Here is a 144,179-nt window from a genome sequence, read left to right on the forward strand (position 1 = left end):
CTCAGGTAGGTGGCTGAAGGAACATGGAAACAGTGAGACTATAATGATAGGGCTCAGTAACCAGATGGAATAAGAGAAGAATTAATCAATACATATGTTGTGGTTTGTGGCTTTGGGATAGAATTAGATTTGACTCCAAAGGTTATACGACCAGTTAAATATCTGAAGACCGTGCATCTGAGGTCACCAATGGCTGAGACACAAGATGGCTGCCACCGTGTGGTCTAGTGAATACAATATATATATTCACAAAGGCAAGGTACATTAGACTTAACTAAGCTGTATTACTGGAGACCAAATGCATTCATAAACACCCCACAGACCAACCTATTTATTAGGAATTTTGGAAGAGATGTATCCTAATATCCAATGCACAAATTAACACTACACACCCAAATACTGGTAGAAATAAATATTTTTAATAAACAATTAACTAAACATGTTCTAACTTAGGGAAAATGTAGTTAGAAGACTTAAAGCCGCAGTGTAAGTAACACATGTTCAACAATTATAGCAGAAACACTATATGTTGGCTATTTGGGTGGATTTTCCTTTAAAGGTACAACTATGATAAATGAAACACATAAAAGAATATAACTGAAAAATACTTCGCTTTGGGAAACCTTTACGGCATGTATGAGAAACAAAGACAGGCATGGAGCTGCAGTTGTCCAGGGGAAGAAAAAAAGAGTGTTTGGTCCCTTTAAATGGGTTTTATTGTGTTATCTCCTCCCCTTTTTCCAACCCACATGTGGGTTGGCAATGTTAAGAAAGACCACCTATAGGTCCCTGTAAACATGCCTAAGAGACCCCTCCAGGTAAGAGACTCCATCTTGCCTTTGTCTAAACAAACTCCATGTGGATTTCTGGTACAGGATCACAAAATAGACTGCCATAACAACATCTGAAGGTTTTTTTTTAGGTGTGAGTGCTATATCTGGGGACAGGTACAGTCTACATAGTGTCTGTAAGGTCTTGTAAGAGTGCTGTTGCTTGTTTGAGGGAGAGATTTGGAGCAAATGGTGCAGGAGGTGCAGAGAACAGGGCTATTAGGCACATCTGAAAAGCTTCTGTAGCCCCTCAGTGGAAGGATCAGACAGCCCTATGCCTCATTAAACAAAACACACACAAACAAACACAAATAAATAAATATAAAGTTAGGTTCATTAACTCACCACATGTGTATAATTGCTAATAAGCGTCTGGTCATTTAGGACAAAAAAACTTTGGATGTTAAAAGGTTAAAGTCCTCACCATTGCTAGTGCCAGATTTAAATTCTATTGATTAACCCACAGGTGGACATTTATGCATCAATAACCCAACCTGAACTCCCCATGGGCATTTCCCCTCTTTTGTAGAGAAACATATTTTTTTCTTATATATATATTTTTTTTCTAATCTATATAATCAAACAGATATGATTTTCTCAATAAGGTTGAAACGTGTTCAACATGAGGTTAGTCCTATTAGATATATATATTTATATTTTGTTATATTTTATCCTTGATTTGCAAAGAGGATGCATTTTATTATTTACTATTTATTATATATATTTAAACATAATGTGGATAGTTTTCCTGTTCAAATGCATCTTTCTTTGCTTATTTTCTAGTTAATTTTGTATACATTTATATTTCCCCTTTTTTTCTCTGTATTAAGGTACCCACAATATTATTGTTCCTGTTTTAACCCTTTGTTACATAATCACATGAAAGTATATTTATTGAATTTTCTGATACTCATAAAAGAATTTTCTCTTTTTTCATATTTATATTTGCTGACATGCGATTATGTAACAAAATGTATGTGTTTTTGCTATATTTATAACTGTACACTATTTTATAACAATAAAGTATATATTTTGTGAATGGGGTTGTTTGGTAGAGGTCCAGCAGGAGTTAATCTACCTGCTGCTGCACCTCTTTACCTCCCACTCCATATATAAGCATCCTTAGAACGTGTAATTATTGTATGACTAAGGCCAGCACCTGGCCGAAACGCGTCACTTCCAACCTGTTACCTGTTGCTTATGGCGTGATGTAAAATAAAGCTACACTGATTTGATCTGCACCTTAGCTGGAGTTTTTTCCATATTCTCTGTACTCCCCATATGGTTTGCCAGCAACACTTACCCCTTAACCACAATTGACGTAAATGTACGCTATGATGTGGTGGGACTTAACGCACCATGAAGTACATTTACGTCATGTACAGTACATGACGTGAGCACCGGATCAATGCTCTCATCATGCACGGCAGGTCCCGGCTGCTGTCAGCAGTCAGGGACCTGCCGGTAATGGCGGACATCAGCAATCACGCTGATGTCTACCATTAACCCCTCAGATGCCGTGATCAAGTGGGCATTTAAATGGATGAGCAGATCGCCTGCAACACTGCCGCAGGAATCCGATCATCAAACATGGTGGCCGGAGGTCCCCTTACCTGCTCCGGCCGTCATCCCAAGGGCTTCTGCTCTGGTCTGAAATTGAGCAGACCAGAGCAGACAATCGCCGATAATACTGATCAGAGCTATGCCTATGCATAACACTGTTCAGTATATGCAATTTATTGATTGCTATAAATAGTCCCCTATGGGGACAATAACAGTGTAAAAAAAAATAGTAAAAAAAAATATGTGAAAAGGCCCCCTCCCCCAATAAAAATTTAAATAGCCCCTTTTTCCAATTTTATCCCAAAAAAGCGGGAAAAAAATTAATAAACCGTATTTGGTATTGCTCCATGCATAAATGTCTGTACTATCAAAATATAATGTTAATTATCCCATATGGTGAAGGGCGTAAACATAAAAAAAAAAAAGTCCAAAATTGCTGCTTTTTTCTCAAATTTTATTCCCCAAACATTTATAAAAAGTTATTAAATAGTTAAATATAGGAAAAATACCGATGTAGCATCAGTGAAACCAATATGAACCACAGATCACAGTGCAAAAAATGAGCCCTCATATCGCCCCATATACGGAAAAATGTGAAAGTTATAGATGGTGAAATTATTTTTAAACGGTACAATTATAGAAAAGCATGTAACATGGGTATCATTTTAGTCGTATTGACCCACAGAAAAAATAAAACATGTAATTTTTACTGTAATGTATACAGCATGAAAACAAAACCTTCCAAAATTGTCTAAATTGCGCTTTTCTTTTCAATTTCCCCACATAAATAATATTTTTTTGGTTGCACCGTACATTTTATGGTGAAAGGATTGATGTAATTACAAATGAAAATTGGTCCACTCAAAAAACAAGCCCTTGGGTCTATGGATGGGAATATAAAAGAGTTCTGATTTTCAGAAGGTGAGGAGGAAAAAACAAAAGGCAAAAGTAAAATTGGCCTGGTCCTTAACCCCTTAAGGACCCAGGGTTTTTTGGTTTTTGCACTTTCGTTTTTTCCTCCTTACCTTTTAAAAATCCTAACCCTTTCAATTTTCCACCTAAAAATCCATATTATGGCTTATTTTTTGCATCGCTAATTCTACTTTGCAGTGACATTAGTCATTTTACCCAAAAATGCACGGCGAAATGGAAAAAAAAATCATTGTGCGACAAAATCGAAGAAAAAACGCCATTTTGTAACTTTTGGGGGCTTCCGTTTCTACGCAGTGCCTATTTCGGTAAAAATTACACCTTATCATTATTCTGTAGGTCCATACGGTTAAAATGATACCCTACTTATATAGGTTTGATTTTGTCCCACTTCTGGAAAAAATCATAACTACATGCAGGAAAATTTATACGTTTAAAAATGTCATCTTCTGACCCCTATAACTTTTTTATTTTTCCATTTAAGGGCGGTATGAGTACTCATTTTTTGCGCCGTGATCTGAAGTTTTTATCGGTATGATTTTTGTTTTGATCGGACTTTTTGATCACTTTTTATTCATTTTTTAATAGTATAAAAAGTGACCAAAATACGCTTTTTTGGACTTTGGAATTCTTTTGCGCGTACGCCATTGACCGTGTGGTTTAATTAATGATATATTTTTATAGTTCGGACATTTACGCATGCGGCGATACCACATATGTTTATTTTAATTTTTTTTACACTGTTTTATTTTTTTTATGGGAAAAGGGGGGTGATTCAAACTTTTATTAGGGAAGGGGTTAAATGACCTTTATTAACACTTTTTTTTAAACATTTTTTGCAGTGTCCATGGGGACCTATAACACTGCACACACTGATCTTCTACACAGATCACAGGCGTGGATCTCAGGCACGGAGCAGTCATTCGCCAATCGGACACCGAGGAGGCAGGTAAGGGCCCTCCCGGTGTCCTGTCAGCTGTTCGGGACGCCGCGATTTCACCGCGGCGGTCCCGAACAGCCCGACTGAGCAGCTGGGTCACTTTCACTTTCACTTCAGCTTTGACCGCCGCTTCTAAAGGGTTAATACCGCACATCGCCACGATTGGCGATGTGTGGTATTAGCCGCGGGTCCCGGCCGTTGATGAGCGCCGGGACCGACGCGATATGATGCGGGATCGCGGCGCGTTAAGGGGTTTAAGGGGTACTTTCCTGGAAAACATTTTTTTAAAATCAACTGATGCCACAAAGTTAAACAGCTGCTCTATGCACCACAGGAAGTTCTTTTCTTTTTGAATTTTCTTTCTGTCTGACCACAGTGCTTTCTGCTGACATCTCTGTACATTTTAGGAACTGTCCAGAGTAGGAGCAAAGCCACATAGCAAACCTCTCCTGCTCTGGACAGTTCCTGATATGGACAGAGGTGTCAGCAGAGAACACTGTGGTCAGACAGAAAAGAAATTCAAAAAGAAAAGAACTTCCTGTGGAACATACAGCAGCTGATAAGTACTGGAAGGGTTAAGATTTTTAAATAGAAGTAATTTACAAATCTGTTTAACTTTCTGGCACCAGTTGATTTAAAAAAAATGTTTTCCAGCGGAGTACCCCTTTAAGGCTGAAATAGGCTTGGTCCTTTTCACCTGTCTAAAGTGATGTCCCCATTATGATGTCACACCACACACCCTCCATTCATGTCTATGGGAGGGGGCGTGGCAGCCATCACTCCCCCTCCTTTAGGCCGTGGTGTGACGTCCCGACCATGGCCATCCAAACCCAATGTCCTGAAAATAACTTTCAAAACGCCAGGTGCTGCAAGGAGATCATGGGGTGTCCCAGCGGGGGGAATAACCGTGATCAGACATCTTATCCCTTATCCTTCAGATAGAGGAGGATAGCGGATAAGATGTCTAGGGGCAGAGTGCCCCTTTAACTCAAGAAAATCAAAATATTAAAAGTGGCATTTAAGTGCCAATAGGATGATGTTATCTGATATCTTTTTGTCAATATAAAAGTCATTTATAAAAAGGCCTATTCAGCATGTAAGTAAATCATGTAATCAGAAATAAATTTTTTCCTATATTAGTAATTCAATCATGATCATTTTATAGTAACATTTCATCTTAAAGGGGTATTCCAGGAATAAAAAAACAGGCCTTTTTTCTTTCAAAGACTGTGCCCTCCGTATTTCCACTTTGGGTGTGGTATTACAACATGGCTCCATTCACTTCAATGGAACTGAGCTGCAGAACCATACCCAAACTGGAGACAAACAGGGAGTGGCACTTGTAAGAAAAATGCCTGTTTTTTTTTTTTTTATTCCTGCAATACCCCTTTAAACTCCCTATCTTCAGCAACAACAAATATTACTAACAAATTCTTCTGGGATTTTTCATCTGCTTACTGAGTTTGTCCAAGCTTTGCCCCAGGCTGTAAACTATGGCACTGACAATTTGATTAATGCTAGAAAGTGAAAAGCACAATTATAACAGTATGGTTTACATATCCAAAATCTATTTGTTTTATGCAAACGTTCAAATATATCACCGCTTACTGCTTTGGACATTTCTGTCGACTCACTGGATTCAAGACTCTTTGTCAAATGATTGCCTAAAGGTGTTCTCTGATCTGCCAGAGTCACTCTACTGTCATAAGAGGGGCAACTTTTCTACAATGTATAAAGCGTACCTGTCCCCAATGACAGAAAATAACTTAAGGATGTTACTCACACTGTGATAAGGATCATGCCCTGTCACTTTTATCTGTGCTGACGATAGTTCAGGCCAGATATCTGCTTCTTTAGCCTGCTCACTTCTCCTAAATTCCTCTCCCTAGCAGAGGGTGTGTCCCTCAGCAGGCTTTGTCAGCTTTCATTCCCTGATTCTGTGTCTCTCTGCACCTGCTGTAGAGATCAAGAAGACATGATGTAAGTACAAAGATGACTCAGCCAGTAATTGAATATCAAATTAGCCTGTATGGGGACATCTAATGGTCAGAATTATAATGGCCAATTTTAACCCCTTAAGGACTCAGGGTTTTTCCATTTTTGCACTTTCGTTTTTTCCTCCTTACCTTTTAAAAATCATAACCCTTTCAATTTTCCACCTAAAAATCCATATTATGGCTTATTTTTTGCGTCGCCAATTCTACTTTGCAGTGACATTAGTCATTTTACCCAAAAATGCACGGCGAAACGGAAAAAAAAAATCATTGTGCGACAAAAAAAAACGCCATTTTGTAACTTTTGGGGGCTTCCGTTTCTACGCAGTGCATATTTCGGTACAAATTACACCTTATCATTATTCTGTAGGTCCATACGGTTAAAATGATACCCTACTTATATAGGTTTGATTTTGTCGCACTTCTGGAAAAAATCATAACTACATGCAGGAAAATTTATATGTTTAAAAATGTCATCTTCTGACCCCTATAACTTTTTTATTTTTCCACGTACAGGGCGGTATGAGGACTCATTTTTTGCGCCGTGATCTGAAGTTTTTATTGTTATGATTTTTGTTTTGATCGGACTTTTTGATCACTTTTTATTCATTTTTTTAATGGTATAAAAAGTGACCAAAATACGCTTTTTTGGACTTTGGAATTTTTTTGCGCGTACGCCATTGACCGTGCGGTTTAATTAATGATATATTTTTATAGTTCGGACATTTACGCACGTGGCGATAGCACATATGTTTATATATTTTTTTTTTACACTGTTTTATTTTTTTTATGGGAAAAGGGGGGTGATTCAAACTTTTATTAGGGAAGGGGTTAAATGACCTTTATTAACACTTTTTTTTTTACTTTTTTTTGCAGTGTTATAGGTCCCATAGGGACCTATAACACTGCACACACTGATCTCCTATGCTGATCACTGGCGTGTATTAACACACCTGTGATCCGCATTATCGGCGCTTGACTGCTCCTGCCTGGATCTCAGGCACAGAGCAGTCATCGGACACCGAGGAGGCAGGTAAGGGCCCTCCCGGTGTCCGATCAGCTGTTCGGGACGCCGCGATTTCACTGCGGCGGTCCCGAACAGCCCGACTGACTAGCCGGGATAGTTTCAGTTTCACTTTAGAAGCGGCGGTCAGCTTTGACCGCCGCTTCTAAAGGGTTAATGCTGCACATCGCTGCGATCGGCGATGTGTGGTATTAGCCGCGGGTCCCGGTCGTTGATGAGCGTCGGGACCGACGCGATATGATGCAGGATCGCGGCGCGATCCCGCTTCATATCGCGGGAGCCGGCGCAGGACGTAAATATACGTCCTGCGTCGTTAAGGGGTTAAAGTATAAACCACAATATTTTTAAAAGACATATCAGTGAAATTCTTAGAATTACATATAAATATTTTTATGTTGGTGATAGTGCCTCTTTAATACCGAGTTGTTTTTATTTAGCAACTTTTGAAACTATTAACACAAACTGTTATTATGAAGAGACATGTATATTGCATGGAACTTCTAAATGCCAAAGCTCTAAGTCTAGACAAGAATGCCAAACAACTAACGGTGGATCAGAATAAGTACAGGGCTGCAGCTATCTGTGGTACAGTTGTACCTGAGAGATGGAGCTGAAAGGGGCCTATCAGTACACAATGCTCCCTTTCACCACTTTCCCCGTTTTTACCTAAATAACCAAGCCCAATTTTTCAAATCTGGCATGTGTCTCTTTACGTTGTAATAACCTTCACATGCTTTTACTTAGCGATTTGATACTGAGATTGTTTTTTGGTGACATAGTGTATTTTATATTGGTGGTAAATCATTGTTGAAACATGCAGCATTTTGGTGAAAAACTCCAAAATATTGTGAAATATTAGAACTTTTCTGGCATTTTTTTAAATTATTTTTTTATGGCGTTCACTGTGTAGTAAAAATTATGTTACCTGAATTCTGTGGGTCAGTATGATTATGGTGATGCCACAACAACATATTTTTTTCCCTTTTTTGTGTTGCAGTGTTGCCATAACTTTTTTATTTTTCGTATAAGAGGGAAAAATAAAATGATGTGAGGGCTTATTTTTTGCTTGATGAGCTGTGCATTTTATTGGTACTATTTTATTTTACATGCTACCTATTGATCTTTTTATTGCATGTTTTGTACGAAAATTAGCAATTCTTGTGTTTTTTTATTTTTTACAGCATTCACCATGCGTGATGAATAATATTATCGTTCTATTGTACAAGTCATTTCAAATATGATGATACCTATTATGTATAGGTTTGGGTATTTTTTTTAAGTTTTTTTTAGTGTTGTGAATATTGGGAAAGGAGCATTTAGTAAAAATTTTTTGTACACTTTATTTTTTTGAAAAACATTTCATTTTGTTTTCATCTTTATACATAGTAACATAGTAACATAGTTCATAAGGTTGAAAAAAGACCAGAGTCCATCAAGTTCAACCTATAACCCTAATAAGTCCCTATTGAGTTGAGTTGATCCAGAGCAAGGCAAAAAAAAACTCATACTAGAGGTAAAAATTCCTTCCCGACTCTAAATATGGCAGTCAGAATAAATCCCTGGATCAACCCTCTGTCCCTATAAATCTAGTATACATAACCAGTAATGTTATTGCTCTCCAAAAATGCATCCAGCCCCTTTTTGAACTTTAATACAGAGTTCACCATGACCACCTCCTCCGGGAGAGAATTCCACAGTCTCACTGCTCTTACAGTAAAGAACCCCCGTCTGTGCTGGTGTAGGAACCTTCTTTCCTCTAGACGTAGAGGATGCCCCCTTGTTGTTGATACAGTCCTGGGTATAAAGAGGTCATGGGAGAGATCTCTGTATTGTCCCCTGATATATTTATACATAGTTATTAGGTCTCCCCTAAGCCTTCTTTTTTCTAAACTAAATAACCCTAATTCTGATCATTTTTCAGGGTACTGTAGTCCTCCCATTCCCCGTATTACTCTGGTTGCCCGTCTTTGAACCCTCTCCAGCTCCACTATATCTTTCTTGTACACTGGTGCCCAGTACTGTACACAGTATTCTATGCCCCTATTGATGCACCCCATGATTTTATTAGCCTTGGCAGCAGCTGCCCGACACTGGTCACTATAGCTAAATTTACTGTTAACTAAGACTCCTAAATGCTTTTCCATGTCAGTGGTCCCAAGTGTTCTCCCATTTAATACATAATCCCAGCCCGGATTTTTCTTCCACATGTGCATTACCTTACATTTATTAGTGTTGAACCTCATCTGCCACTTCCCAGCCCAAACCTCCAACCTATCCAGATCCATTTGTAGCAGTGCACTGTCCTGTATAGTGTTTACTGCTTTACAGAGTTTAGTATCATCTGCAAAGATTGCTACTTTACTATTCAACCCCTCTACAAGGTCATTAATGAATATATTAAATAGGACAGGACCCAAGACGGACCCCTGTGGTACCCCACTTGTAACAGTCACCCAATCAGAATAAGTACCATTAATAACCACCCTCTGCTTCCTATCATTGAGCCAGTTACTTACACACTTACACACATTCTCCCCCAGCCCAAACCTTCTCATTTTATGCACCAACCTTTTATGTGGAACGGTATCAAATGCTTTGGAAAAATCGAGATATACGACATCCAGCGATTGCCCCTGGTCCAGTCTGGCAGCTCACCTCCTCATAAAAGCTCATCAAGTTAGTTTGACAGGATCGATCCCTCATAAATCCATGCTGATACGGGGTCATACATTTATTTTTATCAAGATATTCCAAAATAGCATCTCTTAGGAAACCCTCAAACAATTTACATACAACCGAGGTTAAACTAACAGGTCTATAATTCCCAGGGTCACCTTTTGACCCCTTCTTAAATATTGGCACCACATTTGCCATGCGCCAGTCCTGGGGAACAGTCCCTGTCACTATAGAGTCCCTGAATATTAAAAATAAAGGTCTCTCTATTACATTACTTCATTCTAGTGTTGAGCGGCATAGGCCATATTCGAATTCGCGAATATTCACGAATATATGGAAAAATACTCGTCATATATTCGCGAATATTCGCATATTCGTAATATTCTCGTTTTATGTTCGCATATGCGAAATTTAGCGTATGCGAAAATTAACATATACGAAAATTAGCATATTCAAAAATTTGCATATGCGAAAATTCGCACGCCAGTCTCACACAGTAGTATTAGAGCCTTCTTTACACCACACAAGCTGGAAGCAGAGAGGGATGATCACTGTGATGTGTACTGTGAAAAAAAGAAAAAAAATTTATTCGTAATTACGAATATATAGCACTATATTCGTGAATATTCGTGAATTTGCGAATATGCGATATTCGCGAATAAAATTTGCATTGCGAATATTCGCGAGCAACACTACTTAATTCCTTTAGAACACAGGGGGTGAATGCCATCTGGACCTGGTGATTTGTCTATTTTGATTTTTTGTAGGCAGCACTGTACTTCTTCCTGGGTTAGATAGGTGACCTGTACTGGGGAGTTTACCTTATCACACTGTATTTCACCTGGCATTTCATTTTCCTCAGTGAATACATTGGAGAAGAATTTGTTTAATACATTTGCTTTTCCTGATCCCCGTTTATAATTTCCTCCTCATCATTTTTTAAAGGGCCCATACTTTCATTTTTGACCTTTTTGTTATTTATATAGTTAACCCCTTAAGGACTCAGGGTTTTTCCGTTTTTGCACTTTCGTTTTTTCCTCCTTACCTTTTAAAAATCATAACCCTTTCAATTTTCCACCTAAAAATCCATATTATGGCTTATTTTTTGCGTCGTCAATTCTACTTTGCAGTGACATTAGTCATTTTACCGAAAAATGCACGGCAAAACGGAAAAAAAAATCATTGTGCGACAAAATCGAAAAAAAAAACCCATTTTGTAACTTTTGGGGGCTTCCGTTTCTACGCAGTGCATATTTCGGTAAAAATTACACCTTATCATTATTCTGTAGGTCCATACAGTTAAAATGATACCCTACTTATATAGGTTTGATTTTGTCGCACTTCTGGAAAAAATCATAACTACATGCAGGAAAATGTTTACGTTTAAAAATGTCATCTTCTGACCCCTATAACTTTTTATTTTTCCAAGTACGGGGCGGTATGAGGACTAATTTTTTGCGCCGTGATCTGAAGTTTTTATTGGTATGATTTTTGTTTTGATCTGACATTTTGATCACTTTTTATTCATTTTTTAATGTTATAAAAAGTTACCAAAATACGCTTTTTTGGGCTTTGGAATTTTTTTGCGCGTACGCCATTGACCGTACGGCTTAATTAATGATATATTTTTATAGTTCGGACATTTACGCACGCGGCGATACCACATATGTTTATTTTTATTTTTTTTTACACTGTTTTATTTTTTTTATGGGAAAAGGGGGGTGATTCAAACTTTTATTAGGGAAGGGGTTAAATGACCTTTATTAACACTTTTTTTTAACTTTTTTTTTGCAGTGTTATAGGTCCCATAGGGACCTATAACACTGCACACACTGATCTCTCATCCTGATCACAGGCGTGTATTAACACGCCTGTGATCAGCATTATCGGCGCTTGACTGCTCCTGCCTGGATCTCAGGCACGGAGCAGTCATTCGTCGATCGGACACCGAGGAGGCAGGTAAGAGCCCTCCCGGTGTCCGATCAGCTGTTCGGGACGCCGCGATTTCACCGCGGCGGTCCCGAACAGCCCGACTGAGCAGCCGGGAGACTTTCAGTTTCACTTTAGAAGCGGCGGTCAGCTTTGACCGCCGCTTCTAAAGGGTTAATACCGCACATCGCCGCGATCGGCGATGTGTGGTATTAGCCGCGGGTCCCGGCCGTTGATTAGCGCCGGGACCCACGCGATATGATGCGGGATCGCGGCGCGATCCCGCTTCATATCGCGCGAGCCGGCGCAGGACGTAAATATATGTCCTGCGTCGTTAAGGGGTTAAAGAACATTTTGGGGTTAGTTTTACTCTCTTTGGCAATGAGTCTTTCTGTCTCTATTTTTGCGGCTTTTATCTGTTTTTTACATATTTTACATTTTTCTCTATAGCTTTTTAATGCTTCTTCACTGCCGTCCTGTTTTAGTAATTTAAATGCTTTATTTTTGTAATTTATTGCCCCCTTAACATTTTTATTCATCAATATTGGTTTTCTTTTATTTCTCACCTTTTTATTCCCATAGGGTATATACATTTTACAGTGAAAATGTAAGATATTTTCAAAAGTCTCCCATTCAGTGTCAGTATTGTTCTTTTTGAGGACATTATCCCTTTTTATACTGTTAAGGGCTTCTCTGAGTTGATAGAACTTTGCCTTCCTAAAGTTCATTGTTTTTGTGGCCCCTCGAGAGATTCCCTTATTGAAGAACAAGTTATAGTGTATTATATTATAATCACTATTTCCTAGGTGTCCTTCTACTTGCACATTAATTACTCTGTCAGGTACGTTGGTTAATATTAAGTCTAGTAGGGCGCCCCCTCTGGTAGGGCCCTGCACCATTTGGGACAGATAGTTATCTTTAGTTATAGTCAGGAACCTGTTTCCTTTATGAGATTCACAGGTCTCAGTCTCCCAGTTTATATCAGGATAGTTAAAGTCCCCCATTATTATCACATCATTTTGATTTGCTGCCTTGTTTATTTGCCTCAGTAATTGATCTTCTGGCTCTTCCATTATGTTTGGTGGCTTATAGCAAACCCCTGTCAGAATTTTTTTGTTTTTATCTCCATATATTTCTACCCATAATGACTCCACATTATTGTTTTCCTCCCAAATATCCTCCAGCAGTGCGGCCTTCAAATTGGACTTTACATAAAGACAAACTCCTCCCCCTTTCCGTTTTGTTCGATCCTTCCTGAATAGACTATAACCCTGTATGTTGACCGCCCAGTCACAGCTATCGTCCAACCAAGTCTCTGTTATACCGACTATGTCATAATCCTCCTCAGAAATTTTCAACTCCAGTTCGTCAGTTTTATTGGACAGACTTCTGGCACTAGTCATTAGAGATGAGCGAACTTACAGTAAATTTGATTTGTCACGAACTTCTCGGCTCGGCAGTTGATGACTTATCCTGCGCAAATTAGTTCAGCCTTCAGGTGCTCCGGTGGGCTGGAAAAGGTGGATACATTCCTAGGAAAGAGTCTCCTAGGACTGTATCCACCTTTTCCAGCCCATCGGAGCACCTGAAAGCTGAACTAATTTATGCAGGAAAAGTCATCAACTGCCGAGCCGAGAAGTTCGTGACGAATCAAATTTACTGTAATTTCGCTCATCTCTACTAGTCATCATGCACTTCAATGGTGTATGCTTTTTTTTTCCTATGATGCCTATCCCTATTAACTATTCTCCCCCCAGTCCCTAGTTTAAACACTCCTCCACCCTTCTAGACATCGTCTCCCCAAGCACAGCTGCACCCTCCCCATTGAGTAGAGCCGTTAACAGACAGTGAAGTTGGCCCAGTTCTCCATGAACCCAAACCCTTCCTTCCTACACCAGCTTCTGAGACCCTTGTTTACCTCCCTAATCTCCCGCTGACTCTCTGGTGTGGCTCGTGGTACAGGTAATATTTCAGAAAATACTACCTTGGAGGTCCTTGCCTTAAGCTGGCAGCCTAAGTCCCTGAAATCATTTTTAAGGACACTCCACCTACCTCTTACTTTGTCATTGGTGACAATATGTACCATGACTGCTGGGTCTTCTCCAGCCCCACCCAGCAACCTGTCAACCCGATCCGCGATGTGCCGAACTCGAGCGCCAGGAAGACAACACACTGTTCGGCGATCCCGTTCTTTGTGACAGATCGCCCTGTCTGCCCCCCTAATAATTAAGTCCCCCACTACCAGTACCTGTCTGGCCTGCCCTGCACTCCTCCCTCCCTGCTTACTGGAGCAGACCCCCCCCCCGGTGGTCAGAGGCAGAGTCCTGATGCAGTACCGCTAGCTCTGAAATGGCATCCCCCTCATCTGCCAACCGGGCAAACTTGTTGAGTTGTGCCAGTTCAGGACTAGCCTCCCTGACATTTTTCCTTCTACCCCGTTTTCTAACTGTAACCCAGCTAACTGACTGACTGTCCTGCCCCTCCGTCCCACTATCCTCCCCCACCTCTACCCCAGAGAGTACCTGCTCAGTGAGCAGGAGACTCCTCTCCGGGTTGTCAATGCATCTCAGTGTTGCCAGTTGCTCCTCTAGATCCAGGATCTTGGCTTCCAAATGAACAACTCGCTCACATCTCGCACAACAATATGCACCCTCAAACTGCTGTTCACGGATTGCATACATTGTGCAAGATGCACACTGGACTGCCTTTTCCAACATGGAAGTCATACTAGATTTGGGGATAGCAAAAATTTACAGAAAAGAAAAAAAAAAAACCCTGGAGGTGATCTTGAGTAAAACCACTGAAACTCAACATAGTGCCATGATCACTGCACACACGACCCAGATTTGTTTCAGGTCCGAAGATTTTTGCATCTGGAACAGTAGTTGGGTATCTTGCTTGCAACAGACTGGAGCTTTAACAGGTCACTGACTAAGCCTGAATGTATTGCTAGACCTAGGAGGTAAACTCCGTCTAGGTGCATACATTTCTCTTGCTTGGGCCAAACTAAACTTTTTTTTGGTCAAGCCTCTAGTTAGAGGGGGGTGGACTAGAGACTCTTCCCTCAGCCTTCCCATGCTTCTGCATAGAAACTGGCTTGGAAGTGTTATGTTAACAATAATCCACTCATCTTGTACAAGTATAATGCAAATGTTATGCACATGTGTATGCTATAATAATGACAACAAAAGGTCATGTATGTTAACAATACCCCAAACAGAGAATTAGGCATTTAAAACAAGGAATCCTCAGCCACATGACTGGTACCTGGACACTGCAGATATCTGGACAAGCTGAATAAAAACTGTCTTCTAAATGTGTAATGGAGTCAGTTATTTCTTATGGGTGCTATTGTATCATTAGTTTTTACCAGATATTCTCATTTAAATTATTCAATACTTAAGCAAATGATAAAATAATGTGATTGAGTACTTTCTAAATGGCAGTTACTTCATTTTATTAATAGTAAAATTCAAGACATATAGAAAACATCATGAACACATTTAAAAAGTATTAAAACATTCAAAACAACAGAAAGTGGCATAAAGTGCTAAAGATCTATTCTTTATTCCTTCATGGTAGAAATGAAAATGTCTGTTCAGATCTGATGTCGAAGCAGATGTCAGCACCACTTAATATATAGAGCATTGCGTACTAAAAATGTACTCCAAAATATATATATGCAGTAGAACAGAGATATTTTAACCCCTTAAGGGGTTACCATTTTTGTTTTGATCAGACTTTTTGATCGCTTTTTATTCATTTTTTATGGTATAAAAAAGTGACCAAAAATACGCAATTTTGGACTTTAGAATTTTTTTGCATGTACGCCATTGACCGTGCGGTTTAATTAATCATATATTTTTATAGTTCAGACATTTACACATGCGGTGATACCACATATGTTTATTTTAATTTACACAGTTTTTTTTCTTAAATGGAAAAAGGGGGGCGATTCAGACTTTTAATAGGGAAGGGGTTAAATCATCTTTATTAACTTTTTTTTTGCAGTGTTATAGCCCCCATAGGGGACTATTACACTGCACACACTGATCTTTTACATTGATCAATGCCATTGCATTGCGTTACATTGATCAGTGTTATCGGCGGTCGATTGCTCAAGCCTGGATTTCAGGTTTGGAGCAATCAATCACCAATCGGACGCGCAGGAGGCAGTCCTGATGTGTCCTAGCTGATCATGACATCATGTTTTCACCGCGATTGTACCGATCAGCCCGCCTGAGCTGCCGGGAAGCTTTCACTTTCACTTCTAAAGAGTTATTGCCGAAAATCTGCCTGAATGGCGATGTCTGGCATAAGGGGGTACCAACCACATTTGTAATGGTTATACTGGATACTGGTATCACGTCGTGCCTCATCAATAGTGTTGAGCATGAATATTTGCAATTCAAATACTTATTGAGAATTTTGCAAAAGTCGCGAATATGGCGAATATAGCACTATTCATAATATATTCGTAATATTCATAATTGTTTTTTCCCCACAGAACACATCACAGTGATCTCATCCCTCCCTGCTTCCAGCTTGTGGTCTAAAGAAGGCTCCTATACTATTTACTTTATTAGATTTTAGCAAATATAGAAATATGCGAATATTCACGAATATCGTCACTAAAGAATATTAGGAGATAGATAGCTAGCTATATAGATGGATAGATAGATAATATAGATAGATAGGTAGATAGTTGTCCGCATGCGCACACGTGCATGCGAAAATATCCCCGAATATCTCGAATATGGGAATTCGAATATCGCGAATTCGAATATGGCATATGCCGCTCATCACTACTCATCAACACGCAACATGATATGTGCAATTGGCGGTACGGCGCGGGGGGGGGGGGGGATTGGGTTGTGTCATCAAACTATGCATGTCTAAAAAACCTGTCACCAACATGAAAAGTTTGGAACGCTCTGCTGTATTATGTAACATGATATGTTTTTCTACTATTTGCTTCTCTGTTCCAGACACAGACTTTGATAAATTACCTGCCTAACCTTTATTTAAACTATTACAATCTAAAGATCCTCTCTGGCCCCCAGTAGGACTGAGGTGTTTGGAGCCCTGTTACCACAACATTTTAAAGGGCTTGAAATGCATCAGTTCTACAGGGAACAACCAGTAAACATTTGCTATTAAAGGGATTTTTCAGGTTTTAATGATTAAGAGGATATCTACAAGATATTCTATTATACAGTGAATGGGCCCAGAAGCTATGCACCATTGATTGTGTAGTTGTGATGTCAGGTTACTGCTGCTAAGGTCCCATTGAAGTTGTAGCTAATCAACTATTTCATTCTAGAAAATCACTTTACTGGTTTAAAGGGGTACTCCGGTGAAAAAAAAATTCTAAATCAACTAGTGCCAGAAAGTTAAAGATTTGTTAATGACTTCCCTTACCCTTCCAGTACTTTTAAGCAGCTGTGTGCTACTGAGGAAATTCTTTTCTTTTTGAATCTCTTTTTTGTCTTGTCCACAGTGCTCTCTGATGACACATGATGCCCGTATCATGAACTGTCCAGAGCAGGAAAAATCCCCATTTCAAACCTATGCTGCTCTGGACAGTTCCTGACACGGACAGAGGTATCAGCAGAGAGAACTGTGGACAAGAAAAAAAAGAAATTCATGAAGAAAATAATTTCCTCTGTAGCATACAGCTGCTAAAAAGTACTGGAAGGGTAGAAGTCATTTACAAATCTGTTTAACTTTCTGGCACCAGTTGATTAAAAAAAAAAAATGTTTCCACCAGAGTACCCCTTTAAATAAAGACTAGATATTTACATTACAGTGCTGGGTACAAAACAAACATTCCTGGACAGTTTTTTGTTGCTTGTCCGTGCACCTGGACTTATTAACCTGCCTGCAGAAGCCTATGGAACCACATTCTTATGCCTCTAATAAGCTGTATTGGCTTTCTTTTTTATCTATTTATCATTGTGTTTTGTCAAGAATCATGAGTGGTTTGGTCTGTGTATTCTATTTTAAAGTTCTATATACAACATTTTACATGTATAAGCGTATCTGTCGTTTGCAAAAATGTTTTATATAATGTAGATAATACTATTATATGCATATTTGCAATATACATTGGTTAAAAAAAAATTATATTTTGGGGTGAAAAAACGCTGCCCTTGTAGATATTGCCTGGAGCCAAAATACAGGAGATGAGGGCAGGAAAAGCAGAGCTCTGTGCAGGCTCCTGGCTTTTCAATCATCCTGCTTTGTGAGCAGAGCCCTGCTTGTCCTTTGTATACAGAGCCCTGCTTGTCCTCAGAGTACAGAGCCATGCTTGTCCTCAGTGTACAGAGCCCTGCTTGTCCTCAGTGCACAGAGCCCTGCTTGTCCTCAGTGCACAGAGCCCTGCCTGTCCTCAGTGTACAGAGCCCTGCTTGTCCTCACTGTACAGAGTCCTTCTTGTCCTCAGTGTAGAGAGCCCTGCTTGTCGTCAGTGCACAGAACCCTGCTTGTCCTCAGTGCACAGAGCCCTGCTTGTCCTCAGTATACAGAGCCCTGCTTGTCCACAGAGCACAGGGCCCTGCTTGTCCTCACTGCACAGAACCCCGTTTGTCCTCAGTGTACGGAGCCCTGCTTATCCTAAGTGTACAGAGCCCTGCTTGTCCTCAATGTAAAGAGCCCTGCTTGTCCTAGGTGTACAGAGCCCTGCTTGTCCTCAGTGTACAGAGCCCTGCTTGTCCTCAGTGTACAGAGCCCTGCTTGTCCTCAGTGTACAGAGCCCTGCTTGTCCTCAGTGTGCAGAGCCCTGCTTGTCCACAGTGTACAGAGCCCTGCTTGTCCTCAGTGTACAGAGCCCTGCTTGTCCTCAGTGCACAGAACCCTACTTGTCCTCAGTGTACAGCGCCCTGCTTGTCCTCAGTGCACAGAGCCCTGCTTGTCCTGCCCATGCTTCTTTATCTACATTCTATAAAACATTTTTTTGCAAATGACAGGTACACTTTAAAGATCTTATCCAGATATTTTTAGTTGTGTGACACTAGCCAACATGGTAAAAGCCTTTAATACAAATATAAAAATCCAATTCATGCTCTGGCTTTAAATACTTTATGTTCCGTTTACTTCAAAAATACAGTTTTCAGCTGGACTCCAAATGCATTATATCACTGACTCTTTTTCAGTCACTGAAGAACGATGTGTGACGCTTTTAAAGCTGAGTCGTGTGTGCAAAGTATCATCACTTAATGCATTATCAAGTCTTGATAGTATTTTCATCTTAAACTTTCTAAAATCTTGGCCCATAATAACATACAAAATGGGATTTATACAGCTATTGGCACTAGCAAGAGCAGTGACAATTGGCATGCCAGTCCTGAACAAGGAGTCTGGAAAAATATGATGATATAGCTCTAAAATGTGCAGAATATGATATGGTGACCAGCAGATGAAGAATGCCACAATAATGGTAAATATGATCTTAAATGGTTTTCCAGACTTTGCCATTCTATTTTTTTTGAGCTTGAATACAATTATAGAGTAACTTACAGTAATAAGTATGAGAGGGATTAAATATCCAAACGCAAATCGGACCATGGCCATCACAACATGTATTTTTGTTTTACTATAGTGACCAAACATTTTATAGTTGTTAAAACATATGATTTTAGTGTCCCTCGATGCAGTGTCTCGAAAGATAAAAGATGGAGTGCTAAGGATAAATCCGACAACCCATGCGACCAAAGCAAAAAGACTGGCAAGTTTGGTGGAACGATGATTTTGAGACCAAACTGGTAAGATGACACTTATACAACGATCCAAACTAATGGTGGTTAAAAGAAGGATGCTGGTAAACATGTTCAGGAACAGAATAAATGAGTTCAGCTTGCACATGGCTTGCCCAAAAATCCAGTGATGATCCATTGCTGTATAGACAATAGTGAGAGGTAAGAACAAGGAGAACATGAAATCTGCTAGAGCCAGATTAAACAGCCAGATGGTGTTGACAGATTTCTTCATCTTGAATGCAATAATTCCAATCACGAGGCCATTTCCAATGATTCCTAATATACATACTGATGAATATAGTACAGAAGGTAGAATTTGTAGAGATGTTGTGCTAGATTCATTTTCAGTCTCTTTATCGATGACCCTAAGGGAATCATTGTCAAGATAATCCTCGTAGTGGTAGTCATAGTTGCTATTATTGGTGAAACTGTCATTCATTGTCTGAAAAATAAAATGAGATATGATAACTAATATAAGTACAGTTCATCAAAATTTTAGATTATTTCTAATGTGTAAGTTCTAAACTTGTATAGAGCAATTGTTTCCTTTTGATGATATTCTCTCCATGAATGTTACAAATAAAATATAAATGTGTTGGTCCTTCAAAAAAGTTTATTTTTGTCCGATTTCCCACTTTTTTTTAGCCTATGCTAAATCTTTTAAGACCTGTGTATCCTATTTAGAGTTCAGTTCATGGAAATGTAGAATGTCGAGAGTTTAGAAATTGTGGCCCTAACTTTATTGCTTAAAAAAAAAAAGTACATTAGTGCAACAAATTACGGTATATACGCTTCTTTCATTTTCAATACAAATGTAGCAGAGTTAATAGTCAGACTTTATGCATTGAAGCACTTAGTTAATACTCTACTTCTCCATTACCTCTACTACATTTGTACCTCTTATGCAAATTTATGCAAATTCTGATACTACATAATTAAAGTTTACCTGTCATTTCAAGCAATTTTTCAGGACAAGCTGCTCTGTTTACATGGAAACCAGCACTATTTCTGGCCATTATATAACTTGTATATGGTATTTTTAGGAGATTTTTGCTCTGTAGGCTTCATCTATCATTTTAAGATCTCCTAGATGTGGTGGGTGGAGCTTAATGTCTTTGGTGTATCACATACACTATAAACATAGAAGAGGACTTGTCTGTGCTGTCTTTTCGTCTCTCAGCAGCCTGTGTGTGTGTTCACAGGCCCATCCTCTCCTGACTCATGCCTCCTCCCCCATAGACTTGTATTGCTTGTAATTTGATTCCTGACTGAGCTGTAAGTCACAACCTGAGGAGACCAGTAAAAAAACTTTGCTGATATTCAAAGAGGGAGACAGACTCTCAGCATGAAGGGAGAGGGAAGAGGCTTGACATAAGTATAAAGAAGCATTTTTGTCTGATAAGATATAGTGCAAAGTTTCTTAAATTCTTAATTGGGTAATTCACACATCTAGTTAACATGCTATGACTCTGACTGTTAACTCTGCTACATCTGTATGTGCTGTATAGATTATAGATAAAATATGCATGGTTGCTAGGGGCAACACAAAAGAGACAATATTAGTAAATAAAATAAAAAAAGAAAGAAAGAAATTGTACTCACCAATTCCATTCAGCAATCTATGTGACAATATGGATGGATTGGGACACCTATATGTCCTGCAATAAAATAAAATAAAAAGTTAATTATTAGAGTAATGACATTCAAAGTAAGGGTTTGTTCACACAAGAAAAATATGTGCAGATTTAGTTTTACACTATATCACTCATAGGCATCTGAGAGCATTAAAAGCTGGAATCTGTGTTATCCCCTATGCCAGCCACTGTATAAAAGTTATGGCTGCAATATACATATTCCATCACAGCCCCAAGCATGTAAGGCAAGTTGTGCCAGGTCCTTGGCAGCAGCACTGTGCATATGTCAGCAAGTGGTTAAAGCTATATTCACAGATGGGATACTTTTTTGCAGAAATTTCTGTAAACAGGGTTGTTTCTGCATGTGCATAGATTTTCTAAGATGCATTCAGATGACTGCTAGAGTTACAGAAACATTCTGCAGGTTTCCTATACCCTTTTTTTTGTTGCTTATTAATGCAACTAAAATGAAGCATAATTTCTTACTAAAAACTGCATTGTACCTACTGCATAAACCTGTTACTATTTTAATAGTGGTGTATATGTGCACACTGTTTAGCTATGTGGTTAAAAAATATTCAGAGTCATTTATGGAAATATTTCTCTCTGGCATCTTTTTGTTATTGTAATTGTTATACTTTTACAGAAATAATAGTTTGGATCATTTTTAAGGGAGTGCTGGATATAGAATAACTAGTGGATGAATGTGAGTAGGATCACTGGGACCCTAACAGATTCCAAGACTGGAGAGGAATAAATGGACGAGCAGAACTCATGCGAGGTCAGCATTCCATACATTTTCTGTGGGGGTTTTCCAAGATTGCTAAGCTGCAGCGCCATTCATTTGGAAGATGTTTGTCGGACCCCCACCAATCTATTGTTTAATCCTTTTGATGATGAACATACCCCTTAACTTAATGTATTAATGCATTATGTTTTCTCCATAGCACATTGTTGACCTTTGGTTCATAATGCCCTTAGGGACCCCAGTTGTTTTTCATATGTCTAAAAATGTACTTGGAGCACATGCTTATATTGATATTGATTGTACAGACAGCCTTCAGTTTTTGAAGGGCTACATTTTTCTGCATGGTCACAACAGATTTCACTCTTTTACAATGCAAAAAGCCACAACAAAAATCTGGAATAAATTAACCACATATACATTACAATGCAGAATTGAAGATCTTCAACCTGCCCTAAAATCTGAACTTAAAATCTTCTTAACAATGTGTAAATGTTTTTCTTAGAATCCCCTTTACTTGAATGGTATTGTTCTTGATCAAATTTTGTATATTTTTAGTACAAACTGTTGCTAATCATCACACACATAGACTTTTAAAATGTTTGGTTGGGCCTGTTCACAGAACAGAACATTTATTTTACCAATAGCCCAAAAACATATGTATTACAATGTCCAAAATTTCTAAAAACTCTCACACTTAGTATCCCATAAAAAATATAAAACCACTGGCATAATCAACTTGAAATGATAGATAGAATACATTGTATTTGTATGAGTTAAATATTTAGCCGAAAGCAAGTGACATTCTAGAAAAAAAAATCCATAGACCTAAGTTAATTAAGATGCGCAAGTAGTCAGAGGTAACCTTTGAGAACTGTTCATAGTACATGTATTATATTTTGGCCTTCTGCTTGTCATTTTGCTTCACATCTCACATTTTTCTCTATTGAGAAATGCAGCTCACATTTTATGATTCCTAGAATAACACAGATTGCGAAAATTGTGTCCTTGGAAAAAAAAGAGCAGGTGGTGATAGATGGGAGCGAAAATAGGCAGGAAATGGGCACACTATTTATCTCAAAGTAGTAATGACACAATTTCTTTTAATGTAGTATGATGAAGGCATATTTCTCATTCTATTGTTTTCTGACCTTCAGATAGAGTCTGATTTCTAAATGAACAATTTATAGTTTAGATATAGACCTAATCTTGGACCCAAGCACAGTTGGCATGGAAATATTAAGGTAAAAATGTATTCTTAGCTTTATTTGTCATATGAATCAGCATAATCTTCTCATAGGATCACACAAAATCAGGTGAATATATGGCTGGAAACCTCACCAAGAAAAAGCTAGTCAGAAATTTCCTGACCTGGAAACATCATAGTCTTAAACAACATTGCACGCTGATAAAAACCCAATACTCTTAGTAAATTAGGCCCAAAGTGAAGTGTGAATTTATGCAGAATTTGTGTTACAACCTCGTGTGAAAAGCTGGTGACCTCACATTATACATTCTAGAATATACACTGCTCAAAAAAAAATAGAGGGAACACTAAGAGAACACATCCTACATCTGAATGAGTGAACTAATCGTATGAAATACTTTAGTCTTTACATAGTTGAATATGCTGACAACAAAATCACATGTAGGTTTGGAGTCACACTCAAAATCAAAGTGGAAAACCCCACTACAGGCTGATCCAACTTTGATGTAATGTCCTTAAAACAAGTCAAAATGAGTCTCAGTAATTTGTGAGTCCACATGCCCTTATGACCTCCCTACAATGCCTGGGCATGCTCCTGATGAGTGTTACGCCGAGCGCTCCGGGTCCCCGCTCCTCCCCGGAGCGCTCGCTACACTCTCGCTACTGCAGCGCTCCGGTCAGATCCACTGACCCGGTGCGCTGCGATACCGCCTCCAGCCGGGATGCGATTCGCGATGCGGGTGGCGCCCGCTCGCGATGCGCACCCCGGCTCCCGTACCTGACTCGCTCTCCGTCGGTCCTGTCCCGGCGCGCGCGGCCCCGCTCCCTAGGGCGCGCGCGCGCCGGGTCTCTGCGATTTAAAGGGCCACTGCGCCGCTGATTGGCGCAGTGGTTCTAATTAGTGTGTTCACCTGTGCACTCCCTATTTATACCTCACTTCCCCTGCACTCCCTCGCCGGATCTTGTTGCCATTGTGCCAGTGAAAGCGTTCCCTTGTGTGTTCCTAGCCTGTGTTCCAGACCTCCTGCCGTTGCCCCTGACTACGATCCTTGCTGCCTGCCCCGACCTTCTGCTACGTCCGACCTTGCTTCTGTCTACTCCCTTGTACCGCGCCTATCTTCAGCAGTCAGAGAGGTTGAGCCGTTGCTAGTGGATACGACCTGGTCACTACCGCCGCAGCAAGACCATCCCGCTTTGCGGCGGGCTCTGGTGAAAACCAGTAGTGACTTAGAACCGGTCCACTAGCACGGTCCACGCCAATCCCTCTCTGGCACAGAGGATCCACCTCCTGCCAGCCGGCATCGTGACAGTAGATCCGGCCATGGATCCCGCTGAAGTTCCTCTGCCAGTTGTCGCCGACCTCACCACGGTGGTCGCCCAGCAGTCACAACAGATAGCGCAACAAGGCCACCAGCTGTCTCAACTGACCGTGATGCTACAGCAGCTACTACCACAGCTTCAGCAATCATCTCCTCCGCCAGCTCCTGCACCTCCTCCGCAGCGAGTGGCCGCTTCAGGCCTACGACTATCCTTGCCGGATAAATTTGATGGGGACTCTAAATTTTGCCGTGGCTTTCTTTCTCAATGTTCCCTGCACTTGGAGATGATGTCGGACCAGTTTCCTACTGAAAGGTCTAAGGTGGCTTTCGTAGTCAGCCTTCTGTCTGGAAAAGCTCTGTCATGGGCCACACCGCTCTGGGACCGCAATGACCCCGTCACTGCCTCTGTACACTCCTTCTTCTCGGAAATTCGAAGTGTCTTTGAGGAACCTGCCCGAGCCTCTTCTGCTGAGACTGCCCTGTTGAACCTGGTCCAGGGTAATTCTTCCGTTGGCGAGTACGCCGTACAATTCCGTACTCTTGCTTCAGAACTATCCTGGAATAATGAGGCCCTCTGCGCGACCTTTAAAAAAGGCCTATCCAGCAACATTAAAGATGTTCTGGCCGCACGAGAAATTCCTGCTAACCTACATGAACTCATTCATCTAGCCACTCGCATTGACATGCGTTTTTCCGAAAGGCGTCAGGAGCTCCGCCAGGATATGGACTTTGTTCGCACGAGGCGTTTTTTCTCCCCGGCTCCTCTCTCCTCTGGTCCCCTGCAATCCGTTCCTGTGCCTCCCGCCGTGGAGGCTATGCAGGTCGACCGGTCTCGCCTGACACCTCAAGAGAGGACACGACGCCGCATGGAGAATCTCTGCCTGTACTGTGCCGGTACCGAACACTTCCTGAAGGATTGTCCTATCCGTCCTCCCCGCCTGGAAAGACGTACGCTGACTCCGCACAAAGGTGAGACAGTCCTTGATGTCAACTCCGCTTCTCCACGTCTTACTGTGCCTGTGCGGATATCTGCCTCTACCTTCTCCTTCTCTACTATGGCCTTCTTGGATTCCGGATCTGCAGGAAATTTTATTTTGGCCTCTCTCGTCAACAGGTTCAACATCCCGGTGACCAGTCTCACCAGACCCCTCTACATCAATTGTGTTAACAATGAAAGATTGGACTGTACCATACGTTTCCGCACGGAGCCCCTCCTAATGTGCATCGGACCTCATCACGAGAAAATTGAGTTTTTGGTCCTCCCCAATTGCACTTCCGAAATTCTCCTTGGACTACCCTGGCTTCAACACCATTCCCCAACCCTGGATTGGTCCACTGGGGAGATCAAGAGTTGGGGCCCCTCTTGTTTCAAGGACTGCCTTAAACCGGCTCCCAGTACTCCTTGCCGTGACCCTGTGGTTCCCCCTGTAACCGGTCTCCCTAAGGCCTATATGGACTTTGCGGATGTTTTTTGCAAAAAACAAGCTGAGACTCTACCTCCTCACAGGCCTTATGACTGTCCTATTGACCTCCTCCCGGGCACTACTCCACCCCGGGGCAGAATTTATCCTCTCTCTGCCCCAGAGACTCTTGCTATGTCTGAGTACATCCAGGAAAATTTAAAAAAGGGCTTTATCCGCAAATCCTCCTCTCCTGCCGGAGCCGGATTTTTCTTTGTGTCCAAAAAAGATGGCTCCCTACGTCCTTGCATTGACTACCGCGGTCTTAATAAAATCACGGTAAAGAACCGCTACCCCCTACCTCTCATCTCTGAACTCTTTGATCGCCTCCAAGGTGCCCACATCTTTACCAAACTGGACTTAAGAGGTGCTTATAATCTCATCCGCATCAGAGAGGGGGATGAATGGAAAACGGCATTTAACACTAGAGATGGACACTTTGAGTATCTGGTCATGCCCTTTGGCCTGTGCAACGCCCCTGCCGTCTTCCAAGACTTTGTTAATGAAATTTTTCGTGATCTCTTATATTCCTGTGTTGTTGTATATCTGGACGATATCCTGATTTTTTCTGCCAATCTAGAAGAACACCGCCAGCATGTCCGCATGGTTCTTCAGAGACTTCGTGACAATCAACTTTATGCCAAAATGGAGAAATGTCTGTTTGAATGTCAATCTCTTCCTTTCCTAGGATACTTGGTCTCTGGCCAGGGACTACAAATGGATCCAGACAAACTCTCTGCCGTCTTAGATTGGCCACACCCCTCCGGACTCCGTGCTATCCAACGTTTTTTGGGGTTCGCCAATTATTACAGACAATTTATTCCACATTTTTCCACCATTGTGGCTCCTATCGTGGCTTTAACCAAAAAGAATGCCAATCCTAAATCATGGCCTCCTCAAGCGGAAGACGCCTTTAAACAGCTCAAGTCTGCCTTTTCTTCGGCTCCCGTGCTCTCCAGACCTGATCCATCTAAACCCTTCCTATTGGAGGTTGATGCCTCCTCTGTAGGAGCTGGAGCGGTCCTTCTACAAAAAAATTCTTCCGGGCATGCTGTTACTTGTGGTTTTTTTTCTAGGACCTTCTCTCCGGCGGAGAGGAACTACTCCATCGGGGATCGAGAGCTTCTAGCCATTAAATTAGCACTTGAGGAATGGAGGCATCTGCTGGAGGGATCAAGATTTCCAGTTATTATTTACACCGATCACAAGAACCTCTCCTATCTCCAGTCTGCCCAACGGCTGAATCCTCGCCAGGCCAGGTGGTCTCTGTTCTTTGCCCGATTTAATTTTGAAATTCACTTTCGGCCTGCCGATAAGAACATTAGGGCCGATGCTCTCTCTCGTTCCTCGGATGCCTCGGAAGTAGAGCTCTCTCCGCAACACATCATTCCTCCTGACTGCCTGATCTCCACTTCTCCAGCCTCCATCAGGCAAACTCCTCCAGGGAAGACCTTCGTCTCTCCACGCCAACGCCTCGGAATCCTCAAATGGGGTCACTCCTCCCATCTCGCAGGTCATGCGGGCATCAAGAAATCCGTGCAACTCATCTCTCGTTTCTATTGGTGGCCGACTCTGGAGACGGATGTTGTGGATTTTGTGCGAGCCTGCACTGTCTGTGCCCAGGATAAGACTCCTCGCCAGAAGCCCGCTGGTCTTCTTCATCCTCTGCCTGTCCCCGAACAGCCTTGGTCTCTGATTGGTATGGACTTTATTACAGACTTACCCCCATCCCGTGGCAACACTGTTGTTTGGGTGGTCGTTGATCGATTCTCCAAGATGGCACATTTCATCCCTCTTCCTGGTCTTCCTTCAGCGCCTCAGTTGGCAAAACAATTTTTTGTACACATTTTTCGTCTTCACGGGTTGCCCACGCAGATCGTCTCGGATAGAGGCGTCCAATTCGTGTCAAAATTCTGGAGGGCTCTCTGTAAACAACTCAAGATTAACCCCTTAAGGACACAGCCCATTTTCACCTCTAGGACGCAGCCCTTTTTTGCACATCTGACCACTGTCCCTTTAAACATTAATAACTCTGGAATGCTTTTACTTATCAATCTGATTCCGAGATTGTTTTTTCGTGACATATTCTACTTTAACATAGTGGTAAATTTTTGTGGTAACTTGCATCCTTTCTTGGTGAAAAATCCCAAAATTTGATGAAAAAATTGAAAATTTAGCATTTTTCTAACTTTGAAGCTCTCTGTTTGTAAGGAAAATTGATATTCCAAATATTATTTTTTTTGGATTCACATATACAATATGTCTACTTTATATTTTAATCATAAAATTGACATGTTTTTACTTTTGGAAGACACCAGAGGGCTTCAAAGTTCAGCAGCAATTTTACAATTTTTCACAAAATTTTCAAACTCGCTATTTTTCATGGACCAGTTCAGGTTTGAAGTGGATTTGAAGGGTCTTCATATTAGAAATACCCCATAAATGACCCCATTACAAAAACTGCACCCCCAAAGTATTCAAAATGACATTCAGTAAGTGTTTTAACCCTTTAGGTGTTTCACGGTAAAAGCAGCAAAGTGAAGGAGAAAATTCAAAATCTTCATTTTTTACACTTGCATGTTCTTGTAGACCCAATTTTTGAATTTTTACAAGGGGTAAAAGGATAAAATTTATACTTGAATTTGTAGCCCAATTTCTCTCGAGTAAGCACATACCTCATATGTCTATGTAAATTGTTCGGCGGGCGCAGTAGAGGGCTCAGAAGCGAAGGAGCGACAAGGGGATTTTGGAGAGTACGTTTTTCTGAAATGGTTTTTTGGGGGCATGTTGCATTTAGGAAGCCCCTATGGTGCCAAAACAGCAAATAAAAAAAACATGGCATACCATTTTGGAAACTAGACCCCTTGAGGAACGTAAAAAGGAATTAAGTGAGCCTTAATACCCCACAGGTGTTTCATGACTTTTGCATATGTAAAAAAAAAAAAAAAAATTTCACTAAAATGTGTGTTTCCCCCCACATTTTTGCAAGGGTTAATAGCAGAAAATACCCCCCAAAATTTGTAACCCCATCTCTTCTGAGTATGGAGGTACCCCATAAGTTGACCTGAAGTGCATTACGGGCGAACTACAATGCTCAGAAGAGAAGGAGTCATATTTGGCTTTTTGAGAGCAAATTTTGCTCGGGGGGCATGTCGCATTTAGGAAGCCCCTATGGTGCCAGGACAGCAAAAAAAACGACATGGCATACCATTTTGGAAACTAGACTCCTTGAGGAACGTAACAAGGGATAAAGTGAACCTTAATACCCCACAGGTGTTTCACGACTTTTGCATATGTAAAAAAAATAATTTTTTTTTTACCAAAAATGCTTGGTTTGGCAAAAATTTAACATTTTAAAAAAAGGTAATAGCAGAAAATACCCCCCAACATTTGAAGCCCAATTTCTCCCGATTCAGAAGACACCCAATATGGGGATGAAAAGTGCTCTGCTGGCGCACTACAGGTCTCAGAAGAGAAGGAGTCTCATTTGGCTTTTTGGAAGCAAATTTTGCTCTGGGGGCATGCCGCATTTAGGAAGCACCTATGGTGCCAGGACAGAAAAAAAAAAAACACATGGCATACCATTTTGGAAACTAGACCCCTTGGGGAACGTAACAAGGGGTAAAGTGAACCTTAATACCCCACAGGTGTTTCACGACTTTTGCATATGTAAAAAAAAAAATATTTTTTTTACACTAAAATGCTTGTTTTCCCCCAAATTTTACATTTTTACAAGGGATAATAGCAGAAAATACCCCCCAAAATTTGTAACCCCATCTCTTCTGAGTATGGAAATACCCAATAAGTGGACGTGAAGTGCACTGGGGGCGAACTACAATGCTCAGAAGAGAAGGAGCATCATTGAGCTTTTGGAGAGAGAATTTGGCCATGTGCATTTCCAAAGCCCCCCGTGGTGCCAGAACAGTGGACCCCCCACATGTGACCCCATTTTTAAAACTACACCCCTCACGGAAGGTAATAAGGGGTGCAGGGAGAATTTACACCCCACTGGCATTTGACGTATCTTTGGAACAGTGGGCTGTGTAAATTAAAAATTTTATTTTTCATTTTCACAGACCCCTGTTTCAAAGATCTGTCAGACACCTGTGGGGTGTAAATGCTCACTGTACCCCTTGTTACATTCCGTGAGGGGCGTAGTTTCCAAAATGGGGTCACATGTTGGTATTTATTGTTTTGCACTTATGTCAGAACCACTGTAAAATCAGCCACCCCTGTGCAAATCACCAATTTAGACCTCAAATTTACATGGTGCACTCTCCCTTCTGAGCCTTGTTGTGCGTCCCCAGAACACTTTGCGCCCACATATGGGGTATCTCCGTCCTCAGGAGAAAATGCGTTACAAACTTTGGAGGCTTTTTTTCTTTTACCGCTTGTGAAATTTTAAAGTATGGGGCAACACCAGTATGTTAGTGTACAAAAATGTTTTTTTTTTTACACTAACATGCTGGTGTAGACCCCAACTTTACCTTTTCATAAGGGGTAAAAGGAGAAAAAGCCCCCCAAAATTTGTTAGGCAATTTCTCCCGAGTACGGCGATACCCCATATGTGGCCCTAAACTGTTGCCTTGAAATACGCCAGGGCTCCAAAGTGAGAGCGCCATGTGCATTTGAGGCCCAAATTAGGGATTTGCATAGGGGTGGACATAGGGGTATTCTAAGCCAGTGATTCCCAAACAGGGTGCCTCCAGCTGTTGCTAAACTCCCAGCATGCTTGGACAGTCAATGGCTGTCCGGAAATGCTGGGAGTTTTTGTTTTGCAACAGCTGGAGGTTCCGTTTTGGAAACACTGCTGTAGGATACGTTTTTCATTTTTATTGGGGGGGAAGGGGTGGTGGTGGTGGGGGGGGGGCAGTGTACGTGTGTATATGTAGTGTTTTACTCTTTATTTTATGTTAGTGTAGTGTAGTGTTTTTAGGTTACATTCACACTGACGGCGGATTACACTGAGTCTCCCGCTAGGAGTTTGAGCTGCGGCTGCTGCAGCTCAAACCTGAAGCAGGGAATTCACTGTAATCCGCCGCCAGTGTGAATGTAACCTGTACATTCACATGGGAGGGGGAGGGCAAAACTACAACTCCCAGCATGCACTGACAGAACGTGCATGCTGGGAGTTGTAGTTTTGCAACAGCTGGAGGCACACTGGAAAATACTGAGTTGGGTAATAGAACCTATTACCTAACTCGGTATTTCCCAACCAGTGTGCCTCCAGCTGTTGCAGAACTACAACTCTCAGCATGTACTGATTGCCAAAGAGAATGCTGGGAGATGTAGTTATGCAACAGCTGGATGCACGCAAGTACAACTCCCAGCATGCCGAGACAGCCATTTGCTGTTCCTGAATGCTGGGAGTTGTAGTTTTGCAAGATTTAGAGGGGTTCAGGCTGGAGATCACTGACAGTGGTCTCTAAACTGTGGCCCTCCAGATGTTGCAAAACTACAAATCTCAGCATGCTAAGACAGCAAACTGCTGTCTGAGCATGCTGGGAGTTGTAGTTTTGTAATATCTGGAGGGCTACAGTTTAGAGACCACTGTCAGTGATCTCTAGCCTGAACCCCTCTAAATCTTGCAAAACTACAACTCCCAGCATGCCAACACAGCAAACAGCTGTCAAGGCATGGTGGGAGTTGTAGTTTTGCAACATCTGGAGGGCGACAGTTTAGAGACCACTCTCTAAACTGTCGCCCTGCAGATGTTGCTAGGCAACAGACTCTGCACACGCGGCGTCATACTTACCTCCACCGCCGCCGTGATCACAGCCGCCGCCGCCGCCGGGTAAGTGATCGCCGCCGCCGCCGCTACTGCACGGTTCCCCCCGCTGTGCCCGGACACCGATGGGCGGGCATAGCGCGGGGAACCGAACTTTAACCCCCCCGCCCCCAGTCTTCTATTGGTCGGCCGCTCCGCCGATCAATAGCAGGGATAGGAGGGGTGGCAACCCTGCCACCTCACTCCTATCTCTTCAAGGGGGATCGAGGGTGTCTTGGACACCCCCGATCCCCCTTATTTTATCGCGGCGCCGCGATTGATGGGCAGGGGGAGAGCGCTCCCCCTGCAAACACCATAGATGCCGTGATCAGACTGATCACGGCATCTATGGGGTTAATGCTGCCGGGACCGGCGCGATTGCGGCCCCGGCAGCTGCGGTGGGACTCCGGCTGTGATTGACAGCTGAGTCCCACCCGCGATCTCCTGCGCTGCCCGCGGCAGAGCAGGAGATCGCTTGGACGTATGCATACGTCCATTTGCGCGAACGTGTAATTCGCCTGGACGTATGCATACGTCCAATAGCGGGAAGGGGTTAAATTAAACTTTTCTTCTGCATATCATCCTCAATCCAATGGGCAAGTAGAAAGAATTAACCAGGTCCTGGGTGATTATTTACGGCATTTTGTTTCCTCCCGCCAGGATGACTGGGCAGATCTTCTACCATGGGCCGAATTCTCGTATAACTTCAGAGTCTCTGAATCTTCCTCCAAATCCCCATTTTTCGTGGTGTACGGCCGTCACCCTCTTCCCCCCCTCCCTACTCCCTTGCCCTCTGGTTTGCCCGCTGTGGATGAAATATCTCGTGATCTTTCCACCATATGGAAAGAGACCCAAAATTCTCTCTTACAGGCTTCATCACGCATGAAGAAGTTTGCTGATAAGAAAAGAAGAGCTCCCCCCATTTTTTCTCCTGGAGACAAGGTATGGCTCTCCACTAAATATGTCCGCTTCCGTGTCCCTAGCTACAAATTGGGACCACGCTATCTTGGTCCTTTCAAAATTTTGTGCCAGATTAATCCTGTCTCTTACAAACTTCTTCTTCCTCCTTCTCTTCGTATTCCTAATGCCTTTCACGTTTCTCTTCTTAAACCACTCATCATCAACCGTTTCTCTCCCAAACTTGTTTCTCCCACTCCTGTTTCCGGCTCCTCGGACATCTTCTCCGTAAAGGAGATACTGGCCTCCAAGAAGGTCAGAGGGAAAACTTTTTTTTTGGTCGATTGGGAGGGTTGTGGTCCTGAAGAGAGATCCTGGGAACCTGAGGACAATATCCTAGACAAAAGTCTGCTCCTCAGGTTCTCAGGCTCTAAGAAGAGGGGGAGACCCAAGGGGAGGGGTACTGTTACGCCGAGCGCTCCGGGTCCCCGCTCCTCCCCGGAGCGCTCACTACACTCTCGCTACTGCAGCGCTCCGGTCAGATCCACTGACCCGGTGCGCTGCTATACCGCCTCCAGCCGGGATGCGATTCGCGATGCGGGTGGCGCCCGCTCGCGATGCGCACCCCGGCTCCCGTACCTGACTCGCTCTCCATCGGTCCTGTCCCGGCGCGCGCGGCCCCGCTCCCTAGGGCGCGCACGCGCCGGGTCTCTGCGATTTAAAGGGCCACTGCGCCGCTGATTGGCGCAGTGGTTCTAATTAGTGTGTTCACCTGTGCACTCCCTATTTATACCTCACTTCCCCTGCACTCCCTCGCCGGATCTTGTTGCCATTGTGCCAGTGAAAGCGTTCCCTTGTGTGTTCCTAGCCTGTGTTCCAGACCTCCTGCCGTTGCCCCTGACTACGATCCTTGCTGCCTGCCCCGACCTTCTGCTACGTCCGACCTTGCTTCTGTCTACTCCCTTGTACCGCGCCTATCTTCAGCAGTCAGAGAGGTTGAGCCATTGCTAGTGGATACGACCTGGTCACTACCGCCGCAGCAAGACCATCCCGCTTTGCGGCGGGCTCTGGTGAAAACCAGTAGTGACTTAGAACCGGTCCACTAGCACGGTCCACGCCAATCCCTCTCTGGCACAGAGGATCCACCTCCTGCCAGCCGGCATCGTGACAATGAGGTGGCGGGTGGTCTCCTGAGGGATGTTCTCCCAGACCAGGACTAAAGCATCTGCCAACTCCTGGACAGTCTGTGGTGCAATGTGGCATTGGTGGATGGAGAGATGGTGGATGGAGAGCGACCACAATATAGTTACTTTTGACTTAAAATGTAGAAAACAAAGACAGGCGGGGAAGGCAAAAACATATAACTTTAAAAAGGCAAACTTCCCTGGGCTGAGGGCTGCACTACAGGACATAGACTGGGGGGAGGTGTTGTCAAATACTGATACAGAAGGTAAATGGGACATCTTTAAATCAACTCTAAATAACTATACAGCTAAATATATACCAAAGGGAAACAAATATAAACGATTAAAACTAAATCCTACATGGCTGACAAATGATGTTAAAAGAGCAATAAACAACAAAAAAATAGCCTTCAAAAAATACAAATCTGATGGGTCAGCGATAACATTTAAACAGTACAAAGAGCTTAATAAAATCTGTAAAAATGTAATAAAAACAGCTAAAATTCAAAACGAGAGACAGGTGGCCAAAGAAAGCAAAACTAATCCTAAATATTTTTTTAGATATATAAATGCAAAAAAAAACAAGGACAGAGCATGTAGGACCCCTTAATAATGATAATGGGGAGGTTGTCACAGGCGATCAAGAGAAAGCGGAGCTAGTGAATGGGTTCTTTAGTTCTGTATACACTATGGAAAAAGGAGCTGACATTGGCCAGGTCAGTGCTGGTAACACATCATGTAATGTACTGAACTGGCTTAATGTAGAGATGGTACAAGGTAAGTTAAGTGATATAAATGTAAGCAAATCTCCAGGGCCAGATGGATTGCACCCAAGAGTTCTTAGAGAGGTAAGTTCAGTAATATCTGTACCCCTGTTCATGATATTTAGAGATTCTCTGGTGTCTGGTATTGTGCCAAGGGACTGGCGCAAGGCGAATGTGGTGCCAATCTTCAAAAAGGGCTCTAGGTCTTCCCCAGGAAACTATAGACCGGTAAGTTTAACGTGCATTGTGGGTAAATTGTTTAAAGGACTTATAAGGGATTACATACAGGAATACATAGGGGGTAATTGTATTATAAGTGATAACCAGCATGGGTTTACTAAGGATAGAAGTTGTCAAACCAATCTAATTTGCTTTTATGAAGAGGTGTGAGTAGAAGCCTTGACAGAGGAATGGCTGTGGATATAGTGTTTCTGGATTTTGCTAAAGCATTTGATACTGTCCCTCATAGACATCTGACAGGTAAGTTAAGGTCTTTGGGTTTGGAAATTTTAGTTTGTAACTGGATTGAACACTGGCTCATGGATCGTACCCAGAGAGTGGTGGTCAATGATTCGTACTCTGATTGGTCCCCGGTTATTAGTGGTGTACCCCAAGGTTCAGTACTGGGCCCGCTGTTGTTTAATTTATTTATCAATGATATAGAGGATGGTATTAACAGCTCTGTTTCTATCTTTGCAGATGACATCAAGCTTTGTAGCACGGTACAGTCTATAGAGGATGTGCATAAGTTACAGGATGACTTGGATAGACCAAGTGTCTGGGCATCCACTTGGCAAATGAGGTTCAATGTGGATAAATGTAAAGTTATGCATCTGGGTACTAATAACCTGCATGCATCGTATGTCTTAGGGGGGATTAAACTGTCAGAGTCACTGGTAGAGAAGGATCTGGGTGTACTTGTAGATCACAGACTACAGAATAGCATGCAATGTCAGGCTGCTGCTTCCAAAGCCGGCAGGATATTGTCGTGTATCAAAAGAGGCATGGACTCAAGGGACAGGGACATAATACTCCCCCTTTATAAAGCATTGGTACGGCCTCACCTGGAATATGCTGTTCAGTTTTGGGCACCTGTCCATAAAAGGGACACTGCGGAGTTGGAAAGGGTGCAGAGACGCGCGACTAAACTAATATGGGGCATGGAACTTCTTAGCTATGAGGAGCGATTAAAGGAGTTACAATTGTTTCGTCTTGAGAAGAGACGTTTAACCCCTTAAGGACGCAGGACGTAAATGTACGTCCTGGTGCGGTGGTACTTAACGCACCAGGACGTACATTTACGTCCTAAGCATAACCGCGGGCATCGGAGCGATGCCCGTGTCATGCACGGCTGATCCCGGCTGCTGATCGCAGCCAGGGACCCGCCGGAAATGGCCGACGCCCGCGATCTCGCGGGCGTCCGCCATTAACCCCTCAGGTGCCGGGATCAATACAGATCCCGGCATCTGCGGCAGTGCGCGATTTGAATGAATGATCGGATCGCCCGCAGCGCTGCTGCGGGGATCCGATCATTCATAACTCCGCACGGAGTTCCCCTCTCCTGCCTCCGTCCGGCTCCCGACGTCTCCTGCTCTGGTCTGTGATCGAGCAGACCAGAGCAGAAGATGACCGAAAACACTGATCTGTTCTATGTCCTATACATAGAACAGATCAGTGTTAGCAATCATGGTATTGCTATGAATAGTCCCCTATGTGGACTATTCAACTGTAAAAAAAAAATGTTAAAAAATGTAAAAGTAAAAGTAAAAAAAAAGTGAAAAATCCCCTCCCCCAATAAAAAAGTAAAACGTCCGTTTTTTCCTATTTTACCCCCAAAAAGCGTAAAAAAAAATTTTTATACACATATTTGGTATTGCCGCATGCATAAATATCCGAACTATTAAAATAAAATGTTAATGATCCCGTACGGTGAACGGCGCGAACGAAAAAAAAAAAAAAGTCCAAAATTCCTACTTTTTTAATACATTTTATAAAAAAAAATTATAAAAAATGTATTAAAAGTTTTTTATAAGCAAATGTGGTATCAAAAAAAAGTACAGATCATGGTGCAAAAAATGAGCCCCCATACCACCGCTTATACGGAAAAATAAAAAAGTTATAGGTCATCAAAATAAAGGGATTATAAAAGTACTAATTTGGTTAAAAAGTTTGTGATTTTTTTTAAGCGCAACAATAATCGAAAAGTATGTAATAATGGGTATCATTTTAATCGTATTGACCCTCAGAATAAAGAACACACATCATTTTTACCATAAATAGTACGGCGTGAAAACGAAATCTTCCAAAATTAGCAAAATTGTGATTTTCGTTTTCATTTCCCCACAAAAATAGTGTTTTTTGGTTGCGCCATACATTTTATGATATAATGAGTTATGTCATTACAAAGGACAACTGGTCGCGCAAAAAACAAGCCCTCATACTAGTCTGTGGATGAAAATATAAAAGAGTTATGATTTTTAGAAGGCGAGGAGGAAAAAATGAAAACGTAAAAATTAAGAGGGCTTAAGGCCAAAATGGGCTGAGTCCTTAAGGGGTTAAGGGGGGATATGATAAACGTATATAAGTATATTAATGGCCCATACAAAAAATATGGAGAAAAACTGTTCCAGGTTAAACCCCCCCAAAGGACGAGGGGGCACTCCCTCCGTCTGGAGAAGAAAAAGTTTAGTCTCAAGGGGCGACACGCCTTCTTTACCGTGAGGACTGTGAATTTATGGAACGGTCTACCTCGGGAACTGGTCACAGCAGGAACAATTAACAGCTTTAAAACAGGATTAGATACATTCCTGGAACAAAATAACATTAATGCTTATGAAGAAATATAAAATCCCATCCCTTCCCCAATATCCCGCCACACCCCTACCCCTTAATTCCCTGGTTGAACTTGATGGACATATGTCTTTTTTCGACCGTACTATCTATGTAACTATGTAACTATGATGTCCCAGATGTGCTCAATTGGATTCAGGTCTGGGGAACGGCGGGCCAGTCCATAGCATCATTGCCTTCCTCTTGCAGGAACTGCTGACACACTCCAGCCACATGAGGTCTAGGAACCAAGGACCAACCACACCAGCATATGGTCTCACAAGGGGTCTGAGGATCTCATCTCGGTACCTAATGACAGTCAGGCTACCTCTGGCAAGCACATGGAAGGCTGTAGGGTTCCCAAAGAAATGTCACCCCACACCATTACTGACCCACCGCAAAACTGGTCATTCTGGAAGATGTTGCAGACTCTGTCACGTCTGTTACATGTGCCCAGTGTGAACCTGCTTTCATCTGTGAAGAGCACAGGGTGTCAGTTGTGAATTTGCCAATCTTGGTGTTCTCTGGCAAATCCCAAACTTCCTGCTTGGTGTTGGGCTGTAAGCCCAACCCCCACCAGTGGACGTTGGGCGCTCATACCACCCTCATGGAGTCTGTTCCTGACTGTTTGAGTTGATAGATGCACATTTGTGGCCTGCTGGAGGTCATTTTGCAGGGCTCTGGCAGTGCTCCTCCTGCTCCTCCTTGCACAAAGGCTGAGGTAGCGGTCCTACTGCTGGGTTGTTGCCCTCCTACAGCCTCCTCCACATCTCCTGATGTACTGGCCTGTCTTCTGGTAGTGCCTCCATGCTCTGGACACTATGCTGACAGACACAGCAAACCTTCTTGCTACAGCTCGCATTGATGTGCCATCCTGGATGAGCTGCACTACCTGAGCCACTTGTGTGGGTTGTAGACTCCGTCACATGCTACCACTAGAGTGAAATCCCCGCCAGCATTAAAAAGTGACCAAAACATCAGCCAGGAAGCATAGGAACTGAGAAGTAGTCACCACCTGCAGAACCATTCCTTTATTGGGGGTGTCTTGCTAATTACCTATAATTTCCACTGGTTGTCTGTTCCATTTGCACAACAGCATGTGAAATTGATTGTCAATCAGTGTTGCTTCCTGAGTGGACCGTGTGATTTCACAGAAGTGTGATTGACTTGGAGTTACATTGTGTTGTTTAAGTGTTCCCTTTATTTTTTGTGCAGTGTATTCAGTTTTGAAATATGTTAAGAAACAACACAAATGTGAACCTGGGGCTTTGTAATTCACCTGCACATCTTGCAATGGCTTTGAATTCATAGAGCTCAGCCTAGTTTCTCTGTAAATGTTAAGGAAGGAAATTGGGTCAATCTTAGCATGAGCCTCTACTCATTACAGGCTTCACAGAAGCCACATCAACCACCACAGTGGTATATTTCTTAAATAAACAGTATGGTTTAATGGATGTTTTAAAACATTTATTTATATTTATTAATCATATTTAGGCCTTCAATCAGTTTTAACCTCTATAACCAGCATATGTTGGGCATTAAAGACCAAGCATCTTTCCATTTTCGTTTTATTTCTGCATTCTTAAATTGTTTTGTGTTGTTTTTTTTCCTTTTAATGTAACTGTATGAGGGTTTCTTCTATTGTATTAAGGTAATTCTTACCAACTTCTTTGATGAGTAATGGCCCCTGTTGTGCAGAGTTGAAGAAGATGCTGTTTTGTTAAATATGTTTACTTTGTTATTATGTAACTTGTTATATTATGCTATTTAGTATTGAACCCATATGTTATGGATTAATTATAGAGCCTCCCATCAAAAAAAGCTCCTTGTTATGTTTTTTATGTAGCTTTATTGCTGCATACTTCATGCTATGTGCATTGTTAACATCTGTAAGTCCTTATTGGTCTGTGCTTTTTTTTTTTTGCCTTTGCATACTACTTTGGGGGCCTGTGAACATCAGTCAGTCTACATTGGTTGGGCTTTCTTTATCTGCATATTACTTTGTGGTCTGAAGTATTTCCAATATTGGATGATATCTGTTTCATAATTTTGATATTGTTAATAAAAACAGATTAACCAAAAAAATAAATCAGCAATTTTTTAAGTTATTTACTGTGCAGTATAAATAACATTATGTTTATACATATTGCTATGGCTTAGTATAAATTGGAAAATACAATATACAGTGGGACTCAGTTACTAATGTTGTTGGTGTATATTGTGGTTTGTTGTTTTTGCTACAACAAGAAAAAAAAAGTGGTTTCAAATGACAGGAGGTGCTCAACCCCAAATGCAGTTGTGCATATATACTGGGGGAGCAGATCCTGCCCTTGTGGTTTATTGCTAAGGGCAATCCCCAGCATAAAATGCAACAATGGGGGATGCCTGCAGCAGAACACAAGTACCACAATGGCATCCTACACCCGATGAAAAGTGTGGATGTGTAACATGTAGAATAATACATAAATTTAGGTACAGTACTGTGGTAGATTTAAACAATAACATATGACTAACCCTCAAAATTGTGTAAAAAATTGAGACATTAGCCAATATATCCTTAGATGAAAGACATATCTGAGCCCGCACACCAATGCCAAGGTTTCTCAAGTGGCACAGGACCTAACACCAAACCCACCTGTGCCGTATGGACAATACCAGGGGCCACTTGAAAAACCTTGGCATTGGTGTGCGGGCTCAGGTATGTCCTTTATATAAGGATGTACTGGCTAATGTCTTAATTTTAACATCATTTTGAGAGTCATATGTCACTGTTTACATCTACCACAGTAGTGCACCTACATTTATGTATTATTCTATATGTTACACAGCCACACCTTTTATCTGGTGTAGGATGCCATTGTGACACTTGTAGAATGCTGCAGGCATCCCCATTATAAGCATTTTATGCTGGGGATCGCCCTTAGTAATGGACCACAAGCGCAGGATCTGCTCCCCCAGCATAAATGCACAACTGCATTTGGGGTTGAGCATTTCCTGCCATTTGAAACCAAATTTTTCCCTTGTTGTTAAAATCTTGTACTTGGAGGTGTATAAACTCCAAATCTAATGCACCTTAATCACTATTATAGTAGTGATACAGCATTTTGGTGCACATGTGAGGCCGGCAACACATCGGCCTACTTGGGTGGGGCTCATAGCCTTCCTCCCTCCTCCCATTGTATGTGTGCTTAGCCACACTGGAGGTAACTGGGAGCAGGCTGTGAGTCAGACCTAATGCAGCTGTAATTGCCCACTGGCCACTGGTATTGCCTATATGGCACAGGTAGGTTTAGTGTTAGGTCCTGTGCCACTTGAGAAACCTTGGTGTTGGTGTGCAGGGTCAGGTATGTCCTTCATATAAGGATATACTGGCGAATGTCTCAATTTTAACATTATTTTGAGGGTTAGTCATATGTTAGTGCACCTAACTTCATGTATTTTTTTGGTTTATTCCCTCCTAATTTTCCGTAGTCATTTACTAATGTGGCACAGATTTTGGCACACATGGTTTTCTGGCGCATTATGTCATCAATAAAGCCGCCAGGGAAAACTTTGTTCAGACGCTCATCTGGAACTTTCTTAACTTATTTATTTATATTAAAAATGTTAAATTAGCATTATTCCACCTTGCTTGAGGGTGGCACAGATAATCCCAACCATTTTGGACATTTTTCCTACTTGAAATTGATTTTCTGACCAGTCTCTGAGCTCTACAGGCAGTTCTTTGCACTTATGTATTGTTTTTGCTCTGATATACATTGTCAGTTGTGAGACCTTATATAGACAGGGCTGAGTATTTCCAAATCATGTCCAATCACCCAAATTTACCACAGGGGATGCCAGTCAAGGTGTAGAAACATCTCAAACATCAGCATCAAGAAAAATGGGAGCAACCAGAGCTCAATTTCAAGTCTGAGTACTTATGTCTATGAAAAATTTAGCTTTTTTTTTTTTTTTTTTCATTTTGCTGTTAAATGTTCATCATGTGGTATTGAGTGTGGATTGATGGGGAAAGCTCTTTTTTATGTATCAAAAGGCCTAAAGACTTCCTGAATCCAATACATTTATAGAAATAAAATGGCGCAGCACTCCTCCAAATGATGGGAAAAAAATGAAGGTGCAATTTATTTAACTCATGTCATAACCGCAATGTTTCAATCCTCTATTAGAATAATTTTCAAGCATTATTGCTGCTTGAAAATAATTCTAATGGAGGATTGAAACATTGCGGCTATGAGTTGAATAAATTGCACCTTGAGTTTTTTCACAACATCTGGAGAAGTGCTGCGCCATTGTATTTCTAAGGTTTATGTATCGTGATCGGATCTGGGATGTCGGAAACCACTTTTCTGCACAATTGGTCTAAGTAGTGCTACATTCTTTATCAATCTACCTATCTATCTGTCTGTCTGTCTGTCTGTCTGTCTGTCTGTCTATCTATCTATCTATCTAGCTATCTACCTATCTATCTTAGCTTTTGTTAGCACTTTTTTGCATACATTTCATTTACAGTGTATTTGTTTATAAAATTAGGGAGGATAGAGTATATCCTCTTCCATTGTGAAACATCTTATATTGCATAGCCACTATTAAGAATGCAATCCAAGCAGAAAAGAAAAGAAGCTATAAGTGGATTGTGAAACATTTTAATTTTCCATAATCAGTTTTCCACCAGCAATACATATAAATATGTCATTAAAGCTTAAATTAACAGTATAAGATTGCTAAGTGCAACTCTTACTTAATTGCATTAGTTCAATGTATTGGTCTTGATCTCTATTTGGCTAGGTTATCAACTATTACTTATATGATTAGGGGTAGGGTTGCTTTGGGGCTCACTGATTCTTAGTTATATGTCTGTTCACAGGGTATTACATAAAGTAAACGTGGTAAATGAGGATTAAAGGGGTACTCCGGTGAAAAACTTTTTTATTTTTAATCAACTGGTGCCAGAAAGTTAAACAGATTTGTAAATTACTTCTATTAAAAAATCGTAATCCTTCCTGTACTTATTAGCTGCTGAATACTACAGTGGAAATTATTATTTGAAACACAGAGCTGTCTGCTGACATCTCTGCCCATTTTAGGAACTGTCCAGAGTAAAAGGAAATCCCCATAGCAAACATATGCTGTTCTGGACAGTTCCTAAAATGGACAGAGATGTCAGCAGAGAGCACTGTGCTCATGATGTCAGCAGACAGCTCTGTGTTTCGAAAAGAAAATAATTTCCGCTGTAGTATTCAGCAGCTAATAAGTACAGGAAAGATTAATATTTTTTAATAGAAGTAATTTACAAATCTGTTTAACTTTCTGGCACCAGTTGATTTAAAAAAAAAAAAAAAATTAAAAAGTTTTTCACCGGAGTACCCCTTTAACCCCTTGGGGACGGAGCCCATTATGACCCTAAGGACGGGAGCATTTTTTGCAAATCTGACCACTGTCACTTTAAGCATTAATAACTCTGGAATGCTTTTACTTATAAATTTGATTCCGAGATTGTTTTTTCATGACACATTCTACTTTATGTTAGTGGTAAATTTTCGGCGATACTTGCATCCTTTCTAGGTGAAAAATGCAAAAATTTCATGAAAAATTTGAAAATTTTGCATTTTTCTAACTTTGAAGCTCTCTACTTATAAGGAATATGGATATTCCAAATAAATTATGTATTGATTCACATATACAATTTGTCTACTTTATGTTTGCATCATAAAATTTATGAGTTTTTACTTTTGGAAGACATCAGGGGGCTTCAAAGTTCAGCAGCAATTTTCAAATTTTTCGCAAAATTTTCAAAATCGGAATTTTTCAGGGACCAGTTCAGGTTTGAAGTGGATTTGAAGGGTCTTCTGGTTAGAAATACCCGATAAATGACCCCATTATAAAAACTGCACCCCTCAAAGTATTCAAAATGACAATCAGTAAGTGTGTTAACCCTTTAGGTGTTTCACAGGAATAGCAGCAAAGTGAAGGAGAAAATTCAAAATCTTCATTTTTTACACTGGCATGTTCTTGTAGACCCAGTTTTTGAATTTTTACAAAGGGTAAAAGGAAAAAAATCCTCTCAAAATTTGTAACCCAATTTCTCTCGAGTAAGAAAATACCTCATATGTGTATGTCAAGTGTTCGGCGGGTGCACTAGAGGGCTCAGAAGCGAAGGAGCAACAATGGGATTTAGGAGAGAGTTTTTCTGAAATCGTTTTTGGGGGGCATGTCCCATTTAGGAAGCCCCTATGGTGCCAGGACAGCAAAAAAAAAACACATTGCACACTATTATGGAAACGACACCCCTCAAGGAACGTAACAAGGGGTACGGTGAGCCTTAACACCCCACAGGTGTTTGACAACTTTTTGTTAAAGTCGGATGTGTAAATGAAAAAAAAAAATTTTTCCACTAAAATGCTGGTTTTTCCCCAAATTTTACTTTTTTACAAAGGGTAATAGGAGAAAATGCCCCCCAAAATTTGTAACCCTATTTCTTCTGAGTATGGAAATACCCCATATGTGGACGTCAAGTGCACTGCGAGCGAACTACAATGCTCAGAAGAGGAGAAGCGCCATTGAGCTTTTAGAGAGATAATTTATTTGGAATGGAAGTCGGGGGCCATGTGCATTTACAAAGCCCCCCGTGGTGCCAGAACAGTGGACCCCCCCACATGTGACCCCATTTTGGAAATTACACCCCTGACGGAATGTAATAAGGGGTGCAGTGAGCATTTACACCCCACTGGCGTTTGACAGATCTTTGGAACAGTGGGCTGTGCAAACAAAAAAATTAAATTTTTCATTTTCACAGACCACTGTTCCAAAAATCTGTCAGACCCCTGTGGGGCGTAAATGCTCACTGTACCCCTTATTACATTCCGTGAGGGGTGTAGTTTCCAAAATGGGGTCACATGTGGGTATTTATTATTTTGATTTTACAGCGGTTCTGACATAAATGCAGCCACCCCTGTGCAAATCACCAATTTCGGCCTCAAATGTACATAGTGCGCTCTCACTCCTGAGCCTTGTTATGCGCCCGCAGAGCATTTTACGCCCACATATGGGGTATTTCCGTACTCAGCAGAAATTGCGTTACAAATTTTGGGGGTCTTTTTTTCCTTTTACCTCTTGTGAAAATAAAAAGTAAAGGGCAACACCAGCATGTTAGTGTAAAATTTTTTTTTTTTTACACTAACAGGCTGGTGTAGACCCCAACTTTTCCTTTTCATAAGGGGTAAAAGGAGAAAAAGCCCCCCAAAATTTGTAGTGCAATTTCTCCCGAGTACGGAAATACCCCATATGTGGCCCTAAACTGTTTCCTTGAAATACGACAGGGCTCCAAAGTGAGAGAGCACATACGCATTTGAGGACTAAATTAGGGATTGCACAGGGGTGGACATAGGGGTATTCTACGCCAGTGATTCCCAAACAGGGTGCCTCCAGCTGTTGCTAAACTCCCAGCATGCCTGGACAATCAGTGGCTGTCCGGAAATGCTGGGAGTTGTTGTTTTGCAACAGCTGGAGGCTCCGTTTTGGAAACACTGCTGTACAATACGTTTTTCATTTTTATTGGGGGGGGGGGACAGTGCAAGGGGGTGTTTATGTAGTGTTTTACTCTTTATTAGGTGTTAGTGTAGTGTAGTGCAGTGTTTTTAGGGTACATTCACACTGGCGGGTTACGGTAAGTTTCCCGCTAGGAATTTGCGCTGTGGTGAAAAATTTGCCGCAGCTCATACTTGAAGCAGGAAACTTGCTGTAAACCCGCCCGTGTGAATGTACCCTGTACGTTCACATGGGGGGGGGGAACCTCCAGCTGTTTCAAAACTACAACTCCCAGCATGCACGGTCTGTCAGTACATGCTGGGAGTTGTAGTTTTGCAACAGCTGGAGGCACACTGGTTGGAAAATATTGAGTTGGGTTCTGTTACCTAACTCAGTATTTTCCAACCATTGTGCCTCCAGCTGTTGCAAAACTACAATTCCCAGCATGTCTGATCACAGAAGGGCATGATGGGAGATGTAGTTATGCAACAGCTGGAGGTACGCAACTACAACTCCCAGCATGCCGAGACAGCTGTTTGCTGTGTGGGCATGCTGGAATTTGTAGTTTTGCAACATCTGGAGTGCTACAATTTAGAGACCACTGAACAGTGATCTCCAAACTGTGGACCTCCAGATGTTGCAAAACTACAACTCCCAGCATGCCCAGACAGCAAACAGCTGTCTGGGCATGCTGGGAGTTGTAGTTTTGCAACATCTGGAGGGCTACAGTCTAGAGACCACTATAGTGGTCTCAGACTGTAGCCCTCTAGATGTTGCTATGCAACTACTCACCAGCTTCCGTCGCATCCGGGAGCCGTCCTCTTCTGCCGCACACCGCCGCAGATCTCCGCCGCCGCCGCCGATCCCCGTCGCTCCGCTGCCTCCGGAGGGGTAAGTGGACTCCGGCTCCGCTCCTCTTCGTTTTCCCCGTTCTGCCCCGCCTATTGTGGGAGGGCAGGACGGGGAAAACGAAAGTAAACCCCTCCGCCCCAGATCTGCTATTGGTGGTCGCGTCTAGACCACCAATAGCAGAGATAGGAGGGGTGGCAACTCTGCCACCTCACTCCTATCGCTTTAGGGGGATCGTGGGTGTCTTAGACACCCGCGATCCCCCTTCTATTCCGGGTCACCGGGTCACCATAGACCCGTAATGACCCGGAATCGGCGCAAATCGCAAGTGTGAATTCACTTGCGATTTGCGCCGATCGCCGACATGGGGGGGGGGTCTAATGACCCCCCTGGGCATTTGCACGGGGTGCCTGCTGATAGATATCAGCAGTCACCCCGGCCCGGTCCCCGCCCGGCGCGCGCCGAAATTCCCACGGGCGTATGGATACGCCCTTCGTCCTTAAGTACCAGGACGCAAGGGCATATGCATACGCCCTTCGTCCCCAACAGGTTAAATGGTTTTCCGGCGCCATAAAAAATAAACATAATGGCCCTTATTTACTAAGAGTGTTGTGTAGGTTTCTTTGTGGGTTTTAATTCCCTACAATTTATTTTCCACTGTTTACTTAGGTTTCCCTACATTTTGTTTTTTTACACCTGCTCTGAAATCCATCGCATTTTCTGTGGAAACCTTAGTAAATGAGTTGAGTTTTTGTGAAAATGTCGGTGAATACGCCCCTTTTCGGTGACCATGCCCCCTTTTCCTGACGGTCATGCCCCTTTTTGAGGTTTTCTTAGCAAAATGGAGAGTTAGTCAGGGTTTTTTCAATTCTGGCACAAAATCTGGCTCAGACAGAATTTCTGGCACAATGCGCCAATATCTGGCACACAACCCGACAAAACATGTCGGGTTTGCAATAGTAAATGAGGGCCAATGAGTAAATATGGGTTAAAATAAATAAGGGTGAGATTAAAAAGTACTTTGAAATATTTCATTCATGCATTGTCAAAAATGTGACCATGGCAACTAATCACTATCCTTATTGGTGAGGTGTCGACCGTACTATACCATTGGTGTCAGTTGTTAGGCCGCATTCACATTAGGTACTGTCCATTTTGCTTGCAGCAGATTCCCATTACTCTCAGTAGAATTCTGCTGCTAGGTGCACACTACAGAAGTTCCACAGCAAAACATTTAATGTGAAATTGAATTGTGCTCAAAGATTGAACATATTTAATCTCAAGGCGGAATCCACCAGAAAAGTCCTGGCACTGTGCTACAGTGAATGGGACAGTACTTACTCCTGCAAACAATAAAGGGGTACTCTGCCCCTAGACATCAGGGGATAAGATGTCTGATCGTGGGGCAATCTCGGCTGCGGCATCCCAGACATCCGGTGCACCGAGCAATCTTCGCTCTGTGCCGGATGACTGGAGATATGGGGGGCGGAGGCTCGTGAAGTCACGGTCATGCCCCACTCGTCACACCCCCTCCCAGAGACTTGCATTGAGGGGACGTGACGAGCAGGGTGTAGCCGTGACATCATGAGCCTCCGCCACTGCACCTGATGCACTAAACGAAAGCCAGGTGCAGCAGAGAGATTGCCGGGGTCCCCGGCGTCGGGACCCCCGAGATCAGAAATCATATCCCCTTTCCTTTGGATAAGGGATAAGATAACTAGGGGGGAGTACCCCTTTAAGTGCTGATTCTGGAGGAGGCTGCTAATTTCCATAGTGTGAATTGGCTCTTATTGTTTAAACAAAGTCTTGCTTGGAACAAAAAATTGTCTGTTTTAAAGAGGAATACAGCATTTTTGGTTGGTATTTTTCCATATCAATTTATTTAAAAAATATTATGAGGCTAGAACATTTATTTAATCATTGAGACATGGTCATTTCTTATCAAGCTTCATTTTTGTTAATTTGATTCTGTTCCATGTGACACTAGAGTCGGTTAGAGAGACCAGATTTAAATTCCAGATATACCTTTCACATAAATGGATGAAAGTTACTAATTCACATGGTATCATCGTGGTCATTTGTCATTATAGTACTCAGCAATTCCAATAAGCAGAAATAAATACATTTTGTTTGCAGTTCAGATAGAGGAGAATTATTTAGATAAATAATCCAAAGGCACTGATGGACTACGGGTAATTGTGATATATGGGAAAAATAACCTGCATCTGTGCTTCAATGTTTTGCTTGACCTCTCTTAGATGACAGATGCCCCGTATTATACACAGACTTGCTGTGTTGATTTTCATAGCACGATCTTTGGCAGGCTATATGTGAAAAGCATTGACTTTGGTTTATACCCTTTAACATGCACTTAGATTTCAAAACTAAAATGGGTAAAAAGTAAAACATTTTTTTATTGTGTGGAAATTCACAGCAACTCTTTACAATACCACCATCATTTAGTAATCAAAATAAGCTTTATGAGTAAATTTGCCCCTAGCCAAAGTTAATTTGGTGTTATGGCGCCCATTATGTGTCCTGCCATTGACAGCAGCAACCGTCACCTTCATTTGCAATGGTATCATAAACCGAAACTGGACTGCTATGAACTAAAATCGTATTCTCTTTAGTGGGGAATCTAGGTTCTGTTTTAAATCCAACGACAGCTGGCTTTAAGTATAGAGGCCTTGTGTTAACTGCTTCAATCCTGCCTGATATAAGGGACCGAAACAGTTCAGTGATATGAAGGATATCCTGCGGCCACACATGTTGTTTCCCATGAAAGGACTTTAAACTGGCATTTTTCAGCAGGATGCTTGCCCATACAGTAGAACGGTTTACCAGGAATGTCTCCACCAGATTGAAAAGCTTTCTAGGCCTGCCCAGTTGTCAGATTTACCAGAAATTGAGCATTTATGGCTAGCCAGCTTTGGGAACCTATGAGTGTGCAGAATATACAGGTACAGTTGCAACACCTGTAGACAACTATGTTGGAGGATGCCAAACAGAACCTGCATGCCACCATGCCCAACCGTATAACATCATGTGCCCAGGCTGGAGACCGCACAGCTGGGTAATTATACAGTTTTCGCCAATACACTTATTCTTTCACTCTAATATTAAGAAATTTTGTAGGGTTTTTAAGATCCTACATGCAGAAAGGACAGGGTGGTGAGGGTATTCTTATCATCTTTGGTCTGTAAAAATAATCATTTGTAAGCTGGAACAATGAAATCAGCATTGCATTGCTAGAACCACTTATAAAGCATCATTAAGCAGGAACATTACACATCAGCTGTGTAGCAAGGCAAACCTGCTGATATTGTTGCTTCTAATGGATCATCAAATGTAATCTCACTCCCATCAGATGTTGCCTAGGCCACGAAAAAAAGTTTTGTGTTTTGTTTTTTGATCAGTGGGGGTTGATAGAATAGATGTTTTATCTGTTATTCATACTGTAATAAACAAATCCTCCCAGATTTTTGTATTGTGCAAAATGTTAAGGCAGGTGTGAAAAGAATGCTGCAAAATAAGAATTCATTTAAATATAGAATTGTTAACAGTAATTTTTTTTTATCCGTTAACAAAATGCAAAGTGAATAAACAGTAATCTAAATCAAATCAATATTTGGTGTGGGCACCCCTTGCCTTCAAAATACAGTGAAATCTTCCTTAGTGGACACCTCCCATTACGGGACATCTCCCAACAGCGGACAGTTTTTAATTCCCCAGAAGACTCCCATAGGACTTAATGTATTTGCCCCCTCCGAATAGGGGACATTCCCAATAGCGGTCGCGGACACACCTTATAGGGGACAAAACACACTATAGGGGACAAACAGTCTTATGTGTTGCCCTACCATGTACACAGGGCTGCCGTCAGGCGGGTACAACCAATACCCCAGTAAGTGGCTAGGGTTCCCAGGGGGCCCTTGCTGGACCCCCCTGTAGCAGCCCCAGCACTCCCCTTGTGCCAAATCCTCACCCCCCTGTGCCAAATCATCCCCCATGCCAAATCATTCCCTCATCCCCATGCCAAGTCATCCCCCAATGCCAAATCATTCCCCCATTTCCTCATCCCCTTGCCAAATCATCTCCCCCATGCCAAATTATCCCCCCCCCCATGCCAAATCATTCCTCCATTTCCTCATCCCCCTGATCTTCTTACCGGCCAGAAGGCAGTGATGAGTGACGCTCCTCTGCGCTTCACTCAGTGAGGACAGGGATGGACATGAGCAGCAGGCAGTGATGAGTGACGCTCTGCCCGTGAGCAGTGGCTGCCCGAAGTGACGAGTGACATATGGAGAGTCACTGCTGGTAGCTGCCACTGCTCATGGCCATCACTGCCCTCACTGAGTGAAGTGCAGAGGAGCGTCACTCGTCACTGCCTGCTGGCCAGGTAAAAAGTAAAAAGAACTGGGGGAATGATTTGGCATTGCGGGGGGAATGATTTGGCATGAATGATTTGGCATTACTTTTCTAAATTAATTATATTGTTGAGATTTTTTTTAAACCTTATTACAGTGCAAAATTATTTATATTTAGCTTTTTATCGTGTTTTTTAGGTAATTAACTCTGGAGTGAGTAAGTACAGTATTCCATCATTTATAAAGATGTTTAAGCTTTTTTTTCCCAATAGGGGATATCTCCCAATAGTGGACACTTTTTTATTCCCCATGAGTGTCCGCTATTGGGAGATTCTACTGTAGCACCAATTCTTCTAAGTATGCTTGCACATAGTCAGGGATTATAGTCAGGTTTATGGTTATTATTACTACATGTTTAACCCCTTAACGACTCAAGACGTAAATGTATGTCTTGGTGAGGTGGTACTTAACGCACCAGGATGTACATTTACGTCCTAAGCATAACCGCGAGCATCGAAGCGATGCCCGGATCATGCGCGGCAGGTCCCGGCTGCTGATCACAGCCAGGGACCTGCCCGTAATGGCAGACACCCGCGATCCCGCAGATGTCCGCCATTAACCCCTCAGATGCCATGATCCATACAGATCACGGCATCTGCAGCATCGCAGTCTCTAAAATGGATGATCGGATCACCCGCAGCGCTGCCGCGGCGATCCGATAATCCAGCACGGCAGACGGAGGTCCCCTCACCTGGCTCCGCTGCCTTCCCAGCGTCTTCTGCTCTGATCTGCCTTCCCGCAGACCAGAGCAGAAGATGACCAACAATGCTGATCAGTGCTGTGTCCTGTACATAGCACTGAACAGTATTAGCAATCGAGTGATTGCTATAAATAGTCCTCTATGGGGACTATTAAAGTTTTAAAATTAAATTAAAAAAAGTAAAAAAATAAAGTAAAAAAAATGTGAAAAACCCCCTCCCCCAATAAAAACAAATTGTCCAATTTTCCCTGTTTCACCCCCAATAAGTGTTAAAAAAATATTTTATATACATATTTGGTATTGCCGCATGCGTAAATATCTTAAATATTAAAGTAAAATGTTAATGAACATAAAAATAAAAAAATAGATGCTTTTTTTAATAACATTTTATTCAAAAAAAATAAAATAAAATATGGATTAAAAGTTCTATATAAGCAAATCTGGTATCAATAAATAGTACAGCTCACGGCGCAAAATATGAGCCCTCATACCGCCGCTTATATGGAAACATGAAAAAGTTATAAGTCTTCAAAATAGGGGGATTTTAAACGTACTAATTTGATTTAAAAGTTTGCGATTTTTTTTAAGCACAACAGTAATAGAAAGGTATATTATCATTGGTAACATTTTAATCGTATTGACCCCAAGAATAAAGAACACATGTCATTTTTACCGTAAATTGTACGGCGTGAAAACAAAACCTTCCAAAATTGGCAAAATTGTGGTTTTCTGTTTAATTTCACCACACAAATAGTATTTTTTTGGTTGCACCATACATTTTATGGTAAAGTGAGTGATGGCATTACAAAGGACAACTGATCGTGCAAAAAAACAAGCCCTCATACTAGTCTGTGGATGAAAATATAAAAGAGTTATGATTTTTTGAAGGCGAGGAGGAAAAAACAAAAAAGTAAAAATTAAACGAAAAAGTAAAAATATAAATTTTCTGTAGACAACTGTAGTGGTACAGTTTTACATATGCCCATGCCCGGGCCTCAAAAATAAACAAAATAAACTCACACATACCTTCCTACGAGCCCCTGTTGGTTCGGCACAGGCCTCATGATCCGGCAGTGCTGATGTCATTCCACTTCCTGGGGATGGGGACGCCGCAGAACCGTCGGCGTATCACCGGTCGTAGCGATGTCCCGCCCCGGCTGGTGATAGGCTGAGCCAAATGTCATGTAAGAAGCCGGCTAGAGCTCCTTACATGACAATCAGCTCAGCCTATCACCAGCAGGGGCGGGACATCGCTACGGCCGGTGATACGCCGATGGCTCTGCTGTGTCCCCATCCCCAGGAAGTGGAATGACGTCAGCACTGCCGGACCATGAGGCCTGTGTCAGGCCAACGGGGGATCGTAGGAAGGTATGTATGAGTTTATTTTGTTTATTTTTGAGGCCCGGGCACGAGCATATGTAAAACGGTACCACTACAGTTGTCCTTTAAGGCACAATTTGGCTGCATCCTCAAGGAGTTAATACAGGTAGTTAATCATTTTCCTAGGTAGGTTTTAAGACACAGTCACTAAATGAAACAGAAACAGTTATGTAGGAGGCTTAAAACTGGATGAGGGACATCCAAACTTTGCTCCTAAGGGAGATTGTGGAATACAGTTTTATGTCACAAGGTAGTAATATTGCATCAGCAAGGCCTCCCCAGGTAATTATTTTAAAGAGAATCTGTCAGCTGTATTTTCTGTTAAGAGCTGCAGATACCATTGAATAGTTGTTATGAAAAAGTATATTGATATAATGAGTATAAGGTTAACTTAACCTTTCCTGGAGCTGTGGTTGCCAAACTTTTAAAATAGCCCTTTTATTTATAAGTCAATGTCAAGGAGGTGCGTATCTGCTCAAGTTTCACAGCCTGGGAAACCTCCTCACTTGACCTTACCTCCCAGTCCCTCCTTGATTGACAAACAGAGCCCGGTGCATCAGTTAAAGAGGGACTGAGAAGTAAGGTTCAAGGGAGGAGACGTGGCAGGCTGTGGCACTTAAGCAGCTAGGCACCACCACCTTTACACTTGGCTGAGAAATAAAAAGAAAATATAAGTGGAAAAACTACCATCTACTTCATAATTTGTTCAATTTGTTTTATACCCTAACAGATATTTAACTGTCTCTTCACCTCTTAGCAGCAAATACAGATGACAGCTTCTTTTTCTACATAAGTTAAGTAGCTTCACATCTGGAAGATCTGTAAGAATGACATTTTTTAAGTTTTATTTATTTGCAAATATCAGGAGCAAAATGAATTTCAGAAAGGCATAATAATAGAAATGCTTAGATCATACTGTAAATGTCAACACATTGTAAAATAAAAATTGCGGACACATAAATTCAACAGAATGATGCAATACATATTGACGTGTGTGTATATATATATATATATAAAGATAACCTAAAAAAACTAAAAATGTATTCCTTTCATAGTAAAAGGAAGCTGTGATTTATACCCTGTATTTCCTGTAGCTACAAAACGCTGGAGTTTTGAAGCTTGCACAACATTGCTAAAGCAGGTCATCTTAAACATCAACATTAAATCTACATTATATTTAAAATCAAAAGTAAAAAAGTGGAACGTAAAAATCAATATAAATCTCAATAAAAAAGATATCTATAAAATCTGATTTAGATTGCTGGTGCTGAGAGGGCCAATGCAATGTGTATGCTGAGATATCATTCAGGGTAAAACTCTTATATCTACTGTCATCTACTAGTATGTAGTGATGTGTTGCATTTTCATTCTCAGTTCTTTAGTGTTTTTCTTTTTTTCATCTTAAAGCCATTTCCAACCACAAAACTTCCGCTCAATGTATTTTCATAGAAATGAACAGCCCAGAACACTTGCAGTTTAACAGATACTGAACAAGAGACAAAATAGGTATTATTGTATCAGCTAATAAATGTTTCTTTTTGTATAATGAAAAGTTTAGCAATTTCCCAATATACTTTCTTTATCAATCCCTCACAGTTTTCAAAACATCACTGTTTACTTGCATAGTACAGTATCAAGATGCTTTCAGATGGAAGTGAAATGTTCGCGACATTACTGCAAATAATTCTGCGGTGGCAAATCCTCAACAAATTGTGTCGTTTTTGGTGTAGACTTGTGTAATTGAGATTTTTTGTGCACGAAATGAAAGTACTACAACACGCTTGCCCAGAATTATATAGCAACCTAATACAGATCAGTTTAATGATTGGTTGCTATATGTTTGAGACAAAAATGACACAAGAAAAGGGTCTATCAAATTTAACCTAAAACCAAACTTTGTTGATCCAGAGGAAGGCATAAGGCCCATGCCATTTGCCCCATGACAGAGAAAAATTCCTTCCCGACTCCAATATGGCGATCAGAATTAATCTGTGGATCAACGTTCTTTCCTCATAAATCTAGTATTTATAACCTGTTATATTATATTTTTTTTCCAGAAAAACATCCAGGGCCCCATTGAACTTGTTTATTGAGTCAGACATCACATCATGTGGCGGAGATTTCTATAATCTCACAGTAAAAAAATCCCGGTCTGTGATGATGGAGAAACCTTCTTTCCTCTAGACAAAGAGGATGCCTTCTGGTCATGGTTAAAAAGATCACTAGAAAGATCAATGTACTGTTCATTCATAAATTATTACATTGTGATGAAATCGCCCCTAAGGGTTATATCACTGTTCTGTAAAGAACTTTAGATTGCTTGTGAATACGAGCTCATGAGTACTTGCTAGTCTTTTACGGGGACATTTATCTTAATTGCTTTGGTAAGCACATTCTGTAGGCATTTTCTTTTTTGCTTTAGTTTTGCTTATGTATGACACATTTATTATACTATCACAGGGGGTTCATAAATTTGGCTTACATAAGCAAAAACCAGTAAATCACTTTTGAATACCATTTTTATAGCACACATAAGCAAAAAACAATAAATGACTTCAGAACAACACTTACAGCTTTGAAAAAATGTGATATATATTTATATATATATGTTTATTACATTTTTTAACCACTCCCCCCCCCCTTGTAGCCGTGCACCCCTCCCCTGTGAAAAAGGGGAGGGATGCACGGCTACAGAGGGTGCCATTCCCCTTTGTATTTGCCACAGCAGCGTGCACCCATGTATTAGGTAGTTGTGCTGGCTATTTTTGTTTTTTTTTGTGCAACTTAGGGGAATGGCACCCTCTGTAGCCGTGAACCCCTCCCCTTTTACTCAGGAGGTATTTTAAATTTAAATTGATAATGGATCCAGCATGTCACCCAGTCAGAGGCTATATGCCTAGCAGAGGTGAGTGTTATGAGTGTTAGGCTCAGAATGTGTGTTAGGGTCCCATCCGAAATGAGGCCACCTCCGCGTGGTGGATGGGGGGGGGACACGTTCTGATCAAAAAGTGCGCTAAGAGCCTCCATTTTTTGACCAAGTGTGCTGCTGCAACCTTCTATTTTTGTATACCCTGTATTTGCCACAGCAGTGTGCACCCGTGTATTACGTAGTTGTGCTGGCTATTTTTCTTTTTGTTAATTTACAAATCTGTTTAACTTTCTGGCACCAGCTGATTAAAAATATTAACTTGTCCACCGGACTACCCCTTTAATGTTAATAAAATGGTTAACGAGGGCTTGTGGAGGAGTGGTTTTTTGGAATAAAATTCCAACGTGCTTAAATGTGTTGTGTTTTTTTTATTTACTTGACAAGCTTAGTAGTGGAAGCCTTCTTATAGACAGAGTCCATTACTAAGCTGGGGCTTAGCATTAGCCACAAAAACAGCTAGCGCTAACCCCCAATTATTACCCCAGTACCCACCGCAACAGGGGTGCCGGGAAAAGCAATTACCAACAGGCCCAGAGCATAAAAATGGCGCTCCTGGGCCTAGGCAGTAACAGGCTGGCGTTATTTAGGCTGGGGAGGGCCGGTAACAATAAAAATAGGGGGAACTATTAATAATTTAATAATAATTAAATATAAAAAAACTCATAGAGTTCCCCCTATTTTTATTCTCAGCCAAAAACCAACCAAGAATCAACAGCCTGACGTTACCAGGGTGGGCGAGGACCATTGTTACTGGCCCTCCCCAGCTTAAATAACGCCAGCCTGTTACTGACATTTTTGATGCTCCTGGCCTGTTGGTAACGGCTCTACCCGGCACCCTGTGGCATTGGGTACCAGGGTAATAATTGGGGGTTCGCGCTAGCTGTTTATGTGGCTAATGCTAACCCAGCTTAGTAATGGACTCCATCTATTAGACAGCTTCCACTACTAAGCCTGTCAAGTAAACAAATAAAACACAACATGTTTAAAAAAAATTTATTCCAAAAACACACTCCCCCACAATCCCTCATTATACATATTATGAACATTAAACAAAGAAAAAATGCTGGTCATAGATGTAGTCCACCGAATCCAAAGGAGTCCATAGGATTCACGGATCGGAAATGGGAAGAAAAACAAACATGAAAAATAGATTAATACATGTATTGTCACTCGCCCGCACATCTCCTGCGCTGAACAACTACAACTCCTAGCATGCCCTTACAGTAAGGACAAGCTGGGAGTTGTAGTCGTGCAGTGGGTGAGATGTGCGGGCGAGTGACAAGCTTGTCACCTGCCTCCCGCTGCAGGACTACAACTCCCAGCATGCCCTTACAGTAAGGAGCTGTAATTATGTGGCAGGGACAGGTAACCAGCTTGTCACTTGCCCACACCGCACAACTATAACTCCCAGCATGCCCTTATATTAAGGACATGCCAGAAGTTGTAGTTGTGGGGTGCTGGCGAGTGACAAGCCTGTCAACTGCCCCCGCTGCAGGACTACAACTCCCAGCATGTCCTCACAGTAAGGGCATGCTGGAAGTTGTAATCGTGCAGTGCGGTGGGTGGCAAGCAAGCCAGGGAAGTGGGCAGTAATGGGCTCCGCTCCCTGGCTGGGGTCGATAAGAAAATCCCTGTAATTTCCTATTTTCCGCCGGGTCCCATGACACGGAACCCAGTGGCAAATTTGAAATTACAGTAAACTCTGCGGTGCCGTAGCAAAGGTAGCCTGGGCTGACATAACACTGCAGCCGCCCGGGACTCCAGCAGCCGGGCCTGGAGATGTGCAGGAGCTCCGGCTTTTCTTGCTCTTTCGCAACGGCTTTTTATTTTTTACATTTTATTTTACCTCACCCAGCCACGCTCTGGCAGGCTAAGGTTCAGGCTGCGGGTCTTTCGGAACTGCAATTCCTGTAAAGCATTGAAAGCATGCCGAGTGACAATCCCTGCCGGCTCCTCTTCTACGCAGCGTAAGGGATGTAACCGGCACTATGGCCACTTTCACCCACTTCGGCTGCAGGGAATGATGTCCCTTACACGACGCAGAAGAGGAGCCGGCAGGGATCATCACTCGGCATGCTTTCAATGCTTTACAGGCATCGCAGTCCCGGAAGACCCGCAGCCTGAACCTGAGCCTGCCGGAACGCAGCCAGGTAAGGTAAAATTTAATTTTTTTAAAATGCCGGGGAGAAAGGGGGAGAAAAGCCAGGGAGAAAGGGGGAGAGCTATGATAGGTGTCATACCACACCGCCACATAGCTTTTTAATCCCTCACTGTAATATCAAATTCCCGCCGGGTTCGGTGATTGGCTGCTTGGTCCGGGCCAATCACGGGACCCAGCGGGAAATATGAAATTACAGTAGGAGATAGAAAAACTCTTCAGCGCTGTGGTATGTCAAAAGGAGCCCTGGCTGGCATCACTCTGCAGCTGCCCGGGCTCTGTCATACTTTCTCCCCGCTAACCTCACCCCTAATGATGGGGACACTGCTTTACAGCCCCCCCCCCCACCCGCTTGTCTTCCACACTTTAGGATTCAAATGCGCATGTGCAAAGTAAAAACGTATACGTTTTTCCCGTATGGAACCGTATACATATGCGTTTCCCATTGACGTCCATGTTAAAAAAAAAACGTATGCGGTTGCAGTACGGTTTTTAAACCGGAGACAAAATCGTGGTCAACCACGGTTTTGACTCCGGTTTAAAAACCGTACTGCAACCGCATAAGTTTTTTTTTTAACATGGACGTCAATGGGAAACGCACATGTATACGGTTCCATACGGGAAAACGTATACGTTTTTACTTTGCACATGCGCATTTGAATCCTAAAGTCCCCACCCAAGACCCCTCCCATTATAAATGGACAACATTTTCAAAAACGTATGTTTTTTTTTTTTCATAAAAACTGACGGAACTGTATGCACTTTTAAAAACAGTATACTGTTTAAAAATTCATACGGTTTACTTTTTTCCATACTGTTCCATCCGTTTTTTTGCCATATGGTTATCTTTAGAAAAACGGATTGAAAACAGTATGGCAAAAACATAGTGTGAACCCAGCCAAAGTTGTATGGGAGTCTCCACTATAGAATTGATAACAGACTCCACCTCCAGCCAAAATGGTGCAATTAGGGGCAGTGCCACCATATGGGGGAGTGTGAACCAATATGTGTAAGGCATCGCCTGCATTTGTTAGAGGGGGACAGACCATGCGCATGTAAGAATTCGGGGACCTTATACCAGCGTGATTGCACTTTAAAATGAGTTTCTTGTAACCTTACGCATCTAGACTGGCCATGCTAGGCAGAGAGAATACGGTCAACCTCCAGTTCTGTGAAAGGTTGATTCAGCTCTGCCTCCCATGAGGTAATGTAGTTCGGTTTCCACCTAGGCTGTGCCGACCTACAGGCGGATCTGATCTTTGATAGTTTCCAGGGCTTGTCACAGGAGGCTACCAAAGAGTTTTCAAAATCGGTTAAACCCCTCAATGGGAGGAATTCGGGAGCAAAAGCTACACAACAGCTTTTAACATGGTGAAGATGTAAGAAGGATGAAGTAACCTCGGGCAACATCATTCGTAGAGCATCGTCAGATGGGATCCCACCATCAGAAAGGAAATGCATAACTGGTAATTTCGATAATCGAAACCACATTGAAGTGATCGTGGGAGAGAGCATGTTCACGGCCACAGGTATAAAGTGCAAAGGGAGTTGAGGGGAAATGGAAGGGGAGAGTAGAGGTGAAAGATGCAACCAAGATGAGGAGGCGCCACCATACAGGAAGAGGTAATTTGAGTTATTGCGTCGCCAGCCCCTAGATGATGGTAACCAATGATCTCTAAGTAGATCTCCGTTATAGATAGCATGAGCCCATTGAGTTTCTCTCGGACCATATGTTGGGCGTACCAAGCGTGTCCAACGCTTACGTTGTATTTCATCATAAAGCCGGCGGACATCTGGCAGGCCAATGCCCCCCTCCGTCCGCAGGCGTGTGAGCACAGAGTGTGACATTCTAGGTCTCTTTTGCTTTCATAGGTATTTAGAGAAGAGTGATTTGATGGAGGTGAAGAATTTGCTCGGCAATAGAATAGGCAGCATGGTGAACTTGTAGGTGATCTTGGGGATTATATAGCATTGCAGAACATTCCTTCTGCCCAGCCATGAGATTAGGGCGATATCGTATTCCTTCAAGATGGATTCGGTTTCAGCGAGGAGGAGATCAAAGTTTGCCTTATAAAGGCTTCCCATCTTGGGAATAATATTCACTCCCAGGTATTTGAGGTGTGTCGTGGACCATCTAAAGCCAGAGCTATCTCGGAGCTCGGCAGAAGCAGGGGCAGGGAGGGAGATGTTGAGTAACTCTGATTTCGACACATTCACTTTAAAGTTTGAGATCGCCCCAAACTCAGAGGGTGGACTAGGGGAGGAAGGCTCTCTAGGGGGCTCGACAGGAGGAACAGGAGATCATCTGCAAAGGCCAATACCCTCAAGTCTTCCCAAGGAGTCTGATGCCCTTTAATAGAAGTTGATTGACGCACTTTTTGAAGTAGGGTCTCCATCACCAATATAAATAGAGTAGGGGAAAGGGGGCAGCCCTGTCTGGAGCCGTTCGTGATACGGAAGGGAGGAGAGATGGACTCATTAACCAAGAGAGAAGCAGAGGGAGACGAGTACAGCGACATAATAGCAGAAATAAAGGTGTCTGGGAATTGGAATTTTTTCAGTGTAGCAACCATAAAGTGCCAGTCTACTCTGTCGAATGCCTTCCCGGCATCAATGCCGAGAAGGACCAGTGGTGAGTTGGATGACTGGGCATGTGACATCGCAGTGAGGAGCTTCTCTGTATTAGTATGTCCCTCCCTTCCTGGGACAAAGCCTACCTCTTCTTCACCAATGAGGTGGGGCAGGAGTTTTTTAAGGGAGTTTAGCCCAGAGCTTAAGATCTAAATTCAGGAGCGAGATCGGGCGATGCTTATGCGACTTTTTGTGCAACTTTTGTAAGCAAAAAAAGAGCTCTAAATCCCTTGATAAATGTCCCCCATTACGGTGTCCATTTTAGGACATAGTCAGTCGTACCTCTGTCGTCTGTCAGGCAAAACAGCGTCCTGCCTCTTCCCTCGGACCAATCTCCGTGAGGCGTTATCCACAACTCCCTCCTTTGTCATCCTAAAGTCTCTCATCCAAAACTCCGTCATCCCTCAGACAAAAAACCTTCCTGCCGTGTAGCAGAGCCAAGTCAGTGTCAGCTCTCTGCTATACGGGTTCTGCTGTACATGCTTTTCAATGTCAGCTCTGCTATACAGTGCTGTGCAGCGTTGGCTCTGCTGCTATGCTGCAAGAAGTTGCTACTGAGGAAGAATCGTCTGAGGCATGACGGCGTTTTGGATGAGGGACTTTCAGATGAGGGAGTTGTGGCTGAAGGATGACAGCAATTGGTGTGAGGGAGGAGGCGGGACGACGTTTCGCCTGACCGAGGATGGGGTTGTGGCTGACGACTGACAGGCATGTTATAAAACTCCCACTACTTCTATTAGACAAACAACTAATTTCCTTAACAACTTTTAAAGGGGTACTCTAGTGGATTTTTTTTTTTAAATCAACTGATGCCAGAAAGTTAAAGGGGGTATTCCAGGCAAAAACTTTTTTATTGTGAATTACTTCTATAAAAAAATCTTAATTCTTCCAGTACGTATCAGCTGCTGTATGCTCCACAGGAGGTTATTTTTCTTTTTAAATTTATTTTCAGTCTGACCACAGTGCTCTCTGCCGACACCTCTGTCAGGAACTCTCAGAGAGCACTGTGGTCAGATGAAAAAGAAATTCTAAAAGAAAAGAACTTCCTGGAAGTACGGGAATGATTAAGATTTATAAATAGAAGTAATTTACAAATCTGTTTAACTTTCTGACACCAGTTGATTAAAAAATAATGTTTTTCCACTGGAGTACCCCTGGGACCGTGATATTGGGTCTAAGGGCTGTATTAGCATGACTGCTGTCCAATATGAGTACAGATCTTTTAGATTGGCGTTTGTGTTTACCCGGCCTATTGCACAGCCCAGTATCGGGCAGCCAAGGCCACACAGACGATTGCTTTTTTTTTGTGCGGCTCTTTACATCTCTCACTCATTGGCCACATTACACAGGTCAGATCCTCATTGTTTGCCCAATGAGCAAGGATTTCTTCCCGGCTTTTCTCCCCTTTAATGAGCCCTGTGAACAGAGTGATTATCAGCCTATTCAGACAATAATTGTCCCATGTAATAGTGAGCTAAGTGATCCCAGCACAGTCCTGATGGTGACATTGTCACTTTGCCAGGGCTATTTGAGGGTTATCTGGGGATACTATAACAATTCTATTATAGTGGAAATAGTGTAATGTAACCATAACATATTCCATAATGCTGTGTGGAGCTTGTCACTGTTCACATCATTGCCTGGCCCCAGTGAGGCCCACAACATACATTTCTTATGTGATAGGTTCAGATATTGTAGGAAGCCATTTTACTTCATGCAGATGTTATTGATCGCAGGACCCCAGTTATGGAAGGCAACAGGTCTTACTAATGATTCACCCTTTTGCCTATTCTAAGGGACACATTGTAATAAATAAAAAAAAGTAAGAATAACACAAACAATGATTTAAAAAAAAAAATTGGAAGGTTAGGTTCACATCATAATTTTACATCCCATAGCCAGATTAAAAAATCTGATCAAAAGTACGGATGACTAAAATCAGATCTCTGACTTATTTTTGCACAACTTTGTCTATTTCATTTATTTTTTTTAAATTCTGGGCTAGTTTTATGAGTCTGATTTTACACAAAGCTACTACGTATGTGTAAGCAAACAAGTGTGTGAAATTAAAGTAATGGAATTGTTCAGTAACATGATTCAATGCGATTCACTTAGACATTAATGTTATGAAAATCTGATACGACTAAATCAAATTACAAAATCATGGTCGACCCTGATTTTTCACCCAACTAAAAATCTGATAGAAAACATTCAGATGGATATTACTAGAAATATGAATGTAGACAGTTTTTAGGTAACAAATCAGATTAACTAGTTGGATGTCAAAATTGTAATGTGAATCCACCATAAACTATAAAAAAAATCCTAATTACCCTAAGTCCTTGGGTCCAATCCCCTTGCCCTAATGCAATCCCCTTTTATTTAATCTAATAGAACAATAAAAAGGATAGAAAACACCAGTTGCAGTTATAAATGATATATTTAAGGCTCCTCTAGCTGAATCAAAATTAGTTTAAGCCTAATTATTTTGTCATACACCAAATGCTACACTAACCCCCCGCCCCCCCCCCCCCAAAAAAAAAACAATCTGTAACAATTTTTTGGATAAGTAATATATTTTTCATGGAGCGATACCTATAAGCCAAATCTTGTTCTCATATCTTGTTCCTTTCACTGTGCAAAGTCGTTTGCAGGTGTTAGATTTGTGAACAGGGCTCAGCTTCCAGCTGATGACATGTGGCACCAGAGAATAAAATAATTTTTCCATGTTATTAAAGCACAGTCAGATATATAAAAGGTATCATGATTCTCCTTGCCCTGATAGCTGGAAGATCATTAAAGCTGACAGATTCCCTTTAACCCCTTAATGACCACGGGCGCAAATGTACGTCCTGGTTTGGCGGTACTTCACGCACCAGGACGTACATTCACGTCCTGTGTATGATCGCGAGCATTGGAAGGGTGTTTGCGTCATATACAACATGGTTCCGCCTGCTAGCAGCAGCCAGGGACCAGCCATAATGGCTGACATTCACAATAGTGCGGATGTCCGCCATTATCCCCTCAGATGCTGTGATCAATACAGATCACGGCATCTGCGGCAGTGTGGTACTTTGAATGGATGATCGGATCGCCCGCATCGTTGCCACGGCGATCCGATCATCCAGCATGGTGGCCAGAGGTCTCCTCACCTGGCTCCGGCCGTCTCCCGGGGTCTTCTGCTCTGGTCTGAGATCGAGCAGACCAGAGCAGAAGATCACCGATAATACTGATCGGTGCTATGTCCTATGCATAGCACTGAACAGTATTAGCAATCAAATGATTGTTATAGATAGTCCCCTATGGGGACATAAAAAGTGTAAAAAAAAAAAAAAGGTCAAAATGTAAAAATAAAAAGTGAAAAAAAATTGGAAAAATGCCCTCCCCCAATAAAAAGAAAAATTGTCAGTTTTTCCCATTTTACCTGCAAAAAGCGTAATTTAAAAAAAATAAACATATTTGGTATAGCCATGTGCATAAATGTCAACTATCAAAATATAATCTTCATGATCCCGTACAGTGAATGCTGTAAACGTAAAAAAAAAAAAAAAAAAAAAAAAAGGCCAAAAATGCTGCTTTTTTCACATTTTATTCAAAAAATTTTATAAAAAATTATCTAAAAGTTTTATATATGCAAATGTGGTAGCGATGAAAAGTACAGATTACGGCGCAAAAAATTAGCCCTCCTGCCACCCTATATACGGAAAAATGAAAAAGTTATAGGTGGTCAAATTAGGGCGATTTTAAATTACTCATTTTGTACAAAAAGTTTTAGATTTTTTTTAAGCGGTACAAAAATATAAAACACCTCTAGCCATGGGTATCATTTTAATCGTATTGACCCACAGAATAAAGAACACATGTCATTTTTACCGTAAAGTGTACAGTGTGAAAACAAAACCTTCCAAAATGTGCAAAATTGTAATTTTCATTTAAATTTCCTCCCTAAAAAAAGTTAGGGTTTGCTGTACATTTTATGGTAAAATGAGAGGTTTCATTACAATATACCAAAAGATCACCGTGGTGATCCACTAGTTCCCTAAATTTACCATATATTAAGAAAATGTTTTTTTATTATTTCATATTAATTCACACACAAAAAGGATTAAAAAAGAGATCCTCAGGTTTCATTACAAAGTACAATTGGTCATGCAAAAAACAAGCCCTTATATGGGTCTGTAGATGGAAATATAAAAGAGTTATGGATTTTAGAAGGAGGAGGAAAAAACAAAAACGCAAAAATAAAATTGGCCTGGTCCTTAAGGTGAAAATGGCCTTGGTCCTTAAGGGGTTAAAGATATCCACATGCACTTTTATGGCATATGAAAAGGAGTTGTATTGTTGGGACATAACCGTAAATATATAGATTAATTGATGGAACATTGCACTAATTTGAGCTGAAAGCAATATAGGTTTTCTCATAACGAGCCCGTTTTATGTTGAAGCAGGCCTAGAAATCAGCTGATCACTGTGGGTCCAGCTTCAGAAACCAACCGTCAATACGGAAGGAAGCCCCAGCTGGGAGGCATATATGTCAAATGGTCGAATGGTCATCCATGTAATATATGAGTGGGCCGGATTAACACTACGGGTTCTCCTTAATGATGTCCATATTCCCTAATAGTTTGAGTTGGGAGCAATATACCCCTTTATTCCAGTAGAAAAAAAATCACAGATCAGATTTTTTGGTAGACTTGAGAAGAGGAATAGAACAGAGATTTTACAATGGCTTTACCAAGCGCTATACAAATGAACAATTTAATAACAGCAATAATAAAGAATAGCTGCATGGATCAGAGACTTTCTCCCAGGTAAACAATTTATAGGCAGCTCCAGTTGTTCAGCCTATTTAAATTACATTTTTTTCCATTTTCAATAAGAAGCAGAATTATAACACTTGCATATTTTATAACTCATGAAATGCAATTTTATTATACAGAGGCTGCTTAATACATGGCTGAAAAAAAGCAATAGATATTGTTTTAAATAGTTTATGAAAATTGAAATAAAACAAGTAAATCATTGAAGGCTTAATGAAAAAGTAAAAACCAATACATAGATGAAAGTAATGCAGAAACTGGTGTGGACAACCCAAAGGAAAGCAGATAATAAGAGACACATGTATTATGCATTATAATCATATACATGTGATTCAATGTTCACTATAAGTAAAGAGAAAAGGTATAAAGATGAACAGCGAGAATGCCGGCTAGTGCCAGGTTGTGCTGTCTATAAAATAATGCACCCACTGTGCAGAATACTATTGCAGCCCTTTTCAGTTAAAGGGGTTTTCTCATGTAACCCTTTCAGCTATGATCAGAGTGGAACCTCCTCTCACTTCCTGTTTTTAGATAGGCTCTTGTTCTGTGATTGACATTTCAGGCACAAGATTTTCTTGTTGTGTGCAAGCTACTAGCACTTTGCATGACTCACTGACAGAGTACAGCTTTCACACAAGCAGTAGAGCTTGTGTTTGAAGTATCAGTGATTATGTTTGCATACAGCTAAGGCTCTTGTCAGATAAGCTAGCAGGGAAGCCTGTGTGTATGTGTGGGATCCCAGTCCGACCCTGCTATGTACAAATAGGGAGTATGTGACATTAGCAGCAGCCCAGCCACTGCTTCCAGAGTTAAGAGGTGGTCTGTAACCTCTTTGTCCCAATGAGCAGTAAACAAGGGGCAAAGAGGAGCACTGTATATATTTACCAAAGTATATTAATTTATATGCCCTACAATTTGAAAAACGGTTATGGAGATGGGAATAACCCTTTAATGGGTAGGTTTTTCTAATTCTAATGGTTATTCTGAAACAAACTAATATTGTAACTAACTTGAAGGACTAGTACCTTCTCAGTTAGTTAGGGGTGACACAATATCTTCTTCACTGAGAAATTCAGAAGTGGAGACTGTGTAGCAGAATTTGCATCAAACACAGCACACATGATACAAACGGTCACAGCCGGTACATAAATAAGAGCAATCTTGGGATAGATAAGAAGTCCATATTGAAGTATGCACAGTGTGTATATACATAAAAGGCAATGACAGATGAACGCTGCACATGTTACGGCCCTGACACAAACTGAGGCCGCAATGCTTGCAGCATCCATCTGTCTTTGCCTTACGCTTAAATAAACACTGTGCACATACCAGTATATCGGAATGCCTGGACTTCTTATCTATCTCAGCACACAAAAAGTACAACTGCCAACCAGTGCATTGGATAACTACAATATATTGTATGCTGACTGTTAAATTTTTTCTACCAGTCCTGCATGGTTGCCATGTTGTCGTGGACAGCACATACCTCAGCTGAGGTCAAGTTGGGAACAGCATGCAGTCTGTTAGTTCAGTGTTCATGTCATTGGGTGGCATTTCTTCCTTTGCCTATTGACTTAAAGGGGTTGTGCGCTGCCCTGCAATTCGGAGCTCCGCTCACAGCGTCCGTAAGTTTATTTCTCCGAAAGCTGTGTGCAGGCTTCCGTGTTCGCGGCCACCGGGCGTGACGTCACGCCCGGCCACTTCGTGACGTCTCGCCAGCCCCCTCGTGACGTCTCACCCGCCCTCTCAACGAAAGTCTATGGGAAGGGGGTGCGACCACTGTCACACCCCCTTCCCATAGACTTTGGTAGAGGGGGAGGGCGTGACATCACGAGGGGGCGGGCGAGACGTCACGAAGGGGCCGGGCGTGACCTCACGCCCGGCGACCACAAACACGGAAGCCTGCACACAGCGTTCGGAGTAATTAACTTCCGGACGCTGTGAGCGGAGCTCCGAACTGCAGGACAGCACACAACCCCTTTAAATGCAGAAAATAAAAACTGACTTCTTTAAGACCTTCCCTACATCAATTTTCATGTAAACACTGTAAGCTATAACTGTCCAAATGGTATGACTTCTGTTCACTGTTTTTTTTTTTTTTTGTATAAAGTATCTTATTCATGCTTATTCATGAAGTTAATTTCCTTATCTAAAATGTAATAGAGAGCGTGTGTACGGTACTTCTGTTACTTTTCCTCTACACAAGTGCTGGTAGGACACATGCTGTTTTCATGGAGGCAGCTGGTGGTACTGCTTTGATTTAATTAAAAATAATTGCTTAACTTGCTTAAATCACCATAAACGTGATAAATGAAAAGCCATAAAAATAATCAATTATAAAAGAATAGGCCATGGGCCTATGGAATGATCATTACAACAGATTTTAACATATCACTGTCATACATCATCACTAAATTCTAACATACATAAGAGGACGAATACCAAAAGAAAATTCTATAAGTACACTGAAATAGGATTACTAACGCATCAAAATAGCAACAAACCTATCAATGGGCATAACATGTGAAAAAGAATACCCAACTCACCCCAAAGCAATATTGTAATGCCGGCAGGCAGCTCTCTTGCTTACTGCCACAGATCTCTGTTCATCCCAGATGGCATGCTGCCATTTCTCCTGTCATCCTTGTTGTACCCTGCTACCTAGCTGCCTTCCTGCTTCTCCTGCTGCACCTTCTTGTTATGGCCTATAGGGGCTGACTGCAGCCATGTGCATTTCTTTAAAGTGTGCATACCCCTAATACATCCGTCACCTATCCTGGTCCATAAGTAACCAGATTCCCGATCTGAACCCTTTATCCCCTGCCTTGACCACTTGCCTGTAATTGACTCCGTCTCTGCCTCATCCCTGGATAGCATTCCGACTCTCCTGTGTATCTGACCCACTAAAATGACTGCATTGTCCATAGCCTTTAAAATAGACCCAAGTTGTACATCCCACATAGCATATATTGCTAATTAATTTGACAGGGTCTTTGTTGATGACTAACATTTGATTCAATTGTGGAGGTAAAAAATGTGATGAAGTCTGTATTAAAGTGAATAAAACACTCTTACTTGATATGATGAAGAAACTCTAATACTTGATAAGTATCTATTGAAATCAGTGCTCACTGTTTCCAGCTGTATTATTAAGTCCACCACCAGATATGTCATAAAGTGCTAAATACATTTCTGGTGGTGGTCTATCTCCCCGAACGTAAAAAGATTGGGCATCCATCTCCTTCCTAGCATCATCTGTCAAGGAAAAGGCAGAAGGTCCCCCCTGTACTCATTAGATGGTTGGCTGGGAGAGGGCAGATTACAGTAATCTAATGTGCATGGGCAGTTGTAGACAGTCTTACTACATAATTATCTATTTCCATCAGTAATCACTGCATACTATTGTATTTTAACTAGATGAGACTAGAGAAAATGGGGAAAAAATACTACACTTATATTTTCCCCTTTTCTTTCCCAATCTCTTCCTTTCACAATTTTTTTTTACTTATCTCATTTATTACTTAAAGCAACCATTATTATCTTCCTAAGAAAGTGCAGTAACCTGAAAAGGAATCTATCAGCTCCGTATCATGCTCAGAGCTACAGACATGGATGGGCTGACATGTCATAGGAAGATAATGCAAATGATACCTGTTTCTTAGCAGATGGCTGTTTGCAAAGTTATAGAATCACATTTTCCTTCCAAGCTCAAGTGTCAAGGAGGTGTTGCTGGGCTGCAGCATGCACACCTTTCCTTATCCTAATTGAATTTAACAATGAGCACTGCACAGCAGTCAGTCAAAGCAAGGTGGAATGGGGGAAGGAGGGGGGTGCATGCTGTAGCTCAGCAACACCTCCTTGACACTTGAGCTCTGAGCATGATATAAATCTGACTGATTCTTTGTCCGCTTGGTTATGCTCCTTTTAATTTATTTATTTAATTTACTTTACAATCCCCAAAACAGCAATAACTGCCTTATTAACATTGTACATCTACATTACAAAGAGTGGAAAAAACACCATCACAGTGTAGGTATAGAAGTGTCTGAGAAATAGACAAGCTTGTAAGTGTAGTCCTTGGGTGATGTAGCTTTGCGCAAAAATTGTGCCTCTTACGCAATTTTTTTTTAGAAACAAACTGTGAAAGTGTGGATGTTGAAAAGTCACAAAAACATAATCTAAAATGTAACCTGAGACAAATATGCAACTTTTCACAACACAAAAAGATGTCCAAACACAATTATAAATTCAGCCATTTCTAATATAATAATAGCCAGTTTGCATACTTTAGCAAGATATGTTTTGGGTCAAAGTGGATGAAATGCAAGCAAAAGGCAAAAAAGAAAACGAAAAAATCACTACCTTTATAATTAACAAAAAAGGAAGAAAACTAGTCCTATAGTACAGTACATGTGGCTGTTTGTTATTTTTGTATACAGTAGTATGCTCTTAAGAGATTGTAGCAGATTGCAGGCTATGTTCACATGGGCAATGTCCGCAAGGAAAATTTCATGCAGGTGCTAGGACTGGCCGGAAATGCGTCGTCTCATAGACAATGATGCATTTCCGTACAGACTACCCAGAAAGAATAGACAAGTTTATTCTTATTGCAGACTTCGGAATCGGGATTTCTGCAGCAGAAACATCTGCTGCGGAAATTTTACAGAGTGCACTGAGCAGCATAATCTGCTACTGCAGAATCTCCGTATGGAATTTTAATGCAGAATTCCGCACGGAAATCCCATCATGTTAACATAGCCAAACAATAATCTATGTTGGCATAGGATATTCCAGAGTAAAAACCATCAAACAAGTTAAGTAATTGCTTAAAAACTGAATTTGAAAGTGGATGACATAACACAGTAGTTCAGTTTAACCTATCAGACAAAATATAAACCTTTTAAGAGAAGACTCTAAAGGAGCAGACTTATTAACCCTGTCAATGGCGAATTAAAGCATAAACTTAGACAAGATAGTTTAAAGATGCGTCAAATTTTGCATATTGCCACACCCTCTGAAACATTTGGGGGTAATCTCAAAAACTAAATACTTTTCTCCGATTTACACCAACTCTTGGCTGGATTAGTTTTGACTAGATTTTGTTTGTATATAGCAAATGTGGCAAAAGGTCTGGCATGTGAGCTAAAAATGTTTCTCATGTGCTTTAGAATTCTTGCTCAGAATTGGGAAACAGAATTTTGGCAAATTTTGATTAGTAAATCTGCCCCAAAATTTTGATCAATCTGATCAAACAGCTAATAAAATGATATCAAAATATAATAGTTTCTGACGAGTCATTATGATCTTTTACCTTTCTTATTGTGAACTTTCTTCCACTGTCTCTAAACTCTGGTCTCCAGAATCAGTGTTACTCCATTAACAGGGTCACGTTCACTTCTGTGCGATAGTTTTGAAGAAATGCGGGAAGTTTTATTAATGGCAGTAGTTTCCTTAAAGAAAAAAAAAAAGGCAACATTAAAAGTTTAGTCGGTAACTTTCATTTCCCTTTTACATTCACAGAATTCTGTAGACTAAAAATGACAAATGTCATTGTAGGTTGTCTGAAAATGTTTTGGAATGAAAAATGACATCTGGCTCTTTTAACACCATGTTTGCATTTCAGCGTGTATGCAGGGAAATACAGTGTATATCCATTGCATACAGATGGGCCCTGCCTTACCGTGTTTAACAAGAGGATAAGAGTAGAAAAAAAATATTTAGCAATTTTCTGTTAGGAGATGTATGTGCTATGTGACTCCAAAGGATAGGGCATAAGATGTCTGATTACGGGGGAACTGCAGCTGGGACTATCCGGGGCCGCAGCTCCAGTGACGTCCCGTCATGCCCCCTCCATTGATGTCTATGGTAGGGAGCGTGACAGCTGTCATGCCCTCTCCCATAGACATGAATGGGGGTGTGTGGCATGACATCACGTCTACAGTCCCGGAAACACAGAGGTTTCTGAGTCTGGAGCTGCAGCCCTGCATAGAATGCGGGTGCTGCACGGAGATCGTGGGGGGTCCCAGCGGTGGGCCCCCGTGATCAGACATCTTATCCCCTATCCTTTGGATAGGGGATAAGATGTCCTTGGCCGGAATGCCCCTTTAAGGGTTTTGCCAGCATGTTGAAATATTGTTTAGAATTTCTATCATTATAAACTGATCTTCTGAATTAAATTCAAGGAACGATAATGATGGACAGTACATTTGTATTTATAGATATCTATGGACCCGAGTGATGCCAAAAAAACATTAATGGCCACTGGTATGGGTTGGCAAACCCTTCCTAAAGTACCTTCAAGTACAAAACATACATGGCCAGCCCATATGTTTGGTTTCTCTTCTTGCAGGTTTTACAGCTGATGGTCCAAATTACATGCAGTCCAAAATACTGTGTATGAACACAGCCTAAATGTAACACTCACATTTCAGCAGACAGGAACACCAGTGGATGTGGATCTGCTGAACCTGTGTGGCAGATGACACGGACCGTACCAGGGAGAGGAGTCTAAGGTGCCGCTGGTATTCACCAGAGCCTGCCGCAAAGCGGGATGGACTTGCTGCAGCAGGCGACACACAGGTCGCTACCCCTGGCACGGCTCAACCACACAGGTGGCTGAGGAATTCGAGGCACAGGTAGGATATGGCAACTCATGGTCAGGATAGCAGGAGGTCAGGGCTGGCAGCACAGTAGTGTTGTCAGGAATGTAGTAAGTGGTTAGTAGGCAGGCGGCAAAGGAGCAAGGTCAGGTCACAGAGAAAAGGGTATGATACACGGCAAGGCAATACACAGGAACGCTTTCTCTCAGGTACTAGGGCAACAAAGATCCAGCAGGGAAGAGTGGGAGGTGGAGAAATTTATTAAATAAGCCACAGGTGTTTACTTAATTAATGGGCGTACTGGCTCTTTAAATTTCAGAGCTCCGACGCGCAGGAGCCCTAGGGGACGGGGACACGCACGCCGGAGCAGAAAGGCCGGAGAGGAGGCAGAAGAAACAGGAGGTGCATCCCGCGTCCCAGGTCCCGCAATGCGAGTCCCAGGTCCCGCAATGCGAATCCCAGCCCCGCCGGCAGCAGAAGGAGACGGGGCCATGAACAAACCCTAAAATATGAGTTCAAACTGCAGACATTCACTGGCACAAGTCCGCTTGCAGCAGATTCACATTATTTTCAATGGTATTCTGCTGCTCTGTGCACACAGCAGAATCTTGGTGGCAAAAGGGATGTTCACCCAAAGAATTAACATGTTCATTCTATGGGCAAAATTCCCCGGACTGCATTGCTGTCTATGAGACTGCGTACATCCGCATAGTCCCACCACAGATGGTTTCAGCAGTTCTTGCTGCAAATATACATTCAGCCAGTGGAACTTTGCCGGCTGAATGACTGCAACGGGAATGCACCCTTAGACACGTTTCTGTCTTGTTCAATAAATGGGTGTGATCTCTGTAAAAGAGGATGTGGCCTAAGAAACACTGTGTACACCAAAACTAATTAAGATTAAATGGATTATCCAGGAATGGAAAAACAGAGCTAATTTCTTCCAAAATCTCCACCCTCTCTGTCTCCAGGTTGTGTGGTATTACAACTTTACCACATTCACTTCACTGGAACTGAGCTGCAGAACCTCTCCCAACCTGGAAACAGACAGGGAACATTTTTTGAATTTTTTTTTTCTATTCCAGGATAACCCCTTTAAAGGGTTACTCCGGCGCAAAGACAACTTATCCCCTATCCAAAGAATAGGGGGTAAGATGCCTGTCCGCGGAGGTCCCGCCGCTGGGGACCCCCGTGATCTTCCACGCCGCACCCCGTTAGAATCAGCCCCCGGAGCGTGCTCACTCCGGGTCTGATTACTAGCGATCACAGGGACGGAGCATAGTGACGTCCCGGCTCTGCCCCTGTGTGACCTCACGCTCCGCCCCCTCAATGCAAGCCTATGGAGGGGGCGTGACAGCTGTCACGCCCCCTCCATCGGCTTGCATTGAGGGGGCAGAGCCGTGACGTCACACAGGGCGGATCCGTGACGTCACTATGCTCCGTCCCTGTGATCGCTAGTAATCAGACCCGGAGCGAGCACACTCCGGGGGCTGATTCTAACGGGGTGCGGCGTGGAAGATCACGGGGGTCCCCAGCGGCGGGACCCCCGCGGTCAGGCATCTTACCCCCCTATCCTTTGGATAGGGGATAAGATGTCTTAGCGCCGGAGTACCCCTTTAAGCCATCAAGAAGTTGGTCTAAACTAAAACTAGACAGCCTGAATGTACAACAAATTTATCTGAGCCACTGTGATAAATCTACCACATTCTTACATTGTTTAGCCTTATAAGTTTACACTATGTAAGAATTGGACAGTTTTACTAAATCTTGGTCACACATGTAGAAAATAGCAACACCAAAGTGTAGAGATTACTTTATTTCTGCAACTTGTATCTGAATATACCGCATATACTGATACATTTATAACTATATTATATTATATATATATATATATGGAGTTAATGTTCAATTAACCCTATATATGAAGTTATAAATGTATCTTGTATTCATTCTCCTGTTATGATGCCCCTGACCAAAAGCATGTCATCATGGTTCCTCTGGTTAGCCCATCTCCTTCTGGGTTGAAATTTCTAGTTTCCTAGCATCCAATGTACATCACAGTCAGATGCCCCAGAGAGGGGTTTTTAAAATAGTGTTGCTCACGAATATTCGCAATGCAAATTTTATTCGCGAATATCGCATATTTGCGCATTCACGAATATTTGGGAATATAGCACTATATATTCGTAATTACGAATATTCGTTTTTTTTTTTTTGTTTTTTGTTTTTTACAGTACACATCACAGTGATCATCCCTCTCTGCTTCCAGCTTGTGTGGTGTAAAGAAGGCTCTAATACTACTGTGTGAGACTGGCGTGTGATTTTTCGCATATGCGAAAATTTGCATATGCGAATTTTCGCATATACTAATTTTCATATGCTTATTTTCGCATATGCAAATTTTCGCATATGTGAAAATAAAACGCGAATATTACGAATATGCAAATTTAGCGAATATATGATGAATATTCGTGCATATATTCGTGAAATATCGCAAATTCGAATATGGCCTATGTCACTCAACACTAGTTTTTAACAGCATTTTTCTATTTTATTTTTTTGTCAAAATGTGTCAGGCCTGTTCTGTCTCTCCATTTTGGTTGTGTGTTATGACTTAATATGCTTCAGTAAAGCACACATACATTATACTGAACCCTGTTGCTGTTGGACATCACTTCCCATTGGTTTAGCTATATCCCATATCCTTGGGTCGTGCTCCAGGCTGTCCATGCACTTTAGAAAGAACAAGAGGGTTAGAGCAAGAGAGCTCCAGTTCAGGTGCATGCAGCAAAAGATTACTTCCAAAGTTGCAAACTGGGTAGAGACCATTAAAGAGTGAAAGTGGTCAAAAAATAAAGATGTATCAAAACTAAGTTGCAATGGAAAAATAATTGCTCAACTATATAGATTCCAGATCTTATTTGGAACCAAAAAGCAGCAACCTGATTGGTTGCCATAGGAAAATAATTTCCTTTTCCTTTACACTAGTTTTGATAGAATTATCTCAAATTATTCCACATCATTTAGGAAACAAAATATATTTATTTATGATTGTAGCTATTTAAAGGGGTACTCCCCTGGAAAAAAAAAACATTTTTAAATCATCTGGTGCCAGAAAGTTAAACAGATTTGTAAATTACTTCTATTAAATTTCTTAATCCTTCCTGTACTTATCAGCTGTTGTATGCTCCAGAGGAAGTTATTTTTGAATTTACTTTCTGTCTGACCACAGTGCTCTCTGCTGACACCTCTGTCCATATCAGGAACTGTCCAGAGCAGGAGAGGTTTGCTATGGGGATTTGCTTCTATTCTGGACTGTTCCTAAAATGGGCAGAGGTGTCAGCAGAGAGCACTGTGGTCAGGCAAAAGGGAAATTCAAAAAGAAAAGTACTTCCTCTGGAACATACAGTAGCTGATAAGTACTGGAAGGATTAAGATTTTCTAATAGACGTAATTTACAAATCTGTTTAACTTTCTGGCACCAGTTGATTTGGAAAAAATATTTTCCAGGGGAATACAGTGGTCCCTCAACATACGATGGTAATCCAAATGGTAATCCAAATTCCAAATGGTCCATCGTTTGTTGAAACCATCGTATGTTGAGGGATCCGTGCAATACAAGGTATAGGACAGTGGCCTACAACCTGCCGACCTCCAGATGTTGCAAAACTACAACACCCAGCATGCCCGGACAGCCAACGGCTGTCCGGGCATGCTGGGAGTTGTAGTTTTGCAACATCTGGAGGTCCGCAGGTTGAAGACCACTGGTATTAAAGGTTGTACTCATGTGTCCCCGCCGCTCCGGACCATCACCGCTCGTCACTGCTGCCCTGGATGTCGCTCCCCATCGCTGTCGCCGCGTCCCCGGGGTGTCCCCGATGCTCTGGCAAGGCCTCTCCTTCCCCGGCATCCTCGCTCTCTGTCGCCGCCATCACGTCGCTACGCACGCTGCTCCTATTGGATGACGGGATGCGCAGTGACGCGATGACGACGATGGAGAGCACCGATGATGCAGGGGATCCCAAAGAGGACGCTCCGGAGCCCCGAGGACAGGTAAGTGATCATCACCGGAGCTCATGGGGCACCGTAAACGGCTATCCGGTGGCAGCTGAAGCAGTCTGCGCTGCTGGATAGCCGTTTATGCGATGGCCCCGACATACAAAAGCATCGTATGTTGATTCTGCCTTCAACATGCAATAGCCTCTGAGAGGCCATCTTATGTTGAAATGATCATATGTCGGGGCCATTGTAGGTCGGGGGGGGGGGTCACTGTACCACTTTAACCGCACAAATACTGTAATGGCAAATCCATGCAATAGGCAATACTATTTGTGTGTGTATTATTGTATAGCCAGCTATGTCTCTAAGCACTGATAAGAATCCCATCAGTTTCTCGTACTGCATAGTGACTGAGTATCTTGTCTCCATGTAGAATGAGAATAACTTCTTTAAAAGCGTTGACTATAAATCTTCCTATCATTTGATTACTTCCTCTGATTTATACGTTTCACGGCAGATCATACCCGGCAGTGTTTCTGCAGATTTTAAGAAAAATTATGCATTGGAATTTTATCTTACAATTACATTCCAGTTATTAGGCATCGCAATGAGGTGCCCTCAATCAACGTGTGTCATTGGCCTGGTGTAAAACATATTATAGAGGCAGTGTGGTTCATGTAAGATAAGCAAACCAATCACACAATTAACATGGTGATTACAGAACAAAGATATCTGGAATAGAAGACCGACCATAGTTCAAGGTAAGCTAGCAAAAAAGTATTTTCCAATATTGATGTGAAAAAAGTAATTTAGAAGAACTAAAGTTCTGGGACAAATGAATATAACAAAATATGCTAATAGCTATCATAACACAATGTAAAATATATGTTTTATAACATTATACTCAGTTTCATTTTCAATTATGGAAACTACTGTATTCTCTTAATTGTAGCGGTTGCTAATAAACTGCTCTTACGCCTCAGTGGTCACAAGAAGTGGAAATCCTGTGCTGGCCAAGTTTTATTTCCTATTAGTTCTCTTTAATTCTTGTGATATAGTTTATCTCCTAGAACTTATTACTCTGCTGGCCATTACTGTTCAAACATAGGTTTGTAAAGCAGGCTCACACATTATTGGAATGTCACAGGCAGTAGAGAGTTAAGAAGTTTTAAGTTTTGTACCCGCACACCCACGAATCTGGTCACTTAATGGTTAAAGCCACTTTAAGTGGTACAATACACTTGCCGGTTTCTCTTTTACTTGCTGGAACAATACTTTGGTTTTCTGCAACTGGAAAAAAGTTGCAGAAAACCAGCTTCACCACAAATCATTCAAGATATAAGGCTGTACCCAAGATGGCTGATGGCTCTTACCCTAGCCAACAGTGCTGCGATGGTTCTCTGTGAGGTTACCCCCAACAACAGCCTACCCTGCCTAGTTGCATTCAGTAGATCTGCACCAGCCTGTCACGAAATGTCACATAGGGTAGAGAAGAGGAAGCCCTGAGCTTATCCCAGAACCCCTTTCCCTGCCTACTTGCATAGTCAACCTAAATAGTGGCTCTACAATTTGAGGCAGTCTATATGCTAACTAAAGGGCAAAGGCGTCATGGTAAAAAAAATAAACAGAAATGTATGAGGTCAGGGACACAAGTTAGGATATGAAAGGTAACAAGCTAACAAAGATAGGGAGCCAGGATATTAAATAACTGCAGGATTGCAAAGTAGTAACACATAGTGATGTCGCGAACATAACATTTTCGGTTCGCCAACGGCGAACGCGAACTTCCGCAAATGTTCGCGAACCGGCGAACCGCCATTGATTTCAATGGGCAGGCGAATTTTAAAACCCACAGGGACTCTTTCTGGCCACAATAGTGATTTAAAAGTTGTTTCAAGGGGACGAATACCTGGACTGTGGCGTGCTGGAGGGGGATCCACGGCAAAACTCCCATGGAAAATTACATAGTTGATGCAGAGTCTGGTTTTAATCCATAAAGGGCATAAATCACCTATTATTCCTAAATTCTTTGGAATAACGTGCTTTAGCCCCCTTTAGGCAGCACATAGAGCCCCCCTTTAGGCATCACATAGTTAGATCCCCGCCTTAGGCAGCACATAGATTTCCCCATGTTAGGCAGCACATAGTTAGAGCCCCCCTTTAGGCAGCATATAGAGCCCCCTTTAGGCAGCACATAATATGGGGGAATCTAAGCAGCAAATAGTTAGAGCCTCCCTTTAGGCAGCACATAGAGACCCCCTTTAGCCAGCACATAGATTCCCCCATATTAGGCAGCACATAGTTAGAGCCCCCCTTTAGGCAGCATATAGATTCCCCCATATTAGGCAGCACATAGTTAGAGCCCCCCTTTAGGCAGCACTGGTTTTATTTCACAGCCAAAAAAGGTATTTTTTTTTTATTTGAACAACTGTCACACCAAATGTGATTTGCACTAGTGTGACAATGAGCAAAAAAGGTTGCCAGCGGAGTTCCCCTTTTAAGCAGAGGTCCCCAACCAGGGTGTCTCCAGCAGTTGCAAGACACACGGACTGAACTTATAGCCCTTTTAATACTGTAGTTAGTTGCTTGAAGGAACTTAAGTTTTATTCTGGAGTACCCCTTTTAACCAGCGGTTTCCTCCCAACCAGGGTACCTCCAGCTGTTGCAAGACACACGGACTGATATTTGAGCCCTAAAACTGGCTTTTTTGGGTGCTGTCCTTAAAGCAGATCTTACACTAGTGCTTTAGGAGTAAAGTGGACCCTGAATACACCACCTAGCAGCAACCTAGCTATCGCTTTCCCTATTACATCAGGAGCAGCTTCGCTGTCCCTCCACTTTCTAAGCCTGCAGCATGCTGAATGAAGGTAAAATGGCGTCCGTGCAGGAGGTAGGAGGGTCTGGAAGAGAGGGACTGCTGCTGATTGGCTGTAATGTGTCTGCTGACTCTGACTCACAGGGTCAAAGTTTACCGCAATGTTAAAGTATAGGGGGCGAATCGAACTTCACAGATGTTCGCCCGGTGATTCGAACGTGAACATGCTAAGTTCGCCGGGAACTGTTCGCCGGCGGACAATTCGCGACATCTCTAGTAACACACAGGAAACATGGCTGCAGGTATATAGCAAAAAGACAACAGCCTAAAAACCAGAGCTAGATAAATGGCAGATATGAGAATATATATTTTTTTAACTAATTTTTTTATTTGAAATTAAAACAATACATCAAGTACAACGAAAGTGAGAAGTATATCAGAGAATATGCATATTAACATAGAGCAGCAAAGAGAGCATTTAATGAAATCTACCATTATTATTACAAATGCTTAGTCACGTAGTGTGAAGCTTTATGATACTTCACACTGTGGTCATAACACTTCACACTCGGAGCCTCCAGCGCTCACAAAGGTGGGTGCAGAATGAAAGATTGCGAGGGTCCCCAGTGGCGGGACCCCCACGATCAGACATATTATTCCCTATCCTTTGGATAGGGGATAAGATGTCTTAGGTTGGAGTGCCCCTTTAAGTCAAACATCCTGGCATACACCCTTAAATTCTAGCCATTTGGCCCATACAAATTAAAATTTAGGGATATGATTCATCGCTAACACGATAGTGTTTCATCAAACAGTTAACATGTGTTGCATTTATTAAGAGAGTCAAATCAGGGACCAATGCACTTTTCCCATTTAGCTGCAATACTGGTTTTAGCTACAGTTAAAAAATGAACCATAATGGTTGTGTCAGGTTATGGATATGAGAATATCAACAAGACAGGATAACTTAAAACATAACGGCAGGTTAACTGGTGTCAGACACTGTATAGATCAGGATGCACAAAGAATCAATACACACTAGAAATTACACAAAACCAAACTCCAACAATGGAGGAATACAACATCCAATAGACTCTAGGTAAGGGGCACAACCAAACTTTGTGGATTAGGACCTAACCTAGGAGGAATACGCAAAATCCAAACAAGTCTAAACACAGGTCAAGATACAGGATTCAGAGAAACAGGTGTGAACACAAGCCAAAATACAGGAAATAAGTAACTAATACAGATACTAAACTAGACAGGATAAAATAGACCAGTACATACAAATACTTAACCAACATAACAAAGTTAATGACAACAAAAAAGGGTGAACTACAAAGACCACGGCTTAAACCAAGGATACATGTGTACACAGACAGTGGCAAAGTGAGGCAGTCAATTAGCAGCAAGCCTGAAAGGTTCAGGAGGCCTGAAATAACCCCTTCTAGCTGCCGATTGGTCCAAGACTGTAACTCTTAACTGACCAGAGAGCAGAATGCACAGAGTGGTCAGGTGCAATCATTACACAACCTTTTGTTTTTGATTTTGATGGTGACCCTGACATATCCAAAAGTCCAACAGACTACTAGGCTGCTACCTTTACTTGGAATTTCCTTCTGGCCACCTGCAGCTGTGAATGTACACATGTGCACACCACCTACAGTTCTTAACTTCAGTGCATTTTTTTCTGATAATATTGCATTTTGCGTTAACCAGATTGATTAAATAACAATGATTGGATGTTAAAAATTATGTTAACTGATATTTAAACACAATGCCAAACCATTAATAATAAATACACATAAGCTACATTTTTCTACATATTCCCACACAATAGAAATGATGCACGTTCTTTTTTTATTTCTTTTCTCCATCAAATAGAGTAATAGCCCCATACTTTGCTTGTTTTGGAGACAGAAACTCTTGTTTTGCCAAAACCAGAAACTAACTTCCTCTTGCAAATAGACATTACACTGAAAAAAGACAAGACCAAGGAAGTTTTATTGTCAGCACTGCTCAGAAAACATATGGCTTGTTTTGACCACGATGTGCAATATTTCTGTAAACAAAGTGATAAATGCTGACACCTTATTCATTATTTATTTTGATAAAAAACTGAAAACTTTTTGTTATATTTTGACACATTATAATGTGTGGTGTCCCGGTACTGTATTGCATCCAGTACCTAGTGCAGAGGTCCCCAAAGTCAGAGTAACTACATTCAGGTAGGGTTCCTCAGGTGGGACAGCCCCTAGTCGCCTCTCCTTAAGTCTAACTTTAATATTAGTAAATGTACATATTTGATAATTATAGCTATATTCTATAGGAATGTATAGTACCTTGCTCAGCGTCTCAGGGCCTTCAGTCATGTGACCATGCTAGTAACCTCTATGGTATGTTGTAGGACCTTAGGAGATCCTTGGGTCACGTGTTACCCACAAATCTCTGTAATGGTGATTGACATCCATTTGGACTAATTAGCGTTAGTCCAGCCCCTGCCCATATAAGGGCGCTGCGTCCAATTATTGCTCTCTTGGGTTGCTGCTCTCGTGGATGCCAGACTAACAGGACGGTGTGCTACGCAACTTTCAAAGACACGCTAGGCCTCAAAACCTACGGCCTCAGCAGAACCAAAAATCGTGAGTTTAAATCTCATTCTTGCTAATGCTAGCGTGACTACTGGACTGCAACTAATTCCCCTAAATCCAGTGGAACAGTGCAATTGACCAAAAGACTCTTAAAGTGTAGCTCCCACCAAATACTATATAATCTAATATGTCCCTACCTAGTAGTAATCTAGCCCTAACCCCCTACCTGGCTTCAATTATTTTTTTTTTTATCGCTTTAATAGAGCAGATTTAGGGCTTCTAAATCTGCTCTATAAAGCAGGGCAGGAAGCAGCGCTTCACAACAGGCGCGACGTCACTGACGCCTTGCTGGGCACTTGCTTCCGCCCTCAGATCTTCTATGAATGAGTGTTATTTATCTAATAGGGTGCCTCCAGCTATTTCCCAACTACAACTCCCAGCATGCCATGATTGCTATCAGCTGTCAGGCCATGCTGAGAATTGTAGTTGTGAAACAGCTGGAGGCACCCTATTAGATAAATAACATTCATGCCTAGTGCCTGGCGGTATACAGTACTGATATGAACCTGATACAGTTTTTTTCTCCCAGCTGTGTCACAAGAATGCCTGCCGCGAGCGAGATCGCTACCATCAGCGCTAGCGGGGTCTCTGTGCCCACTAGTGGTGTCACAAGAATGCCAAGCGCGAGCGCGGCTCTGTTCCCCGTCCCTGTCAGCTCTCAGGGTACGGGAACAGATTTAAAAGCCTCTCGCGCGGCTAACATAGTACTGCGCAGGCGCAGCAGAATGCAAATAGCATAGGGCTAATGTAGGTAGAGCAAGGAGCCTGGCGTTAGCCCTACGCTATTTGCGTAGTACTGCACATGCGCAGTACTACGTTAGCTGCACGCAAGGCTTTTAAATCTGTTCCCGTACCCTGAGAGATGACAGGGACAGGGAACAGAGCCGCGCTCGGCATTCTTGGGACACCACTAGTGGGCACAGGGACCCCGATAGCGGTGATGGTAGCGCTCGCGCTCGCGGGGGGGCACATTTGACACCGCTAGTGAGCACAGGGACCCCGATCGCACGCGTGGGGGATGGGCAGGGGTTAGGCCAGTGGAGCTGGCCAATGCGTGCAGCCCCAGCTATCAGCGTGCTCGCTCTCGCCTGTTTGATTGACAGACGGGAGCGAGCACCGCAGTGACTGAATTTTGACTCATTGCCAGGCTTAAATGAGTCGAAATTCTGTAGTGATGTCACTGCAGAATGCATTCAGCCACTAGGAGGGCGACCCCTAGTGGCCAAATTTAAAAGTGATTTTAAACTGGTTAAAATCACTTTTTTTTTAAATTAAAAGTATATTAGAGATATGTTGTAGTACTTAAGTACTACAACATATCAATTTTTTTACTTCATGACAGTGCCCATTTAAAGCTAAAGTCCCAACCATTGTCAATCTCCAAAGGAAGCTGTTGTTATGTTAAAAGAGAATGTTGTGTTAATGAAGTGTACAGAAAATATTCAGTAAAAGTTAACGCTGTTTACAGAAGCTTTCCGGTTGTGGACAATCCATTATTGTCTACCTCAAACCTATTATCATCTACCTCCCTATCGTTCCTGGGAAGGGCAGCGGTAGGAAAAGCTTTATTGAGGACCCCACACCCTGGCGTCACGAATAGCAAGGGTTAGCAAGCACCCTTTGATATCTGCACAGCTACACTCCCCATACCCTTCACGTAAGGGATTTTCTATTTAATATTAATAAGGTTAATATAGTTATAAATCACTGCATTATTGAAAACTTTTAAAGCTTTCTAATACAATTTGTTTTCCAACATTTCTTATGTGTGTTTAGAGTTTGTGAATATACACAAAGCTCCCATTCACTGACAGCCAATCTGTACATATCTAGTCCTGCTCTTAGCTAAGAACTGGATACAATTGTGGTCAATGCTAATAGCTTAGCAACAGCATAAAAAATAAAGTTGTTTGTTGTAATTCTTTTTTGAATCCTGGATTATGGGCTATTGAACTCACAGAGTATCTTTTGCCTAGGATCATTCCGTTGAAAAACACAGGCACAGTTACTTTAACCCATAGGTAATAAAGTGTCAATACCTTGATAGTGCACATGGGTGGTTGTGATTTGGGTAATGGAGGCTCAATCCATGTTAAGACATGTATTCACAAATGAAGAAATCACAAAGCGCTTTCTGCGTTTAAAAGTTCTTTATCTTTAAAGTAGCCGTCTTCAGACAACAATTTTCAGGTAGAAAATGACAAACAATATTCACCCCAAGTGCTCACTGATATACGCAGCAGTCCATCAGAGCTCCATTAAATCTTCACCCTTCGGCGGGCATATGGAGCTCAGAGGACCTTCCTTCCTCTCACGAAGGAGACCGCTGAATGAGCGCCGGATACTTCCCTGACGTTTCGAGGGACACGCCCCCTTTCTCAAGCATTGCTTGAGAAATGGGGCGTGTCCCTCGAAATGTCTACGTTTACGCTTCTTGATTAGTATTGAGCGGCATAGGCCATATTCGAATTCACGATATTTCGTGAATATTCGTCATATATTCGCTAAATTTGCATATTCGTAATATTCACGTTTTTTCGCATATACGTAAATTCGCACATGTGAAAATTAGCACATAGGAAAATTTGCATGTGTGAAAATTTATGAACTTTGAAGCAAGTATACCAGTGTAACTTGATAGAAGCAGCAGAAGGGAGGGATCAATATTCATAATCAATTCGTATATGCAAATATTCGCCCGGCGGTCTCACACAGTAGTATTAGAGCCTACTTTAGACCACATAAGTTGGAAGCAGAGAGGGATGATCACTGTGATGTGTACTGTGAAAAAAAACGAATACTTGTAATTTCGAATATATACTGCTATATTCGCGAATATGCGATATTCGCAAATAAAATTCGAATTGCGAATATTTGCGAGCAACACTATTCTTGATGTAATCCCCTGTGGATTTCGAGGTGTGTTTAGGATCAATATCCATTTGTAGAAGCCATCCTCTCTTTAACTTCAGTTTTTTCACAGGCATCAAGTTAGCATCCAAAATTTGCTGAGATTTTATTGAATACATTTTCCTTCTACTCGTGAGATATTCCCTGTGCCACTGGTTGCAATACAACCCCAAAGCATGATTGATTCACCCCCATTCTTAACAGTTGGACAGAAACTCTTTTCATTAAATTCTGTTCCCCTTCTTCTCCAAATGTACCTTTGCTCATTCCGGCCAAAAAGTTCAATTTTAACCACCAACCTCCAAAATGCATCAGGCTTGTCTGCATGTTCATTTGCAAAGTTCAAACGCTGATTTTTGTGGTGAGGACGTAGAAGAGGTTTTCTTCTGATGACTCTTCCATGAAGACCATATTTGTACAAGTATCTGTTTATAGTGGAATAGTATACCACAACTCCAGTGTCTGCCAGATCTTTCTGGAGGGATTGTGCAGTCAAACGTGGGTATTGAATTGTTTTTCTCACAATCCTGCGAGCTGTTCTGTCTGATATTTTTCTTGGTCTTCAAGATCTTGCTTTAACTTCCACTGTTCCTGATGACTGCCATTTCTTAATTACATTCCAAACAGAGGATATTGACATCTGAAAACGTTTTGCTATCTTCTTATAGCCTTCTCCAGCTTTGTGAGCGTCAACTATTTTCAGTTTCAGATTTCTAGACAACTGCTTAGAAGAACCCATGGTGCTGATTGTTGAGGCAAGGTCAGATGAGACTGGGCATTTAAAACCTTTGAGATTGACATCACCTGGTCTTCCCAGATGATGATTGAGAACAATCCATGACACTGGCAGGTCTCAGCTTTGCAAAGAGGGCAGTGCATGCTATAAATTCTGCAGGGTGCCCAAACTTTTGCAGATGCCATTTTTTTGTTTTCTGTTATTTTGAAAGTGTAAATGATGGAAATAAAATCTAACTTTTGTTGACATATTATAAGAATGTCTAATCTGTAATTTGATGCCTTTTGGAGATTTTTCCCTCTATCATTGGCTTCTTTATGCACATTAATAACATTTTTTACCTGGCGTGCCAAACTTTTGATCCCCACTGTAAGTTATTGTGTCCCTTGCCCTCTGTGATCCAAAGGTATACGAACAGAATTACATGTTTTGTTCCCGAAATATGGACAGGGGTGTCAGATTACTGTATCATTTATAGAGATGTGCATTTATAAGTGTAAAAATGTAGAGCCATAATCAATGCTACTATCCTTGTCTAATCTATCCTTGATTAAAGTGTACCTGTCAACAAGTAAAATTTTCTAAACTAAATCAGGCCATGTTCCTTAACTACTCCTAACATCCCTCCCGACGCAAATTTTAATTTTTAAAAGCTCTGTATCTTACCGTTCTTCTTGCTCATATAGTGCAAACTCCCAGCAGGAGAAAGTGGGCATTTCTTAGCAGGAATGACATTACTGAAGCCTGCTGGGGGACCACATCTGCCCTCACATTGTTGCAGTGCTGTGATGAATAGAAGACCTCCAGCTCTGTGCATCTTTCAGTGAGGCTCTGGGCATCTTTCAGTAAGGCTCTTTGTATGTTTCAGTGAGGCTATTTTCAGCTTTCAGTGAAGCTCTATCCATCTTTCAGTGAGGTTCTGTGCAGCTTTCAGTGAAGCTTTGTGCAGCTGTCAATCAAGCTCAGTGCAGAGAAACACTTCCTGAGTTTGGTCTCCTGCCAGGCCAGGAGGAGACCAAACTCAATGTATTAATTGTGGCAGGCAACAGAACAGAGCCACTTCGTGGCTGTCTTTTCTATAACATTTTAAACATATATATGTTGATAATTTTTAAAGCAAGTGCATGGGAAAGTATCTGCTAATTACACAAGGAACACTATATTAAAAGTTTTAGTTGGTGACAAGTACTCTTTAAGATGTAAATACCCACATGTCATCCACGTTATTACATGTTATGTTTGAGCTATCTTGTATTATGCTGATATGTTAGTTGTATATGAACATGTGTTTATTCAGATTTTCATCTCTATTGTTTTCTAGTTTCACAGCGTGCTTATTTCCTATGATTCAATAAATCTACAGACTTCACCATACAGTCTTGTCTATTGAAGAATAGGGTGGTGTATCTGCATGTCAGACTACACACACCTCCGGGTAACATGTAGCGAGGACAGAACACCCATAGCAAACCTATCCTACTCTGGACAGTTCCTGACATGGACAGAGGTGTCAGCAGAGAGCACTGTGGTCATACAGAAAATAAATAAATTAATAAATAAAAAAGAACTTCCTCTGTAGAATACAGCAGCTGATTAGTACTGGAAGGTTTAAGATTTTTAAAGGGGTTATCCACCATAAGGTGATTTTAGTACCTACCTGCCAAACAGTAGTGGACATGCTTAGGAAGGATCTGCGCTTGTCTTGGGGCTAAAGGCTATGTTATGAGATTACCATAACACTGTGGCTAGCTTTTTGTGAACTGGTATTTCCTGTTTGAGTTTTATTTTTTGCCTACAAATCCCATAATTGCATTTTCCTCCCTCCCACACATCAGCTACCCCACCAATTGAAACATAAATGAGCTGCATCCATCCAAAAGACCTGTGGTTTTCAATTAGGGTGCCTACAGCTGTTGCATTAGTTGCAGTTGCGATCGCTCCACCTACTGAACCAGACAGGCTCTCTGTCATCAGCTGACTAGTGAGTCAGGTCTCAGCTGCATTGCAACATGGGGAAATCGAAGAAAACAGTCATTTTGTATGCTGTTAAAAATAAATATTGGGGTGAAAATCACATAAGAATTGCGAGAAAACCGTCACACAGGTACAGACACTATATTATGAACTACACTCATTTTACTGCCCCTGTAGCATAGTGAAATAAAGTAAAAAAATCCTCGAATACCCCTTGAAATAGAAGTAATTTACAAATCTGTTTAACTTTCTGGCACCACTTGATTTTAAAAAACTGTTTTCTACTGGAGTACCCTTGCAGAAGTCCTATGCCTGGGTTCACATACGTACGGCATGAACCCAGCCTAAAACTCGATGAAACTGATGCTACAACTGATGACAATGTGCATCAGTTGTCATCAGTTGTTTAACATCCGGCATCCATTATTACTGAATGCTGGACGGGGGAACATAGTAAGATGTGTCCTCCTGCTGGTGACTGTCTGGCATGTCCAACCATTCGGCATCCAAACTGAGACGCCAGAATATTGTTAACTTAAATTAATGGGATCAGTTCTAACATCAGTTTTCCTTTGATGCACGCTGGAGGGAAACACTGCCGGACAACTCATATATGTGAAGGGGGCATTACAAACAGACTCACACAATTAGTCTGTGACCAGTTTTGAAAATTTTACCTGGCTTAATGTGACAAGGCGAATAAAAGAATATTTGATTATATCAGTCTGCTCTGAACACTCTTCCACAAATGGTTCATCCGGAGATTTTTTTTCCCCCCGTTCTATCTGAGAACCTGGCTTAATGTGCCAAGCAACTATAAATATGACACTATCACATGTATGGTTCTTACTGGTGCTGTAGATATAGGTGTTTTTTTTTCAGCAATAACCATTGAAAAATATGACAATCTTTACCCAAAGATTAATTTAGCAGTTTAGCTTTGATACAAAGGTACACACATTTTTGTGAAATTTGGCCAGTAACACTGCTGACGAAGTGTTATTGCTTTACTTAAGGGGGTACTCCTGTGCCCCAGCGTTCTGAAAATTTTGTTCAGAACGCTTGGAACGGGCTGCCATGATTGTGACATCAAGGCCACACCCCTGTGATGGCACACCATGCCCCCTCCATTCATTTCTAAGGGAGAGGGCGTGTTGGCCATCACGCCCCCTCTAATAGACATGAATGGGTGTAGTGTGACATCACGATGGGCACGGCAGTGATGTTATGACCACTATTAAGTTTGTTTAGAAAGCCAGTTCTGCGAGAGATCACGGGGGGAGGGGTGGGGGTCCCAGCGACAGGACCCTCAAGATCAGACATCTAGCAGCAGCATACCCCTTTAAGGTATTTCACTACTTGACCAAATGCAGCAAGTATGCAATTCCTCAATTCCCTTTTACAGGTGAGTTATGAGAGTTCTTATTTAGCTACCAATTTGCTTTATCTTCACTTTAAATATCCTAATATTCAAATATATAGTTACAGTAAAGCTGATCACAGATGCACAAGTTTTTATGCTTGGAAAATTATATGTATCTTTTCGATACATCCTTCAAAACAGATTATGCATGAAGAGGTTTAACATTGTATGGATTTTAGAATATATTATAACATTTTCCACTCTATTACACTGTTTTATATATTAAGTGTGAAGATTACTACATATGTGACATTAATTCTACAGTATGGTTATACTGAAATTACACCTGCCAATATATACTTGTAGATAGATAAAAAGCTATATAGATAGAACAAGCCTGGGATACATAGACTGATAGCAAGATAGATAGATTACATGAACAAATATATTGGGACACGTACACATTATAATAACAGTATGTTTAGGACATCCCATTCTAAATACATAAGTCAATCCCCACATTGCAGTTATAACAATTACACTCTTATGGGAAGACTTATATCTAGAAGAGTAGTTATGAGTAGGGATGAGCAAATCGAATCTGATGAATCCGAATTGGTTACGCATTTCAGAAAAAATTAGCTTTGCAAAGAAACCGAATATCGCCGCGATATCGCACAAATCGCTTCATTAAACTCCATTTAGTGTGGTCCAAGCTTCAGAGCATCTAAGATGGTGGCTCCACATGTTAGGACATGGCGCAAGGAATGCTGGGAAGGCGGGAGCACTGGTAGGCGCGATGACCCTGAATCACAGGCAGCAACCAGCCACCCTTGTGTCTAGGTGGTCTACCATTTTGTTCCTGTTAAAGTTTTAAGGGCCTAGTTACTGTGAAAGGCCAGCCAAAAGTACACACCTGCTGCTGTTCTAGATAAATACTGGTTTAAGCGCAGAGGAGCGTATTGTACTCCCCTCATAAGTGCATACCACGTATTTACATCTAAGTGGTGTACCATTTTGTTCCTGTTATAGTCCTAAGGGCCTAGATACTGTGAAAGGCCAGGCAAAAGTACAGACCTGCTAGTTTTGTAGACAAATACTGTTTAAGACTAGTGGAGCATTTTGTACTCGTCTCATATACGCACTAAGTATGTCAGGCAGAGAAGTTCCAAGAGGCCTAAATTCATCAGGCGAAGGCAGAGGTCGCAGCAGACTAGGGGCGAGTGGCAGCAGGAGTTGCAGCGAGAGGCCTGAGCTCCTGGTATCAGCTAGCGGTCGTGTCTCAACCAGCAACCCATCTGCCTTCATCGATTGGTTATCACGGTCATCCACTTCATCACAAGTGACATCTGACACCCCCAGTCAACAGTCGGTGGGTTTCTCAGACACAACCCTCAGTTGGCATGGCCCGGGAGCAGTCCCTGTCTTCCCATTGCCTCTGTCCTATGCTGTTCCCTGCCCTACAGAAGTATCTTATGCTATGGGTTCAGCTCCACTATTTAGTGAGGACAATATACTAGAGGACAGTCAGCAGCTACTGCCCAGCCAAGAATTGGAGGAGACATTCGCCGCTTCCTCTGCTAGGCAGGCAAGTAGTGATGAGGAGAGTGGCATGGGAGGTGGTGTTGCGAGCATTCGGGCTCCTGAAGCACACACTGTTGAGGAACCTGAGGAGGACATCGGTGACGTGCAGACACAACACGATGATGATGAAGCCGATCGCACTTGAGAGCTGGGTGCAGAAGGGGCTTCATCATCATCAGGAGAAGACGGTTGCAGGTTGCCCATGAAGCAGTAGCTGAGCCAGCAAGGTGGTAGCATGGTTGGCAGTCAGCAATTATAGCATAAGTGGAAAGTCTGGAGCCAAACGTGCCGGTGGTAGACCACTTACTTCACGGCAGCCTACCTTCCCGGGAGGTAGTGGAACTGGGGTTCCTGGAGTCGGTGGCAGTAGCAGTCAATCAGTGCGGACTGTTGGTGGGAAAATCAGCTACTCGGCAGTGTGGAAGTTTTTCATCAAGCATCCAAAGGAGGTTAACATGGCCACATGCAAGATGTGTCGGCAGAAGATGAAGCGTGGCCAGGGTTCCAATGTTGGCACCCCGACCTTGCATCAACATATGCAGCGTCACCATAAAGCGGCCTGGGAGAACCGTGGCTCCGATGTGGTCGTCCAGCCTGCTGCATTCCCCACTGGCATCTCGCTCCCTGTTTCAGCCAGCCAAGGTTCCACCATCTCAGCCGAAGGGAGCTGTCTGTCATACCCATCTTCTTTTGTTCCAGATGTTCCTGCTCCTCCTACTTCGAGTCAGTCATTCCACCAGCAATCCATCGGCGAAGCCATGTCCAAGAGACAACAGTATGCGCCCACTCATCCAATGGCGCAGAAGCTGTGCTCCTGTCCACATTCCCTCCCTTTTCAAGTGGAGGACTCTGACATTTTTCAAGTAGAGAACTGATGGCTTGTGCCGAGCTGAGGTGGAAAGTCCCAAACCGTCATTTCTTCGCGAAAAAGGCAGTACCAGCCCTGCACAATTTTGCGGAACAGAAGGTGGGCCAGTCCTTGAACCTGTCGGTGTGTACCAAAGTGCACGGCAGTGCCGACGTGTGGAGCGGTAACTACTGTCAGGGACAATACATGTCCTTTATGGCCCACTGGGTGAATGTGGTTCCTGCACAGCCTCAACAGCGACTTGGACCGCTCACGCAGGTTCCGCCTCCACGCTCTCAGGCTGTTGGTCCTGCGACAGTGTGGGACTCCGCCTCCTCATCCTCCACCTTGTCCTTAGCCTCCACTGCACGGACAAGTCTCAGTGCCCCTTCAGCATACCATGTGTGCAGGGCACGACTGTATCACATTGTTCTTCACATGGTTTGCCTTTGCAAACGGAGTCACACAGGGGAGGAACTGCTAAAAGTCATTCATCAAGAAATAGAATCATGGCTTACTCCACAAAATTGGAAATGGTAACCATGGTGACCAACAAAGGAAAGAACATCCTGTCTGCACTGCGACAACAAAGCTTGAGCCCCGCGCCCTGCATGGCACATGTGTTCAATATGGTTGTCAAGTGGTTCCTGAAGTGTTCCCCCATCTGCAAGACATCCTAACAATGGGAACATACACTTCAGCCACTCATACACTGCAAAGCACACTCCTTGAACTGCAGCATTAGAACAGTATCCCCCAACATAGTCTGATTTGCGAAGTTTCCACATGTTGGAATTCCACCCTCCATATGTTGAACCGACTATACGAACAGAGAAAAGCCATCACCGATTTCTTCATGATCAAAGCGGATAGGGGGACTCCCGTGTATCTTCAATGTCAACCAGTGGCAGCTCATACGTGACATCTGCCGTTTGCTCAGGCCCTTTGAGGAAGCCACATTCTTAGTCAGTCACCAGGATTACGGGATGAACAACGTCTTTCCACTGCTTCATTTCTTATAACACGTGTTGGAAACTATGGCTGGTCAGAGCACTGGAGACGTGGCGCCTACATCTCACGGCCACATGAGCCCTGTGGGGGCTGAAGGGGAGGGGGACAGTGGAACACAGTTGGGGTTTCACAAAATGGGCAGTTTTTATAGTCATCTGACAGGAGAGGAGGAGCACGAGCAGCTAGAGGGTTATGAGGAAGGTGAGACAGAGGACCCAGGCAGTATGCAGTTGAGATGCAGGCTGGGAGTCCCTCCGAGTCACTTGCACAAATGTCATGATGCATGCTCACTTGCTTGCGTACTGACAACCGGATTGTCACCATTTGGCAGTGGGATGACTTCTTGTTCTCCACCTTATTGGACCCTCGCCACCGACACAAAATGGGGGCCTTTTTTACACCCACTGAGAGGGAGGACAAACTGACCTACTACAGAGACATCCTACGTAGTCAGTGTGCCGATGCCTATCGGCACCATCGTCCATCCTCTCGCAGGTCAGACTCGGGGAGCCCTCTGCTCTCACCTTCCACGGCCATGGCTGCTGGGGAGGGGTGGCAGGAGCAGTACCAGCTTCATCAGCAGCAGCCTGAGTCTACAGTCGCTAATGAGTACTTTTCTTCACCCGCATAGGGAAGCAACTCATCAGCAGCAGGTAGACCTGGAGCAGGACCTGAACCAGCAGGTGGTGGCATACCTTGACATGCCCATGCCAACACACCTTGAAGATCTGCTGGACTTCTGGGCAGCCAAACTTGATTTGTGGCCGCAGCTAACAGAGTTTGCCCTGGGAAAGCTGTCCTGCACGGCCAGTAGTGTGCCATCAGAGCAAGTGTTTAGTGTGGCGGGGGCCACAGTGACCCCAAGGAGAACTTGTCTGTCCACAAAAAATGTGGAGAGACTGACTTTTGTGAAGATGAATCAGGCATCGATCAATCAGGATTTCAACCCACTACTGCCTTATGCATCAGAGTAGATTGACCATGGTGCCACGCCAACACTTCACAAATAGGGATAGTGCAAAACATATTTAAGGTGCTGCTCCCCAGTTACAGAAATTCCTCTGCATCAGACCACAAGTATTGAGGATATGCATTAGCTAAAACTTACATTTTCTTAGGATAAAATATCTAAGAAAAGGAAAGGTGTACAAAAACTCCATGTGCCACCTTAACCACCATGTATTGATGTGACGCAAAGACCTCGAAAAGGTGAAAGGGAACAACGTATGGTCCATTGTAACCAGTGGGGGTAAAAATTTTCCCTTTAAGGCCCTACTCTCGCATTATTAATTTCCTTCTAGGCAAGTGTTACTCGCCCTTAAAAGGGTGGCCCCACACAGGAACCTCTCCCTATTTCCACCTACAAACACTGCCATTTCCCTGGGTTTTTAGGTGGAAATAGGGAGAGTTTCCTGTGTGGGGCTGCCTATTTTGGGGCCAGGAATACTTGCCAAGAAGGGAATTAATAGGGCGAGAGTAGGGCCTTACAGGGAAAGTTTTTACCCCCACCTGCTACAATGGACAATACATTGTTCCCTTCCACCTTTTCGAGGAAAGTGTTACTCATCTTAAAGGAGTAGTCCAGTGGTGATTCAGTGGTGAGCAACTTATCCCCTATCCTAAGGATAGGGGATAAGTTGCAGATCGCGGGGGGTCCGACCCCTGGGCCCCCCCGCGATCTCCTGTACGGAGCCCCGACAGCCCGCTGGAAGGGGGCGTGTCGACCTCCGCACGAGGCGGCGGCCGACACGCCCCCTCAATACAACTCTATGGCAGAGCCGAAGCGCTGCCTTCGGCAATCTCCGGCTCTGCCATAGAGATGTATTGAGGGGGCGTGTCGGCCGCCGCCTCGTGCGGGGGTCGACACCCGCTATCTCGGCGGAGAGCCGGGGCCCCGTACAGAGAGATCGCAGGGGGCCCCAGCGGTCGGACCCCCCGCGATCTCAAACTTATCCCCTATCCTTAGGATAGGGGATAAGTTTTTCATCACTGGACTACCCCTTTAAAAAGGGCGGCCCCACACAGGATCCAATCCCTATTTCCACCTAAAGACCCTGGGAAATGTCAGTCTTTGTAGGTGGAAATAGGGAGAGGTTCCTGTGTGGGGCCTCCCTTTTTAGGGCAAGAAACACTTGCCAAGAAGGGAATTAATAATGCGAGAGTAGGGCCTAACAGGGGAAGTTTTTACCCCCACTGGTTACAATGGACCATATGTTGTTCCCTTCCACCTTTTCAGAGGTCTTTGCATCACATCAATACTTGGTGGTGTAGGTGGCATATGTTGCACACCTTTCCTTTTGTTTGATTTTCCCAAAATTTTGGGTACCTATATTTTATCCTAATAATATTAAAAGTTAAGTTTTACGTAATGCATATCATTAAAACTTACTTGTGCACACTAACACTTTTACAAAAAATACTTTTCTTCTGCCTACCTGCCTGAGCTACTATTCTGATCCTGCCACCCACCTGATGCCACACATCTGATGCCAAGTTCTCCTTTTTTCACTCACCGGTTACTGGTATTGCCACCCACCGCCACACTCTATCACCGGGTCACTTTCAGGACCCCTGATGCTGCTGATGCCACCTCCAGACTGACTCATTCTGCCACCATATGTTCTCCTCATGCTGATGAAACCTCCAGGCTGTGTCATTCTGCCACCATATGTTCTCCTCATGCTGATGAAACCTCCAGGCTGTCTCATTCTGCCATCATATGTTCTCCTCATGCTGATGCCACCTCCCGGCGTTCTCATTCTGCCACCATATGTTCTCCTCATGCTGATGCCAGCTGCAGTCTGTCTTTTTCTGCCATCACATGTTCTCCTCATGCTGATGCCAGCTCCAGGCTGTCTCATACTTCCACCATATGTTCTCCTCACGCTGATGCCACCTCCAGGCTGTCTCATACTGCCACCATATGTTTTCCTCACGCTGATGCCACCTCCAGGCTGTCTCATTCTGCCACCATATGTTCTCCTCATGCTGATGCCAACTCTAGGCTGTCTCATTCTGCCACAATATAGTCTCCTCATGCTGCTGCCAACTCCAGGATTTGCCATTCAGCCACTATATGGCCTACTCATGCTTCCGCCACCTCCAGGCTGTGTCATTCAGCCACTATATGGTTTCCTCTTGCTGCCACCAACTCAAGGCTGTGTCATTCAGACACTATATGGTCTCCTCTTGCTGCTGCTACCTCCAGGCTGTGTCAATGTACCGCCATGTGGTCTCCATGCTGCTGGCACATTAAATAAAACTTTTTATGTTCATCTATTTGAAATCTTCTAATTAAAATGTTAAAAATATCTTTAATCATTTCAATTGTGAGGCCCTATGGTCTGTCAAGCTGTTGCCACCTCTAGGCTGGGTCTTTCAGCCACTATATGGTCTCCTCATGCTGCCGCAACCTACAGGCTCTTTCATTCAGCCACTATATGGTCTCCTCATACTAGTGACACCTCCAGGCTCTGTCATTGTGCCACTCTGCGACAGTGATTCTAATAGCAACGCCTCTAATCTGCATGTCATACTGAATAACAGTATTATTTCACTAACCCAGCACACTCCCTATGAATGTTACAGCAATACAAATTGTTCTACACCCCTATTGAGGCTATCTGTGCCATGTCTGTCATGTCGGTGTTCACACACAGCTATTGCTATAAACTATAGCTACAGCTATAAACTATTGTTATAGTTTTATGTTCCCTGGTCAGGGAATAGTTAATAGCCTTTTACTTGCTAGCCAATAGCTCCTAGGGTGTGTCTATTTAAAGTCAGCCCAGTCTAGCCTCCGAACTAGTGATACTTCATTATATCTTGACTTGATAAGATGCTGGACATGCTGCACGGAGCTCTTGGTGAAACAACCTTTGTTTGAGCTTTTAATCTACTATTTCTGTTTTAGCATGCACTTTGTATTTTATGGTTTTAGCCAATGTTATGTAGGATGCTCTTAGTAGATTTTAAGCTGTGTTTGTTTAGTCGGTTTTAGGATTTGTATATCCTTTCTGTGTCCTTTATGTGTCTGTTCACACTGTGTTTTCTCTTGTATCTGTTTATATGAAGTTCTGTTTTATATTTCTGTTTTCCTGCTAGGTCAGCTTCTGACCACACTGTGGAGTGTGCTGCTGGCCAGTAGTCTATTTGGATTTATTATTAATGGCTATTTGTTAGTGGAGTGTTCAGTTTGTGTGTCCAGTGTGAACAGTGTCGTATGTTGCTTCCCTGTAACCTGTCCATGGGGACTCAGAGGGTATTGTTATTCCTGCGTTCAAGCGCGCGCACCCAGACACGAGGACGCCGCTTGGTATTATTGCCGTTTGCCTGCATCTACTTGCCGTTTTCCTGCATACACCCACGGCTTCCACACGGCGTTACCGCAACATTACCACCTATACGGCCGGACGCTCCCCCTGCCACATCAGGAGGATACCGGGGATCCATTCATTGTGCGGACGTCTTCATGGAGCTGGTTGCCCAGCCGTGCCAGTCTGCAACACGGAACCCAGCTACTACAGGGCGACCATCCCGGGACCTCGTAATCAGTGCGGTGCGTTGAATGTTCCAGTGCACCAAACATCAACGAGATACAACTTATCTTTTTGTGAAAACTGCATAAACATTCATTTGCAAATAGCAACAATATATATTGCAGAGAACAAAAGATTATTTAATCTATCCAAGAACTCATAAGTAACATTGCGCTACTAGGTGGCTGCAATACAGACAATTTTCTATTTTCTATTTTCAATAATTTTTAATTTCCAGTATAGCTTTACTATTTTTTCCTCTATACTGTATAATATTAATCATTAGTCCATAGCCACTGCTCTGCATGGACTATTTATACAATTTTTTCTTAATAAAACAGTAATTATATACAACTATCTATTATATATATATATATACACACATATTGTGATGAGGTGGCAAGGAAAGGGTGTATTTCCTTGGCTAACCCTGGAAAATCTCACCTGCTTCTTAATTTAATGAGGCAGGAGGGAAGGGAGGTGTGTGTATAAAAGATGGAGTCAGTCTAATCTGGGCTCTTCCTAGGAGACAGCAAGTGGGCTGTAGGGGAGGGACAGAGCCTGCTGAGCAGTGCACAGCCCGAGCTATGAGTGGCTCAAAGAGTGACATGAATTGTGAGTAGAAGGTTGCAGGGGACATATGTTTAACCGGTTGAGGAAAGCTCAGCGGTTGTTAGTCAGGACAAGCTGATCTGTTTAGTCAGTGACCAGACGTTATAGGATTTAGTTTGTCCAGTTTTTTAGTTTTTTTTTCCCCCTGCAACCTGTCTAATAAAACTAGCAAGGTGCCAGATTTGCATTATAAACGTTTGTTTGCTTGTTTATTGAGAAGAAATGCATCCTGTGGCGTAGTCCAGGACGATCCCAGAGTGAATCCCCGAGGACTGTTCCTTACAATATGGTGGAGGATGCGGACAAACCGTTGCCAAGGGCAACCAATGGATGAGTTGCAGTTGAGCCATTGCTAGGAGCAACCCCCTGCATGTTGCAAGTCGGATGAGCCCAGCAGAGGAGTTCAAGCACAGTTTGGTGTGTGGAGAAGCGTTGTTAGGGGCAACGGAGCAAGATTTTTTTTTTTTCAAGAAAATGGGACAAGCTCGAAAGGCCGTTGCTGGGAGCAACCGACGTGGGCCACAAGCTGTGGTCGCCAAGACGGAAAAGAGGACCCGTGAGTTACTGGTGGGTGGAATCCCACTACTTGTGGAACTGGATTGCTGCCAGACTGTTTGCAGAATTATGCCAGATGTTATTCCATTCGTGAAGTCCTGACCAGAGTTTGGTAAGACTATTGCAATTGACTTTGAAACGTGTTTTGGGACAGTGAGCCATATAATGGAGGTATGTGTGGCACTTACAGTAGAAATTATTCTGGTTAGAGACTTTCCATATTTCTGGCAGCTGTGGGATGAGGAGAGTGAGCCAGAGAATCTGCACACAAATGTTCTGGAAGGAGTGAGGACTGGGGGGTCTCTACTGGACTGTGTGAATGGTGCTGTATATTGTGAACCCATGCAGGCTGATAATGTTTTTCTTGAAACACTTATGTTAATGTGTTCTGATGTAAAGAGTACTATTCCCACCTCTCGCTGGACAAAAGAAAACCTGTGTGAGCTGGAAATAGAAGGTAAAAAGTTGATGGTTTTGTTAGATCAAAATGTGTAATAAGTCTGGTAAAGACCAGCTGCAGAACGCCAGACCCTGCTGTAATGTCTATACAAGCCGCTATTTGGGGTTATAAAACAGTTAATGTGTGTATTTCTACTCCCTATGGTACCATAAGTCACAAGGTTGCAATAGAGCCTACCTTAGAGTATGAAGTAGTGCTGGGGAAGGATTTTCCGTTTTTTCAACAGTTGAGGGAAGATAGTCAGGTGACTAGAGCAGGAACACCTGATAGGCTCACAACACTTGATTTTCACCACATAGCAGGGGACAGTAACTCAGCAGAGGATGAGGACAGGGAGTGTCAGCAGACCCTAGGTATATCTCAGGTGGGAGTGTGCCAGACCACTAGGGGAGCTGAAGATCAGTCTGCGTGTCAAGTTAAAGAGGTGACTGGAAAAGAAGCTACGGAGATGGCTGTGGAAAAAACAAAACTCAGGAAAAGAGTACCGGTGGAGCTGGGGGCTGTGATTACGGTCACAGACAGAGTCCTAAGTGAAGGAGATGTGGCGTCTGGACCAGAGAGGGGTTGTAACCAGGAAGGTCGAACCACTGGACCAGATATTGTTGCAGACCCAGGAGCCCTAGTCGTTTTTGCCAGGCCATGGAGAGACTGTGACAAGACAAAAGAAAAGTCTGCCAAGGAACCAAGACACAGTTCAGAGGAACTGTTCGGGAATCACCCTGACTTGCTGGTGCCAAGAGCCATTGAAGTTGTTGCTAGGGGCCACAAACTTACCACCAAGGTATTGCCGGTAGGATGGCAGTGTTTAGCAAGAGTCTCCGGAGTTGCCAACGTGGTGGGAGACGAAGAGTGGCAGGTGTCAGTGGCACCTGTTGTTGATGATAATAACAAGGCACAAGTGGCCGCAACCCCGAAAAAGGGGGAGACTTCATCTAGAGATGGAGAAGAGCTGGGTCGAGTGTCTGACAGAGGACCAGAGGATGTCTCAAGGTCTAACAGTGTGTGAGGAGACCGCTGTCTCGTAAAAGACAAGCTGGCCTTGGGGAAAAAACTGGAGCAGATCCAGAATCTGGAAGAATCCCTGCAGATGGTTTCTGTGAAGTTGATGGAGAAAGAAAAAGAGGTACATCGCTTGACAGAGGAGAGGGACAAATCGCTTGCTGAAAGAGCAAGAAGTGAGGCTTCAGCTGGAAAAAGTAATGGAGCACCACAGAAGTGAGTTTGTGGCTCTGCAGGATGAACTGTCCCGCTCCCAGGGTCTTGTGACCAGCAAGAAGAGTGAAGTGGAGAGTCTGGCCAAGCAGATGTCATTCCAGGAAGAAGAAGTGAGTCTTCTACATGGTGCATGTCAGGCTCTGCGGAGTGATCACAAGGCTAGGCTGGTAGCCATGGAAACAATTGAAAAAGAGAAGAAGGAAATGAAGATGGAAGTTGATGCGCTTGCCAGCAATCTGGAGAGTGTCTCTAAAGCTAAGAGACAACTTGAGGAGGAAGTCAAGGCGAAGAAAATACACCCTTTTCTTGCCACCTCACCACATATCCCCCCCATTTACTCAGACCACCGGGATGGAGCACATGTATTTGAAAGGCAGAAACCATCTGCCTTTCCTTTCTCTGGGACAACTTTTGTCCCACAGTCTCTGAAGTCTTTGACCTCTCTCTTCCGGACTTTTACCAGCCACCAATTGCAAGTCTCTCGGTCACACCTCTCCAGTACCTTCAATCTACTCGTCATGACCATGACTTGCTCCGTGAGCAGTATGAGGAGGCCCTGGAAAAAGTTGAGACTCTGCAACATGAAAACAAGAATTTGCAACAGGAGATCTCAGATCTCTCTGAACAGATTGGTGAGAATGGAAAATCTATCAATGAGTTAGAGAAGGCCAAGAAACAGTTGCTGGACAGTGAGAAGATGATCTCCGCAAAGCTCAAGAGTGAGCAGCTGAAATATATAAAGCTGGAAGATGACATGAAGATCTTAAGAGAGCCTGGAAGCGCAGAAAAAAATCCGCAGAAGGTCCCACGTAGCTGCCTTGGTTTTGCTGGGAGCGCAACTCTACGAGCAGGTGGCTGTGCTGGCGGACAATGAACAGTTGAGGAAACAATTGCTGTCTTCGGAAGATACTGTCAGGGACTTGACAGAGTTACTTGACAGTGAGAGGATGAAGTCCGCTAAGCTCCAGTGTAAGCAGTGAAAATGTGAGAAAAAGGAAGAGGACCAGGAAGTTCTAAAAGAGAGCAGAGACCAAGCTATGGTGGAATTGGCTCAAGAAAGGCTTCTGGGGCAGAAGTTACTGGATACAGGGATGCTTTCTCTGAAGCCCGGTAAAAAGTCCTCTAATGCTAAGATTAAGGTGAAGCCCTGTAAGAAGTCCCCTGAAGTTAGGACTGAGCTGAAACCTGGTGGGAAATCCTCTGAAGTGGAGACTAAGGAAAAGTCAGGTGGGAAATTCTCTGAACCTGAGCAGACCAAAAATTCTGAAGGTAATGCTGAGGCAGAGAAATCTTCTGAAGCACAAGCTACACCAGAGTCAACCTCAAAAGCTGTGAGTAAAGAGAACGGCACAACTTAAGCTACAGGTGAAGAGAAGAGTAAGCCTGAAGAAGCTGCAGAGAAGAGCCAAACAACAGTAGAAGCTGATTCTACACAAGAATCTGAAGGAGCCAAAGGCTCTGAGGCCAAACCTGAGGAAGCTGGTGCCCCTGAAGAGAAAGCTGGAAGGGATGAGGTGAAACCATGTGAGAAATCCACTGAAGTCCAGACTGAGGTGAAAACAGATGGAAAGTCCACTGAAGTCAAAACTGTGGTGAAACCAGGTGGGAAGTCCTCTAAAGTTGAAACGGAGATGGACCCGTGTCGGAGGTCCTCTGAAGCTACAGAGAACAAGACAGTGGTTGATGAAGCCAATGAGGCCAAAAGATTTTCTGAAGCAGAGGCAGAGGACCGGCAAGCCAGAAGAAGACAAAGGTTAAAAGCATCGGTCCTCTCGGTCCTTAATTTCATGAACCCTGCCCATACCAGGGTGAAGAACCTGGTACTGGAGAGGTGTGACTGAGAGACTTGCAATTGGTGGCTGGTAAAAGTCCGGAAGAGAGAAGTCAAAGACTTCAGAGACTGTGGGACAAAAGTTGTCCCAGAGAAAGGAAAAGCAGGTGGTTTCTGCCTTTCAAATACATGTGCTCCATCCCGGTGGTCTGAGCAAAATGGGGGGGGGGGGGGATATGTGGTGAGGTGGCAAGAAAAGGGTGTATTTTCTTGGCTAACCCTGGAGAATCTCACCTGCTTCTTAATTTAATGAGGCAGGAGGGAAGGGAGGTGTGTATATAAGATGGAGAGTCAGTCTAATCTGGGCTCTTCCTAGGAGACAGCAAGTGGGCTGTAGGGGAGAGACAGAGCCTGCTGAGGAGTACACAGCCCGAGCTATGAGTGGCTCAAAGAATGACATGAATTGTGAGTAAAAGGTTGCAGGGGACATATATTTAGTCAGGACAAGCTGATCTGTTTAGTCAGTGACCAGACGGTCTAGGATTTTGTTTGTTCCTGTTTTTTTTTTGTTTGTTTTTTCCCTGCAACCTGTCTAATAAAACTGGCAAGGTGCCAGATTTGCATTACAAACGTTTGTTTGCTGGTTTATTGAGAAGAAACGCATCCTGTGGCGTAGTCCAGGACGATCCCAGAGTGAATCCCCGAGGACTGTTCCTTACAATATATATATATCTTGAGGACTGTCCATATCCTATAATCTTGTTCCCTTTTGGCACGTGGAGTTACGTGTAACACAGTTACCTCAATATATATATAGAATTCTTATATAGTGTGAGCCCCCCAATCTATATTTTTCCTATTCCTGCATCTACTGGAGGTGTTCTGAAGGAATGGCGATTATTCCTGTCTTGTGTTCATTGTGAATAGTGTTCTACAAATATCCTGGAGGTTTTATGTGTGATTGCGAATATTCCTGTTTAGCTATAGATCCCTGTTACCGGTCCACGGGGACTTTGTGTCTACTTGAGGTTCTGGGGGATTATGGAGTCTGTTTAGACTAATCCGTTTTCCTGTCTGGTGTTTTGAACTGTATATGTTTATTAGTTCTTGATTTCAGATATTTGGAGTTCTGTACATGACTACTGATCTATAGTGTCCTCTGTTCATGACCACTGATCTATAGTGTCCTCTGTTCATGTCCGCTGATCTATAGTGTGCTCTGTTCATGACCATAGTCATTCCCTGTGCTGCTCATTGATCTGTGTCCAATCACGCCGATGTCCGCCATTAACCCCTCAGATGCCGTGATCAATACAGATCACAGCATCTGCGGCAGTGCGGTACTTTGAATGGATGATCGGATCGCCCGCAGCGCTGCCACGGCGATCCGATCATCCAGCATGACGGCCGGAGGTCCCCTCACATCGCTCTGGCCATCTCCCAGGGTCTTCTGCTCTGGTCTGAGATCGAGCAGACCAGAGCAGAAGATCAATGATAATACTGATCGGTGCTATGTCCTATGCATAGCACTGAACAATATTAGCAATAAAATGATTGCTATAGATAGTCCCCTATGGGGACATAAAGTGTAAAAATAAATAAAAATAAATAAAAAAGTTGAAAAATATAGAAAAAAAGTGAAAAATCCCCTTCCCAATAAAAATAAAAAATTTCAGTTTTTCCCATTTTACCCCCGAAAAGCGCAATTTTTTTATAAACATATTTGGTATCGCCGTGTGTGTAAATGTCCAAACTATCAAAATATAATGTTAATGATCCAGTACGGTGAATGACGTAAATGTAAAAAATAAAAAAATTCCAAAAATGCTGCTTTTTTGTCAAATTTTATTCAAACAAAATTATAAAAAATGATCTAAAAGATTTATATATGCAAATGTGGTATCGATAAAAAGTACAGATGATGACGCAAAAAAAAATTAGCCCTCATACGGCCCTATATATGGAAAAATGAAAAAGTTATAGGTGGTCAAAACAGGGCGATTTTAGATTACTGATTTTGAACAAAAAGTTTTAGATTTTTTTTTAAGCGGTACAAAAATATAAAAGTATCTAACACATGTCCTTTTTTAGTGTAAAGTGTACAGTGTGAAAACAAAACCCTCCAAAATATGCAAAATTGTGGTTTTCATTTAAATTTCCTCCCTAAAAATTTTTTGGGGGGGTTTGCCATACATTTTATGAGATGTTTCATTACAAAGTACAATTGGTCAGGCAAAATACAAGCCCTTATATGGTTCTGTATATGGAAATATAAAAGAGTCATGGATTTTAGAAGGCGAGGAGAAAAAAACGAAAATGCAAAAATAAAATTGGCCTGGTCCTTAAGGTTAAAATGGGCTTGGTCCTTAAAGGGTTAAGGTGAAAATGGGATGAGTCTTTAAGGGGTTAAAGGGGTACTTCGCCCCTAGACATCTTATCCCCTATCCATGGGGACCCCCATGATCTTGGATGCAGCACCCCAGACATCTGGTGCACGGAGCAATGTGGGACGGAGGCTTGTGAGGTCATGGCCATGCCCGCTCATGATGCCACGCCCCCCCCCCTCAATGCAAGTCTATGGGAGGAGGCGTGATGGACGTCACGCCTCCTCCCATAGACTTGCATTGAGGGGCCATTGCCGTGACATCACGACCCTCCAGCGACGCACCCGACACTCTAAACGGATGCAGCTTTGAATAGGGGATAAGGTGTATAGGGGCGGAGTACCCCTTTAAGCCTTTAGATCCAGTGATCAGCATTGATCATAGAATCTAAAGGATGATCAGCATGCATCGCTCATGTCCTCCCTTACCGGTGAGTCTGAATGCTTCATAGAATCTGAACGCTGCAGCATGTAAATGTACGGCAGTCATGGGGTACAATTGTATCCTGTAGGGGTTAGGTAGCAATTAAATCCTGCCTTTTTATCCATATTGGTTAAAATTGTTTCAGCAGTGAACAGGGTTAATTTCTGTTTAAAAATCTGGAACATTTCCCAGAAAAGGTGGGCGAACATTATTGTCAATGCTAGTTATTTCAATGAAAAGATCTCTTTTACAGCGCTGTATGTCATGGCAAAATCTAATGACAGAATGTCTCATACCAAACATTTCAGACACCTGATGTGGCAACTAATTACCAGTACCCGTAAAAACAGAAACACGTCAGGTGAGAGTTATATTGGTAACTTCATTGACGATAAGATAACTCCTTGTCTACGAAGACTGCAGTTAGTTTCTTCATTAAAGGGGTACTCCGGTGGAAAACTTTTTTTTTTTTTTTTTAATCAACTTGTGCCAGAAAGTTAAACAGATTTGTAAATAACTTCTATTAAATAATCTTAATCCTTCCAGTACTTATTAGCTGCTGAATACTACAGAAGAAATCATTTTCTTTTTGGAACACAGATCTCTCTGCTGACATCACAAGTACAATGCTCTCTGCTGACATCTCTCTTCATTTTCAGAACTGTCCAGAGTAGGAGAAAATCCCCATAGCAAACATATGCTGCTCTGGTCAGTTCCTAAAATAGACAGAGATGTCAGCAGAGAGCACTGTGCTAGTGATTCAGCAGAGAGCTCTGTGTTCCAAAAAGAAAATAATTTCCTCTGTAGTGTTCAGCAGCTAATAAGTACTGGAAGGATTAAGATTTTTTAATAGAAGTAATTTACAAATCTGTTTAACTTTCTGGCACCAGTTGATTTAAAAAAAAAGTTTTCCACTGTCGTACGCCTTTAACCCCTTAAGGGCGTACAGGTACGCCTTTGCTCCCTGGTACTTAAGGACCAAGGGCGTACCTGTACGCCCGTAGGAATTTCGGTCCCCGCCGCGCGCCGGGCGGGGATCGCGCCGGGGTGACTGCTGATATCTATCAGCAGACAACCCCCATGTCGGCGATCGGCGCAAATCGCAAGTGAATTCACACTTGCGATTTGCACCGATTCCCGGTCATACGGGTCTATGGTGACCCGGTGACCCGGAATAGAAGGGGGATCGCGGGTGTCCTAGACACCTACGATCCCCCTGTAGCGATAGGAGTGAGGTGGCAGAGTTGCCACCCCTCCTATCTCTGCTATTGGTGGTCTAGACGCGACCACCAATAGCAGATCGGGGGCGGAGGGGTTTACTTTCGGTCTCCCCGTCCTGCCCTCCCACAATAGGCGGGGCAGAACCGGGAAACCGACAGGGACCGGCGCCGAAGATCCACTTACCCATCGGCGGCGGCAGCGGGCGACGATCGGCGGAAGAAGAGGACCGCGACGCAGCTCCCTGGATCCAACGGAAGCCGGTGAGTTACTTAGCAACATCTGGAGGGCTACAGTCTGAGACCACTATAGTGGTCTCTAAACTGTAACCCTCCAGATGTTGCAAAACTACAACTCCCAGCATGCCCAGAGAGCTGTTTAGGCTTGCTGGGAGTTGCAGTTTTGCAACAGCTGGAGGTCTACAGTTTGAGACCACTGCAAAGTGATCTCTATACTGTGCACCTCCAGATCTTACAAAACTACAACTCCCAGCATGCCCAGACAGCAGTTTGCTGTCTGGGCATGCTGGGAGTTGTAGTTTTGCAACATCTGGAGGTCCACAGTTTGGAGACCACTATGCAGTGGTCTCTAAACTATAGCTCTACAGATGTTGCAAAACTGCAACTCCCAGCAAGCCTAAACAGCTCTCTGGGCATGCTGGGAGTTGTAGTTGTGATCCCTCCAGCTGTTGCATAACTACATCTCCCAGCATGCCTTTCGGCGATCAGTACATGCTGGGAGCTGAAGTTTTGCAACAGCTGGAGGCACACTGGTTGGAAAATACTGAGTTAGGTAACAGAACCTAACTGAAGGTTTTCCAACCAGTGTGCCTCCAGCTGTTGCAAAAGTACAACTCCCAGCATGCACGGTCTGTCAGTACATGCTGGGAGTTGTAGTTTTGAAACAGCTGGAGGTTTGCCCCCCCATGTGAACGTACAGGGTACATTGACACTGGCGGGTTTACAGTAAGTTTTCTGCTTCAAGTTTGGGCTGTGGCAAATTTTTCACCGCAGCGCAAACTCCTAGCGATAAATTCACTGTAAACCCGCCAGTGTGAACGTACCCTAAAAACACTACACTTACACATAATAAAGAGTAAAACACAACATATACACCCCCTTACACTGTCCCCCTAATAAAAAATAAAAAACTTATTGTACGGCAGTGTTTCCAAAACAGAGCCTCCAGCTGTTGCAAATAACAACTCCCAGCATTTCCGGACAGCCACTGACTGTCCAGGCATGCTGGGAGTTTAGCAACAGCTGGAGGCACCCTGTTTGGGAATCACTGGCGTAGAATACCCCTATGTCCACCCCTGTGCAATCCCTAATTTAGTCCTAAAATGCGCATGGCGCTCTCTCACTTCGGAGCCCTGTCGTATTTCAAGGAAACAGTTTAGTGCCACATATGGGGTATTTCCGTACTCGGGAGAAATTGTGTTACTAATTTTGGGGGCTTTTTTTCCTTTTACCCCTTATGAAAAAGAAAAGTTGGGTCTACACCAGCCTGTTAGTGTAAAAAAAAATTTTTTTTTACATTAACATGCTGGCGTTGTCCTTTACTTTTTATTTTCACGGGAGGTAAAAGGAAAAAAAGACCCCCAAAATTTGTAACGCAATTTCTCCTGAGTACGGAGATACCCCATATGTGGGCGTAAAATGCTCTGCGGACGCACAACAAGGCTCAGGAGTGAGAGCGCACCATGTACATTTGAGGCCTAAATTGGTGATTTGCACAGGGGTGGCTGATTTTACAGCGGTTCTGACATAAGCACAAAACAATAAATACAGACATGTGACCCCATTTTGGAAACGACACCCCTCACGGAACGTAACAAGGGGTATAGTGAGCCTGAACACCCCACAGGTGTTTGACAAATTTTCATTAAAGTTGGATGGGAAAATGAAAAAAAAAATTCTCACTAAAATGCTGGTGTCACCCTAAATTTTTCATTTTCACAAGGGAAAATAAAAAAAAAGCCCCCCAGAATTTGTAACCCAATTTCTTCTGAGTAAGAGCATACCCCATATGTGGATGTAAAGTGCTCTATGGGTGCACTACAATGCTCAGAAGAGAGGGAGCGCCATTGGGATTTTGAAGATAAAATTTGTCCGGAATTGAAGGCCACTTGTGTTTACAAAGCCCCCATGGTACCAGAACAATGGACCCCCCCCTCCCATATGTGACCCCATTTTGGAAACTACACCCCTCATGTAATGTAATAAAGGGCGCAGTGAGCATTTACGCCCCACAGGTGTCTGACAGATTTTTGGAACAGTGATCCGTGAAAATAAAAAATTTAATTTTCCATTTGCACAGCCCACTGTCCCAAAGAACTGTCAAACGCCAGTGGGGTGTAAATGCTCACTGCACCACTTATTAAATTCTGTGAGGGGTGTAGTTTCCAAAATGGGGTCACATGTGGGGGGAGTCCACTGTTCTGGCACCACGGGGGGCTTTGTAAATGCACATGGCCCCTGACTACCATTCCAAACGAATTCTCTTTCCAAAAGCTCAATGGTGCTCCTCCTCTTCTGAGCATTGTAGTTCGCACGTAGTGCACTTCAGGTCCACTTATGGGGTACCTCCATACTCAGAAGAGATGGGGTTACTAATTTTGGAGGGTATTTTCTGCTATTAACCCTTGCAAAAATGTGAAATTTGGGGGGAAACACACATCTTAGTGAAAAAAATATATATATTTTTTTACATATGCAAAAGTCGTGAAACCCGTGTGGGGTATTAAGGCTCACTTTATTCCTTGTTACGCTCCTCAAGGGGTCTAGTTTCCAAAATGGTATGCCATGTGTTTTTTTTTGCTGTTCTGGCACCATAGGGGCTTCCTAAATGCGACATGCCCCCCGAGCAAAATTTGCTCTCAAAAAGTCAAATATCACTCCTTCTCTTCGGAGCATTGTAGTTCGCCCGTAATGCACTTCATGACAACTTATGGGGTGCCTCCATACTCAGAAGAGATGGGGTTACAAATTTTGGGGGGTATTTTCTGCTATTAACCCTTGCAAAAATGCGAAATTTGGGGGGAAACACACATTTTAGTGAAATTTTTTTTAATTTTTTTTACATATGCAAAAGTCGTGAAACACCTGTCGGGTATTAAGGCTCACTTTATTCCTTGTTACGTTCCCCAAGGGGTCTAGTTTCCAAAATGGTATGCCATGTGGGTTATTTTTGCTGTTCCGGCACCATAGGGGCTTCCTAAATGCAACATGCCCCCCAAAAACCATTTCTGAAAAACGTACTCTCCAAAATCCCCTTGTCGCTCCTTCGCTTCTGAGCCCTCTACTGCGCCCGCCGAACACTTTACATAGACATATGAGGTATGTGCTTACTCGAGAGAAATTGGGCTACAAATACAAGTATACATTTTCTCCTTTTACCCCTTGTAAAAATTCAAAAATTGGGTTTACAAGAACATGCGAGTGTAAAAAATAAAGATTGTGAATTTTCTCCTTCACTTTGCTGCAATTCCTGTGAAACACCTAAAGGGTTAAAATACTTACTGATTGTAATTTTGAATACTTTGGGGGGTGTAGTTTTTATAATGTGGTCATTTGTGGGGTATTTCTAATGGGAAGACCCTTTAAATCCACTTCAAACCTGAACTGGTCTCTGAAAAAAAGCGAGGTTCAAAATTTTGTGAAAAATTGGAAAAGTGCTGCTGAACTTTGAAGCCCTCTGGTGTCTTCCAAAAGTAAAAACACGTCAATTTTATGATGCAAACATAAAGTAGACATATTGGAAATGTGAATAAAATAAAAAAACATTTTCCTTACAAGCAGAGAGCTTCAAAGTTAGAAAAATGCAAAATTTTCAAATTTTTCATCAAATTTTGGGATTTTTCACCAAGAAAGGATGCAAGTTACCACAAAATTTTACCACTATGTTAAAGTAGAATATGTCACGAAAAAACAATCTCGGAATCAGATTGATAACTAAAAGCATTCCAGAGTTATTAATGTTTAAAGTGACAGTGGTCAGATGTGCAAAAAACGCTCTGGTCCTAAGGTGTAAAATGGCCTGGTCCTTAAGGGGTTAAGCATAATGTATTCAGGCACATAAAAGTTTTCTAATTTGGCAAAGCACATACTATTAATACAATAAATACTGTGGGGCAAAAAAGTATTTAGTTAGCCACCAATTGCGCAAGTTTTCCCACTTAAAAAGATTAGAGAGGCCTGTTATTTTCATCATAGGTATATCTCAACTATGAGAGACATAATGAGAAAAAAAATCTGTGAAATTACATTGTCTCATTTTTAAAGAATTTATTTGCAAATTATGGTGGAAAATAAGTATTTGGTCAATAACAAAAGTTGATCTCAATACTTTGTTATATACCCATTGTTGGCAATGACAGAGGTTGAACAATTTCTGTAAGTCTTCACAAGGTTTTCACACGCTGTTGCTGGTATTTTGACCCATTCCTCCATGCAGATCTCCTCTAGGGCAGTGATGTTTTGGGGCTGTTAGGCAACATGGACTTTCAACTCCCTCCGAAGGTTTTCTATGGCTAGGCCACTCCAGGACATTGAAATGCTTCTTACGAAGACACTCCTTCATTGCCCAGGCGGTGTGTTTGGGATCATTGTCATGCTGAAACACCCAGCTTGCTGATGGAAGGAGGTTTTCACACAAAATCTCACAATACATGGCCCCATTCATTCTTTCCTTTACACGGATCAGTCGTCCTGGTCCCTTAGCAGAAAAACAGCCCTAAAGCATGATGTTTCCACCCCCATGCTTCACAGTAGAGATTATGTTCTTTGGATGCAACTCAGCATTCTTTCTCCTACAAACATGAGTTGAGTTTTTACTAAAAAATTCTACTTTGGTTTCACCTTACCATATGACATTCTCCCAATACTCTTTTGGATCATCTAAATGCTCTCTAGCAAACTTCAGATAGGCCCAGACATGTACTGGCTTAAGCAGGGGGACACGTCTGGCACTGCATGATTTGAGTCCCTGGCAGCGTAGTGTCTTACTGATGGTAGCCTTTTTTACTTTAATTCCAGCTCTTTGTAGGTCATTCGCATGTGGTTCGGGGATTTTTGTTCACCATTCTTGTGATTATTTTGACACCACAGGGTGAGATCTTGTTTGGAGCCCCAGATTAAGGGAGATTATCAGTGGTCTTTTATGTCTTCCATTTTTTAATAATTGCTCCCACAGTTGATTTCTTCACACCAAGCATCTTGCCTATTGCAGATTCAGTCTTTCCAGGCTGGTGCAGGTCTACAATTTTGTTTCTGGTGTCCTTCAACAGCTCTTTGGTCTTGGCCATAGTGGAGTTTGGAGTGTTATTGTTTGAGGTTGTGGACAGGTGTCTTTTATACTGATAACAAATTCAGACAGGTGCCATTAATACATGTAATGAATGGAGCACAGAGGAGACTCTTAAAGAAGAAGTTACAGGTCTGTGGATTTTGTCCCTTATAATTGAGGTATACCTATATGAAAATTACAGGCCTCTCATCTTTTTAAATGAGAGAACTTGCACAATTGGTGACCAAGTACTTTTTTGCCTCACAGTACAATCACTGTACACAGGACTGCAGGTTAAACTGATATTGTAAATTACTTTAGGTGTCCCTGTCATTTCGAAAAACTTTTGACATGTCACAGATTGTGACCTGTCAGAAGGATAAGCCAAGAGACATGATCGGTAGCAAGGTTCACTCCACTGGTCAGGGTTAACTCTATCCTTTGGCCCTATTATAACTCTTTGGGGCCCGAGGATGGAGATCCCTGCAGGGCTGGTGCAAAGATTTTTGCCACTCTAGGAAAAAGCTAATTTTGCCGCTCCCCTGACTCTGCCCACTGGCCCGCCAGTGACATGCCCCACCTTATGACTGGGTAGAAACACTTTAACAAACCTCCTCCTCATGTAACTACCTTACTACTGGGGAGACACACAGTAACATGTCCCCTCCTCATGTAATTAGCTTACTACTGGGGTTACACACTGTAACAAGCCCCCTCCTCGTGTAATTAGCTTACTACGCACTGTAACAAGCCCCCTCCTCATGTAACTACCTTACTACTGGGGAGACACACTGTAACATGTCCCCTCCCCATGTAATTAGCTTACTAGGGTGACACACTGCAACATACCCCCTCCTCATGTAATTAGCTTACTACTGGGGTTACACACTGTAACAAGCCCCCTCCTCATGTAATTAGCTTACTACACACTGTAACAAACCTCCTCCTCATGTAATCACCTTACTGCTTGGGTGACACACTGTAACAAGCCCCCTCCTCATGTAACTAGCTTACTACTGGAGTGACACACTGTAACAAACCTCCTCCTCATGTGATCCCCTTACTACTGAGATAACACACTGATAACACACTGTAACAAACCTCCTCTTCGTGTAATTATCTTACTCCTGGGGTGACACACTGTAACAAACCTCCTTCTCATGTAATTAGCTTACTACTGGGATCACACACTGATAACACACTGTAACAAACCTCATCCTCATGTAATCATCTTACTTCTGGGGTGACACACTGTAATAAACCTCCTCCTTATGTAATTTCCTTACTACTGAGGTGACACATTGTAACAACCCCCCTCCTTATGTAATTACCTTACTACTGGGGTGGCACATATCCTAGGCAGGTAATGGCTTTCTTACTTACTTGTGATGGGAACGGTGGCACCCCCATCAAGAAGGCGCTCTAGGCGGCTGCTTATTTTGCCTATAGGCAGAGCCGGCCCTGGATCCCTGTCACCCACACTGTGCTCTGATACTCAGAAGCAACTGATTAAAATTTTTCAAATGTCTTTGTAGCATATCCCAATATCATAGCATGCAATAGAAACTCTAAAAAGGCTTCATTTAACCTCTATCCTTTATCTTTAAAGGGGTACTCCGCCCCTAGATGTCAGATCGCCGTGGTGCCGCTGCTAAGGAGCCCCGGGATCCCCGCTGCGGCACTGCACTATCATTACAGCACAGAGCGAGTTCGCTCTGTGCGTAATGACGGGCGATACAGGGGACGGAGCTGCGTGATGTCATGGCATCACGGCGCGACCCCTTAATGAAAGTCTATGGCAGGGGGCGTGACGACCGCCGCGCCCCCTCCCATAGACTTGCATTGAAAGGGGCGGGCCGTGATGTCACAAGGGGCGGAGCCGTGACGTAACGATGCTCCGGCCCCTGTATTGCGTGTCATTACGTGCAGAGCGAACTCGCTCTGTGCTGTAATGATAGCACAGTGCCGCAGCGGGGATCCCGGGGCTCCCCAGCAGCGGCACCGTGGCGATCTGACATCTTATCCCCTGTCCTTTGGATAGGGGATAAGATGTCTAGGGGCGGAGTACCCCTTTAAGGACTCAGGGTGTACGCCCTGAGCATTTACGGTCCCCGCTGCTTGCCAGGCGAGGACAGGCATGCTTGCTGAAATCCTTCAGCAGGCATCCCGGCACATCGCTGAGAGGGGTCCTGAGGTCCCCCCATATCGGCAATCGACGCAAATCGTCGGTCAATTTAGACCAGCGATTTGCTGCGATTCTGTTCCCCGACGCTCACTGCGCCAGTGGGTTTTTCTTGGGAGCAGACCTTTTTACTTTTTTTTTCTAAAGGTGTGAGCGGTCCGCCACCGTTAGCTAAAGCCCACCCACCGCTGATCAGTCCCGTAGTACTTATCAGCGTTATTTTTTTAATTTTTTTTGTTGCACTTATAGGTGATCTGTGCCACGAGCAGCAGGCCTGTGCTGTGTGGACGGACTTTACCTCTGTGTGCAGCCTGCCCCACCGCTGTGAGTGACTTATCACTGATTAGCGTTTTTTTTGGGGGGGGGGGGTTTAGGAGGGAGTGTTTTTTTTATTTTTCAGATATTTCCCTTTTTAGTTTATATTTTTTTCTGTTTGGGCGGGTTTAGTTAGGTTAGGGCGGGTTAAGAAGGTAGTCTTGCACCATACCACACACAGCACATACACAAATAAAGTTTTCCCCACACACATACACACCCCCCATCCCCATCAGAGTAGGGAAATGGCCCGCAGGGCGTTTTCAGCAGAGGAGGCATATGCCATATTTGCCTCCGATACTGAAAGCGCCACAGAGGATGAGGAAGACCCCAGCTTCCTTATTTCTTCCACGTCCTCCTCATCATCTTCTGATGATGAGCCACCAAGGCGTCGGAGAAGGAACGCAAGCCTCCTCTGCTCCTGACCCGGTGCCCCATGCTAGTATGAGTTGCCCTGGCGCTCATACTAGTCAAGCCCCCCAGCCAAGTTTACTGATGCCTGGTACCGGCGAACTTGTCTGGACTCAGCCAGCGGACCACGAGTCCGTGATTCCTGAGTTTGTTAGTGACTTAGGAATCAAGATTGATATCGTCGGGTTCACTGAAATGGACTATTTCAGATTTTTTTTTTTGTGACTACTTTGTCAATCTGATGGTTGACCAGACGAACGTGTACGCCCAACAGTTCATCACCGCAAACCCGGGCTCACGTTTAGCTAGGCCCGGTGTCTGGTTCCCAGTCAGTGCAGTAGAAATTAAGACCTTTTAGGGCCTTGTGCTGCATATGAGCCTAGTTAAAAAGCCAAAGGTCAAGCAGTACTGGAGTGAGGACGTCCTCTACCGGACCCCACTCTATAGTATGGCCATGACCCGTCCCCGGTTCGAGGCCATTTGGAAATGTTTGCATTATGCTGATAATGCGGAATGTCCCCCCCCGAACTGATCCCCCATATGACCGCCAGTATAAAATCAGGCCGGTCATGAATCACTTCCGGGCCAAATTTTGGGAGGCCTATGTTCCTGGAAGGGAGGTCGCTCTTGGTCAGCTTCTGGGAACGGAAGCACCCCTGTCCCTGTGTAAGGTACCGTGGGACCAGTCCTCAAGCCGATTGCATTCTGGACTACAATCGGTATATGGGGGGAGTTGATCTTTCTGATCAAGTCTTCAAGCCATATAATGCCATGCACAAAACACGTGCATGGTACAAAAAAGTTGCGGTCTACATGGTACAGGTTGCCATGTATAACTCTCTTGTACTGTCCCAGCATGCTAACAACAAAGAGACATTCCTGGAGTTCCAAGAGGAAGTCCTAAAGGCCCATATCTTTGGTGATTGGCAGGGAGCGGGTCAAAGCACCTCTGGAACTTCGGTTCCCTGGATCTTCCCCGGCCAACACTTTCCAGGTGAGGTCCCCCAAACTGGAAAGAAGGGACGATCCCAGAAAAAATGGGATAATTATATATATATATATATATATATATATATATATATATATATATATATATATATAAATACCTATTTCCCAATACCCCTGATAATCTTCCCCCCCCCCCCCCCCCAAAAAAAAAAAAATGGGTCATGGGACAGAGTCAACAGCATTGGGGGTTTGCAGTTGCCTCAAATGCACAGCGCTCTCTTCCCACCTGAGCGGGGTGTGCATTTGAGGTAACAAAATAGGGAAGGCCACACACATCACATTCCCAGAATGATGATTCAGATCATAGGGTTTGAGGCGGGCATCATTCTTACTTTTGGCTATACTCTGGGTCATCATTCTGGGAATATAATTGGCATATCAGTACTAAAATAGCAATTTTCATTTTGCCCAAACCACACTTCATCCATTCCTGACAAATTAATATAGGGGACACCCGTCTGTTCCAAATCTCCACTTCAACCCTAATACATCTTCCTTATGGGGTGTACTGTTTATACTAGGAATAGGCTCACGTGTGGGTGTTCCTTTCTTGTATTTTCCTCTGAATGTATGTAACTGTTAGTTCTGAAAAAAACATCGGTCTCAAATGTGAAGAGTTCTCGCTGAGCTCTGTCGTATTTCTCGGCGACAATTCATAGTAACATGTTAGTTCTTCACAGAATGATGAAGCAGAGCATAGGTTGAAAATTGCAATTTTCAAAAGCTACCCTTCATCCATTCCTGGAAAATAAATTTAGGAAACACCCATGCGTTCAAAATGTCCTCTTTACCACTATACCCATTCCTCAGGGTGGGTACTTTCTGTAACGGTGTCACATGTGGGTATTTCATTTTTGTATTTTCCTCTGAATGTTTGTAACCGTCAGCTACTGATATGCCATAGGCCACAAATACAAAGTGACCTCTATGACTTCTGAGCCTTGTTGTGCGCCCGTCCAGCATGTTACCCCATATGTGGATGTATTTCCATAGTCAGGAGAAAAAGCCCTCAAAAACTTGTAACCCAATTTCTCCCATTATCCCTTGTGAAAATGTAAAAAAAAATGGGAAACCCCAGCATTTTTTTACTGCTGTTCTTGCACAATGGGGCTTTGTAAACGCACATGGCCCCCGACTTCAATTCCAACAAACTTTTCACTTCAAAAGCCCAATGGCGCTCCTTCTCTTCTGAGCATTGCAGTGCACCCGCAGAGCACTTTACATTCACATATAGGGTATTTTCTTTCTCAGGCGATATTGCACTATAAATTTTGGGGGCCTTTTGCCCTATTACCCTGTAAATGAAACATTTGGGGTAACACTATCAATGTAGTGCGAAAAATCAAATTTTTCACTTTTACGGCCCACTGTTCAAAAAACCTGTGAGGTGTAAGTATTCACTGCAATCCTTGTTACAATCCTGAGGGGTGTAGTCTCCAACATGGTGTCACATGTGGGGGGTTTCTGCTGTTCTGTCACCATGAGCGGTTTGTAAATACACATGGCCCCGACTTCAATTTCAGAAAAATTCTCTCTCCAAAAGTCCAATGGTGCTCCTTCTGTTCTGAGACCTGTAGTACACCAGCACTTTTAACACTAAAATCTTTGCGTTACCCAAATATTTCATTTTAACAAGGTGTAATTGAACAAAAATCCCCCCAAAATTTGTAGCCCAATTTCCCATGAATAAGTAAATACCTCATATGTGGACGTTTATTGCTCGGCGAGCGCACTACAGGTCTCAGAAGAGAAGGAGCGCTGTTTGGCTGTAGGAGAGAGAATTTTGCTGTAATTGAAGTTGGGGGCAATGTGCATTTACAAAGCCCCCATGGTGCCAGAACAGTGAAACCCCCCACATGTGACACCATTTTGGAAACTACACCCCTCAAGGAACGTAATAAGCATTACAGTAAAAACTTACACCTCACAGGTTTATTGAACAGTGGGTTGTAAAAGTGAAAAATTTGGTTTCTAACACAAATTCTTGTGCTACCCCAAATTTTTCATTTTGTCAAGGTGTAATTGAACAAAAATCCCTCCAAAATTTGTAGCCCAATTTCTCATGAATAAGTAAATACTTAATATGTTAACGTAAATTGCTCGGCGAGCGCACTACAGGTCTCAGAAGAGAAGGAGTGCTGTTTTGGCTGGAATTGTAGTTGGGGGCCATGTGCATTTTCAAAGCCCCCATGGTGGCAGAACAGAGGATCCCCCCCCCCCCAACTGTGCCATCTTTTTGGAAAGTACACCCCTCAAGGAATGTAACAAGGGGTACAGTGAGTATTTACAACTCACAGGTTTTTTGAACAGTGGGCCATAATAATTAATAATCTGATTTTTAACAGTGAATTGCTACTGTTACGCCAAAAAGCCCCTCAAAGTTTGGAGCCCAATTTGTCCTGAGTAAGGAAATACCACATATGTAGATGTAACGTGCTGTGCGGGTGCACAACTGGGCAAATGGTGAGAGAGCACCGAGCACCATTGAGGCCTAAGGTGGGGATTTGCCCTACAATGGCAGAGGTTCTAACTAGAGATGAGCGAATTTACAGTAAATTCGATTCGTCACGGACTTCTCGACTCGGCAGTTAATGACTTATCCTGCATAAATGAGTTCAGCTTTCAGGTGCTCCCGTGGGCTGGAAAAGGTGGATACAGTCCTAGGAGACTCTTTCCTAGGACTGTAGCCACCTTTTCCAGCCCACCGGAGAACCTAAAAGCTGAACTAATTTATGCAGGATAAGTCATCAACTGCCGAGCCGAGAAGTTCGTGACGAATCGAATTTACTGTTAATTCGCTCATCTCTAGTTCTGACCTAAAATAAAAAAATAAAAACTGGCGTGACCTGAATTTTGAAATGACACCCCTCAAGGAGTGTACAGTGAGTATTTACACCTCATAGGTTTTTGGATCAGTGGGCTGTAATACCGAAAAGTGTTATTTTTCACTAAAATGCTGTAGTTACCAAAAATATTGCTTATTTACAAGGTTTAATCGGAGAAAAATGCCCATAAAAATTTTACCCAATTTCTCCTGAGTAAAAACATGCCCCATATGTGGACGTAACATGCTGTGCAGGCAGATAACATGGCTCAAGATTCATAGAGCAATGTTCTCATTTGAGACCTATGGCATATCAGTAGCTGACGGTTACATACATTCAGAGGAAAATAAAAGAAAGGAACACCAACATGTGACACCATTACAGAAAGTACAACCTGAGGGATCTTTATAGGGGTAAAGTGGACATTTGGAATGGTCAGTGTTTCTTAAATTTATTTTCCAGGTATGGATGAAATGTATTTTTGGAAAAATGAAAATTGCAATTTTCCAACTGATATGCTATCTGTGTATGGAGTATGATGACCCAGAGCATAGGCAAAAGTAAAATGTGTGCCCGCCACAAACCCTATGCTCTGCTTCATCATTATGGGAATGTTTTTTTTGGTTGGCCATCCCTAAATGGTTACCGAAAAATGCGCACACCACTCAGGGGAGGAGAGAGCACTGTGCATTTGAGGCCTGACGGTTACATACATTCAGAGGAGAATTTAAAAAAAGAAACAGCCACATGTGACCATATTTTGAATGAACGGGCGTTTCCTAGATTTATTTTCCAGGAATGGATGAAGGGTAGTTTTTTGAAAAATGAAAATTGCAATTTTCATAATAATTTGCAAATTAGGTACCCAGAATGATGCCCCAGAGTATAGCCAAATGTAAAAATGATGGCCACCCCAAACCCTATACTCTGATTCATCATTCTGGGAATGTGATGTGTGTTGCCGTCCCTATTCTGTTACGCCAAATGCGCACCCCACTCAGATGTAGAGAGAGCGCTGCACATTTGAGGCAACCTGAAACCCCCAATGCAAATGACTGACACATGACCCAATACCACCAGAGGTCTTATTAGGGATATTATGTTATTGGGTTTCTTTGTTTTTTTTGGGGGGTTGGGCTAAAATTTGGAGGACAATATACTCTGGACAGTTACATTGGTGTTAAATCAAGGGGAATTAAAATGGGGAAGATGATTTTAAAATTTAGTACTCCATGAAAGTGTGATACTTCCTGAAGCAGTTTTTAATGCAGAGGACCGGATAATCAAGGCAAGTGTCGCACTGAGTGGTGGTGTCCTTCCGCATCCCCCTCCTGCGACCCAACAGGCAAGTCCACCGGTACCCTCTACCGGTGAACCTGTCTGGACTACCCCAAAGAACTTTGAGCCCGTGATTTCTGGGTTTGTTGGCAGCCCAGGAATCCAAATTGACATTGCCGGGTTCATTGAAATAGACTTTTTTAGTCATTATTTCAGTGACGATTTTGTCAACATGATGGTGACACAGACAAACCTTTATGCCCAACAGTTTGTCGCCGCTCACCCGGGCTCGATTTTGGCTAGGCCCAATGGCGGGTCTCAAGTCGCTGCAGGTGAAATGAGGATCTTTTGAGGCCTCTTATTGCATATGGGCCTGGTCAAAAGGCCTAGTGTCAGGCAGTACTGGAGCAGGGATGTTCTCTACCAGACCCCGGTCCAAAGTATGGCCATGGCACGGGAACGTTTTGAGGCCATAAGGAAATGTCTGCATTTCAATGACAATGCAGCATGCCCTCCCCATGGTGATTGTGCCTATGACCGCCTGTACAAGGTACAGCCGGTCATAGATCACTTTGGGGTCAAGTTTTTGGAGGCCTACGTTCCTCAAAGGGAGGTCTCAATTGATGAGTCTCTTATCAGTTTTAGGGGGAGACTCATGTTCTGCCAATACATCCCATCCAAGGGGGCGAGATATGGCGTGAAGCTGTGTAAACTCTGTGAAAGTATCTCCAGGTACTCTTACAAGTTTATAATATACGAGGGTCGAGATTCCTGTATTGAACCCCCAGAATGTCCCCCCATTCTGGGTGTCAGCGGGAAGATCATGTGAGACCTTTTGCACCCACAACTAGATAAGGGTTACCACCTTTACGTGGATACATTTTATACTAGTATCCCTCTGTTCAAATCCCTCACTGCCAGATCTACGTCCACTTGTGGGACCGTATGGAAAAATCAGAGAGGCCTTCCAACCTATCCCCTCCAGGCACCAAATCCTAGGGGTGAGTCCCGTGCCTCTTCCCATGTTAACCTGTTGCTGGTCAGGTATAAGGACAAGAGGGATGTCCTTATGCTCACCACAATTCATGGGAACGCAGCACCCCTGTCCCTGTGCGAGGTACCGTGGCACCGGTCCTCAGGCCTAATTGTATTCTGGACTACAATCAGTTGATCTTTCTGATCAAGTCCTCAAGCCATATAATGCCATGCGCAAAACCCAGGCATGGTTCAAAAAGGTTGCAATCTACATGGTCCAGATTGCCATGTACAATGCATTTGTACTATACCGGAGCGCTGGCAACACAGGGAGATTTCTCAAGTTCCAGGAGGTGCTCATAGAGGCCCTGATCTTTGGCAGTCAGGGGGGGGGGGGGGGGCTGCCCCGAGCACTTCAGGACCTGGAGGTGCCAGGATAATCCCTGGCCAACACTTTCCAGGTGAGATCCCCCACACTGGAAAGAAGGGACGATCCCAGAAAAAAATATGGCTTATTTTTTGCGCCACCATAATATGGACTTTTAGGTGCAAAATTGAAAGAGTTATGATTTTTAGAAGGTTATGAGGAAAAAAATTTAAATGCAAAAACGGAAAAACACTGCGTCCTTAACCCCTTAACCCCTTAAGGACCGGGGGTTTTTCCGTTTTTGCATTTTCGTTTTTTGCTCCTTGCCTTTAAAAAATCATAACTCTTTCAATTTTGCACCTAAAAATCCATATGATGGCTTATTTTTTGCACCACCAATTCTCCTTTGTAATGACGTCAGTCATTTTGCCCAAAAATCTACGGTGAAACGGAAACAAAAATTATTGTGCGACAAAATTGAAAAAAAAAAAACGCAGTTTTGTAACTTTTGGGGGCTTCCGTTTCTACATAGTACATTTTTCGGTAAAAATGACACCTTATATTTATTCTGTAGGTCCATACGATTAAAATTATACTCTACTTACATAGGTTTGATTTTGTCGGACTTCTGGAAAAAATCATAACTACATGCAGGAAAATTAATATGTTTAAAATTGTCATCTTCTGACCCCTATAACTTTTTTATTTTTCCGTGTATGGGGCTGTATGAGGGCTCATTTTTTGCGCCGTGATCTGAAGTTTTTAACGGTACCATTTTTGCATTGATAGGACTTATTGATCGCACGCCATTGACAGAGCGGTTTAATTAATGATATATTTTTATAATTCGGACATTTACGCACGCGGTGATACCACATATGTTTATTTTTATTTACACTGGTTTTTTTTTATTGGAAAAGGGGGGTGATTCAAACTTTTAATAGGGGAGGAGTTAAATGATCTTTATTCACTTTTTTTTTTGCAGTGTTATAGGTCCCATAGGGACCTATAACACTGCACACACTGATCTTCTATGCTGATCACTGGTTTCTCATAAGAAACCAGTGATCAACGATTCTGCCGCATCACTGCTCAGGCCTGGATCTCAGGCACTGAGCAGTCATTCGGCGATCGGACAGCGAGGAGGCAGGTAGGGGCCCTGTCAGCTGTCCTGTCAGCTGTTCGGGATGCCGCGATTAGCCCGATTGAGCTAGCCGGCCACTTTCGGTTTCAGTTTTAGCCACGCGGCTCAGCTCTGAGCGCGCGGCTAAAGGGTTAATAGCGCGCGGCGCCGCGATCGGCGCTGCACGCTATTAGAGGCGGGTCCCGGCTTTACTATGACGCCGGGCCCGCCGCGATATGACGCGGGGTTACTGTGTAACCCCGCGTTATATCAGGAGAGCAGGACCAAGGGCGTACCTGTACGCCCTTGGTCCTTAAGAGGTTAAGGACCAGGCCATTTTACACCTTAGGACCAGAGCGTTTTTTGCACATCTGACACTGTCACTTAAAACATTAATAACTCTGGAATGCTTTTAGTTATCATTCTGATTCAGAGACTGTTTTTTCGTGACATATTCTACTTTAACACAGTGGTAAAATTTTGTGGCAACTTGCATCATGGTGAAAAATCCCAAAATTTGATGAAAAATAATGAAATTTAGCATTTTTCTAACTTTGAAGCTTTCTGCTTGTAAGAAAAATGGATATTCAAAATAAAATAAAATATGTCTATTTTATGTTTGCATCATAAAATTGATAAGTTTTTACTTTTGGAAGACACCAGAGGGCTTCAAAGTTCAGCAGCAATTTTCAAATTTTTCACAAAATTTTCAAACTCACTATTTTTCAGTGACCAGTTCAGTTTTGAAGTGGATTTGAAGGGTGTGCATATTAGAAATACCCCATAAATGACCCCATTATAAAAACTACACCCCCCCAAAGTATTCAAAATGACATTCAGTAAGTGTTTTAACCCTTTAGGTGTTTCACAGGAATAGCAGCAAAGTGAAGGAGAAAATTCAAAATCTTCATTCTTTACACTCGCATGTTCTTGTAGACCCAATTTTTGCATTTTTGCAAGGTGTAAAAGGAGAAAATTTTACTGGTATTTGTAGCCCAATTTCTCTCGAGTAAACATATACCTCATATGTCTATGTAAATTGTTCAGCAGGCGCAGTAGAGGGCTCAGAAGGGAAGGAGCGACAAGGGGATTTTGGAGAGAATATTTTTCTGAAATGGTTTTTGGGGGGCATGTCACCTTTAGGAAGCCCCTAGGGTGCCAAAACAGCATAAAAAAAAAAAAAAAAAAAAAACACATGGCATACCATTTTGGAAACTAGACCCCTCGGGGAACGTAACAAGGAATTAAGTGAGCCTTAATACCCCACAGGTGTTTCACGGCTTTTTCAAATGTAAAAACAAAATAAAACATTTACATAAAATGCTTGTTTTCCCAAAAATTTTCAATTTTTACAAAGGGTTAAAGCAGAAAATACCCCCCAAAATTTGAAGCCCAATTTCTCCCGATTCAGAAAACACCCCATATGGGGGTGAAAAGTGCTCTGCTGGCGCACTACAGGTCTCAGAAGAGGAGTAGTCACATTTTGCTCTGGGGGCATGCCGCATTTAGGAAGCCCCTATGGTGTCAGGACAGCAAAAAAAAAAAACCACATGGCATTATATTTTGGAAACTAGACCCCTTGGGGAATGTAACAAGGGGTAAAGTGATCCTTAATACCCCACAGGGGTTTCACGACTTTTGCATATGTAAGAAAAAAATACAAAATTTTACCGAAGATGTTTGGTTTCCCAAAAATTTAACATTTTTACAAAGGGTTAAAGCAGAAAATACCCCCAAAAATTTGAAGCCCAATTTCTCCCGATTCAGAAAACACCCCATATGGGGGTGAAAAGTGCTCTGCTGGCGCACTACAGGTCTCAGAAGAGGAGTAGTCACATTTGGCTTTTTGGAAGCAAATTTTGCTCTGGGGTCATGCCACATTTAGGAAGACCCTATGGTGCCAGGACAGCAAGAAAAAAACCCACATGGCATTATATTTTGGAAACTAGACCCCCTTGGGGAACGTAACAAGGGGTTAAGTGAACCTTAATACCCCACAGGGATATCACGACTTTTGCATATGTAAAAAAAAATATTTTTTTTCCCACTAAAATGTGGGTTTCCCCACAAATTTAAAATTTTTGCAAGGGTTAATATTAGAAAAGACCCCCCCCAAATTTGTAACCCCATCTCTTCTGAGTATGGAGGTACCCCATAAGTGGACATCAAGTGCACTGCAGGAGCGCCACAATGCTCAGAAGAGAAGGAGTCACATTTGCAAACTTTGCTGATATGTGGGGGACATGTCGCATTTAGGAAGCCCCTATGGTGCCAGGACAGCAAAATACCCCCCACATGCCATACCATTTTGGAAACTAGACCCCTTGAGGAATGTAACAAGGGGTAAAGCAAGCCTTAATACCCCACAGGGTTTCACCACTTTTTCATATGTAAAAAAAAAAAACATATGCAAACTGACCCGAATGACCGGAATCACCGCAGATCGCCCGCACGATTTCGCGGACGATCTGTGGTGATCGTCGACATGTGGGGGTCCCGAGACCCCCCTCGGCATTTGCCTGGGATGCCTGCTGACTGATTTCAGCAGACGTCCGGTTTCGCAACTCGCCCGGCGCGCGGCGGGATGCAAAATTCGCTGGGACGTATGAGTACGTCCCTGGTCCTTAAGACTCAAGGCGCAGGGACGTACTCATACGTCCGTGGTCCTTAAGGGGTTAAAAGGGTACGGTGAAAAACTTTTGTTTTTTAAATCAATTGGTGTCAGAAAGTTAAACAGATTTGTAAATTACTTCTATTAAAAAATCGTAATCCTTCCTGTACTTATTAGCTGCTGAATACTACAGTGGAAATTCTTTTCTTTTTGAAACACAGAGCTGTCTGCTGACATCATGAGCACAGTGCTCTCTGCTGACATCTCTGTCCATTTTAGGAACTGCGCAGAAAAGCATGTTTGCTATGGGGATTTCCTTTTTCGCTGGCAGTTCCTAAAATGGACAAAGATGTCAGCAGAGAGCACTGTGCTCATGAATTTAGCAGACAGTTCTGTGTTTCAAACGGAAAATAATTTCCACTGTAGTATTCAGCAGCTAAAAAGTACAGGAAGGATTAAGATTTTTTTAATAGAAGTAAATTACAAATCTGTTTAACTTTCTGGCACCAGTTGATTTAAAAAAAAAAGTTTTCACTGGAGTACCCCTTTAATGCCCTTCCTATTATATATATCTTTCAAGGGTAAAACTAATTATAGTTCCTTTTTATTTGTTTCTGGTATATATTTTAAGGGAACTGGATACCAACCAATCTTTAAAGTGTACCTTTGACTGGAATCCTAGGAGGTTTGTCTTAGGAAAAAAAAAAAAATACACTTTAAAAAATACCTTTCCTCCACAAAAAGGACACATATACATTTCTTATTCAAACACAGTCACTGAATTTAGACATGCCTGGGATAACACTATATCTATTCTGAGATAAAAAGAAAACATACTTATCCTAAGAGAAAAGGAAAGAATAGACTAGATATGTTAAGTGATCTTTTTCTACCATCAGTTTGAATTCTAACTTATACAAAGGATCCAAAATGTACTCAAGATTTAATGCTTGAATGTGTTCGAATAAGAATATAAATAAATAAAATACATCCAAAGATAAATAAACGGATAAAAGATATTTTATAGATTTGAATAGTTAGGCTAAGTTTCCACTTGTTTTTGTGGCCCAAAAAAACGCCAGAAAAAACGCCACAGCATCTTCCTATGTTTGGCGTTTTTTTCTTGGGTTTTTTTTTTCTTGCGTTTTTGCCTTGGAGTAGAAATTGCAATTTTGGCCCCTTTGACGTTGCTTCAAAATTGGTTGGGTACCAGAAAAAAAAACATGACTTTGATGTTGACATGGCTAGATGATTCCAGCCACTCACAGGTCTCTTCTGCAGGAAATATGAATAATAGGTATATATATATATATATATATATATATATATATATATATATATATATATGGCATATACTCATATTATAGTGGGACCAGAGAAGAGCAGCTGGACGCCCGCATCTTAACATTATATAGTACGAACGCATCATGATGTCAGCGGACAGCTCTGTGTTTCAAACGGAAAAGAATTCCCACTGTAGTATTCAGCAGCTAATAAGTTCAGGAAGGATTAAGATTTTTTTTTATAGAAGTAATTTACAAATCTGTTTAACTTTCTGGCACCACCGGAGTACCCCTTTAATGCCCTTCCTATTATATATCTCTTTCAAGGGTAAAACTAATTATAATTCCTTTTTATTTGTTTCTGGTATATATTTTAAGGGAACTGGTTGCCAACCAATCTTTAAAGTGTACCTGTCAGTAACAACATGGTCCTATGAAATGGAACTAGACTGCTCTGAAGACGAGTCAGTAGACAGTCAGAAAACATGCGTTGCCCTGAAGACGTGTCAGTAACAAGCCTGTAATCCTGTGAGTAAGTAGACTGCTCATAAGACGTGTCAGTAGACCGCCAGGCATGTGTGTTTGTTCCGAGGAGGTGTCAGTAACGAATATAATTTAATGAAAAACCACTCAGGAGAGAAGTTCGGCAGTGAGTTGCTCCGAAGACGCGTCGGTAACAACATGGTGCTATTAATCGGTACTAGATTGCTCTGAAGAAGAGTCAGTAGACAGTCGGATAACACGCATTGTCAGACTTGTCAGTAACAAGCTTGTATTCTATCAGTAAATAGACTGCTCTGAAGACAAGTCAGTAGTCAGTCGCTGTGGCACCTTGCTCTGAAGACGAGTCAGTAACAAGCGAACATGCCCTTAACCCCGGACCGCTCTGAAGACGAGTCAGTAGACAGTCGGACTGATGACACGTTGCTCTGAGGACGTGTCAGTAACAACGTGTCCGGCCAGTGACCCCAGCCCATTTTATATACATTTTTTTTTCTTTAAACATACCAGCAGCTGCTACCCAATTGCGGAGCTAGGTTCCGGCCAGGAGCTACCTGTACTGAACCACCTACCCAGCTAGCGCCCTATACACAGAGTAACCATTACACTACACACCTTCTATGTATCCGAGATAAGCAGGGCACGAAACAGCATGACACTATGTGTGAGAACCGTATGAACCTGCGTGTATGAATGCTGTGAACGTGTGAACAAAAAAACCATGACCGTGTGACCAATATAACTGCCATGAGCATATGAACCCTGCGTGTATGAATGCGGTGAACGTGTGAACAACTTAAGAACCGTGAGCGTGTGACCACTATAACTGCCATGAGTGTATGAACCGTATAATTGCCATAGGCAGTTTACTGCCGTAACCAGTATGAAATACCATTAACTTATGAACCGAATGACACATTGAGCGTATGAACCAGTGATAAGTACGAGGTGTTTTGACTGCCATAAACGTAACATGGTATATAAAGAACGTAAGACCATGAACATGCCAAGAATGTATAAACGGTAGCGGTGAAAAAGGAATCCGATCCTGGCGCTCACCCATGCGGTAGCTGAGGAAAATATATCAGGAGCCGAAATGAGGTAAAATATGCACTTTATTTTGGATAAAGCAGGGACTACGCATTGCGAGGGGACACGCTCCTCTCTTCCTCAGGTCCAATCGTAAGGGCTAGGGGGTAGGGCTTGTGTTTTAAAGGGAAAAAGCCCGCGAAATTAGGTGCTCATAATCACAGAATACACAATAATGCAAAAAATAGCAGACAAATACATAATATATAAGGATCGTGAGCGATACAAACATGTGGGGCACAGAATGTTACTAAGGCCCCGTGTGAAAACAAAAGATAGGATACGTTCTATATTTAGTATAGTTTTATGCACCAAGTACTGGGCAGTGATACTATAGGACATGGTGCACAGGAAGTCCCAGTGGTATGGGGCCATGGACAAACGGCGTGCTTAGTCGCTGTTCAGGCATGGCAGGGACAAACCTCTGGATGGGAGACATAGGAGCTGGCAATCCAAGCCCTTCCATTGAATCCAGATGATTTGAGGTGGATACATGGTTTAGGCAAAAAAAAGGCTGGCAGACCTAAGGGGGGTGATAATGTCTATAGCTTGATATTAGCAGAAGAGCTCAGTTGCCTCATCTGCTGTCTGGAGGGAGTAAATCCAGAACATTTCTTTTTTGTTCAGTATTGCAGACCAGTTGTCCGCACCAATGGGGATCTGCTCAATTGGTGTGATGGTAATTGGGTTAGGGATGTCCTTATGATGGATACTGGTGTGTCTGGATAAGCTATGTATTGTTTGCCACATATACAGTTTATCAGGTAGACCACGTAAGATGATTGGCAGGTCATGCGGGATTTGAGGTGGAACGTGGCACCCGTTGCTGTGCTCATAATGGTTGATTGCTTATGGCAGATGGTAGTGCAGCAGTAGGGGCGATCAGGTTGCGTAGAGTAGGAGCCCTACGGAACGTAAACCTAGGTTTATCTGGAATTATTCCAGAGAGATGGGGGTCTGATTTCAGAACATTCCAGTGTTTGTTGATGATTTGTTGTATAAGTCTGTGGCCTCCAGAGTATGTGGTAATAAAATTCAATGTTGGATTACTTCTTTCTGACTTTGCCTGTTTCCTATTTCTGGGGCCAGGAGATGGGTACTGGTGTAATTTAATTCCCCTTTGTTTCCAAGGGATGGACTGGGGAAACAACAGGATCCATCGCTGCAGGTTCCGGGGGAGCCACCCAAGCCGAGGATTCTGCTTCAGGAACCGGTAGGCAATCTTCCTGAGTCAATTTGAGGGTTCTCTGGTATGCATCCCTAACCAGCTGTTTGGGATAGCCCTTTTCGTGGAAGCAATCTTTAAGGATTTCTGCTTGTTCTTTGAACGTTTTTTCTTCGGCACAGTTTTTTCTAATCCTGCGGAATTGGCCGTGCGGAATATTCTGTTTCCATTTCTTGTGACGTCCACTCTGGAAAGGAATATAACTGTTTGAATCCACTGGTTTAAAAAACGTGGACGTAGTAATCCGGTTCTCAGTGTGAGTTATTCATAAATCCAGGAACTGTATGGATGTTCTGGAGATGTTGCGGGTCAGTTTGATACCCCAGGTGTTATCGTTGATTTGCTGCACTAGGGTGGAGATAGAATCAGTGTCCCCCTTCCAAAGAAAGAACAAATCGTCTATATATAACTATACAGCTAAATATATACCAAAGGGGAACAAATATAAACGATTAAAACTAAATCCTACATGGCTGACAAATGATGTTAAAAGAGCAATAAACAACAAAAAAAATAGCCTTCAAAAAATTCAAATCTGATGGGTCAGCTATAACATTTAAACAGTACAAAGAGCTTAATAAAATCTGTAAAAATGTAATAAAAACAGCAAAAATTCAAAACGAGAGTCAGGTGGCCAAAGAAAGCAAAACTAATCCTAAATATTTTTTTAGATATATAAATGCAAAAAAACCAAGGACAGAGCATGTAGGACCCCTTAATAATGATAATTGGGAGGTTGTCACAGGCGATAAAGAGAAAGCGGAGCTACTGAATGGGTTCTTTAGTTCTGTATATACTAGGGAAGAAGGAGGAGCTGACATTGGACAGGTCAGTGCTGGTAACACATCATGTAATGTACTGAACTGGCTTAATGTAGAGATGGTATAAGGTAAGTTAAGTAATATAAATGTAAGCAAATCTCCAGGGCCAGATGGATTTCTTAGAGAGGTAAGTTCAGTAATATCTGTACCCCCGTTCATGATATTTAGAGATTCACTGGTGTCTGGTATTGTGCCTGGCGCAAGGCGAATGTGGTGCCAATTTTCAAAAAGGGCTCTAGGTCTTCCCCAGGAAACTATAGACCGGTAAGTCTAACGTGCATTGTGGGTAAATTGTTTGAAGGACTTATAAGGGATTACATACAGGAATACATAGGGAATAATTGTATTGTAAGTGATAGCCAGCATGGGTTTACTAAGGATAGAAGTTGTCAAACCAATCTAATTTGCTTTTATGAAGAGGTGAGTAGAAGCCTTGACAGAGGAATGGCTGTGGATATAGTGTTTCTGGATTTTGCTAAAGCGTTTGATATTGTCCCTCCTAGACGTCTGACAGGTAAGTTAAGGTCTTTGGGTTTGGAAATTTTAGTTTGTAACTGGATTGAACACTGGTTCATGGATCGTACCCAGAGAGTGGTGGTCAATTATTCGTACTCTGATTGGTCCCCGGTAATTAGTGGTGTACCCCAAGGTTCTGTACTGGGACCGCTGTTGTTTAATTTATTTATCAATGATAGAGGATGGCATTAAAAGCTCTGTTGCTATCTTTGCAGACGACACCAAGCTTTGTAGCACAGTACAGTCTATAGAGGATGTGTATAGGTTACAAGATGACTCGGATAGACTAAGTGTCTGGGCATCCACTTGGCAAATGAGGTTCAATGTGGATAAATGTAAAGTTATGCATCTGGGCACTAATAACCTGCATGCGTCGTATGTCTTAGGGGGGATTAAACTGGCAGAGTCACTGGTAGAGAAGGATCTGGGTGTACTTGTAGATCACAGACTACACAATAGCATGCAATGTCAGGCTGCTGCTTCCAAGCCGGCAGGATATTGTCATGTATAAAAAGAGGCATGGACTCAAGGGACAGGGACATAATACTCCCCCTTTATAAAGCATTGGTACGGCCTCACCTGGAATATGCTGTTCAGTTTTGGTCGCCTGTACATAAAATGGACACTGTGGAGCTGGAAAGGGTGCAGAGACGCGCGACTAAACTAATATGGGGCATGGAATATCTTAGCTATGAGGAGCGATTAAAGGAGTTACAATTGTTTAGTCTTGAGAAGAGACGTTTAAGGGGGGATATGATAAACGTATATTAATGGCCCATACAAAAAATATGGAGAAAAACTGTTCCAGGTTAAACTCCCCCCAAAGGACAAGGGGGCACTCCCTCCGTCTGGAGAAGAAAAAGTTTAGTCTCAAGGGGAGACACGCCTTCTTTACCATGAGAACTGTGAACTTATGGAACAGTCTACCTCAGGAACTGGTCACAGCAGGAAAAATTAACAGCTTTAAAACAGGATTAGATACATTCCTGGAACAAAACAACATTAATGCTTATGAAGAAATATAAAATCCCATCCCTTCCCCAATATTGCGCCACACCCCTACCCTTTAATTCCCTGGTTGAACTTACATAGTTACATCGAAAAAAGACACATGTCCATCAAGTTCAACCAGGGAATTAAGGGGTAGGGGTGTGGCGCGATATTGGGGAAGGGATGGGATTTTATATTTCTTCATAAGCATTAATGTTCTTTTGTTCCAGGAATGTATCTAATCCTGTTTTAAAGCTGTTAATTTTTCCTGCTGTGACCAGTTCCTGAGGTAGACTGTTCCATAAGTTCAGAGTTCTCATGGTAAAGAAGGCGTGTCGCCCCTTGAGACTAAACTTTTTCTTCTCCAGACGGAGGGAGTGCCCCCTCGTCCTTTGGGGGGGTTTAACCTGGAACAGTTTTTCTCCATATTTTTTGTATGGGCCATTAATATACGTTTATCATATCCCCCCTTAAACGTCTCTTCTCAAGACTAAACAATTGTAACTCCTTTAATCGCTCCTCATAGCTAAGATGTTCCATGCCCCATATTAGTTTAGTTGCGCGTCTCTGCACCCTTTCCAGCTCCATAGTGTCCCTTTTATGAACAGGCGACCAAAACTGAACAGCATATTCCAGGTGAGGCCGTACCAATGCTTTATAAAGGGGGAGTATTATGTCCCTGTCCCTTGAGTCCATGCCTCTTTTGATACATGACAATATCCTGCCGGCTTTGAAAGCAGCAGCCTGACATTGCATGCTATTCTGTAGTCTGTGATCTACAAGTACACCCAGATCCTTCTCTACCAGTGACTCTGCCAGTTTAATCCCCCCTAAGACATACGACGCATGCAGGTTATTAGTACCCAGATGCATAACTTTACATTTATCCACATTGAACCTCATTTGCCAAGTGGATGCCCAGAAACTTAGTCTATCCAAGTCATCTTGTAACTTATGCACATCCTCTATAGACTGTACCGTGCTACAAAGCTTGGTGTCATCTGCAAAGATAGAAACAGAGCTGTTAATACCATACTCTATATCATTGATGCACATATGTCTTTTTTCGACCATACTAACTATGTAACTATGCAACTATGTAACTATATACCTCCGGTATATAGACACGTATTTGGAAAAAAATGGGGTTGGGGGTAATGAAGCTACCCTCGAAGCACCCCATAAAGAGGTTAGCATAGGAGGGGGCCACGCGGGTCCCCATCGCTATGCCTCTCGTCTGATGATATGTCCTGCCGTCATATGTAAAAAAAAGTTATTTTCCAATATCATCTGGAGACACTCCATAAGAAAGGATACCTGTGCAGGGGAAATCCATGTTTCCCCTTCGAGATGTGTTCTAGTGCTTGCCAGGCCCAGATCGTGCAAGCACTAGAACACATCTCGAAGGGGACACACGGATTCCACCTGCACAGGTATCCTTTTTTATGGAGTGTCTCCAGATGATATTGGAAAATAACTTTTTTTACATATGACGGCAGGACATACCATCAGACAAGAGGCACAGCGATGGGGACCCGCGTGGCCCCCTCCTATGCTAACCTCCTGAATTTACGGATAACTCACACTGAGAACCGGATTACTACTTCCACGTTTTTCCAACCAGTGGATTCAAACAGTTATATCCCTTTCCAGAGTGGACATCACAAGAAATGGAAACGGAATATTCCGTACGGCCAATTCCGCAGGATTAGAAAAAACTTTGCCGAAGAAAAAAACGTTCAAAGAACAAGCAGAAATCCTGAAAAATCGCTTCCACGAAAAGGGCTATCCCAAACAGCTGGCTAGGGATGCATACCAGAGAACCCTCAAATTGACTCAGGAAGATTGCCTACCGGTTCCTGAAGCAGAATCCTCGGCTTGGGTGGCTCCCCAGGAACCAGCAGCGATGGATCCTGTTTCCCCAGTCCATCCCTTGGAAACAAAGGGGAATGAAATTACACCAGTACCCATATCTCCTGGCCCCAGAAATAGGAAACAGGCAAAGTCAGACAGAAGTTATCCAACATTGAATTTTATTACCACATACTCTGGAGGCCACAGAATTATACAACAAATCATCAGCAAACACTGGAATGTTCTGAAATCAGACCCCCATCTCTCGTAAACCTAGGTTTACGTACCGTAGGGCTCCTACTCTACGCAACCTGATCGCCCCTAGCCGTGGTAAGAAAAATAAAAAACATCTAACCATAGGGGGTACCTTCAATACCATGACCACGAAGAATGGAGCCTTTAAATGTGGTCATCCCAGATGCTTATGCTGCACTACCATCTGCCATAAGCAATCAACCATTATGAGCACAGCAACAGGTGCCACGTTCCACCTCAAATCCCGCATGACCTGCCAATCAATTTACGTGGTCTACCTGATAAACTGTATATGTGGCAAACAATACATTGGTCGGACCACACAACCCCTTCACATATGCTTGAACCAGCACAGGACGAATATAAGAAAAGGCTTTCTCCTCCATAGCTTATCCAGACACACCAGTATCCATCAGAAAGACATCCCTAACCCAATTACCATCACACCAATTGAGCAGATCCCCATTGGTGCGGACAACAGGTCTGCAATACTGAACAAAAAAGAAATGCTCTGGATTTACTCCCTCCAGACACTTCACCCTAAGGGTTTGCATGAGGCAACTGAGCTCATCTGCTAATATCAAGCTATAGACATTATCACCCCCCCTTAGGTCTGCCAGCCTATTTTTTGCCTAAACCATGTATCCACCTCAAACCATCTGGATTCAATAGAAGGGCTTGTATTGCCGGCTCCTGTGTCTCCCATCCAGAGATTTGTCCCTGCCATGCCTGAACAGCAACTAAGCACGCCGTCTGTCCATGGCCCCATACCACTGGGACTTCCTGTGCACCATGTCGTCTAGTATCACTGCCCAGTACTTGGTGCATGAAACTATACTAAATATAGAACGTATCCTATCTTTTGTTTCCACACGGGGCCTTTGTAACATTCTGTGCCCCACATGTTTGTATCGCTCACGATCCTTATATATTATGTATTTGTCTGCAATTTTTTGCATTATTGTGTATTCTGTGATTATGAGCACCTAATTTCGCGGGCTTTTTCCCTTTAAAACACAAGCCCTACCCCCAAGCCCTTACGATAGGACCTGAGGAAGAGGGGAGCATGTCCCCTCGCAACGCGTAGTCCCTGCTTTATCCAAAATAAAGCGCATCTTTTACCTCATTACGGCTCCTGACATATTTTCCTCAGCTGCCGCATGGGTGAGCGCCAGGATCGGATTCCTTTTTCACCGCTACCACTCATACTCTCAGACCGGCCGGCCGGCCGGGTGGATCCGGGCAGCACACCGTGGATTTCCACTTACCCACACGAGTTGGGCCCCTTCAAGCTGCAACAGGTGTTATGCTTTCAGCATAACACCACCAGGTGAGAGCATTCCTTACGCTACCTTACCTGTCACTTGTAATAAGGATAACGGCACATAGATAGGCGCATTGTCCCTTTTTGTCTTTCATACTTCTCTGCAAGAATATATGAACAGCATAAATGCCAAGTTTGTGGACCGTGTAAGACACTAGCAAGTGAGAGAATAACCATAAGGTGAACAGCATAAACGAGTCTGCACAGTATAAATGCTGTGAATATATAATCAGTGAGTATATGTACCGTATAATGATATTTGCACATGAAACTGTATACATACTATGCGCGTAAGAACAGTGTGCCATAAGCGTATGAATTTACCATGAGAGTATGGACGATAAGAAACTCATGTAGTTATCAAACCGTGAAGATGCTCTACTGGTGTGCACCTTGTACCAGTAATGCGTGTATGCCCATTATAAACCAAGCGTATGAACCGTATGGATACCATGATCGTGCAAATAACGAGTATTACACTGTGTATACTATGATTTAATTAGATGTAGCCTATGTTATATCTCTACAGAGCATTGCACCCTACTGTATACAATATGTTATATTGAAACAAGACACTCTGCAGAGCACTGCATCACCACACAGCATATGCTACCCTGCAACGAGATCCTCTGCAGAGTATTGCATCACACCCAACACAGCACAAGCCACCCTGTGTTGCAACGAGAGCCTTCACAGAGCACTGCACCACACTACACATGCTAACTGTAACTACTCTCTGCAGAACATTGCACTATACCCTATATAGTATGTTATATTGAAACCATCCCATCTGCAGAGCATTGCACTAACTGTATAAAGTTTGTTTGTAATGAGTCCATCTTCAGAGTCTTGCACTATACTGTATATAGTATATATTGTATTGTAACAAGACCATCTGCAGAGCATAGCACCATAGCTGTACATCATGTATATTATATTGTAACGAGACCAACCGCAGAGCATTGCACCATAACTATATAACATGTCTACTGCATTGTGATGAGACCATCTGCAGAGTACTGCACCATACTGTTATATTGTAATGAGACCCTTGCAGAGCATTACACTTTACCGTATACTGCAAGGGGACCGTATACCCTGCAGAGAACTGCAGCACACAGCAAAATTTATATTGAAACAACTCTTTGCAGAGCATTGCACCACACTGTATACAGCAAACGTTATATTGAAAGAACCCTCTGCAGAGCATTGCACTATACTCTAGATTAATGATAGCAGACAAGCTGACAGGACCGCCTAACGAGTGGCCATGCAGAGAACTGGGCAGCTGCTGCAACCTGTCCCAAGGACCTAGACAATTGTAGCTGTGCGGGTGGCTGGCGGTCAACATGCCACCATGAAGCAGCTAGCAGGCTGCACGAGATGCTGAGGCCGTGCCACCCCCAGCACCGATTTAACTCACAAGCCTGCCGCTCCTGGACTCCACTACCGCTGCGGGCAGAGCCAGCCAGCACCATACCTGCCCTATATTACCTTATAATCAGAGTGAGACACAGCCTCCCCAGATAAGACAGCCAGCGGAGCTGCCAGGGATGCCACGCCTGCACCCCCCAAGCCAGACTCATGATCAGCGAGGCCTCGGCACCCTGAGCAGCAGCTCTGAAGATTTTTGCGGGAGATTCAAACACCAGACTGCCCCAGGGAGCAGAGAGTCCACAAATGACACGTGCTCCGCCCCTGTAGGAGAGGGGGAAGTTATATACACACGCCCTCACCTGTTCCCAATAAGCCCCACTTGGAAGTGCAAGGAGCGATTAATTACTTCCGCCCCTCGCACATACACAGCCCAGCGGGCTTTACACTTGTTGTTTTTGTAGCCCAGAAAAACGCCAGAAAAAACGCCACAGCATCTTCCTGTGTTTGGCGTTTTTTTCTTGCGTTTTTTTTCCTGGCGTTTTTGCCTTTGAGTAGAAATAGCATTTTTGGCCCCTTTGACGTTTTTTCAAAATTGGTTGGGTACCAGAAAAAAAAAAAAAAAAAAAAAAAAACATGACATTCATATTTCCCACAGAGATCTGTGATTGGCTAGATGGTTCCAGCCACTCACAGGTCTCTTCTGCAGGAAATATGAATAATAGGTATATATATATATATATATATATATCCTCAAAGAAGTGGAAGCGGCACTCCAAAATCACATCAAAGTAGTGGTTTATTCACTCATCTGTGTAAGCGACGTTTCGGCTTATCAATAAAGCCTTTTTCAAGCATGAAACAACAGTGCAAAAATGGTGTATATATACCCACCCCCCGATTGCACATGCAACAAGGAGGGGGCGTGTGCTCAAGATACAATAACAATAGTAATAAAACAGATCAGAGACCACAATCGGTCATATATAACAATATAAACAGTGAAGGGTGGTGAACCCATATACAATATTGAGTCCACAAACGTGCGATCATGTGTGGTACAATCAAGTAGTGTACATAATATCTTATAATTGATGTCTTGGTCCGGCATCAAGGGCGGCGCTCACCTGTTGACATGAACCTCCTCAGCCAATGGAAGCTCCGCAGTGCTTCTCGTAGGTCTCGCTTGTAAACAAAGCTTGTGCGCATGTATCGGAACGTCACATCCGCTTCCAACCGGAAATTGTAGGCGATCATATGTTCGCTTAGAGACGTAATGAGGAATGCCCCCAGCGCATGCGTATAGCTCCGACTTGACTAGATTTTCGCCATCTTTAACACTGGCATCTCTTATGGCAAAATGTGTAAATAAGGTAAATATGTTACACTGGATGACCATCCTAATTATTCAAAAGCCCAAGGCAGATCATAATCATTAAACTCAATAAGAATACATTATAAGAATACAGTATTGTTCATTTTACTAGAGATTGTGTATGGTATGTTCATCGGCAGGTCCCTTATCTATGGGGCTCTGATCATTGTATTATCCTGACAGTTTTGGTGCTGTGGCATGAATCTGTTATGGCAAGCGCCTTGCAGGCTTAAGGGGATCACCTACGCCCTATTGTCAACATCCCTATCCAGGGGTTATGTGACACTCTTGGGCCTCTTGTGGTGTTTCCCAATAATATCAGTTTGCACTAACAAGCCAGGACAGTATATCACCCCCTAGGGACAGAGAACTTATTCCCATACACAATCAATCTTTAAATAATGGATACTGCCTGTCATGGTCATATCCTAATCTAGGTCTTCCAGCGCAACATATAACACCTGGAAACAAAAAGATGGGGACACGGGGTCAGCGGAAAAACAAAAAAGAGACCTTTGAATGAGTATCCTCAAATGTATCCATGGCTTGATATGTGTTCATTGTGTCAACGGTGAGTCGCCTTCTTGTGTCCGGACAGAATAATAACGATCTGAAAGTGATAGAAATAATATATATTAATAAAGTAAATATTTAAAAATATAAAAAATATATAAAAGAAAAATACCCTACTACGGGATTGCTAACATCCACCAACTGGGTGCACCAAGTCAGGCGACTTTGACCTGTATATATCTCAAAGCGTCATCTAATTGAATACACGGACTGGAAAGTCCATGTTTAATCCACCTGGGTACAGTGAGCCAAGTTTGTGTATCCACATGACCTCTTTTTGTTTAAGAAGTTTAATTCTATTGCCCCCTCGTCTGGGCATCGGAACCTGTTCTAGAATAGAAAACCTTAGCTGATTGATGGCATGTTTTGTTTCAATAAAGTGTCTGGGAATCGGGAATTCAGTTTTTTGGGTTCTGATGGAAGATTTATGGTTATTCAGTCTTGTTTTACATTCCGTGCTGGTCTCTCCCACATATAATAAATTGCACGGACATGTGATGACATATATAACATGGTCTGACCTACATGTGACATGTTGTTTAATTTTAAATTTTTGGAGTGTTTGTGGATGAACAAAAAATTCTCCTTTGTTCATAAGATTACAGTTGTCACAGCCCAGACAGGGATAACAACCTGGTTTGAGCTGTGAAGCCAAATCAATTTTTCTGGGGGAAATGTCAGACTTGACCAGTCTATCTCTTAGATTGGTCAACCTTCTATATGAAAGAAGGGGAGGATTAGAGAGTTCCGGTATATTAGAATAGGTATGTGACAGTACCGACCAATGTTTATGTATAATTTGTGCAATGTCGCCACTAATGGTATTATATGTGGAGATGAATGGAATTCTCTTCAAATTGTTTTCACGATATGTAGTTTGTAATAATTGTGACTTCTCGATCTCCAAAGCCCTATCATGTTGCTCCTTAACCAATTGTTTGGGATATCCCCTCGAGATGAATTTGTTGCTCATCTCCAAGAGTCTCCTCTCTACCTGTATCGGGTCATCAACAATTCTCCTAACCCGCAGGAATTGACTGTAGGGTAAGGATCGTACCATCCTTTTAGGGTGAAGACTATCAAAATGTAACAAACTATTCCTATCGGTATCCTTAACATACAAATCGGTTTTTAATTGATGGTCCACAACATAAACCCAGGTGCCCAAAAATTGGACCCCAGTTCTGGAGTGGACCATAGTAAATTTAATATCCTGATCAATCTCATTGAGAAAGTTCAAGAATTCAAATAGTTGTTCCTCATCTCCACACCAGATGGCGAAGATGTCATCTATATATCTCCACCACTTCAGCACAAGGCCGAAGTGGTGGGACATATAGACCGACATCTCCTCCAGCTCGGCCATTACCATATTGGCGTATGTCGGGGCCATATTAGACCCCATGGCTGTACCTTTTAATTGGACATAGTACTGATTGTCACACAAAAAATAATTACAAGTGAGTATAATTTCCACTAGACCAATTAGAAACTCTTTACACTCATTAGAGTAGGTAGAGTCTTCCAGAGCTCTACTGACACATGCCAATCCTCTTTCATGATTGATACTCGTGTATAAACTAGTTACATCAAATGAAACTAGAAAAGCATTTTCAGGTATCTTTAACTCTGCAATCTTATTTAAGAAATCAGACGTATCCTGCAAATACGATCTAGCCCTAATAGCATAGGGTCTTAATACCTTATCAATAAAGATTGCTGCCGGGCTGAGAATGGAATCTCGGCCCGACACAATCGGACGACCTGGTGGGCGTACCGGATCCTTGTGGATCTTCGGAAGTATATAAATTATGGGAGTCACCGGGTGAACAGGCAAAAGAAATTTATGTAATTCACTATCAATCACATCCATCGCCAGAGCATGATCCACAAGTGTTTTCAATCTCTTAGTGATCCCCATTTTAGGGTCAATGGTCACACATCTATAAACTGAGGAATCATTTAATTGTCTATAAAGTTCTTCTAGGTAGAGACTTCGATCCATAATGACGACCGCGCCCCCCTTATCGGCAGGCTTGATAACAAGGTCGTCATTATGGACCAATCCCTCTAGTGCCTCCCTCTCACTCTTAGATAGATTAGTTCTACCCCAATTGACAATACCCTTTTGTTTATTTTTAAGGCTCTCAATGTCCTTATTAACCAAGTCAGCAAAAGTGTCTATGGCTTGGGGGGAAAAATGGGGCAAGAAATCACTTTTGTTAAACAAACCCCAAGACTTCAGTGTCATTTCACTGTCAGTCTGGGGTTGTGACCCGCTAGTGTGTGTAGAGAACCACAATTTAAGTTTAACATTCCTGTATAGTGCTGCTAAATCGGCATATAATTGCACCCAATCTACCCCTACTGTAGGGCAAAATGAAAGTCCTCTATTTAACACTTTAATTTCAATCGGGGATAAAGAATAAGAGGAGATGTTTACCACTAAGTCCTTGTGTTCCTTGCACCCCGGTTGCTCCTGGTGGTGGTGGGTTTCTTGTTTATGTGGTCCTCGGCGACCACCCCGTCTGATTCTTCTCCTCCTCCGTCCGACTGGACAGTCCGATCCACTCCTAAAAAACGCTGTTGCTGAGATGATTTATAAACTTGAGCTTTTTGTGGTTTTTTCTTCTGAAATTGCGTAGATCTCGATCCCCGAGTATACTTGTCTTGCTTGTCCTGGTATTGCCAATTGTAGATTTGACCCGTTCTGTAGTCCTCCTGGTCCCGGTGCCATTTCTGACGTTTAGAGTCTTCCTGATCAACTTTAAATTTATCAAGAATGTCCTTAGTTTTCACCTTATAAGCTGCATAATCTTCCGAATTCAACAATTCCTTAAGTTTGTCATCAATATCCGTTAAACGGGTTTTAATATTCCCAATCTCTTTCTGTAGAAAATCAATGTTCAGCAATATAATGTCCATAGCATATTTGTTTGTTAAACCCTCGAATTTATGGCAAAAGTCCACATTATGTGGAAACAAATTAGGTCGTAAATGTGGTCGTAGACCCCTCGGTATCATCTGTTTTTGATAATAGCGTCCCAGGAGAGAAAGATGTAATGAACAAGAAATTAATTTCCTAGACTCAGTCTCATAGAGACGCTTAACATCAACTTTGGATGGGATACTCAGGAATGTGTCGTCTCCCAAGGAGCCACTCAATATGGTATGGATGTCCTCCTCCGTGTAGGCAAACAGATTGGGTGAAGAAATATCCATGGTGATGATAAAAAGTAAAAAGTCTCACGTGCTCACTCCCGGTCAAGAAGTACAAAGGAAGAACAAAGAAGAAGCACCGTGATACAGGATTCTAGATCCGTCTGGGTGCTCAGCTTCAGGGGCAGACCGACCCCCAACGTAATATCCTCAAAGAAGTGGAAGCGGCACTCCAAAATCACATCAAAGTAGTGGTTTATTCACTCATCTGTGTAAGCGACGTTTCGGCTTATCAATAAAGCCTTTTTCAAGCATGAAACAACAGTGCAAAAATGGTGTATATATACCCACCCCCCGATTGCACATGCAACAAGGAGGGGGCGTGTGCTCAAGATACAATAACGATAGTAATAAAACAGATCAGAGACCACAATCGGTCATATATAACAATATAAACAGTGAAGGGTGGTGAACCCATATACAATATTGAGTCCACAAACGTGCGATCATGTGTGGTACAATCAAGTAGTGTACATAATATCTTATAATTGATGTCTTGGTCCGGCATCAAGGGCGGCGCTCACCTGTTGACATGAACCTCCTCAGCCAATGGAAGCTCCGCAGTGCTTCTCGTAGGTCTCGCTTGTAAACAAAGCTTGTGCGCATGTATCGGAACGTCACATCCGCTTCCAACCGGAAATTGTAGGCGATCATATGTTCGCTTAGAGACGTAATGAGGAATGCCCCCAGCGCATGCGTATAGCTCCGACTTGACTAGATTTTCGCCATCTTTAACACTGGCATCTCTTATGGCAAAATGTGTAAATAAGGTAAATATGTTACACTGGATGACCATCCTAATTATTCAAAAGCCCAAGGCAGATCATAATCATTAAACTCAATAAGAATACATTATAAGAATACAGTATTGTTCATTTTACTAGAGATTGTGTATGGTATGTTCATCGGCAGGTCCCTTATCTATGGGGCTCTGATCATTGTATTATCCTGACAGTTTTGGTGCTGTGGCATGAATCTGTTATGGCAAGCGCCTTGCAGGCTTAAGGGGATCACCTACGCCCTATTGTCAACATCCCTATCCAGGGGTTATGTGACACTCTTGGGCCTCTTGTGGTGTTTCCCAATAATATCAGTTTGCACTAACAAGCCAGGACAGTATATCACCCCCTAGGGACAGAGAACTTATTCCCATACACAATCAATCTTTAAATAATGGATACTGCCTGTCATGGTCATATCCTAATCTAGGTCTTCCAGCGCAACATATAACACCTGGAAACAAAAAGATGGGGACACGGGGTCAGCGGAAAAACAAAAAAGAGACCTTTGAATGAGTATCCTCAAATGTATCCATGGCTTGATATGTGTTCATTGTGTCAACGGTGAGTCGCCTTCTTGTGTCCGGACAGAATAATAACGATCTGAAAGTGATAGAAATAATATATATTAATAAAGTAAATATTTAAAAATATAAAAAATATATAAAAGAAAAATACCCTACTACGGGATTGCTAACATCCACCAACTGGGTGCACCAAGTCAGGCGACTTTGACCTGTATATATCTCAAAGCGTCATCTAATTGAATACACGGACTGGAAAGTCCATGTTTAATCCACCTGGGTACAGTGAGCCAAGTTTGTGTATCCACATGACCTCTTTTTGTTTAAGAAGTTTAATTCTATTGCCCCCTCGTCTGGGCATCGGAACCTGTTCTAGAATAGAAAACCTTAGCTGATTGATGGCATGTTTTGTTTCAATAAAGTGTCTGGGAATCGGGAATTCAGTTTTTTGGGTTCTGATGGAAGATTTATGGTTATTCAGTCTTGTTTTACATTCCGTGCTGGTCTCTCCCACATATAATAAATTGCACGGACATGTGATGACATATATAACATGGAAGCGGATGTGACGTTCCGATACATGCGCACAAGCTTTGTTTACAAGCGAGACCTACGAGAAGCACTGCGGAGCTTCCATTGGCTGAGGAGGTTCATGTCAACAGGTGAGCGCCGCCCTTGATGCCGGACCAAGACATCAATTATAAGATATTATGTACACTACTTGATTGTACCACACATGATCGCACGTTTGTGGACTCAATATTGTATATGGGTTCACCACCCTTCACTGTTTATATTGTTATATATGACCGATTGTGGTCTCTGATCTGTTTTATTACTATTGTTATTGTATCTTGAGCACACGCCCCCTCCTTGTTGCATGTGCAATCGGGGGGTGGGTATATATACACCATTTTTGCACTGTTGTTTCATGCTTGAAAAAGGCTTTATTGATAAGCCGAAACGTCGCTTACACAGATGAGTGAATAAACCACTACTTTGATGTGATTTTGGAGTGCCGCTTCCACTTCTTTGAGGATATTACGTTGGGGGTCGGTCTGCCCCTGAAGCTGAGCACCCAGACGGATCTAGAATCCTGTATCACGGTGCTTCTTCTTTGTTCTTCCTTTATATATATATATATATATATATAAATATATATATATATATACGGCATATACTCATATTACAGTGGGACCAGAGAAGAGCAGCCGGCCGCCCGCATTTTAAGATTATATAGGACGATTGCATTAGGTCTCAGAAGTGTCACTCACTGTGAGCTGTCTATTAATGTAGGCACTACAGCTCCCAGCATGGAGCAGAGTATGCTCAATGTTGGGAGCAGTAGTACCTGCAGTTAAGGACAGATCACAGCGGGTATCACTCCTGACACTCGATGCGATCGTCCTATCTAGATGCGAGAAAGCCGCCCGCATCGATACATTATAAAGGACGATTGCAGAAGATGTCAGAAATGACACCCGGGGGGATCTGTCTATTAGCACAGGTACTACTACTCCCATAATGGAAAAGTATGTTTCATGCTGGGAGTAGTAGTACTACCTAAAAAATGTTAAAAAAAAATAAAGAGAAAAAAGTGAAACATACACACACACTTTATTAAACACATTATTAAAATACATTACTAATAAAAATGCACAGAGAAATTATTTGGATTGAATTGATTTTTTTATTTTAAATTTGGCAAATCGGGCGAATCAAATTTTTCAAATCATCTCTAATCAGAATATAGATGCATGATTTTGGTCCCATAGCTTATTCTGCTAGATAAGACAATCTATGGATTAATATACAAATAGGTGATCAGATATATTCCCTATTTCTTTGCCTACCTTTTAGATGTGTCCCGGAGAAGCCCTTGAATACATTGCTAGGTGTTTCCACAAAATGAGGAAATATTTTTTAAGTGTAGAAAAAGCACCGGATTTCTAACTTGTGAAGGAGGAGAGTGATAAAACATAACACGGGTTGCATCCAGCTGTTACTATTCGCTCTCCAGAATGCTGTTCATTTGCATTTTAATTCCAAGATGTTTGCCAGTTCCCAAGCTGTTCTCTTCCCACACCCTTGACAGATGTATGTGTACGTCTCACAATTCCCAAGGTGTCAGGACATGTGTGATCCACAAATTGTCCTGTGTAATAGTGTAAAGGAAACACATAAGAAAATAGTCTAGTATAATATACTTCCTCCTGCTTCTAGAATCAGACAGACGTAGGTAGTTTAACCCCTTAAGGACCAGGGGTTTTTCTGTTTTTGCATTTTTGTTTTTTGCTCCTTGCCTTTAAAAAATCATAACTCTTTCAATTTTTCACCTAAAAATCCATATGATGACTTATTCTTTGCGCCACCAATTCTATTTTGTAATGACGTCAGTCATTGTGCCCAAAAATCTAAGGTGAAACAGGAAAAAAAATCATTGTGAGACAAAATTGAAGAAAAAAAACGTAGTTTTGTAACTTTTGGGGGCTTCTGTTTCTACGTAGTACATTTTTTGGTAAAAATGACACCTGTTATTTATTCTGTAGGTCCATACGGTTAAAATGATACCCTACTTATATAGGTTTGATTTTGTCGTACTTCTGGAAAAAATCATAACTTCATGCAGGAAAATTAATACGTTTAAAATTGTCATTTCTGGCCCCTATAACTTTTTTATTTTTCAACGTATGGGGCGGTATGAGGGCTCATTTTTTGCGCCGTGATCTGAAGTTTTTAACTGTACCATTTTTGCATTGATAGGACTTGTAAGGACTCTCATAAGAAACCAGTGATCGATGATTCTGCCGCTTGGCTGCTCATGCCTGGATCTCAGCCACTGAGCAGTCATTCAGAGATCGGACAGCGAGGAGGCAGGTAGGGATCCTCCGGCTGTCATGTAAGCTGTTTGGGATGCCACGATTTCGCCGCGGCTGTCCCACTGAGCTAACCGGCATGGTTTCAGTTTCACTTTAGACGCGGCATTAAACTTTGAACGCCGCGTCTAAAGGGTCAATAGCGTGCGGCACAGCGATCAATGCCGCGCGCTATTAGCCACGGGTCCCGGCCATTGTTAGAGGCCGGGCCCGACCCGCTATGATGCGGGGCCACGCGTTATAGATCGGGAGCGGACACATGACGTTCCAGTACTTCATTTGTCCTTAAGGGGTTAAAAACAAATTGTCTCAAGTTTGCTAAGTAATTAGTTGCAAAGAAGGAAGGCTTCTTAAGAAATTTAAAAAAATGCAATTACTATTTAAATACTGTTTCTAAGAACATTTTCCTGTTTAACAGACACCTATGTGTGAGTAATATGATGAGGTGTGAGCAAAAAGAGAACTGAAAATAATTATCTTACAGATCAAATATTTTAAAGCGTTAGAAATAGTTCATGATGTAAGCAACTTTAAATATTAGTACCAGAAGAATTGTCACTGATGCTTTTGATACCACATACAAGAAACATATGTATGTTTATTCAAAATGGATGAAGTATAAGTACTGCAGGTATCTTTTGTTTTTGGAGTTCAAGTGCTATTTCCTACTGGGTGTACGATTGTT

The 144,179-nt window shown here is 42.6% G+C and overlaps 1 protein-coding gene across 3 annotated transcripts; it reads right to left on the reverse strand.

Moving 5' to 3' along the window:
• Positions 1-17,582: 17,582 nt before the first annotated feature.
• CMKLR1 (chemerin chemokine-like receptor 1) lies at positions 17,583-70,315 on the reverse strand. 3 transcript variants are annotated; one of them, XM_056536776.1, is made up of 4 exons: positions 70,182-70,270; positions 53,083-53,151; positions 21,246-21,301; positions 17,583-20,085 (listed from the first exon to the last, which is right to left on the reverse strand). In XM_056536776.1, exons 3-4 carry the CDS (start codon positions 21,252-21,254, stop codon positions 19,018-19,020), a joined length of 1,077 nt encoding a protein of 358 aa, XP_056392751.1. In that variant the 5' UTR covers positions 21,255-21,301; positions 53,083-53,151; positions 70,182-70,270; the 3' UTR covers positions 17,583-19,017. The 3 variants fall into 3 exon arrangements, with proteins under 3 accessions (XP_056392751.1, XP_056392744.1, XP_056392760.1); XM_056536769.1 differs by lacking the exon at positions 53,083-53,151 and having other exon boundaries at positions 70,182-70,315; XM_056536785.1 differs by lacking the exons at positions 53,083-53,151; positions 70,182-70,270 and adding an exon at positions 67,417-67,499.
• Between the last annotated feature and the right edge of the window lie 73,864 nt (positions 70,316-144,179).

This window comes from Hyla sarda, chromosome 1 (genome assembly GCF_029499605.1).
Source record: "Hyla sarda isolate aHylSar1 chromosome 1, aHylSar1.hap1, whole genome shotgun sequence".
NCBI lineage: Eukaryota > Metazoa > Chordata > Amphibia > Anura > Hylidae > Hyla > Hyla sarda.